Consider the following 129,119-nt stretch of genomic DNA (forward strand, 5'->3'; position numbering starts at 1 on the left):
GCCATTTCCACATTCTAATTAACCAAGATCAATCAGCCCTCCTGATCATCACAGTTGCAGCTTCTTCCAAAAGTGTCAGTCCACAGCATTCAAGTAGAAAGCTTCATGGCACAGCTGAGGATAAAACAAAGAGACACCCCAAAAGATGCGAGAGAACACATTCAACTGGTATGATGGATCTCGAATATTCTTAATATATAAGAAACATAATAAAATCCAAATCCCTCCAGAAAGTCAAATCAAAATGAACAAACAAAAGATGGAGAGATGACTCAGTGAAAGAGTTTTTTCCAGGGAAGGGTGAAGACCAGTTTGGAATCCTGGCACCTATAACAGTGAACGGGCATGATAGATGGGCATGAGAAACAGGCTATCGCCAGAGCAACCTGGTCAGCTGCAGTCTATACTGTTCAACTGAACGAGCTATCGGCTTACAGATCTGGCCTCAGTATACAAGGTGGAGAGAGAGAGAGAGAGAGATGAAGACACTTTATTTCGAACTCTAGCCCCCACATGTCCACACATGTGTAGGAGCAACAACACTACATGTGTCCTGACCCATGTGTGAACACATGGGCATATACACATACACATGTAAATGAAAATTGGCCAAATAATCTCAGCACACTCAGGAAAACGGCAAATAGGCAGGTGAAAACAGGTCACTGAGGAAGTACAAAGAAAAACCTACATTCAGATACTTGCTCACCCACTGTCAGAATGGTACTTATCAATAAACACTATCAACAACATCACGAGGACTGGTAGCGATGTGGCTTCAACACAGTTTGTGAGGATGTAAGCTAAGTGAGCACATTCCCACTGCAGAGTTTAGGATGGAGATTCTTCCCAGACATGAACTGTGGAGTGTGGGGGGGGGTCCTATAGGACTTTTCCATCCCACCTTTTAGTATCTGAAGCAATGAAATCGGTGTCAGATTTGTGGGCTCTGCCTAGAAGATTGTGAGCTGATGAATAAAAAGAACGTTACATCCAAACACCAAAAAGCGTAAAAGCTCAACTTCAGCAAAGTGCAGGCTGTTGCAATACCTGAACTAAGTCAGACAAATGTACATTTCCCCTAGAATGGACACCCTAAAAGGGGACCGGGATGGAGAAGACTGACCTCTGAAGTTTGGAAGTACGTACAGGAGAAGAGTAGGCGGGGAAGTTGGATTTAGTGGATAAAAGTTGCATGTGGGAATACATGCTGATCCGTATTCACATACACATTAGTGCATAGGATTTATAAGTCATGTGTGGGAATACATGCTGAGCCCCATTCAAAACAACAAAATATTATAAAATTAGGTTTTAAGAACATATTTCTATATAAACTACTTATGAATTTGTCCTTCATTCTAAAGATTCTATAAATATTACTTAATAGCGAACAAAGACCGCTTTAACATTTTTCTTATTTGACTCTTACATTGCCAAAGCTAAGAATAAGTGACTTCATTCTCATTATTATTATCATCATTATTATTAAACAATAATAATACAACATGAGGATGTTAATTGAGTAATAAATTTGCCAACTTTATTCTATTTCCAACCTACCCACTACTTGATTTTCACTAAGAGGCTCTCTATAGTAAGCAATCTGTAGTGATAAAAGCTCCTAATTAAACTCAGACAACAGGTATGGATGCTTAAACATCAGTTCATCAGCATAAATACATCCAGTATCTACTATTTCGCTGACATTTGACACAAAATCTCTCTGAGGTGGGCTACATTTGAAACTTCAATGACAAGGAAAAAGAGATTGGTTTCAGCAAGTCAATCTGACATGATTATTTTTCTCTCAAATACAAATCACATTCTTAGTGGAAGAAGCACTGAGTTTTAAGTCTCATTCTTAGAGCATCCATTGTCTGGTGACTGTCTTCAATTAAATCCCCTTGGATAAAAATCATACGAATTTCTGTGTGTCTTGAAAATAATTGCCCAACTATTTTCCTAAGGGCCCACTAAGCAGAGCAGTTGTAATCAGCCTTCAAATAATCCGCTCCTGCACTGTGGGTAATTGTTACCAAATTTAAGTACAAACTATTTGAGAGTTACGGATTCATATATTATATTTTAAAACCTCAAATGACCATCTCATTGTTCAGTTACTAGTGCAGAATGATCTACCTGAAACCTCTCTCAATGTCTCTCCGGGAGTCATGGAGTCCAGCTGTTTTAATCGAATACTCCTCCCACCTTTGATTGTGAGCTGTGTACTTAGATTAAAGAAGAAAACAAACGACAACAGTATTAGTCAGTATTTGCTTCCCACATGATGAAGCTCAGATGACTTGGAGAGAGCGAGATGAGCTGCATTTGTTTTATCTCCTAAGTGCGCTCCTCACTGGGACTTCCTGTCTCTTCTTTTTCTAAAGGAAGAGAATATAGGTTGTCTCCCCCCCCCCAAGCTACCGGTCAAATGACCTAGTTTCTGTTCCTTTCTCTGTGTTAGGCCAACGCTGATGTTTCCCAGCTGACCGTCTTTTCTTTTATTCACGTACAGAAATTTCTGGAACTTCAACAGTGAAGTGTGGAGTTTCTCCAACTTCTGTGTCAGAACACAGACTCTCTGAAGGAGCCTCCTGCGCAGTCTGCTGCAGTTCTTAGTAGTGTGACCAACAATCTTTCTAAACAGAACTTTTGGAAGATGATTCAAATCTTAAAAATTTTATTCCATCATTCGCTTTCCAAGCACAATATTTATGCTCAATTGTCATACTCGGAAAATAATTTTTCTGTCTTTAGATGCCTGGGCCTGTTGCTTATAATATTAAAAAAAATAATTATTACTGTGATTTAGTGTCATTTTTGTTTCTTTAGAAAGATTTGTCTATTTTATGTATATATGTGTGTTTTCTGTGTATATCAGAGAAGGGAAACATACAGCACGGAACGACAGCTAGAGACAGCTGTGAGCTGCACGTGGGTGCTGGGAACTGGACTCAGGATCTCTGGAAGAACAGCCAGTGTTCTTGACTTCTTACCATTCTTCCAGGTCCCTGATGTTTTTCTTTTCAAACCCAACTTCCCTGTGTTATTTACAGTGGATAAAAGCTGTAAGGAATATATACATCATGTTAAGTTTGGGTAGATTCGAAAGTACTCTGCAGATGTGAATTGCATTGCTTCAGTAAAAGGGAGAACTGAGAAAGGATAAAGGAGCTATGCTTTTGTTGTTGTTGTTTTTGTTGTTGAGACAGGGTTTCATTACGTAGCCCTGGCCATCCTGAGCTCACTACAGCTTCTGCCCTTCCCAAGTGCTGGGACTAAAGGTATGTGCCACCATATACCTTTGAGCCCTGTGAGCTTTCTAAAAATAAAGTGAACAAAAATACCAATATAATAACTACTATATATGTGCATAGAAAATATCTATCAACAAATTCCATCAGGCTCCATTTCATTTAATAAAACTATATATTTTATTTAAAAGTGTTGCATAACATTGATCTCATTTACTGTGTATGTTCATTTTATTATTTTTTTGTATAATATAGTTTGATCATATGCTTTCTCCTCTCCATTTTTTTTAAAAATAATAGCCTGACAGAGAATTAAAATAAACAAAGGAAAGTAATGTTAATAAAAAGTGGGAGTAAATGTGAGAGGAAAAACTGGGTGGATGATATAAACGTGTCCCCTACTCCAGTGAGAGTAGGAAGGACTTTGTCACGAGTCTTTTGGTATGAAAGATGAAAGAATAAAGATACCATAACTTACAAATTATTTCTTATATCGCATCATGGCAAAGTAATATCAGAAGCATTATTTTAAGATTCAAGGCAGGAAATCAATGCCCAGTCTGATCAGTTCTTTCCAACATAATTCATCCAATAATACAAGTAAATACAGAGAAGCCACTAAATAATCAAAGCCACTTCCAATCTAAAGATGGAGGTACTATACTATCTGACATTAAATATAGTATGAATGTATAGTAAGCAATAAGTCAGCATGGAGTTAACATGCATGCAGACATGTACACAGAGGAAGAATGGACAACTTAGAAAAGAATCTTCATATTTATAGTCCATTGACTTTTGATAAAATAGTAAGAACACACAAATAGCAAAGATGGTCTCTTCAATAAATCACATATGCAAGATAGATGTGCACACATAGAAGAATAATTATAGATTTGATTTTAAGAGATATGCTAAAAAGGAAAATACTTAAAATGGATTAAAGACTTGAGACTCATGTAATAAATTACTAAGAAAACAAGATAATTGATCCACAACACTCTCTAGGTAAAGATATTTTTTTAATATGACCATAAAAAAACAAAAAATCAAAAAACTAGAAAAGTTGGAATACGTATTTTCCCTAAAGAAGATGAAATTACAAAGTGAAGAGACTTTCTGTAAGAGAGGAAAGACTATGAACTGCAATCCTAATAAAGGGTGAGTATCCAAGATATATAAAAAGCTCAATAGCAAGACCACAAAAAATTCGACTGAAAGTGGGTATGATTCCTAAAAAGACACTTCAAACGATAAGTTCTAAATAGGTGGAAAAAGAAAAGAAAACTTGAACCTGTAAGACCATCGGAAAATTGAAAACTACAACCACAATGTTCACAATGTCAACTCACACTGTTAACGGGGCTAATATTTTTTAAATAAAAAATTTAGTCAGAATATGGAGAATTACGAACATTTCTCTGATAGTGGAGGGAAAGCATGAGAGAAGAGTCATCATAGAGAAATACTTCATGGACCGTTCTCAAAACACATGGGTGTGGCCCAGCAATCCAACACCTGACTGCATTCAAATAAAATAATTCAGTCTTGGAGGAGCTCGGCATTTTGTTTATCATCCTGATTTTCACAGTAGGTAAGACATAGAAGCAAACTTCATCACCCTGGGTAACGGATGGATAGAGAAAATGTGGTATTTATGTACAGTAGAATGATACTCATAAGCAAAATGGCATATGTCTGGACATGTCTCATGACCAGGTGCTCTTGCTTAGCATAGTAAGAGTCTGCGTTCATTTCCCTCCATCAAAGGATGGGGTGGGAAAGAAATCCTTCCATTCCTGAGGATATGAATGAGCATGGTTGATATTCTATTATGTGAAATTAGTCAAGCGTAGAACAAGTATCACACATTTTACTCATGTATGGAGTCTGAACAAAGTCAAGCTCAAGAAAGGGTCATATAAGTAGAGTGGGTGTTACTAGGGTGTGGGGGGCGTTGCATGGATGTCTGTCAAAGTTGCACCCTTTTACTTGGGAATAATTTTAAGAGAGTCATTTAGCACATGACGACCTTAGTTAGTGTGGGATATACACGACAAGTCTGAAGTCTTTGATATGTTCGGGTCACACATATGTCAATTTCCCTGGGTAAGGCACACACACATATATTTCAAAATATCATGTGATATATAGATTCAAATTTATATATCAACTTAAAGTCAAATTTGTAACTATAAAGGACAAAAATGCTCACATTTTATCACCTAGGGTTAAAAATATTAAAACTCATCAGAATTCTTCACAAAAATATAAGATAGGCATAAACAGAAAGCTGAAAAGTCAAACAAGTTTTATCAATTTCTAGTCATGTATAATTTGCTAAAGAAAATGTCAAAAGCAGTTTTTAAATGATTTTATATCTTAGAGATATTTGGTGTTGTTTCTATTTGAGTCTCTCCCCATGTCCAGACTGTATAGAGATTTAATGATCACATTTCTAACCATTTTTGTGTCTGAATGTTTCTTCTCTGACTTCCTTGTGGATTTTACAGCCTTAGAACAATAATGCTACTCCACATAGTATTGAAACTTTCAACTTAACATTTCTGTCTGACTCTGTCTCCTTCATCTCTTCAGAGATTTCTAGTATGTTTTCTAAGAATTCATAAGTGTTAACTTCAAATGAAAATAATCTTTATGGTGAGTGTTTTCTACTGACTATAAATATGAAATTGTGTGTGTATGTATATACACAATCAGTATAAACACAAAAGTTATATATATATATATATGCAAATCCTAGAGATCCTGTTTAAAGGGGTAACAACTACCCCATTCTTTTAAGAACTCACATACAGAAACAAGAAGCACCGCCTCTACTGGACCAGACAGCTCAAGATCATGCCAGACAGCTCAAGATCATGGATGGAGTGAATATCTACTACATATATAACAATATGCAGACATACACATATGTTCATTATGATGGTTTCTAATGCCTATTGCCCGCTATTGTTCTGTTTTCCCTGTTTATTTTATAATTTCGTTTTTACAGTTATTACTCTTCCCTTTAAAATACAAAGATATATTCATATATCTGTTCTATTTTTTTTTTATATTTTACTGAGTGTAAGCCCACTCTCTCTTGGTGATTTATCAACAGTGAATACATTTTAAAACATTTCAATTTATACCTGAAAGTTAGGGGCACCTGACCAAATGTTCTGACACCATTTACCTAATTGATAAACTCCAAAGAGTCCTCAAAAGCCTCATCTTTATTGTTTGAATGTACAGCCTTTTCACGAATAAGCAAAGCAAGCCTTCTAGCATTTCCACATCATGAAGTGCTAGAAGAAGACTCACACATCTCAGCCCTGGAGCCAGAAGCACAACCACGCCCATATGGTCCCCTCTGCCTGCTGCAGCATCTCATCCACATCCCTGTGACAGTCGAGATTGTTTTTCTTTTTCACGAAGCAGAAAAGGGTATCTCGCACTGCCTTGTTTGTGAAATCCCCTCCTGACTTGGCAGGAGTAGACACAGGGAGAAGAAGCACTTGGGAGCCATGGCCAACTGTCCGGGGAACAGCTGGAAATTGTCCATGACAAGACCAGATGTAGCAATGCTGATGACACGGTGGGGTCTCCAAACACAGTTGGTCACAGCACTCCACCAACATGGGTGTGAAGCCATAAAGCTTCTAAGCAAATGCTAAAGGCAAATAAGCCAGATTTAGAAAAGGAAATTAAATCTCCTGTTCTCTCATATTCAGAATCAACATATGAAAATGGTAAGAAATGGCAAGTGAACTCTTCATGGCAGGTGAGGAGAGGAAAAGGAAAAGTTAGTGGGGGGGTGAATCCAATCAATGCTTATTATATCCATACTTGAAAAGGCCATAATAAACCTAGCATGTGCTCATAAAACCGGTGGAGATAATTCGAGTTTACCTAAAATTTGCTTTTTACCTGTTCTCTGCTGCCAAGAAACACACATTTCAGTTTCACGTACAAACCATCCTGTTAAACTATTTGAAAACATGGGCAAAACACTCATGTGTCCCACAGTTCCTGTTCAGTTGGTTGTGTGATGCCATCCAAGGGTGACAGGAGCAGCGCCGCTGTAAATGATAATACAAGAAGAAGCAACCCACCCACTGTCTTCGGGTTCACCTCGCTGATAGTCCTGACACTGATGTCTTCCTTATGCTCTTGGGGTCTAAGATGTCTCTGCATATTTAAAAAGAACTCCTCAACTTTGAGTTGTCACTTTGACAGAAGAGAAAACATCGTTGTCTGGGAGATCCGAGGAACCGACTTTAGCTCCGTCTAATTTAGGGACTTGGCTTCTCTCTTGACTCAGCAGGAGGTGAAAGTTTGATATTCACTGTATTCACTGGTGTTAGGATTCACATACATTTCGAATCTGAGCCTAGTGTCCCTGCTTGGGGGATGATTTTCCGCTGTTCACGGGTCTCTTTCCCTGGCTCACATAGTGCGACTTTAAAGGACCTTTTCCTCCTGCTGATTTTCTGTTTCGGATGTAACTTTCCTCTGTTCTTATACCAGTCTGTGGTGATTCAGTTTAACAAGCGCTTCCTTGAAAGTTTCCCATGTCACACTAGGAGTTTTAAAGTTAATGTTCTGTATCCATACATCTCGTGCTATTTTCCTATGCACTTTTAAACTTCAAAGCTATCAAAGGAGGTAGTTAGTGTTATAATACCTGTTGGAGACATAAATAAAAAAAACCCAAATAATAGACCCAAATGCTGAAATTCTGATTAGTGGTCATGTCTGTTACATTCCAAGAAAGGTTCACACCTGGAAATGCTAGATGACGTTCCTGAGAAGCTTCGAGATGAGTCTGCTCAGTGGTTCAGCACATGCTGTCCCATGGGACTCAAGTGCCTGGCATTCATTACAATGGGATTGAGATTTTAACTGATCACATGTAAAAATTCACTTAGGAAAAAAAGAGGGAGTGTTTGAGCATGACCTGAAAAGCAGTCCTATTAGGGAATCAATATTTTCCTAAGCTGGGTTCTGTCATTGTGGATGTGAGAAAATGCCAGCAATGACATCTTTATTTCCAGATTCATGTGTTTAGTAATACACAGATTAGATAAATGTGAACAAAAGATGGTGGAGCAGTAAGGAATGTTTATAGGCAGACATTTCTTATACAGGATTTTTGATTTTCTAAGTGCTTAAAGTTTTTCACAATATGAAGGGAAAAAGAAAAAAAAAGACAGTGGAGGAGTATTCCCCTTACTCCACATCTTCTTCAACATAGGCTGTCCTCCATGTTTTTGTTCTTAGCCATTCTGACAGGTGTAAGATGGTATCTCAGTGTCGTTTTGATTTGCATTTCCCTGATGACTAAGGCTGTTGAACAATTCCTTAAATGTCTTTCACCATTTGAGATTCTTCTGTTGAGAATTCTCTGTTTAGATCTGCACACCATTTTTAAATTGGATTATCTGATATTTTGATGTCTAGTGTCTTGAGTTCTAGCAATAGTGCAGAGGGTGCCTGACTTTCCCTTGTAATCAGATTGACGACTACCCTAACAGTCATCATAGAACCTTAATTCAGTAACTGATAGAAGTAGGTGAAGATATCCACATCCAAGCACTAGGCCAAGCTATGGAAGTCCAGTCCAAGAGAAAGAAGAGGACTGATATGAACAAGGGAGTCAAGATCAGGATGGGGAAATTTACAGAGACCTGAACTTGTGGGAGTTCTCAGACTCTAGACTGACAGTTGGGGAGCCCGCATGGAACCAAACTAGGCCCTCTGCATGTGGGTGACAGTTTTGTAGCCTTGTCTGTTTGTTGGACCCCTGGCAGAAGGATCTATCCCTGGTACATGAGCTGACTTTTTGAAGCCCAAACCACAATGTGGATGCCTTGATCAGCCTTGATGTAGAGGGAGGGGGGCTGTTCTTGCCTCAGCTGAATGGGCCATGCCTTATTGACTCCCCACGGGAGGCCTTACCCTTTCTGAGGAGTGAGTGGGGGTGGGTTGAAGGGAGGTGTGGGGGAGAGCAGAGAAAGGGAGGGGAACTGTGGTTGGTATGTAAAATGGATTTTAAAAAGGAATAAATTCTGTCTGAATTCTAAAAAATGATGAAAAGAAAAAAGGCTGGAAAGAGAGAAGGAAGAGATCACGAGGCAAGGAAAGCAGGGGACTATCTGCTGGGTCTCGATGACAGCAAATGACCCCAGTGCTTACCACCTTTAATTCACTCTTGCCATGAAGCAGCTTGAATTGAAACACAAAGCAAAGCAAACCAAAAACTTCTCCCAGTAAGGTGTGATTTCTTTCTCAACAGCTGCTGAGATTTACATTTTATTGTTACACATCTGGCTACAGCTAAAGAACCCCCCCCCCCCCCGTGTCCCTAAACATGTCATCTTCGCGGCTCCACTTTCATGACCCTTGCGTTAACATCTATTCACTGGACTAAAAGGTTACATAGACAGCTTTGTGGGGCCTCCACACTTCTTTCATCTTCCAATTGACAAGTCAGTCTTTGCCGTTAAAATGTTTGAGCATCGCCTTGCTAAAAATAGAACCTCTAAGGGTGCTCGTCAGAGTTACTGCTTGGTTTCTTTACCAACATTACTTGTTGCCTCCACTTCTTCCATCTCTTTATTGGGGACTCACATTCATGGAAAGCAGACACTTCTCCTTCCGATTCACAGCCTTATCTAAGCCAATCAGCAAATTATACATCGCTGTCTACTAAGCTAAATGCTAAACCAATCAGAGCAGAAAGATGCCAGGGGTTAATTGGTATGCCTGAGAGCTGCTGTTGACCTTTCTGTTGGTAAACATATCAAATACCACACCTAACTGCTGAAAGCCCTCCAGTCCCCAGACACAGCTACAGATAGCTGAACTGTGGATATTGAGGTTCCAAGGTGGGGAAAAAGGCCAGCTGTCAACTACCAAAGTAGCACCCGAGCATTGTCCCCTTCAAAAATTCACAATGTGGCTGTCCATTTTACCCTCACGGGCTAACTTTAAAGGTTCTTTATTCTGTTAAATGGAATCTGATTGCTATCGCGTAGTAACAGAAGTATCTGTCTTTGTGCCCCTTTTCTCTTGTGACGGGGAATGCAGGCCACTCAGCTTCCCATGTGCCGTGTTGAACCTGACTCTCAGAATGCCCCAGAGGCTCAGCTCTAACACAACTGCTCCCAGACAGTTTGCTTTCAAACTCTAAACCAAAAATTATAAAAAAGTTGGTTATAACATTTATTAGTTCATTTAGCTTTAAAAATTTATCGTATTTGTTTAATGTTTTTATCTTATTATTTATTAGGAAATAAATGCTCTTTTCATGGAGCACCACCAAGCAGCCTTCCTGCTATGTCCATTCCCACAGTGGTTTTGATTTTAACATTTCTGAAGCACTATCCACACAAGACAGGAGCTTCAGAACAAACCCCAAGGAGAGCTGTGACTCCGGACCCATCCAGATACATATGTTGTCATTACATCCCTTGGTTGCATCACAGGACACGGAAGACTTATTTTTGATATAAGATTCTAACTCTCCACCTACATGCATCTAGTCAGGTGTATACGCAAGCACATTTGAAGGGACAGTTGCCCCGTTTCCAGTCCTTCCTTCTTGGCTTTGCTCAGGTCTGAGGTAATCCCATGCCAAGCAGCAGAGCTGAGACTTGACTCAGAATTAATCAGAATTTGATGATACTGGGGGCAGGGAAAGGCAAAAAACCAATATAGATAAGTGGGAATTTATTTGAGTGTGGATATTTTGTGATTAACTTACATAAACAAAAAGGCATTCTTGTTCCATAAACAGAAAATAGTTCCCCTCAAATTACTCTCTCTCTCTCTCTCTCTCTCTCTCTCTCTCTCTCTCTCTCTTTCTCCCTGTTTATAATCCTTCTACACTCTTTCCCTCCCTGTAAAACTCCAAGCAGTCTGCAATCTTCCCCCCAACTCTAGGTGCCAATGATAAATGCGCTAACAACTTGAGTTCCTTCCAAGCTCTCTTGGCTGCAGATCACAGGAAGCTCCCCTAGATGGGGAGAAAATGGACTTTCAAAGATTAGAATTACCACTTAACAGACACACAGGAGCCAAACCCACAGGCCACTGAGATGAGATGAAAAACACTGAATCCGGTGAAATCTTCCTCCTTCCAGGACTTGCTTCCGCTCTGAAAGTTACTGGGGCAGCAGCCTTGGTTAAGGGGCAAGCTTTGGAGCCTTCTGTTTGAGGGGTGCTTTTACTTTAATCTGAGTTCAACATTGCTCTTGTTAATTAAAATACCATCAGTGAGCTCTCATATTTGAATTCTAAGTTGACAGGTCACTAGGGTGTACTGTGCAATTAAGTCAATAAAACAAAGCAAATATATATTTACATTAATAGTTTAAACCTATAGGGAGATGCTAAGAATCTACATGCCCTGACTGTATGATTAGGTTTTATGTGTGATTATCAGCTGCTATCTCAGACAGGGCTTAAAGAGAGGAAAAAGCCCTGCAGTGACATTCATAAGTCTCATGACAATGAAATCCAAAAACAACCATGTCAGTTGTTGATAGTATTTCTTTCTCTATTTGCTTAGCAGAATTTTTCCAAGGATACATTGTAAATAACTGTATATCATATTCCCACACATCATATTCCCATGTGCATATATAGCATATGTGTATACTGAATATATATAAGGTATGTGTATAGACAGTATACTTATATATGTGCACATATGTGTTTATGTCTCTGTGTATACTGTGTGTATATGTACATTCATGTTTATGTGTATGAATATTATGTACATATGTAAGGGTGTATAAACAGTGTACATATAGGCTTGCACACTTGTGTGTATGTGGATGGGTTAGTTAGAAATCTGAGCTTTGAGCTTCAGTCACACTGCTTTAATATCCACAAAGCATTGAACTTCTATGATGGACTTGAGTCTATTTACAAGAGGATAAAAAGTTTTACTTGTTAGCTTTCATCTTTGTGCTGTTACTTTTTCTGTAAATATTTAAAATAATTAATTCTGGGCCAGATTTTATGATAGCTCCTGGATTTCAACCAAATGTACTTTCCTATTATGGATGCAAGTACATCTTGAGTCGACTATTTAAAGTTGATAAGATAACTTTTAAATATGTTTTGTAAGCATGCATAATATTCTGAATCAGCAAATAAAAACTGCACAATGGGGAATACATTGCCGGATGGTAGACATAGAATTTGGTGGGGAGAGCCACCATAAACCCGGCCATCAAATAAAGTCTATGTAAAACTGAGAATAGGTTCGGAAGATGACTTTACCGTGAGTATTCCCTTGGTTGTCTCTGCACAGAGAAGGGCACTGAGTCCATTATACATTCTCCTTTATGGTGAAGCATGTTGTAAGGACTCTAGGTTCACAGGAAGGAGTGGGAATCTGAAGGGTAAAAGGAAAAACGTGAGTGGGCAGGAGATGTGCGTGAAGTGGAGGTATGCAATGGGGCTCAGAAGAAACATTTCTATGGCGTTGGGAGTGGATATTTACTTTCAGTGAGACACAACCTGGAGCCTCGTGAGGGTGATGGGTTATGATTGGGTATTAATAGTAAGAGGTGACGACATAAAATATTAGCAAGATGTGGCAGTGCTACAGGGAACGACGTCAGACCTCCTGCAGCTCCCACCAGACAAACACGTGCAAGACAGGTGCTGCCCACCAGCCTTGCCCACATGCAACCTCCATGTGCTTTGCCTGCTGAGGTCTCTGATTCGCACAGAGTTTTCAGGTGTCTGTTTCTAGACATTAACATCACAATGTTTGCTCAGCACTGTTTTCTCAGATTCAATACTTTATGGTGCTTGCTTGCAACTTCTCTCAACCATTTTGGCAGTGGCAGGCATCCCTAAGGCAAGAGCACAGAGGGTCATTTTATATAACAGGATAGTTCCTGAAGAACAAGAAGGTTTGATTCAATTACTCAAAAATATGTATAGCGTAGTGAGAGCTATTACCTATTATATTATATATAATATATTATAGTATAGTAAGAACTATACTACTATGAAGCCACACCCAATTTTCGTATGATATATCATTCTTCAAATAAAATCTTAAGAATAATAAATGATAATTACCATTGCTACAAAGCTATGGAAATTGTTGAGCTACTGCATTTTGGGGAACAATTTTAATGCAAGCTTTCAGCCTGCAAAGTAAAGAACACAGACATAAATGTGGATTTTTCTCTTTATGTTTGCTGCTCTGTGCCTTATGATTTATTTTCTCTTGACATACACAGTGTATAAAAGAATCAATAATAGAGTAAGAACCCCATAGATGGTTTACTGGCTCCCTAGCTTGTCCAGTTACATTCTCAACCCGCTATTTTGTATCCCTGCTTCAAAGAGGTTCAGTAGCATTCCAACTTTGTTTTCCAGACACAATCCCTACAGGTTTTCTCTAAGCCCCTTTCCCTTTATGTCTTCTTCACCTAAGTAAACTCTATCCCTATTTTTCGGACAGGTCAGAAACTTGTGTTCTCCCCTTTCCACTTGCCTCATAACATTTTATCTTACACTAAATGCATTTCAGAAGCATTCATTCTTTTCAAGCTCCTCTAGAATCAGAGTTGATTTCATAGTCACCCTAGACTGTGCCAAAGCCTCTGTCCACATATTCTCCTCTGTATACTTTCCTAGTTCCCACCCTGTATCCACAGGGCAGCAATTGTGATCCTAAATATAGTGACCTTTCCTGAGGAAAATGCTAATAGGACCTCCTTGCTATTGCATCAAAGCCATGGAAAAGAGGGTCTTACCTAATCTCTCCCTTAACAGTCTTTCTTTCTTTGTAAAGTAATATGCTCCCACAATGCATGCTTATTCTTTTTACTGTCACTTTACATCATTCAATAATTTCTTGCTATTCTTAATCCACTCTCTCTGTTACTGCCTTCCACACTCTTCTAGTTTAGCATAAATTACCGCTTCTGGATATACATACGTCCTCAACCTGTCAGTAGCTTTGACTGACATTTTGCTGGAAGAGTCCTTAGCCAGTATTCACAGGCCGAAGTTACTAAGTCTTGTGGAGGAGTAAATGACAAATCCTAGAAATTGCTTTCCTGCTCCCAGAAAGAGGATGGTGAGCAGCTGGCAGCCACAGCAGGGAGACAGCCTGCTGCTCCTGGATCCACCTGTCCTCAAGAGACTGGTGTCTGCTCCTCCTTCAGTATGACTTGTCTCCTACCTATTCACCTTCCCAATACATTTAGCAATCCTTCTCCCCTGCGTAGACTCAGCTTCAAAAATATATGAACATAGCATAATGCAAAAAGTATTCCCTGAGGAAGAATGAATATGTATTCTAACTGAGTAGTGTTAAGAAGAGGTAGTAATCTTACATTCATTAACTATGCAGTCAAAAAAAGATGTATTATCAGCTTACTGGTTGCAATTATTCATGTTCTACTGTTATGTGTATACACATAGGTTAAATGGGTGACTGTTTATATGCGTAGAAATGTATTCATTCTGTGAACTAACAGAGACCATTTTGTCTGTTTATAGCCAATATTCCTGCCCATACGGATGTGTATTTGCATGCCTCACCCACGTGACCATTTAATGTGTCAATTGTAGGTTTTTATCTTAAACTTTTTATTGAAACTTTTTATATAATTTCTTTGATGATGTTCTCCCTTCTCCAATTTCTCCCAAATTTTCCCCACTTCCCTGCCCACTCAACTTCATTTTTTTTTCTTTCTAGAAAAATAAAGACAAAAGCAACAACAACAAAATCAAGAAACACACACAAAGAAACAAACAACACACACACAAACTACAAACTATGTTCTTTAAAGAGTTTTATTTTGCTTTTTAATGGAGAGCACACTAAGCACACTTAACAGCACCTAACCTGGATAAAAAGTTCAGTTAGAATGTTGAAGTCTTGACGACCTAGTGCCCATGAAACTGTCTTCAGTGCTTTTACTGGTAAAATTTGCGTCTTTGAGGGACAGAGAGCAGTCGATTCAAGCACAACCAGACACGGCAACTGTGGCAAAGTAGTCAGTTGCATAAAAGTTGCCAAAATGCTGTCGGTCTGAAGGGATGTGGCTGGCACTGTCCAGGCTAAGCATCACAAAAGGCTGCTAGGTCAGACTTAACTCGTGGCAAAGAAACTCCGTGTCTTAAATGCTCATCTTCAGAAGGTGGTTGGCCATGGAGGCGTGGGTGCGCTGTTGTGCAAATGGTTCAGTGATCCAAACAGAACTGTCCAGTTACACAAGAGTACACACAACATTGAAACAGCAATCTGCAACAGCGTTCACGGGCACACCATCTACAAAGGCAATATCCACCCACATATTCCTAACTATGTGCTACTAAGAGCTCACTACTTTCAAAGGTTCATTTGTGTTATGTGTGCATACCACAAGTATGTAGATACCTGCAGAGACCAGAAGAGGACAACCAGTCCCCCTGGAGCTGGAGTCACAGGTGGCTGTAAGCTAGCCCTTAGACATGGGCACTAGAAACAGAACTCAGGTCCTCTGGAAGAGCCGCAAGTGTCCTCAACTGCTGAGCCATCTCTCCAGCCTCCACTGTGTCGACATTTAAATGTCACTGGAAAGATTTATACTACCTCTTTGAATTTTAACTACTTTCTTGGATCCTTTTCCCTCCTTCCAAAAGGCTCACCTTTCTCTTCCTTACATTTAAAAATGGCTACTGAAGCTGGATGTGGTGGCACACACCTTTATCTCAGCACTTGGGAGGCAGAAGCAGTTGGACCTATAGAGTGGGCAGCTTGACCTATAGAGTGGGTACCAGGACAGCCAAGGCTACACAGAGAAATCCAGCTGTCTCAGGAAAAAAAAAAAGCAAATTGAAACTTTTTATGTGATAAGACAATAAGAGAAAGAATTCTAGAGCAGGCGTTGTGTCCTCTGTTCCTCTGTAGTCTTATCTCCTGAATCTTGTGACGCGTCCTTGGTGACCTCTATTTTAGATGACACATCCAATTCTATGGCTTCACAATCTGATATCTACGGGTACGTGGTTCATGAAACTTGTCTTTTGCCCTGACCGTATAAGCACTGTGATGAATACTACAGTTCCTAAATTATAAGCAGGGATGTGCTCCTAATTTGATCCAAATCCCAGTTGATATACTGGTGTTTGTGGCAATACTGTCTTCATAGCAGACACAGACGATGTCCTGTGTCTGCAGTAGTACTTGTAAGGTGGAGGGTGGGATTTAACTCATACGGCTTCCCGCGAGCAGAGCTAAGCCATCTGCAAACTCCAGGCCATCCTAGACACTCATTGAACTGTGGCTTGCATTGCATGATCTGGTGTCTTCCTCAGACACCCTAGGGTTTAACTCAGGCCCCTGGTTTCTGTCCCTCTCATTTTTTTCAAACTCCGTATATTTTTCTTCTTGGAAGCCAGTATAACTGAAATAGGGTTTGTTTATAAAATGATTTCTTTTTAAACTCTTCACTTACATTCCTCAAGGTTATTTCTGACATAAATATAGTTGATTTGAAAAACTTTCTCTTTTTCTCTCAACGAAGGTAGGTTTTCCAAGGAAACATACCTATGAATCAAAAATCATGGGGGAAATAAAAATTTGAGCATGAACTCTGTTTGTTTTATTACAATAAAAACAAAAATACATTTAAAGACGAGACTGTCTGTGCCTGCAAAGAGAAAGGTTGCATTCAAGAAAGAAGTAAAAATAAAGAACATTACTGTATTTCAAAACTATCGTCTTTATTATCTTAACAACAAATCACACAGGTTCCCATTCCTCCAGAGCTGCCTGGATTTTCAGGACTTACTTGTCATTTTGACGTGAAATAATGCTGCTAGGAATGACTTGGTTCCAGCCCTCCTCTCCCTGACGATGCCCCGCTCTCTGAGGCCCCAAGTGAGATGGTGAGCTTCCTCCTAGACCACAGAGCATTTTGAAGACTTCATCTCAAAGATTTGGAACTGCTAGAGAAGCTTCTGAGGATAAATAACACTCACGATTTTCCACCAAGTTTAAAAAGTTGTGGTCTTTGCAAGAATACCGGTTTGGCCTAAAGGGTAAAAAATCTGAATACTCCTCCAAGGTTTTGGACTTTTACTCTAAATGACATAAAAGATTACTAAATGGGTGTGAGGTGACAATTTCATGGGACCACGCTGGCATGTATATAATCAGCAGAGTTTTAAGGAAGAAATCTAGAAAAGGAAGTGTGGTTCTAGGTTGGATGAACTAGTCCCAAACCCCACTGAAAGAAGATTCCAGAAGCAGATGGGGAGAAGTGATCAGGCTCCTCAAGGTAACAGTAAACAAACAAACAAACAAACAAACAAACAAAAAACACCCTCTTGGAGGGAAAATTCCAGATACAAATTCTGTATGAGAAATGTATTTTCTAGGAAGATTTAAATATTCATTAGTTAAGATTTAGTAGACATTTCAATTAGTAGTAGCTTTATTTTTCACTGAAATGAATACATATAATTTTTAACTATATGTTAGCATCATGTATTTAAAAAAACTATCTTAAAAACAGAAAAAAGAATATTTCTCAACTATGTACAAATTTAGTTTAATATTGATGTGATTTTTCTCTCTGCTACCCTCAAGAAAACCTGGAGAGAAATCCTTTCAAGGAATAAAAAAAAATCCCAAAGAATAGAATCTAGCCTATAGAAAAGTAACGCATAGAAAATAAATGAGATGCTGTCATGCCTCTCATACCCAAGATGGACAGGTAATAAGAACTCTAAGAACTGTGAAATGTTGACTTTCGGGCATGACGTGGCTGTTGATGTATCAGCCCAACAGTAGCTGAGCTTGACTGCACAAGTTCAAGCCATTCAAATTTCCAGCAGGAGGGAAGACACCCTGGCCTGCCCCTACTGCGGGTGTCACTATGATGAGCAAGTATGTGGTGGTGGGAAGACAGAGGTACAGAAGTGGAGCGATGCACACTGGAGGGAGGCAGAACTAGAGACAGGACAGAGGTGAAGACTAGGCTGATGGGAGTGGCCTACGCTAGCATCTGAGCCCCTGGTGATCCATGCTAGCACCGTGGGCCGTGCCTGGGACCGAGGTCCTGCTGCAGTCAGTATCTGCGCTGGTGTCCATGGCCCGAGTTACCAACACGGAGCAGGCAGATGTCTGGGGTGCGGGCTGCAGTGTGAAACTGTGTTGGTATCGGTAGGCAGTGCTGCCCCTGGGGGATCATATCGATGTAAGTAGCCTGTACTGCCACCTGGGACCAGATTGGTGCCCTGCTGCCCCAGTGGGCCTAGTCTGGGTCTGTGGTCCTACAGCAACTGGGGGCCGTGTTCGGCATCTGTGTTGTCACCAGAAAACACACAGCGGTCCACGATCCGTGCCCCATGGACTGTAAAGTGTAAGGAAGCTACTTGTGCACCGATATGGGTGATTGCAGACATACAGATGAGAAAAGGGGACATGGAAGACTTCCAAGAAACCTCTACCCCACCCTCCAATGTACCCACACACACAAAAGTAACAGCCTAAACAGGATATCTTCAAAGAGAATTCTTAAAAACTGTGATAAGAATTGCTAAGTTTAGCTCTCCACAATTGATGGTTTCTGGCGGGGTACCAGAGGGGAACAACTCAGTCTATTTAAGGGACAGGCCAATGAGAATTTGACAGTGATCCACTGTGTATATAGATAACACCAATTATATATTTGTAATTATCATTTTTATTTTATTCATTCTGTGGGGGGTCACAGGGCTGGATGGTAGACATGGGGGAACTGGGAGATGGGTGTGCCCAGAATGCATGATGTGAAATTCCCAAAGAATCAATAGAAATATATATATATTTTAATTCCAGTATAGCTGTGGAAAGGCCCTAGGACCCTAGCCCTGAAAGAAGAGTCGTCGGCATTTGATGGATGATGAGGGAGTGGGCAGTCTCCTTTGGGGACGTGGCTGCTGGTGGGTGACACTTGCTCCACGGCACGGTGAAGCACCGGTACACAAATAAGCAGCACTCAAAGGGTTATCAAGACAATTTTTAAAAAAGAGACTATGAATTTTGGAAGGACATTAGGGGAAGTTAGAGGGTGGGTAGGTGTGATCAATATGAAATCTATGACACTATCGGAAATAAAAATAGATTATTTCTAAATGTCAGCCAATCTTACTAAAACATTGATGGAAATACTGTCCACAAAAGCGGAACACACTGAGTCCTATAATATATTTAAAAGAATCAAAGCAAAATGGATGTGTTCTAAAGGAAAATAATGATTAACACAGAAACGCAAGAGTGTAGTTTCTAAACCAAGTGACATAGTCATAAGCAGGTGCCTCTTGGATCCCCAAATCACACAAATGACATTTTATATGAGAGTGGGAAAGACAGAGGGAGTTAAAGCACTAAGTATCTGGATGGTGTGGTAAGCTAGTAAATGTATGAATTCAAGTTGCGCCACTGTTTTTCTCTTCTTCTCCCCTTCATAGGACACGAAAGGGGCTTTAAGTAGACGGTGACATTTTAGTGTGTTCACAGAATGAAGCCATACATTAGCTGCTTTGGAAGAGTAACAGTTTCACCTTTGACACATCTATGCCTTTATCAATAATTGCATTTCCCTTTCTGGTAGACATTGGACTTGTTTTCCTAAACATTGAATTAAACTCTCTACAGCAAATGCATAGCACATGACAAGGGGAAATACAGAATGGCATTGCTAAGTGCCCTGAATAGATGGACAGCTTTAGTGAAGGGCAACAAAGGCGATAGCACCATAGACTAATGAATGACCTTAGTGCACTATTTCATGGGTACCCATAACTATATATTCTTTGTTATTTTTGATTGATGCTAAACCTCAGTTTAAATAGGATTTTAAGTCTTGCATGACTCAGAGTACTTATAGTATCTTACAACTTCAAGAGCAAATTACATTATAGCTAACTTCTGATATGCAATACTAGGAAGAATAAAAGGGGGCATTTTGCAACTTACGCTCAAACCATCTCAACAACAAAGCAAAAGACTGCAGCAAGAGTTGAGGCCATTAAAGTCTTAACAGTAATAGGCAAGAAAGTTTAGTTAAAATTCGAAATCTCTGCACAGAAGAATGTTAAATTTATGCCCTTGAAATATAAACATATGTGAATGGTTCTGTAATTGCATTTTAAGAAAGCTTTATCTTTAGAATGTTTTAAATACCCTGTATAAAAGATTGATGTGGGCAAATGCATCAGGCAGATGTGAATATGGAGCCTCTGTAAATGCCTGCTGGATTTGTAATTAGATTTTTGAGAAACTAAAGATCTAAATGTCTTCACTGATAGTCTCATATATTAATTCTGATAACTCCATTGATCAGGCATTAACTATACTTTAATTAATTAGATTACATATTTAATGTGTATAAATGAGATACACATCCCTTATTATAAAAATGTGATATATGTCCTTACATGATCTACACATGCATATTAAGTTGATTCAATATAAATTAATATTAAGTTTTCAGGACCTAGTTTATAGAAGGTTATATATCTGATTAGTGGAAAGAGTGAGGGAGAGAAAGGAGGAAGAAAGGGAGAGAAAGAGAGCAAGAAGGAAACACAGGAGAGAGAAAGAAAGAGAGAGGGGAAAAAAAGGGCAGGCAGAGGACTAGGGAAGAGGGGGAGTAAGAATAGGAAAGAGAAGAACAACAGGGAGGAGCGGGGAGATGCCGAGGAGGCAGCAGCTAGAAAGAGAAATAGCTCATGTATTAAAGAATACTAAAGTAGTTTAATCAGAAGTCTTACTGTATCTTTTGTCCCATAGCCAAACAAATTAATTTGCCATTCAATATAGAAATCTCTTGGTGTTAAATGAGAGAATTTGACAAGTAAGGGAAATCAATTTAAAATTAAACAGAGCAGAAATCTTTTAAAACTAGCATGCTGTGTTTTCATATTTTTAAAGAGGCCATGTGTCACTTGTCTGGCGTAAAGTAAAAGCTGAGCAAGGGGAATCTTTGGCAACTGCTCGCATATGTTTGTCCCAGGAAGGCACATTTTAGTGAGGATGCAGACGGGAGATTTTTCTCTTTAAGTAACTGGAGAGGAGTAGGTATCTCCCCATTGCCTGTCGTGTTAGCCTTCTCCACTGTGCAAGCAAAGGGAAAGGGCTTGCTCCACACTCCCTGCCATCCATCCCTCTGACAGATCCCCTCTGAAGCATGCCTCCCTACAGCTTCCCAAACATCCATAAGAAGGCATTTCTCTATCCTGACCAATGGAAAACATGAAGATGAGACCATGACTGTCATAGTCCTGAAAGTTTACTCCCCATGTTTTGAAATCTTCACATTTCTGAAAGACTGGTAATATTTTACACATATTGCTAGTGTGTGTACAAGAGGCTAACTCCAAAGCCATATATAAAATATTACCCTTTGCAAATCTCAGACAGTTAAACTAATTTATTGAAAAGAACATCTAATGGGAAAATCTCCCATTCTGGTTTTACAAATTCTTTACAGGAGTGCAGGCAGATTCCGTTCCTAAGGATTTGATACAGATCTCTACATCTGTTAGTAGTTCCTAGTTCCCAGCTAGGGTGGTTTGAATTAAAATGGCCCCCAGAGGCTCACAGGGACTGGTGCAATTAGGAGGTATTGTCTTATTGGAGTAGGTATGGCTTTTTTGGAGTAAGTGTGTCACTGTTGGGAGGGGGGATGCCTTGAAACTCAAGGCACCTCAATGGCTCAAGGTCTCTTCCTGCTGTCTGCAGATCCAGATGTAGAACACTCAGCTACCTCTCCAGCATCATGTCTGCCTGCATGCCGCCATGCTTCCTGCCATGATACTGGACTAAATCTCTGCACTGTAAGCCAGTCCCAATTAAATGTTTTTCTTTTTAAAAGTTTCTGTGGTCATGGTGTCTCTTCACAGCGATAGAATTCTGACGAAGACACTAATCTTCAGAAGGTCCATCTCCCCTCATGGTCCTGTAGTTTTTTTCATCCTCCAAACAGAGAGCAGTGATGTCTTATAGTTCTTCACTGTGTGCATGGCAATCACTTGGCAGACCATACTAAGATACTTGTCTAGTATGCAAATAAACAGATAAAGCAGACACAATTAGTAATAGTAAATAATAAAAAAAGATGCTATCAATTTTTACTATTCTGATACTTTTATAAATGTTCTATAGAAACTTCCAGAGGGTATATGATATCCATTACACCATTCTGAAGAATATCAAACTGTGTGTTATCGGGTCTTCAAAATTTATCTAAAAGAAGTTCTTTCAAGTTTTTATTAATTTTAAGGATGTAAGGAGGTCCTAAAACCAGGCCTTGGGAGATGGCCTTGTTGAGGAAGTGTTTTGTGCCTAAGCACTAAGACCCGAGTCTGAATCGCCAGCACTCACAGAAAAGCCATACACTATGGTACACATTTCTGGAACTCAATTGTTAGGGTAGCAACTGGCAGATTCTGAAGCTCATTGGTCACCAGCCTAGCTGAATCAATAAGGTTCAGGTTCAATGAGAGACCTTGTTTCAAAAAATAAGGTATTGTAGATGTAACAGCTGGGCTCCACAGTTCTGTGATTTGATCAGCTGTGGTTTTCTATAATGATCTCTGCCTGTTGCAAAGAATTTCTGTGTTGCTGGAGACTTTTCTCTGTCCCACCCACGACTGGTTTTAATCCCACCCACTGGTTCCCAGAGTTGCTTATAAAATAATCATTCAGAGCCTTACTATTAATTATAATTGCTTAGCCTGTGTCTCAGGCTTTTTACCGGTTTGCACTACTAATTATAATTGCTTAGACGGTGGTTCAGGCTTATTACTGACTAGTTCTTACATGTGATTTAATCCATTTCTAATAACCTGTGTATCACCACATAGCTTTGTGGTGTTACCTCTTCTCAAACACATCTTATTGCTCCAGCGACTCACTGGCATCTCTCTCAACCCTGCCCCTTTTCACCTGTATCTCTGCTTAGATTTCCTGTCTAAGCTATGTTCTATTCTGGCATAGACCAAAGCAACTTTATTCATCTATTCATCAACCAGTAAGAGCACTACATATTTGCAGCATACAGAAGGATATCCCACATCCTTTATGGATGAAGGATGAGGACTAAACTTATCTGTGGGTATAAGGGCAAACATTCAGAGTATAGTAAAGGATTATGCTTGGTTAGTAAAGTGGCAATTGTAGATTCTTCTCCAAGATCCATGATTTTACTAGGCTTTGGTAAATGTCTATGTTTCCAGCACCAGGAATGATTTCCCTCTCATTGAATGAGTCTTATGGTCAATTAGAGAGCTACTGGTTACCTCCAAGTTATATGTGCCACTACTGCACCCATGTGGTTGTTTTGCCATTTTGGTCATTGTTGTGGTTCACAGATGTTATAGCCGCATAGGACTGCTGATCACTCACTCCTTTCAAGTTTACACGGCACCTTCTAGTACCGTCAAAGCTTGTCTTCAAGGAAGGCGCTCTCAGGGGCCTCTAGGCCTTGTGTCTGTATTTATGAAGTCTTCAGCAACTTCTGCACACTTCTGGTGTGCAGGCAAGGCAGTAACAATAGCCTATGCTTGTGAGTCTCTTGGACAACTTTACCAACAACTTAAAAGAGGGCCTCACATGCCGGATGTTAAAATTTTTGTTAAATGTTTATGGGTCTTGAGGGGAGCATTATGAGCCCAAATGGGAAACTTTTATTTAAACTATATAGGCATATTTATACAATGAATTATGTGTATTATAGACATATTTAGGAATAGATGTATGTGTGAATATATATGTAACATCAATTAAAGAAAAAATAGGCTATGGATTTAAAAGGGAGGGAGGTGGGATACAAGGAGGGTTTAGAGGAAGGAAGAGGAAAGGGGAAAATTATGAAAATATAATCTTGACAATTTTTTGTCTTCCAAAAAACCAGGCTTTCTCTTTGTAACAGCTCAAGCTGTCCTGGAACTCTCTTTGTAGACCAGGTTGGCCTCTCGCTTACAGAGATCCACCTGCCTCTGCCTCCTGAGTGCTGGGATCAAAGGCATGCACCACCACACCTGGCTCCTAATCTCAACAAAATTTTAAAAAATTTTTACAAAGAAATATACCTTACTGGTATGTACATCCACAGACTGAGTTTGGAAAAACAAACATATACAGTGATGAAGACAAGGGACATCTGTCTCTGACCTCCACTCACATACACATCTGAATGCAGTACACATGCTTTTTATTCTATGTCTGTAAACAAAAAAAAAACTGCAGAGTCATCTATCTTTAGCAGATTATCCAGACATACCACAAATGTTGAGCAATTTTTTTTCTATGGCTTAAGCCTATCAACTACCTGGTCAACATGTTTCCCCTCACAGTTCTTCCTAAACAAAAGGCAGAAAGTGTAGCTTTTTCTTTAGCCAACAATATATGTGATATTTTAGTCTCTCCTCCACATTTGCACTTATGTACACAAAGACGTGTGTATGGTTTTATTGCGGAGATAATTACCTTCACTTTTCTTTCAATGCTGAGAGTCAAACCCAGGTCACTCTTCATACTAGACATCACTAGAGCTACATTAATTTTTATAGGTAGACAAAATCATATTGTAGAAACAGACCATTCTTAGAGTAAGGCTTTATATAAATTGAGGGATTTTTACAGATATTACTTTATCTCTATGATAGTTTAACATTTGTGTCTTATAAAAGGTGATGTAATAATATGAACACAGACCTTTTGTTTATCAGGAAATAAATTTGAAGACAAATCAAAAGAGCTGCTTTAAATGCGTTTTTTTTTTCAAAATGCACAATATATACCTTCTAAGGTATCTGGCTTTACCACAACCCTTGAAAATAAACCATCAGTCAACATTAACATGTATAGTGCTAATATGAGAAAGTCTAGCTCCAAGTTTTAGTTTGTATTTTTTTTAACTCTGTATTCTAGATACCTTCAAAATACACAAATAGGAAAAACATTTTCAGAGTTCTGTCAACAACTAAAATTCATCTGTCAAGTTGACTTCTGGTAAGTCTGTTCCATATGGCTTTTAGCACACTGAGAAACCTGCTGCTGGTTACCCAGACAGCTCCTTTCTTTTTGTCTGCAGGCAGGACTTGCTGACCTTCAGAGGCAACACTTCATTCGGGAACTTCTAAAAGCCTGCTTATCATTCACAGACACTTAACACTTTAGAAGGTACGTCCTGGTGCCAGATGATCTTTAAGGGGCTGCTAAAAATGGGCCACAAACAAAACTTTAAAAAAATATACATGCATATACAAAAAATTAGAAATCTTTAAAATGTTTTATACTTACTATGTTAAATGCAGGTTTTGAATGAGCTAAATGATCTATAAAATTTAATTGGAAGTTGCTTCAAAGTCTTTCACAAAGCTTTTTTATTTTATTTTATTTTTATTTTGTTGCTGACAATATGCAAACAGAAATAGCAGGAATGAGGACTGGAGAGATGGCTCAGTGGTTGTTTGTGACTGCTCTTCCAGGGGACCTGGGATCAGCACCCCATGACAGATCATACACAACTGCACCTACAGTCTCAGGGGATCCAGCCCTCTCTTCTGACCTCAACACTGTACACACACAATGTACAGACACACATGGGCTAAACAGCCATACAGATAAAGTAAGAATAAAGATTAAAAACCATTTAAATAAGTAGATAGATAGATAGGTAGATAGATAGATAGATAGATAGATAGATAGATAGATAGATAGATAGATAGATAGATAGATAGCTGACCTGAATTTAGAAGTAAATCACTGGAATCTATATAGTTCCAATCCTGGGTAATAACAGAATTATCCAATATTTCCACTCTGTTTCTTTTACCTCAGTGTATTCTTGCAATGTGAAATGGAATCAGTCTTTAGTTTTCCTCCACATGTGTGAGGATACAAGGCAGATTCCAACCCTACTCCTTACAAGTGAGCTTTCACACTGCTTCACTGGTGAGAGTGGGGGAGAAAGTTCATGTCTACATGATCACACCTCATTGATTCAGAGGTATACACCTTAACCAGGGCACTGTGTAAGTGGGAGTGGGTCAGACAGCTCTTTTAAGAATTCTAACTAATGAGACAGAGGGACCAGTGCTATGACTCGGTGTCGTCTGTCTCCGTTAGGACCTCATGTTGCAGTTGGTCATTGTCCTAGCAGAGTTGGATGATGGGAACTTAAGGAAGTCTTTACTGAGTAAATTTTTGAAAAACTGAATTAGTTGTCACTAATTAGAGTTAGCTCTTTCAAACTAAGGCTTCCCCTCAAATCTTGCCTTATGCATAACCACCCACCCTTCTCCTTTGACCATGGTATGACACAGGAAAGACAGTCACGCCATGCAGTTACTACTAAGTATAGAACTTCCAGACTCCAGAAGCATGAACTAAGGATACTTTTTTAGCTTGATAAAGGGACCCGAGTTTAGTTGCTCTAGAGCAATAGAAAATCAGCAGGTGAAAGTCAACTTAAGCGGGCCAAATATTGATTCAAGACAGCGTCAAAGTCAGATTTCCCTATGACATTGTTCAAACAAAAATGTCTCCTATACATGGAAAGCTGTCCAGTCGTGCTAACAGGTACGTGCTGGTTAGTTTTCTATCAGCTTGGACAAGCTATAATCATCTGAGGAGAGGGAAACACGACTGAGAAAATGCCTCCATAGGAACTGGCTGTAGACAAGTCCATAGGGCATTTTCTTAATTAGTTACTCATGATGGAAGGCCCAGCACAGTGCATGTGGGGACACGCCTGGGATGGTGGTCCTGGGTTCTATAAGAAAGCAGGCTAAGCAAGGCACAAGAAGCAAACCAGGAAGCAGCACTCCTCCATAGACTTGGCATCAGTTCCTGCTTCCAGGTTCCTGCCATGTTTGAGTTTCTGTCCTGAGCTGAAGGAACAATGTAGAAGTACAATGTAGAAGAAGAAGCCAAACAAACCTTTTTCTCCCTATGTTGCTTCAGTTGTGGGGTCATAACGTGTCACCAGAGCAATGATAACCCTACCTAAGACAAGGTAGAAATATACTTAGGAGAGGGGCAGAGGATTCTGAAGTTAGGAGGGGGACATTGGGACATCCTGGAGGAGTTGGGGGTGGATCTGATCAAAATACATTGTATCAGATATAAAATTATCAAAGAATAAATTAAACAAAAAGAAACAACAAACACACCACAATACCATTTACTATATATTAGCATAAAAGACACGAAAAATGTGAGGTAAACACATATTTACATATGATAATAAAATTGAGGGTAACTTAGTCATCCTAATCTGAAAATAGGTCATAGAAATGAAGACGTTCACAAACATCACTTCCCATTTGAAAAATGAGTATGAATACAGTATAACTCTTTAGAGAATGCATAACTCCATGAAGCCCTTTTTTTTTTAAATCCATGATTTCCCTTTTCTACCACCCCTCTACAGTCTGTTTCATATCTGGTACAAACTATCTTGCCATCATTTCCAAAAGACCTGAGAATTTGGTCTTATCCTGCCTGTGGTGACTGAGATTGGGTTAAATTTTACACCTTACCAACAGAGAGGATCTTAGAAACAGAAAGGCACCTTGAAAGTCCCCATGTTTTCATCTATACTACTTCCTACAACCTAACATGCTTAATCACTTCAGCTAGCACACACTCAGAGGCATACAGACACACCACACACACACACACACACACACACACACCCCTCTTTTACTTGTCTCCCAAATGTCCTAAAACTAAAAAATGGCAGTGGCAACAGTCTGGAGGCTTCTTGCAGAAGCGTTCTAATCTTTGGGTAGCAGACCATTCAAACATACATGGTGCTCTTTGATTTGAAGGCATTGTGACATAGGTTCATGTGTTTAAACAACTGGTCTCCTTCTGGTGGTGCTGCCTGTAATGATTGTAGCTGTTTGCAATGGTTGTAGAGGTGGATGCTTGTTGGGAGCCACCTGGAGGCACAGGTGGTCCTGCAGTTTGGAGGTAGCCATGTGGGGCTGAGCACCCCTGCCTGCACCCTTGCCTGCACATGCTCAGACCAGCAGAATGGCATTAACCAATCAGGACAGCGTTCAAGCCGCTCCACCGTTTAAAAGCAGATGCCTCGGGACCCTACTTCCTCTCTCTAAGCTTTCTCTCGTCCCTGCTCTATCGTCCCTTCCCCCAATTTTCCTCAAGGGAATGCTCCAAATAAAGATGTGACCAGAGAAGGAATTCTCGTTTTTGGTGGCGTTCATTCCTGCGGGACAGGATGGCGCCCCGTAACTGGTGCTCGAAACTCCGGGACGCTGAGGGACCCTGACAACTACGCCGGGGGACCCTGAGAAAGCCCGGGAGAAAAAGCCAAGATCAGACACCAGCACAGAGAGCCTTGAATTTCAGAACTCTGAGAACATGGAGCGGTGAGTGACGTCTGAAATCCCCAGAAAGGGGAGGAAAAGAAATGTAAAAAGGAATTTCAAAGGATAGGCCTAAATAGAAAAAAAAAATACAAAAAAAATCAAAGTTAAGGTATCTGAAAGAAGGTACAAAAAGCAACGGGGAAGAAAAATCCCTTAAGTTCAGTGCAGGAGGAATGTAAACAGCAGCAAAAAAGGCGAGGTAACTAAGGCGGGACTTTGAGGACGATGGGGTACGGGAGACCGCGGCTTCCGCTCCCTCTCTGTCCACCTGCGTACTCGCTGTTAGAGACTGGAGGCAACAGTCTCGTAGGGAGGCGAACTTGATCACTGCCTTCCCTATTCTTAAAGAGCCACAGAGCTTTTGGAGGTGATTTTCGCCTAATTTTGTTAAGAGAGCTCAGTCTCTGGCTCTCACGTACAAAAAACTTTAATTTTTGACTGAGAAAGACAAGCTGCTTGATCGTGCTGAGAGTGCTGGCGGCAGCCGGCCCGCCTTTGAGCGGTAATGCCTGATTAGAAACACGGAAGTGGGCCAGGCACGGTGGTGCACACCTGTGATCCCAGCTACTCAGGAGGGAGACGCAACCAGTTGCTGGCGGGGAGTTTGCTGGAGGCCTGCGAATAGCCAGGTCGCGGGCGGGCTAAAGTCCGTGTGACATCAGAGGCCTTCTGGCGGGGCTATGGTTTTTGGAGGACTTTTTCAGCACCTGAGCGGACTCGCCTGACTGAGGCGGAAGCTGCGTGGTGAGCAGCGGCGCCATAGAAGGCAAAGAGGAGCTGAATCGGCTCTGCGGAAAAACTGTGTTTCCATAGCAACATGGGCGAGCGGGGAGGTGAGTTCCCAGAGAACGGGGCTCTGCGCGCGGGCGGACCGGGCAGGAGAAGCCCCTCCACGGGTGGGCGGATGCCCCCCCTCGCCGGAGCTTGGAAAAGGCTCACAGCCGGCGGTGCGAGTTCATTGCCTGAGGTGAAACGGCAAGCCCGCGCAAGGCCCGGGGCGGAGCCATGCCTTTGGGCCATGCGGAGCGCGCCATTATGGGCTTCAGAGGCGGAGCTGTGGCAGCCGCCGCTGTCCGCTGCTGCCGCCGCCCTCAGCCAAGGTCGCCAAGAATTCAGTCAGATAAAAACATTTGTCGCCAAAAATTCAGTCAGATAAAAACATTTATCCCCCAAACATCGCCCCTTTGTCAGCAGGAAGTAGCCAGATCGATGCTACGCCCATTCTCCCTTAAAGAACTGGTCGTGATTATCATAATAAAGGCATGTTTACCTGGTTACCGTATCCTAGGTAACAAAGAAAGGCGGACCTTTTGCCTGAGGCACCTGGTGAGATAAACAATGTTACCTAGAGGTTTTTCCATCTGAATAGGGGAGCTGGAGAGATGGCTCAGCGGTTAAGGGCATTGCCTGCTCTTCCAAAGGTCCTGAGTTCAATTCCCAGTGACAACTGCTTTGGTTTTTAGACATAAGAGGGGGAATACACTACCAGTGACAGCTTCCCCCAGAGAAAGGATTTCTCTTGCATTCTTTACACTTAATTTTTAATTCAAAATTTTGCTGGTACAGGCAAACAAGATTTGCTTTTTGAAGCAGAGACCTGCAGATCTCTAAGTTCAAAACCAGCCTACTTCCAGTACTGATTGTGCTGAATTTTTACACTGAGAGTTTTTAATACTCTTAAATGTTAATTTGGGAGGAGAGTTTTGTTTATGTTTTTCTAGGAATGCTGACATACATCTGGATGCCAGCAGAGACCGACCAGAGAGATAAAGAAGACGACCCAGTGGATGCTGAGTGTCCTGCTGTGGAAGATTCATGCGGAGACAGCAGAGATGACCTTCTGGGCGGTGCCAAGAGCAGCTGTTTCACACCATCGACTTGAGCAACACCCTGTGCAACCTCTTATCTCTTAACAATTTTCTGACTGACTCTATTCTGCCTTTCTCCCTCCTTGGAGATGGGTGGGAGCAGAGATATCCTTGGCATGCTGCGTCTAGGTGGGGACCAGATTGGAAAATAGTTTTGCCTTATTGCTCTTAAAGACAATAATTAGGGGGAGATGTTGGGAGCCACCTGGAGGCACAGGTGGTCCTGCAGTTTGGAGGTAGCCATGTGGGGCTGAGCACCCCTGCCTGCACCCTTGCCTGCACATGCTCAGACCAGCAGAATGGCATTAACCAATCAGGACAGCGTTCAAGCCGCTCCACCGTTTAAAAGCAGATGCCTCGGGACCCTACTTCCTCTCTCTAAGCTTTCTCTCGTCCCTGCTCTATCGTCCCTTCCCCCAATTTTCCTCAAGGGAATGCTCCAAATAAAGATGTGACCAGAGAAGGAATTCTCGTTTTTGGTGGCGTTCATTCCTGCGGGACAGGATGGCGCCCCGCAGATGCTGAAGTCCCGCCAGACCTAGGCCTGAGCAGCCAGGAAGTGATTTCAAAGTCACAGTCGGTAGCTGAAGCAGGAATAGATTCAGATGCAGCACTGCTCCAACAATAAAACATTAGACTGGCGTAGAAACTACACAAAGCATACACATTGTACCAAAACAGTTACAGAATGTTCCATTGATATGCAAAGTCACAGCTAAAGAATCGAAACCCATGTTTAAAAAGATACTTGTTTTTTAGCCTTGATATTTCTGTATTTTAAATCTCCCTTGTTGTTTAGTCTACAGATACAAAGTTACACCTTGCCATCTGTCCAAGGTATGTAATCCCCATTGGTGGGACATATGGAAAATGGAGTCTGCTTATTCCTACTGAAAAAAATAAAATAAAATTATCTGATTCTTTTCTTACAATTTTCATGAAACAAATGAAGTGTTATTTAACCTTTTCAGGGGAAAGATAACAGAGACTCCTCAGAGATAGATGTATTAAGGATGAAGAAGGCTTACTCTCTGCCCCCTTTGAGCTAACAATGAGAAAATGAATCGCAAACAAAGGCAGATCTGACCTTTTTCCTTTTTTTTTTTCCGCTTTTAAGCAGAGTCTTGAAGGCGTAGTTTTTGCTGGTAAAGAAATGCGGGTGGAAGGTAAAATTTAAAGATGGGCACCTTGTGGATACAGCCGCTAGAGAAAGAAGGAAACCTATGTGGGAGACTGCTGGAAAGCAACAGAAAAAATAGGGAGGACCATTGGGAGGCAAGTGTTCTAAAGACCTGAAATGCCAAACGTAGGATGTGTTATATCAACCAGATGTACGGATTGTCTGCAGGAGAATAAACAAGTTTAATAAACAACTCATTGTACAAAAGAACAAGGAGGGAAAGCCAAGAAATACAGATTCTATTTAAGGGAGTAGGGTTATTCAAGCGGTTATTCTAAAATATATCTATCCTGTAAGTTATTTAAGGTTTGGAATAAGAACAAAGAAAAACCAGGGGAAAAGGTAGTAAAATGTAATTTATCTTTCTTTGAAAATGAAGGCAAAGCCGTGATAATATTTAACATGTAGACAACAGAAACACTGTTTCCAAATACAGAGACTAAGTCAGGCAGGAATGTATTCAGATAAGGGACAATGTTTGATGATATTTCAACCCACCAGGGTCTTTGGACTAAAGGGACTAATGAGGGGTAAAACCTGACTCCCTTTCAAAATCTGGTGAGATAGCTTAAGGTTAAGGGGAAATAGGAAGGTAATGTGTGTTTGATGACGAGAATCTGGTGAGCAGACTGTCTGAGAGTTAAGTACAAATTACAGACGGGGCTGTAGTAAATCCACTCTACATCTGGGACACTCTCCAGGGATGGGAGGGGAGAGCCTGGAGGGACTCAGTGAGAAGAGATGGCTGATGCTTGGTGTTGGAATTCATGGATTTTGAAAGAATTTTACATGAAAATTGTGAATAAGGCACAAGTTTTTGTTTTCTAAGTCATCTACTCACATTTCCATTATCACTCAAGCTCTTAATTTTTCCTGAACCATAAAGATGAGAATTTGTTTTAGTTAATTCATTTAATTAATCTTGTTTTGGGTAATTTGGAAATGACCAAGGCCACACTATTAAAATAGAACCTAAAATCCAAATAACAGCATTTAGAAAGGAAATGAAGTCAGACCTTTTATGACCGTGATGTCATAAACAGCATGGCTGGATAGGCTGAGGTATGTTGTGAGTGAGAGACAGTACGTGTCAAGATAAAGATTTTCTGCAGGATTTGGGAAGTATTGCCTAGAAGTTCAAAAGACAAGTCAGAGCTGCAGTACCAAATCTGAAGTCATTTTCAAAATAATTAACAGCCATGGCAGAGTTCACAACAAGAACCTGTGCACTGCAGAAATGGGCCAGAACCAAGAAAAGCCTCTGAACTCTTAAAAGCACTAGAAATTGGCAGTACATCCTTGAGCAAAGGCAAGGGCCAGTGAGAGGATTCAGCAAGTAAGGGCATTTGCCCACAAGCCTAGCAATATGAGTTCAATACCCACAATCCACGCAGTAGAAGGAGAGAATCAACGCCACAAAGTTGTCCTCTTACTTTCAATCCAAGCCTCTGCCAACTAAATAGATAACTGATTTTAAAATACAGACAAAATATAAAGAAATAAAAACCTGAAAGACATAGTACTCTCTTCTAAGTATCTTTTGAGAGAGAGAAGTTTGTTCTTTGTGAGTCCCTTATTCAGTGGGTAGCAGCCAAGTGGGAGTGAGAATTCTACTTCCAGACTATTGATTATATGAATATATCCCAGCCACAGTATTCAGAGGACACGGATATGTTGCATGTTTTCATTGGGATGCACATGAAGATGCTGTCAGACAGCTTTCTATCTGGTACCATACCCATAGTTCTCACTGTTGGGGGAGTAAAGCGGACGATGAGCGGAGGTGGGTGGCAGTATTTGAGACTTAACAGCTTTGCAGCTCTGACAGAAGCGATATTCACAGAGTTTGAATTGTGAGGAACATATATTGCCTTTGCTCCCTTCCTTGACAGACACAAGATGGCTTTTGATTAAAGCATAATTAAATTACGAAGCAGAAATCATATTCACAGCGAGCCCTCTCTGTGAGGTTTGCTGCAGTGTGTCTTGTGTCGAGTCTTCTAGAACCTTGCTCTCCCTAAGGAGACCTGGAAGTTGTTTAGCATCCAGTCACATTTAATGAGTCCAACGGCTTTTCATTGTACATAGTACATAGTCCTCATAGCACAGGACACAAGAACTCTGTTCATAAAGCATGCAAATTGATGTGAGTGATTATGTATTTGTTTGCAAGTACTACATTCATAGTTCTGTGATTTTATATTATCACTCTTCTCATTTCTTCATAAGAGAAACAAAGAATCATACTAACTGGGAAAAATAAAAGATAGTGCTTCTCTTTCTAATGTTCAGTGATCTTTGAACTGGGGTATCAGTCTTAAACTTCAGTTACTCCTCAGACTTTATTTCCGATAGAAAAAAAGTAACACAGTACAAAGGTCCATCATTGGATCCATGGGGCTTCTCTCTGGATACCTGTAGTAGTCTGCACTCAAGAAATTTCCCCATAATGAATGTTATCCTGGGAGGAAAGGTATTCTGCAAAATAGTTACTAACTCGGAACTATGAGTTAAGCATAGTTCTCATCTGTATTATGGAGTCGTGACTGACTTTACCAGTTTCACTCCCCAGATACTAATTTCTACTTGGCAGTACAAAGTCAAACAGATCAACCAGACTTCCATGTCTGAGATGGAGAGTGCTATTAGCAATATGCAAAATTCTACATCTGACATTATCATGCCAACTTTATACTTACTTTTTTCAACAACTTTATATATAACACTTCCATGAGAAAGAGACTAGAAGAATATGTTTAAAGGACCGATTCCAAATTCTGAATAATATTTTAGAAATGCTGACATTCAGCACTTAATTCTGGTTATATTTTCAAAGTACAGATATTAGTGAAAACAAATTTAAAAGTGAAGGTGTATCAAAAAGAAACATACTAAGTTATTTATAAAAGTCGGCACATCAAAAAAAAAAGCATGAGATTTTCATTGGAAACTCTAAAATCAGGAAAAGCACAGTAGGATGTATTTCAAGTTCTGAAAGATCACACCTGCCAACCCAGACTACTATACCTAGCAAATTATAAAGTCAAAACAAATCTTTCTGTGGCAGAAAGAAATTTATATTCAATTAACCCTGCAAAATGCAATTGGACATAAATATAAAACAGAAGAGAATGATAAACACATACAAAAATATATAGAGGAAAAAAGATGCTAAGATATGTGTTAAGCAGATGAATACTAAGAAAATACCAAACACTGTAAAAACAGAAAAATGACAGGAATTAATATGTAAGAACTATGATTATCACTGAACTCAACTCTTGAATCAAAAGATACATACTAGAAGACTAGATCAGAAAATCGGTGGCATCTTTTTGTTTCCCAAGAAATTGGAACCAGAAACAAGCAGGAAGTCACTATCCTGATAGCCGAAAAATCTTCAAACAAAGACTGGTCAGTGGTGCGGGAGAATTAGCTGTATTCTGTCAATCATGTATTTTAATAAAACGTTGATTGGCCAGGCAGGAAGTATAGGTGGGTCAACCAGACAGGAAGTAGAGGCGGGGCGATGAGAATAGGAGAAGGCTAGGGAGGAGGATTCCTCCTCTGCCACTCCTGCGCAGACCACCGAAGAGGCAGCATGTGAGCTGTCACACTGAGAAAGGTACTGAGCCCGTGTGGCTAACATAGATCAGAATAATGGGTTAAGATAAGTCATAAGAACTAATAAGTAGCCTGACCTAATGGACCAATCAGTTTATAACCTTATGGAGTCCTGTGTGTGATTTCTCTTTGGGATTTGCCAGCTGTGGGGTACCAGGCGGGACAGAAACCCCAACAAGCCGGCCCCCTCATGTTGCAGGTCAGAAGATATAAAGACCACTTCATACTGATTTAGGGAATAATCCTTCAAGAGTGCAAATATATACGTATCAAACATAAGTGGGCCCAATTTCAGAAAGAAAATACTACTAGATTCTATATCACCAATTAACCCCAATACAGTAATAATAGGTGGCTTCAGTTTCTCTTTCCCAACAAGAAACAGGTCATCCAGGCAAAAATTAAGAAAGACACAACAGGATCACATGACAACATAAAGTAAATGGACTTAACAGACATCTCCACCTAAACACTACAGAGTACATATTGTTTTCAGCATTCCCATGGGCATGCTCTAAGATGGATCACATATTAAAACAAAAAAGCAAATAAAAAAATTTCTTCTGTCTACCTATATGTATGTCTGTGTGAAGGTAACATATCTCCTGGAACTAAAGATGCAGACAGTTGTGAGCTGCCATGTGGGTGCTGGGGATTGAACTCAGGTCCTCTAGAAGAGCAGTTAGTGCTCTTAACCACTCATGAGCCATCTCCCCAATCCCACAATAATTTAGTCTATATTGCTAGAATAAGATTACTTTTTTCTGTAGAAGGGATTTCTTTAAATGGCCAGTTCCCAAATAATAACACAGAAACTTGATATTAATTACGAATGGTTGGCCTTAGCTTAGGCTTGTTCCCAGCTGGTTCTTATAACTCAAATTAACCCATTTATATTAATCGACACTCTGCCCTGTGGCTCATTACGTCTCCTCCACTCAGTATGCCCTACTCCCTCTGTATCTCGCTGGCTAAATCCCATGTGCCTCAGATTCTTTACGAGTGCCTCTCTCTCCCCAGAAGTCCCGCCTATTCTGTCCTGCCTAGGTATTGGCCACTCAGCTCCTTATTAAACCAGTCAGAAGACACCTGAGGCAGAGACACATCTTTACAATGTACACACAGATTATCTCTCGGCAGTCTTCCCATAGTAAAAAGTTGTCTTGAGGTGCTGTTAGCTAAGCAACGGGAGGAAAACAAGAAAACTTTTCATTGTCTGTTGGAGCCACTTATATTTAGCGCTGCTCATCAGATAAGTATAATAGGATTTTAAAAATACATCTTTGTTTCTTAAGAAAGACATTTAAACAATTTTAACTGAAGCTACCATCAAAACAAACCATAAACAACAAGAGAGAAACAATGACTATTTTATAAAAATAAAACGGAAATCCTAGCACTTAAAGAGGAGTATTTTCCTTCTCAAATTCTGCAGGCTTTGTGCTCAGCCCAGTGCTTCTCAAAACCATCTGCTTCCCTCACAGATGACTCTCATTGGTGAACTCAAGGCAATGTTTCCCGTGAGGAGCGGAGACTAAAACTATTCACTGAGGAGCGGCACCATATTTCAATCCACCAAAGTCCTTCCAAAAGGCTGATGGATGAGAGGCCAAAAATGCCAAGCGCTCCTAAAATTAAAGACTTCACTCATATATTCAACCCAAGCAAGAGCAACAAAACCAGTGCTTGCTTTAACTGTCACTGTAGAGAAAGGAAGTGTGCTACAGTACAATTTCCAGCACAGGCAGGAAAAGGACAGGAATGGTCATCTCAGTGGGTAAGCACCCTATGTCACACCCAAGAAGAGTCATTTCTAAATGTTATTCATGGCATGACTCATGGAGAGAGAGAGAGAGAGAGAGAGAGAGAGAGAGAGAGAGAGAGAGAGAAAAGAAAGAAAGAGAGAGAGAGAGAAAGAAAGAAAGAAAGAAAGAAAGAAAGAAAGAAAGAAAGAAAGAAACCTAAGCCGTGAGCTTTGCAGCCAACTTTGGTTGAACAAGACAGAAATTTCAAAATGTGGATTATCTTCACCTGCTGTCAATTTACCAAGACCAGAGGTAGGTAGTTAAACAAGTCTAAGATAAAAAGTTAGATGTCAGGTTAATCCCACACATACCACCTATTATGTGCACATGATAAAAAGCAACCTGGAAGTAATGTCCTAAAGGTGCTGGTATCACATGATTATATTTTCAATTCTCTTTTTGAATTAATGTAATTGAATAATAATAATTGATACCCATAAAACTGTATATCATGCATATAAATATTGCATATATTAATACATTTTTATAAACATATATATGTATGTGTATAGGTACACACATATAAGTACATTATTTGTATATATTCTTTTTTTACACACATACACACAGTTAATTGGTTTTATTTGCCCCACATATGAATTTTAGTATACCTCCCTTTAAAGATGCTAGATAATTTTGTTTGTAGTTTTTCCAAATTTTTGAGTTGCATCACTAAAGTCATTTACTTTTGCTCCTTCTGATTTCTTAATACAAGCACTTAGAACTAATATTTTCCTGGTATGGTTGTTTTCAATGTGTCCCAAAGTCTGTGTTGTGTTGTGTTTTTTTTTTTTTTACTTCGTTGCAGTTTTTTATTTCTTTCTTGATTTCTTCTTTGACCCATTCCTTATCAAGTAATGAGTTGTTCGATTTCTATGAATTTGTATACTTATGAGAGATTTTTAGTTTTATTACAATGTAGTCAGATAAGACACAAAGAGTTATTATGTAAAGATTTGTTTCATGTCTCAGAATGTGGTTTTGTTTCAGTAGAATGTGTATTTTTTGGTATTTGCACAGGATATTCTGGAGACATCTGTTAAGTCTATTTGATGTATTTCGTTATGTCATTTAATTCTAATGCTTTGTTGCTTATCTTTTTGTCCAGATGACCTGCTTATTGGAGAAAGTGTGTGTATTGACATCACCTACTATTAGTAAATTAATGTTAATCTGTCTTTAAATCCAGTAGTACATATTTTTATATACAGTTGGGCACCCCACAGTTTGGTGCGTCTGTGTATAGAACAGCAATGTCTTCATTGTTAACTGTCCCCTTTTGATTAGTTTTAATTTGAAGTTTATTTTGTCAGCTATTGGGATAGTGATGTCTGCTTGCATCCTAGTCTCATTTAATTGGAATATGCTTATCCACCCTTTAACTCAAGTTAAAGGTTTAAGTGCTTCTTGTGGGCAATAGACAAGTGGATTTTGTTTTGTAATCCATTCACTCAGCCTGTGTCTTCTGATTGGAGAATTGAGGCCACCAATAATTAATTAAAGTTTTATTGTTACAACATGTGTTTTGATTACAGTCATTGTGTTGCCTTTTTTATTTGATTGTTTTCACTGTGACACTTTGTGTTGTAGTAATTAATGACTTTTTCCCCACAGTCTCTTGGCTTGCTCATTCCTCTCTTCAAGCTGAAATATTGTTTCCTGCATTTCCTTTAGGTTTAGTTTGTTGGCTATAAACAATACTCTGTTTTTAATCACAGGAAGTTTGTCCTACTCCTTCAATTATGGTGGATTACCTTGCTGAGTATTTCACTCTAAGATGGCCCTCGTGGTCTGTTAAGACTTTGAACGAATTGCTCCAGGCTCTTCTTGCTTTTAAAGCTTCCGACAAGAAATGGGCTGTTATTCTGACAGATTTTCTTTTATATATGAGTTGGATTTTTCTCTCTCTCAGCCTTCAATATACTTTCAGTACAGCTAAGCACACCCCAAGATGTGTCTGCTATCTTTTCTTTGAAAGTGAACATAGGAAAATACTCCTTACCTGAGCACACTTAGGAATTGGCACATCCTGTATGGACATGCCTGAATACGACCCCATGTGTTTCCTTCGTTTAAGGAGAGTACAGCCTTGGAAATGACCCGTGTTCTCCTTGCTTGTTGAGGGTAATAACGCTTTCTCCACTCCTTTGTGTCTTCATTGTTCTTATTTGCATTGGGTTACAGTTGTGTTTGAACTTCATCATGGAGAAGGCTACTTATGCGCTGAGGATCCAGAGTGGTAACCCATCAGTAGCCATTATGCCTGGAAGCTGGCCCAAACCAAGTTAGGACTTAAAGAAGGATGGAGTGTAAGGAATGTTGTACCCAGGTCAATTTTGAGGAGGCCCAGTATAAGTCATGCATGTGGTCATTGGAGTCTGGGGCAACTGGAGAGTTGAAGTGCTTGATGTTTTCGATGGAGACCACAACCAATACCAGAGTAAGAATCCAGGTTCATGCCACGGGGAAACTAAACAGCCAGGGTCTGTGGAATATTCAAGCAACAGAGTAGTTGCAGGCTGAAGCCTTCCACGCTCGAACCTCTGACAGACATCATCTGCTGATTGAGAAGGATGAGATTTGTAGGCTCCCTGCTCGCAACCTTGCTGGCTGGGGTCCCTCCTAGTGTTCACACAGTGTTCTTGTTTAGAAGAGAACCAGGGAGTGAGATGAACAGATTCAAATGCTGGGGATTTTGAATAGATTTGATGGCGAGTAGATGAAAGAAATTTAATCTTAATTGGTTTTGTCTTTATGATAATAAATCCAACAAGATAAGAAAGTCTGAGAATTGAAAATAATATAAAGTAAGTTATATTTTTGTAAGAATATAATTCAGCTGGGTGTGGTAGGACAACTCCCAGGATTTGGGAGATAGTATTTTTAATATTGTTACTATATTACATTATTTTATTTTATAAAATTAATAAAAATGATCCTCAATGAAATTAAATATTAATATAACTTTACTTATCTGTTATAGGGAGTGGAGCCCCTTGTTCCAGCCACCTGGCTAGCTTACACACAAAATAATCACACAGAAACTGTATTAATTAAAACACTGTTTGGCCATTAGCTCTAGCCTCCTATTGGCTAACTCTCACGTCTTGATTTAGCCCATTTCTATTAATATGTGTTTACCATGTGGCTTACTGGGAAAGATTTAGCATGTCTGACCTGGCGTCTCCATGACGGCTCTCTGACTCTGATCTCTTTCTCCGAGAATTTAGTTCTGTTTTCTCCACCTACCTAAGTTCTGCCCTACCAGGCCAAGCAGTTTCTTTATCAATTAACCAATGAAAGCAACACATAAACAAAAGGACCTCCTACATTTATCCATTTGTGTTTTTTTTTGTTTGTTTGTTTGTTTTTTACTGAGGCAGGGTTCCATTCTGTAACTCTAATTGGTCTGGAGGAACTCATTATGTAGACCAGGATGTCCTTAAACTCACAGAGGTCAGACTGCTTCTGTCTCCAAGTGCTGGGATCAAAGGTTTACTCTATCATGTTTAACTTAAAGATAAGTTTTAAAAATTAATTAATTTATTATTGGGGTGTGTGTAGGTCAGAGGACAACTTATGGCAATCAGTTTTCTCCATCCACTCTAAGTCCTGGGGCTGGAACTCAGGTTGTCAGACATGTGCAGTAAACGCTTTTACCAGCTGAACCGCGTCCCTTGTCCTCAGACCTATTGTTTAAAATAGGATCTTACCATAAGACCTACTCGAGCCTCCCATTTATGGTCCTACTGCCTCAGTCTCCCAAGTCCTAGGCTTACAGATATCTTCAATTACACCCAGTGCCTAAACACAGCTTCTTAAGTATTATAGACTATAAGACATAACCTGATATTCTGATTTTAGAATCCCAGTCCATGGCAAAAAGAGAGAAAGGAAAAAAAAAACTTTACATATTTTTGTCTTAAGACAGTATATTTACAGTTAAGTCGCACTTATATATGTTTTTAAGCATTGCTTATTTATAAAACGAATAGATTTATTTATTTTTAATAAGTAGATTCATTGTTGGAGATGGTGATGCAAGCCTGCAATTCCAGAACTGAGGAAGCTGAATCAGGAGAATTACTTCAATTTTAAAGCAAACCTGGGCTACGCAGCAAGTTCAACCTAGCCAAGTCTTCATAGCCAGATTCTGTCCCAAAGGAAAAGCCAGTAAATGAATTAAGTGATTAATTTCTTTCAGTGTTATTAGATAGGAGAACTCATTCTAAGCAGTTACGAAAACTGATAGGCTTATTCCTGCCCAAGACAACTGTTGTAAGAATCTTTCTGGAATAGGCCCTCTGACACCAGCGAGAGTAAAAGAGAGGGGATGCCACTCACCCCATGAACCAAACCCAGGACAGCTCCTAAAACGCCTGAGTTCTGGATGCAGCATTCCCTTTCTAGTCTCTAAAACTACAAGGCAGCATGGGCAAGCAAGTGAGATTTTACAGACTCCTGTGTGGAAGTCATCAGGTTGTTAAGGCAACAGTACATTGTTTCTGCTATTTCTCCAGGTCATTCTGACCCGGGGAGCAAGTGAAGTCACTCTTGGCAAACAGGTAGTACAAGCAGTGTTTTAAACAAACCACTAAATAAATCAATAAATCAGTATTTAATAAATGGTATTTTCTACCTTATTCTACTTCAAAGTCAATTCTGTCTCTCTGTCTCTCTGTCTCCCTCTCCTTTCACCAATTGACTCTCTGACTTTGCCCTCCCTTCCTCCCTCTGTTTTGTCTATGTGGTCCAGGCTGGACATGAACTATTGATGCTTCTGCTTCAGCTTCCAAAATGTTAGGACGACAGACTTGGATGGCCATAGGTGTTTGGAAAGATCTTGTGCCTTAAAACTATAATAAAACTTCTTCTACCATGAATAGATTTTAAATTCAGAGATGGTAGAATTTACCTAACGATTACCCTTCAATAAAAAGCGATGAAAGAAGGAATCAACGATCCATCAAGGTGAATAGCATGAACCGAGTTTAATGTACAGAGCCAGGTTGTCTGGCTTCTCTGTTTTCTGTCTAATTGGGTCAGCACTTATAGGTGAACTGAAGCTGGGGGAAGTAAGTAAAAGTCTGTGATTTGGGTTGGGGATCTGTTACCCTCCAGATATTCTGTGACCAAGATCTCCAGAGACCCCAGATTCTCATACTGGGAACCAAATATCCCACAAGGCCTGTGACCTGCAAAAGTCCAGCAGAGGAAGAGAGTGGGGAGCTTAAGAAACCACAAGTCCCATTGGCAGTGTCTGAGGAAGATAGGAAAGCCTGTCTGCTTGCTTTCAGTGCTGTGTGGGCAGCAACTGCTGCTTCCCTTCCCATGAAAACGTGTCGTCTTTTGTCTGGAGGCTGTACTTTTCTGTATCTACGGCTGAAAGTTGGAATAAGGAGAGGCCCCAGAGCACAGGCTGATAAAAATCCAATGCAGAGGTGGGGGAGGCAGAATTTAACTTGAATTTCGATTAAGGACTAAAAGTAGTTTAGGTAGAATTTGCCTCTTCCTAAATACTTAAAGAGTTTTTATGACTATATTCTTGGAAGAGCTGGAATGCCATGTTAGTAGCTTGTTGCATAGCCTAGGAACTTTAACAGATTCATATGTATCCAGCTCCAGTACTGCTGGGAAGTGTATCCTGATGGCTAGCTTACACTTATTCACATATTGTGTGTGTGTGTGTGTGTGTGCACGCATGTGTGTGAGAGAGAGAGAGAATACATGTGACACAGAACACTTATGAAGGTGTCAGAGGACAATTCAGGAGAGTGAATTCTCTCTCCTCTTCTCTCCCTATCCCCCTCCCCCCTCTCCTCTCCCCTCTGCCTCTTGCTCTCCTTCTCCTCCCCTCCTGGGTATGTCTCAAGGACAGAATTCAGGTTCTTTCCTGAGTCTGAGTCTGAATCCCCAAACGCAACTTCTAATTTTGTTCTGTTTATTTTGTTTTGAAACAGTGTTGATACGTAGTCCTGAATGACCTGCAACTCCACATGTAGACCATACTAGTTCAAAATCACAGAGGCCTGTCTGCCTCTGTCTCTCAAAGTGCAAATATTAGGGTTAAAAATATGAGCTACCAAACCCAACTTTATTTTCTAGACAGAGTCTCACTGTTCATCCCTGGACGGCCTGAGATCACAGAGATCCACCTACCTCTTTCTCTTGACTGCTGGGTTTAAAAGCATGAGAGTTGAGAACCTCATTTGGGTGGGGGGGAAACGTCTTGACAGTGCTTTATACTTCTCTCTGTGGGTTTGGATATTGTTGGGGTGAGGAGGCTGCTGGGTGTTGTTTCATATGCCTTTAATCTCAACACTAAGGAGACAGAGGCAGGCAGAAACGCTGTGAGTTCCAGATCAGCCAAGGCTACAGAGTGAGACCTTGCCTCAAAGACAAACAAACAAACAAAAAAAATTTTGCTGTCTTCATTAATCACACAGTCCGGGACATTCCGTATGTCAGTCACTTCTGCAATAGTCATGAGATATTAGGTCTACCTATATGACAGACTTCCATTACATTCAGACAACAGAAAGCAGGAGCTTGCTTCAAGGCTCTCCCAAAACTCTGTCATCTTCAGGAGCTCTCTGTTTCCAGGAAAGAAAGTTTCAGTTGCTGGTTGCAGTTTAGGCACTATTTGGAGATGGGGACAAATGTCAAGCTTCTGAATGGGATGCTAGGCCCCATTTGTGTCAGAACAAGCTATGCCAATGAGAAAGATTTGCAACCAGAAGATTGTAGCTTTTCTTCCTTAGACTCAACTTATTTTATTATTATTATTTAAAAAATAAAACAACCTTTTTTCATTTTACATACCAATCCCAGTTCCCACTTTTTCCCCTCCTCCCATTCCCTCCACCTACCCCCACAACCCATGCCCCATTCACTCCATTGCTTTGAAAAAGGACCAAGGCCTTCCTTACTATATCTAGACAGAGCAAGGTATCGATCCAAAAAGAATGGGTTCCAAAAAGCCAGTACAAGCAGTAGGGATAAATTCTGGTGCCACTGCCAGCGGCCCTGCAATCTTCCCCAGCCATACAACTGTCACTAACATTCAGAGGGTGTAGTTTGGTCCTATGTTTCTTCCCTATTTGATAAGAGTTGGTGAGTTCCCATTAGCTCAGGTAATCTGTTTCAGTGGGTGTCCCCATCATGGTCTTGACCTCTTTATTCATATTATTGTTCCTCCCACTCTTTGACTAAACTTTGGGAGCTCAACCCAGTGCTCCACTGTGGGTCTCTACCTGTTTCCATCAGTTGCTGGATGAAGGTTCTATGGTGACATTTAAGATAGCCATCAACCTGACTACAGGGCAAAGTCAGTTCAGGCGCCCTTTCCACTATTCCCTAGGGTCTTAGCTGGAGTCATCCTTGTGGATTCCTGGGACTTTCTCAAGTGCCAGGTTTCTTGCTAGCCCCATAATGGCTCCCTCAATCAAGATATCTCTTTTCTTGATTTCTGTCTCTGTTTTTCTCCCATCTTGACTATCCAAATCCCTCAAGTTCTCCTCCTGTCCCCTTCTCTTTTCCTCCTCCCCTTTTGCCCTTTCTTCTCCCCCCAAATCCCATGTTCCCAATTTTGTCAGGAGATCTTGTCTATTTCCACTTCCCAGGGGCATCTATATATGTTTCTCTTATGGTTCACCTTGTCACTTAGCTTCTCTAGGGTCATGGACTATAGGCTCGTTATCCTTTGCTTTACCGCATCTCACAACCCAGCAATACCACTTTTGGGCATATACCCAAAGGATTCTCAATCATACTACAAGGACATTTGTTCAGCTATGTTCATAACAACAAATTTGTAATAGCCAGAACCTGGAAACAATCTAGATGCCCCTGAACCAAAGAATGGATAAAGAAACTGTGGTACATTTACACAGTGGAGTACTACTTAGTGGTAAAAAAAAACAACAACAACAACAACAAAACAATGACATCTTGAAATTTGCATGCAAATGGTTGGAACTAGGAAAAAAAAAACATCCTGAATGAGTTAACCCAGACTCAGAAAGATGAACATGGTATGTACTCACTCATAAGTGGTTACTAGCTGTAAACCTTAGACTCATCTTTTGTCTTTGTTGAACTCACTAGCTCCTCCAGCTCCTCCTTGAGTTATGAAGAGTGTGGGGGTACAGATTATTTTAACAAAGTCTTGGAAGAAGTAGTTGTCCTTTAAAGGACAGCTACAGGATCTCCACACTCAAGAAGGGAGCAAGTAAATGAGGGAAGGGGCTTGGGTGTTGACAGACGTTTCTGTCCTGCCCAGTCCCACAGCTGTTAGGTCCCAAAGAAACACAAAGAGGTCTACACTAATCGTAAACTGGTTGGCGTATTAACTCAGGCATCTTATTAACTCTTACATCCTGCATTAACACATAATTGTCTATGTTAGCCACATGGTTTGGAACCTTTTATCGGTGAGGCATTCTCATCTTGCTTCCTCTGTGATGACTGCAGACTGACTTTCCTCTTTCCAGGATTCTCTTGTTGTCATCGCCCCACCTCTACTTCCTGTCTGATCACTCCACCTATACTTACTGCCTAGCTACTGACCAATCAGCATTTTATTAAAACAATACAATAGAAGTGATAGGATACAAGACCATTGTCCCACAGCATTTGGGATATCTTTTTTTGGCATTCACCATGAAGCCATAGGAACAAAGATTATTTTTTAAGCACTGAGCAGCATGGTAGAAGGTTGGAATATTTTTTCCTCCCTCCATCTTAAACTTCTTGGGTAGAAGGAGGTCAGTATGCAGTGTTTGTAGTGATATTTCATTCATTTTTTAATAAATAAAACTTGCCTGAAGAACAGAACGCAAAATAGCTATACTAGTCAGCCATATGGCCAGGCAGTGGTGTCATACACCTTTAATCCCAGTACTAGGGAATCATATGCCTTTAATCCAAGCACTAAAGGGGAATGAATATAAGACAGCAGGAGACAGAGGCTTAGGGCTCAGTCTGCAGTCACCTTGGTAGAGCTAAGATTTCTCTAGTGGCTTGGCTGTTTTGCTTTTCTGATCTTCAGCTTGAACCCCAATATCTGCCTCTTTGTTTTTATTACTGGTGCTACAAGTGTCGAGCAGGCTACTTCACCTCAGTGGATCTTATTTTTGTCTTATTTAGACTACATGATTTCTAGAAGTCTTTCCAACTCAACATCCGAAGATGTGATGTGTGGCCTCCTGCTGCTTTTCTTGCTCAGCAGCATTTGCTCTCTGGCCTTGTTTTGCTCCTTGACACAGTCTTGGGGGAGCAGGTCAAGAGTTCTAAGTATGCACCAGCATGGTCTCTGTTTCTGTAATCCTCTGAGTATACTCTGGCATAGGCAGCTTCTCATCTGGCCACAGAGGAGCAAGCCAAGGAGACGCCGGAGTACAAAAGAGAATGGCTGAAAGCGAAGCCTAGGAAATACAGCACTTAGAGAGGTCAGGAAGTAGGGCGAAGCACAGAAAATGGAGGAGCTAGCCAGGCTACAGAAAAAGCTGGAAGCAAACTGGGAAGCCCATGTGCTGACTAAACCTGGGTGATCTCTGTTGTTTTAGATTTCAGGGCAATGAGAACAAACTTCTCTAGACATTAGCCCCTGGGCAGCACCCGCATTACATTTGCTGAAGGTGCTGAGCAAACAAGGCAGTCACTCTCCCACATAAATTCATGAAATTACCTCCACTTTGTTTATTTTTTAGCACTTGGTACCTGCCTCTAGGGTCCTGGGGACAGATGGAGGCACTTCACCCAGCACCCAGGCTTGAATATTAAAGTATCTGTCTCAAGATGAATGAGTCAGCTCATGCCAGCTCACGAGGATTGACTGTCACCAAGCCATGAGGGCACCATGTTGGGACCACCCACAGTGGGAGAATTTACATGAGGAAACTCTTCCAATACTACACATTAGAGCTTTGTTTTCTGGAAAGCCCGCTTATTAATGTAATATTGTTACATAAGAAATGTGTCTATACCACATATAACCTCTCTACCCAGCCATGTCTTGAGCATTCTTCTCCAGGGTCTAGCCCTTTGAGCCTGCCAAACCCTCCTGTCTCTGTATTTCCCACAGCCCTCAGATCCAGGTCCCAAATCCAGTTTTCCAGTTTAGTCTGGCTACCTCTGCCTGTGCTATAACCAATTTCTAGGTTTCCCCCAGGACCCATCCTGCCCATCATCGACCATAAACCCTTTCCAGACTACACCCAACCTCTCCATCCAGCCATATCCCACACATCCTGCTCCAGGGGCTATTTCAGTGAGTTGGCCTGATCCTTCCATCCACACACCCAACACAAATCTCCAGTCCAGAAATAGGTTACCTCTTTTTGAGATGTTGAAGAATGAGGTCTCATATACCGAAGCAATACAGGCTACCACCAGTACCCTTGGTTACCCTTCAGAACTCGACAGTAAGATTACATTGCTGGAAACAGAACATATTTGAGCCACAGAACAAGGAGAAATCAAGCTGGTGCTGACCTGGAGGTTTCGGCCCCACGGGCTAGCTTCCATGGTGCTGGAAAGGGCTACACATGCGATCGAAGGAGGAAAGCCATCCTCCTTCTCATCCAGCTGTGAACTCTGCACATTACAACAGCTGGCCCGACAAGATATGCCCGCTGGTGTAACAGTCACAAGAATGATTGATTGCAAGAGCCAGCAGCGATGAGTGACATCAAGGAAACAGTGTTTTTTGGACATCATGGGGCAGTTGCCGTTAAGAACTCACACTGATGGTGACAAAGTGCACAAGGCCCTTGAAAGTCCATGCTAGACCAAAGCCCAGCACAGAGCAGGAGACAGAGGCATGGAATCCCATCACTAACTGAGGAGATAGTGACTGACTTTTGATAGCCAATGGGAGAGTGGAAGTCACTTCTCTTGAACGGCGTGACTCCTGGTTGGGTCAACCGCACACCAGGGCAGACCCCACTCTCAAGACCAGTTGGAAATACTAATTAGAATTAATGGGGGAAAGTAAAGAAGCAAACTCAAAGTTGGGTTGGAAGTAAGGGGAGAAAGAGATGATGGATATGGGGAGAGCTTGCGGAAGAAGGGGAATATGTCCAAATACAGTACGTGAAACTCTTAAAGAATAAAAATATTGTTTAAAAAGGAAAGATTATATGTTCTATACACTCAGTAGTAACTATAGAAATTCAAAAGGCTTCAAAATATTCAGAATGTTCTGTAGCCTCTTGTACTCTTAATGTGAAGATAAAACCTAAATTATAATACTAAGCTAAGATGTATCCAATGTATATATGTACATGTAGCATGAATTCTAATTGGTCTTAATAAATAAAACCCGGAGTCAGATATTAGGGGATGAAAGCTGAAGAATCAGGGAAGCAGTGCAGCCAGCCACTAGAGGAACCTTTTACCTCTAAGAATCCTCAGACCCAAGGGACGAACCTGTCTTCAGACTGTCTCCTCAGACTTCATCCTCACACTGCAACTGTCTACACCAACCTCAGACGTCTCCTCCCATCTTATATGCCTTTCTCCATCCAGCCATATTCCTTCCTGTCTCCACCTCTCTAGTGCTGGGATTAATGGCGTGGGACTCCCAAGTTCTTGTATTACAGATGTGAGCCATCACTGCCTGGCCTCTAGGGGCTTAGCTCTGCACTCTGATCTTCAAGCAAGCTTTATTTGTTAAAAACACACACACAAAAATAAGTACATATGCAAGACGTAAAGAATATAAAATATGAAAGGGAATAGAGTGCACTTAGAGAGTGTTTTTATCAGGTAGATTCCTACGCTACCTTTATATTCAATGTGAAGTTGCTATCATTTCAAAATAGCTTCCCATACTAGGAAGATTGCAACATCACGTGATAGAAATAAGTATGCATACTGCCCCAGCATTGGAACTCACGGAGCTCATTAAGTCTTCCCAGAGGCTCAGAAGGATTTCTAATCCTTTTTGCCCCGCGGTTTATGGGTGGTCAACTTGTTCTGGAAAGAGAGTTCGCTCATTTTACATTACAAACCCCATTTAACAGAAAGCGAGGTGGGTGCCTGCATTTGTCGTTACTCCACCTATCTCCAGCCAGATAGTAATTTATGGCATTCTGGCAAGAGGGATTTTCTTTTGATTCCACCCGTGACATTTTAAATAAGGATAGGACTTTAAGGACGTGGGAAAAAAATTCTCTGTACAGGAAGAGGAAGTTGCTCTTCCAAGTTCATGGACACAGAGTTTGGCTTTGCTCTGACACTTGGCAATTTTCACTCCCCAAATGTTCCTATCAGCCCTCAGGATATTCTTTCTCGGAATCTTTTTATATGGTTTTTTTTTCCTCCTTTTTAATGTTCCACTTTCCCTACTACCTTTAGTAGAAACAGCTGGTTTCAATGAACGTTCTGAAAATCAGCAGATTATCCACAACAGAAACGTTCAGCCTTGGTCTTGGACCCTGCTGCCTGATGCTTTGTGTCTTCTTGCCTGCTCTTCTCCATAAAATATTTGCATTTGCTTTCCTCCAACACATCAATAACAACAAAAGTAACAACAACAGCAAACACAAAACGAAAGCCTTTTGCCAAAAGTACAGCCTCCTTCCTAGTTTGCTAGGCTCATGTCGCTAAAGGAACTTTCATCGTCCCTCCGTCTTGTTCCCATCCAATTGACAGTCAAGTCCTTCCAAATCCCTTACCCGAGCCCAGGCTCACATTACCTCATAGCTGTCCTCTTGAGATATCATCCTGTGCATGCCTCCATTCACTGTATTTTGAAACAGCCTGGGAACAGCTGCTACGACACCACCGATGTATCTTTTCACTGACACCTCTCTGTGAGACTCTGCGCTTCCCATTTCTGCCCTAATAAATCCAAGACACAGCATCCAAAGTCCGGTGTCCTAAAACCACTCTGCTGTATCACACACATATCTCAGCAAAATCAGCTCGCCATTGCCTTTATTAAGAGTTTGTTGTGCACTAAATTGCACACTTAGTTCTTAGTATAACTCTAAAAAGTAGATCGCCATCATTTTCAATGGCCAGATGAGGCAATCGAGAAGCAAAGCAAATCGAAGTAACTTGCCAATGGTTATGCAAAACCTAGAACCTTCAGTACAGCCTTCTGCCTATACACCTCAACTTCAAATCTGCTCCGCCTGTCTAGTTCCCTCCACTAGACACTCTTCTTTCCTCTCTGCTAGTCACATGACTTCTTTCAGCTGAGGTATAATCCAAACAGCCACCTATCATTCATTCCCTCTCAAGGCTCCCTTTTCTGGCCTGATGGCTTTATTCGCATTTTACTTCTGCTTCTAGATCAGCTGTTAAAGCACAGCTCTGAAAATTGTGTGTGTCCTGCCTGACTTGTACCCCTAGCAGAATGCTCGGTCTACTGGATATGATCAGTAAAATCTGTTGAACGAAGATAAAGTCCCTCATTTTCAGGAGACCGGGTATTGATGGTTTTCAATTCTCTGGCCGGTCGTCAACTTCTTCTCACGGAGTAAATATTCAGCAAACGTAAGTCAGTGTGCAGTTCACTATCTCCCTATCCTGTAGACATGGAGGTGCATGGAGATGGTGTTTTCCTCTGTGAAATTCCTTAAGGACAGCATTTGAATTCTTCTCCTGCATACTGAAGATTTTTCGCTTTAGTACATAACTATGTAAGCCTTCGGCGAAAATGGTTACAACATATAGAACTGAGAGCAGGGAACTGCTTTTCCTCAGACCCAATGATACCAGAGTTCTTAACAGCTTACAACATCTGGAAAGAAAGGGAATTGAAAAATACTCAAAAATGTTACTAGGTGAGCAATAAAAAGTCATTTGACATTTCTGAGTACACTCTTTAAAAGGCACCAAGATGATCACATTGTCCTACTGGGAATATATATGAAAACATATGTCTGAATACTAAGACATAAATAGGCTGGGGAGAGGGTAAGAAGAGGGAGAAAATAGCCTGCCCTAGATAGCACTATCCCTTTCTCATACCATCTAACAACAATCTGTGCTTCTTACCCTCAAAATAAAACCAGAGTTACTGTCTAAAGTTCACTTCTATCTAAGCATTATATGACTACAGACTCTTTCTGAAATGATGAGGACTATATGTAACAGAGCTGGGGTCAAGAGTCAGGTCATCAAGTTCCAATTCAGTGCTCTGACAGAGTAGAATGTTACTGCTCTGGCAGCCAGTCACCCCTTCGGAACTGCTTGCTCGGTGAACTGGAGGCGTATTTGTTAACTAGTGCTACCACCTGCTGGTAAGTTCTCCCATAGTTCACATTAAAACAGATCTTACAAAACCAAAATATTATTCGATAAAATGTATTATCGCAACCATATTCATCATCCTATCTCTCTAATTAATTCTTGTGTGTAATGTCTAGTTACACAGACTTTTGAAACTGCCAATTTGTATTCTGAAATTGCCCTATGAATCATGTAATACGGTAATAATAGATATTATTAGCCCTGTCATATAAAAGTGTCTAAACATTTATTTCTCCTCTTCATAACCTTGTTTACTTTCTAAACTGTCTATATTTGAGAAAACATTTTAATAATTTCTAAAAATACACAATATGATAGTAGATTTGAATCAAGTAATACTGCAAATCAATAATCTACAAGCTTGTGCACATATGAATCATATTGTAGACTTATTCTTAGTTCTGCTGCAGCCTAGCTGCCTGGTTCCCTGCTCCAAACCTAATCCTATCCTTCATGTACTCAGCCTCTTAGTGAAGCCCCAGAGACCCACCAGTTCTTCCCAGCACCACTTGCAGTATTTCTTTCTAGCTCATGTCCATTTCTCTGTGATTCCACTGACCCACAGAACATCTCTCAACTAAGGACCCACAGCTGTCTCACAGGTTGGAACTCACGTAGCAGACCTTCATTCTCTTTCCTGTCCCTTCGTTCTGCTTTCTCCAGATTTATCATTAGTCCGCTGTGGACTACCAGCAGGAGTTCCTTCTCATAGTTCACATCCATCCTCTAGTGACTCAGCCTCTCAGTCATATTCAAAGACTCCCTAGTTCTTCCAGCTCCATCTCTCTGCAAACCATTCTAGCACATCTTCTTTCCTTTGTGACTCCTTGCCCACCTGCAGAAGAGCTCTTACCAGGGAGCAAACCCCACAACACTTGGCTGGCGTTAAACATTGCTCTCTATCAGGGATCTCAAGTGTACCACACCTGGCTGGGAATCAGGGATGCCACAGTTACCACACTTGGCTGGGATCTACAGTGGAAAATGGTAACCAAAGAATAGAACACCCACCCAACAAAGACAGAACCAGATGTCTGTACCAAGAAACACTTCAAATGTCATAACCCCAGGGAAAGCACAAACATAAAAAAAGACAATGTGTCTCCTCCAGAAGTCAGAAACCCTATTGCAATGTGCTCTGAGAAAAGCAATTTAGTTAAATAAAGCACAAGACAAGGACATCAAAATAGCAATTATAAATATGTTCAAAGACCTTTAAAAGTGTACAAATAAAGACCTCTGAAGATCATGAAAACACAAACAGTTGAATGAAACGATGAAAACAATTCCAGTTATAAAACTTGAATTTTAAAAAAGGAACAAAACGACTAAAGAAAACCCAAACCGAAATAAAACTGGAAGTGAAAAACTCAGGAAGTCAAACAAAGACCACAAAGGTAACCCTCACCAACAAACGAAAAAAAAAAACATAGAGGAAATAAGTTTTGGTCATGAAGACAAAGTAGAAGAAATAGATAATAGCAGAAGAAATAAATAGATTTAAAATGTTAAATCTAAAAAAAAAAATTAAGCACAAAATGTCTAGTAAACCTGAAACTATGAAAACACCAAATCTATTAATAGCAGATAAAGAGAAAGGAGAAAAAACCTAAGTAAAAGGCACAGAAAATATTTTAATAAAATTATACAAGAAAATATTCACAATATGAAGGATGCTTATCAGGGTTAGTTTTTAGGCTTTTAGTCTGTGTGATATCCATTTTAGAATGTATATAATGTCAGAGATTAGGTGCCTAGTAAGGGACTAGGAGGGAGTGGACGATCTTCCAAAGAAGAGGAAATAAAATAAATAATTTTTGGGAGATAGGAGTTGGGTAGAAGGGAGTGAGAGGGGTAAATACAGAGGCGAATAGAAGAGAGAGGTAAAGAAGAGAGAAGGGAAAGGGACAGCTAATACTAAGGGCTATTTGAGGAGCCATATGCAAACGTACTCTAGAAGATTCCTAGAATATATACACATATGAAATAAATATGAATGGAGTCATCAAATAATGGAGGAGACAATGCTTCATCTAGGTATCTCTTGACACAAAGTAAAGCTTCCAATGTCATGAATGGGTCATATCTAGTTGAGTCATTGACCAAAGGGATCCAATGGAGAACTCCAAACATCTCCACAAACTTAGGGTAAGGACCTATTGTTGAACAACACTTACACATTTCATTGGACATGGAGAAGCTGAACTGGTGCCTAGCTAGAACTTTCACATCCTACTAACCAGTGTTCATGGTAATAGAAGGTACTCTGCACGCTACCAGAGGAAAAAGGTAACCATCAACTCATCTACAAATCCTGTGATCTGTAATGGTGACCTGCCAGAAGGATATGTTGGTGCCATAGTGGCATAAATGCTGCGGGAGTAACCAACCACTTTGATTGGATTTAAGGTCCACTATGAGATGGATCTCATGCCTGACACTGCTCGGGTGGCCAATAACCTGAGACTAGATAAGTCATGGGCCTAAGGGAAAGTAAATACTATTGTTCTGGTAAAGGCATGTAGCAGAAAAATAAAAAATAAAATAAAAATAAAAATAAATAAAAAGACTCCTAACAGCATTATGCTATACCTATCGATCAATGCCTTCCTCATCCTTCATCAGAGAAACTTCCTCTTGTGGTAGATGGGAACTAACACGGAGATCTGCAACTGGAAAATGTGTGGTGACCAAGAGATTTGAGAATATTCAGCCTAAAATGGAATGCTCTCAGGGCTCAGGGAGCTATACGGAAGAGGAGCGTGAGAAATTGTAAGAGGCAGAGGTGATGAATGACTCTAAGGAAACAGTGTCTTTCAGACCCAACAGAACTGATAAACACATTAAATTCCCAGAGATTATGGCATGACACACAGGTCCTGCACAGCTGTAATCCAGATAGAGTTCCAGTATGAGAGGAAGAAGCAGGCAAGATATCCCACCACTGATCAAGAAGTTATCTGTAATTGGAACCTGTCTGCAAAGGAAAAATTAATTTTCTCCAATGGTGTATCACTGGTATATTAACCACACTTAACAGTAAGCCCCATGCCTTGGTAAAAAGCCTATATAAAATTAACTCAAGGCTATTTTTGGACACTTTTTGTCTTATTGGTCTTTTGCATGTATATTATGGTTTATAATTGTGTGTTTTCATGGGTATGTGTGTATGTTGCTGTGGTTTTTTGTTTGCTTTTGTTGTTTGTTTGGGGGGTTTGTTGGTTGATTGAGGTGTAGTGTTTGCTTGTATGTTGGTTTTCTAGAGAGAGAGGTAAAGAAAAGGCATGAAGTCGGATGAGGGAGAGGTGGAGAGGATAGAGGAGAAACTGAAAGAGGGGCAAGTGTAATCAGAATATAATTTTCCTATTAAAAAAATAAGGAAATAATCCTGATCAAAATCCAAATTTTTATAAATAACAAATAGTGAATCTTTATTTCCTGTGTTGCCCTGGCTCTTTTTTATTAGAGGTTGTGAGAACTTACAGATTCTATTACCAAATGTTATCATCTTAAAACCTAAAGAGAATCAGGTTTAATCTATAAGGCTGTATCTCATTAAAACAAATGAGATTGTAACTTAGAAAACTTCATTCAGTAGTGAAATTTTGTGTAAATTCCTAACTAAGCATGTACAACAAGTCAATATGCGTCAGTATCTAATGTGTTCTTTAAGAAACTTAGAAACAGTATTATAATAATAGAAAACTGGGAATAAACACTTATAATGATCTAACATTAAACAGACTACAGATGGTAGAACTACTTTAGGCATGGGAGATGGAGTGTTTTCATTATTTTCAAATGGTTCCCAAGCCATGCAATCCATTTTTATAAGATGAGAGCCGAGATCGTGCCTAAATGTAAGTACCCTATGGGAAGAGACTTCTCTGAAAATAAAAATTTATATGGAAGATAATAAGACATAAATTCAGTATGAAATTATCTTACTGCATTCCATAATTATCTTTAAATTTTCTACGGGGTTGTTTATGAACAACCACAAGGGGCTATGTCTGATGGCAGTGTGAGAGTCTTATTCCCACAGCATGCTCAGTGGGGGTGCCATAGATCTCCCTGCGCTGACAGTGGTCTGGGAATAGGCTGTAAGTACATCTGGATAGACGCGATTATACTGAGATGTTAGTTTTTCTGGGTACCAGACATTGGAACTCTCCTGGACCTGCTTGGGTTTATTCCAAAGAGTTTTCCAGAACTGTTAGCCTTTACTTTTTTTTTTTTTTAATCACTGCTGTGGCAAAAAGCTTAGAAACTACATCTAGCATCTGATAGGTAAACACACGGCTAAGGCCAGAGCTAGGAGTGATTTCTTGGCTTCCATGACAAAAGAACCTTTACATGAATCTACTATGTACATTAGAACATATGAGCAGGCTTTCTGGGATGGATCACAAAGCTGAGAAACAGAAGTGTGTAACTTTGGGGGAGAGAAACAAACCAACCTTAACTTTCATAAGGGTAAGGATCACTGGGTTTATACAGAGGAGAGATTCTCTCGTTCTTGTTATATGCCAGGCTAATTTCACAGAGAAGGGCCTCCCTCCCCCTCTCTTTTTCCCCTCTCCCTTTCTCTTCCCCCTCTCTCTCCCCCTCTACCTCTACCTCTACCTCTCCCTCCCCCTCTCCCTCCCCCTTTCCCTTCTCCTCACCCTCCCCTTCTCCCTTTCTCTCTCCCTCTCTCTTTCTCCTTTTTCTTCATATATATGTGACTGAAAAATCATACACTATTTTTTTAAAAAAATAAATCTTTGCAATTTGGCTAGATTTGAATTGAACACTTGGCAAGATGAGTGTTGCTGTCAATCATCAAAAATGACTGTGCCTAAACCAAACAATCAGCCTTCCCAGCAGACACTAGACACCTCTCTGGCACAGTAGGTGGTCCCTTCACGATGAATTTAAGTCGTGCCCCTCATAAAACAGAATTTATACACTGCAAGTCCAAGCACATACATAAAGCCAGGTACTTAACTCTGAGTTTGAGGATAACATACTATCTGACAGGTTATGCAAACTAAAATAGATAAAGGAGAAAGCACACTTGTCGAAGTTTCCAGTCTGCAGTCAGGTGCCTGATTTATGCCCCATGTAAACATTTTATACCCATGTCTTTCACCTGCAGAGAAGCCAGGCTTTCCCAGTGCACATGTAGCTCTTTCTGTCACCATGTTGTAAACTCCTTCAAAGCTATAAATGTGGGCCCATTAAAATGGCAGCTCCATGGGTAAAGACATTTGTCACCAAGCCTGATGACCTGAGTTTGATCCTCGGAACCTATGTGGTGGGAAAAGAGAGCCAACTTGGGCAAGTTGCCTTTTAGCCTCCTCATGCACTCAATTGTATGTGCTCCCACACACATGCACACATATGTGTACACGCACATAGACATAGAGCAAATAAATAAATGTGATAAACAACTTTGAACTTTGAGTGAACTTTCTATCCTATCAAAGAAAATAAGAAATATTTGATCTATTAAGCTAGTAAATTCAATACAAATACAATAAAGATGAGCTGAGCTGAAAAGCCTTCTACAGTTGTGATGTCATGTAACTTCTGAAGCTCAGTGTTGAAGTCTTGTTCATGTTGAACTTCACCTGTGTCCTGGTTAGAAGTCAGAGGTCATTCAGGGCACGATATCAAAGGGATTCGGATCTTCAGTCTCTTCTACATCATGGCTCTGAGGTGAGTACTTCCTTCACCCCACACTCCAGTCATGATGCACAGCCTCACCATGAGACCAACCTCAATGCAGCCAATTAACCACAGACTGAAACCTTGAAAACCATGAGCCGAAACCAAACAAAACCAAAACTTGTTTTGAGGTGACAATACCAGGTATTTTGTTACAGTGACTGAATGCTGACCAACACAAAGCTGTAAAAGGAGCGGCGGGCTGCGTCCCGCCACCCAGCTAGCTTTACCCGAAATAATTACACGGAAACTGTATTCTTTTAAACACTGCTTGGCCCATTAGTTTCAGCCTCTTATTGGCTAACTCTCACATCTTGATTAACCCATTTCTAATAATCTGTGTAGCACCACAAGGTGGTAGCTTACCGGGAGGACTCTAACCTGCGGCTGTCTCGGAGAGGAGAGTCATGGCGACTGCCTGCCTCTGCTTTCTTTCTCCCACAATTCTGTTCTGTCTACTCCACCCACCTAAGGGCTGGCCTATCAAAAAGGCCAAGGCAGTCTCTTTATTAGCCAATGAAAGTAACAATAGACAGATAACCCTCCTCCATCACAAAGCCTCGAGATTACTGAGCGCTCATCCCCTAGCATTCCCTGAGCATGGAACTTCATCCTGGCACAGACAACTCTTGCTTGCTCTCTGCCTCTAGACTAGATTGCTTCAGAAACAGTGGTTCTTTTTTAAGTGTCCCCAGCAGAAGGGCTTTCATTATAGAGACAATCAGTAAAGCAGTACTGAAAAGGTGAACAAGCAAATCCACATACAGCATACAACCCTAAGTGGATGATGTTTTGTCTGGATTCTATACCTTATGTCCTAAAATTCTTTATCATTATTATGTGTCTCGGGGAGAGGGGAGCAGGCAGTGTTCACGAGTGGTGCAGTCCCTGCATAAACCTGGAGCAAATTTGGGTCTTCTAGAAAAGAGGTGCAACTTCTTAACTGCTGAGCTGTCTCCCCAACCTCCAAACTCCTCTACAATCTACCCTACTATGCCCTGTCCATGACAAATCATCTTGTGTCACAGGATAATGGAAACATAAATATTTCTAAAATGAATTAATTATTTCCACATTCCAGTTAGTCATAATAAAATATATTAGAACCAAAATGTTATCAAATAATGGTAGAAGGTTTATTGGGTCTCTCTGTCTGTCTCTGTCTCTGTTTCTCTCTGTCTCTCTCTCTCAGAACTATAGTTTACATTTTACCTACATAATACTTTTCCCATTCATGCCTTCCTTACTTTATATCTTTATTAAGTTTTTCAATATTGCTGACATTTTCAGGGTTAAATAGGAAACAATAAAACAATTTTGAGAGTTATCAGCCAATCAAGCTGACCTAAACATAGTATAATTTAGAAAATTTATATTTTCTCAGAAATTATAATTCTTTTTAAAAAAATTTACTATAGACTATACTTTAAGAAGTTGTTGTAAATGGTGTGGTGGTGTGTTCTTCAGTTCATGAAAAGGAAATGATCTCAATATATTCATCCCATCTAAAATGGCCCTAAACTAGAAAAAAATATAACTTTTAAACTAACTATTCCTTTTTGCCAGGCACCACCCTGTCTGCTTCAGCATATCACCCCTGTCTTTCGGAAGTCACTCCTCTGTAATTCTTGGGCTACTGTTTCTTTTAATAGGACTTCAATAGCCAAGTCAATAGCCAGGACTTCAAGGCTCTGAACATATTCTACCCAGGCTGTTTCTCAGGGCTGATAGGGGAGCTTTGACTGTTGAGGTAACAACAACTTTGAGGAATGAGAAGGCTTACTTATTGTCTGGTAGAAAAACTCAGTGTCAACCTTGTCCCCAAGGGGCACCCATATGACACACAACTCCACCCCAGTGGATGTGGGAACAAAGGAAGTCAGCAGAGAGCTGCCCATTGTACTTGCACAGACATGAGCAACAAGGTTCTTTGTTTCTGATCCAGAAGTGCCATGTCTACTGTCACCTCCACAGAACAGTGGCAGGTAAAGTGATCACTTCAAAAGAGGAGAAATTAAATCACAGACAGTCTCATTTCATCCAGAAAATTCACAAAGTTTCATTATAGCGACTGATTTTATTTTAATTATTTGAAACTAATCACACTGCTCGGTATGAAAAGAGAGCAAAGAAAGGGCATAGTACACACTCCACTACTGTTAAGTAATAAATCCATTCTAATTTTGGTCATAATTATGTATGCCACTAAATAAGCTCGCTGACCTTAAACTAATGTATAATATATTCAGATACTCAGAAGAACTAAAGGCTTTTGGTTTTAGATAAGCATGGAGCTATTAAAAGATAAAATATGTATAAAGCAATTTGTCCAAGTCAGTGACTACTCAACACAGATAAAATGAGTTTTCATCACTGGAAGAACTGAAATCAGAGGTTGGATGAGCTGAAGGCACTGTTTCTTGCTAAGAAAATTGCATGTTTGAATGCAATTCAAAAAAATAGTGACAAACTTAGAATTTTGCATATTTCTTTAGCATTTTGCAAATTTCTCAACGAATTTGCTGAAGAAAAGAAAGTAAAAAAAAAAATAAAATAAAATAGAAGTCTGAAGAAAACAACCAAACTACAATTTATCTGAAATTACAGACAGGTTTGTCCAGTACAACAAGAAAAATATTGGAAGTAATGAGCTTCCATGTTGCCGTCCCTGCTTCTCCCCAAAGGGCATCTATTTGACACACAACTTCACCCCCGCGGATTGAGGAACAAATCAAGAATCTCTCAGAGGTCCCCTAACACCTGACAAGCTGTGTGGCTCCCAGGCAGGCAGGAGGAAAATAGCATCCTGTAACAGTAACTACAGAGCCACTGCCTAAATTCCAACTGAAAAATCTGGGGCTAATTTTTAACCTTTCCACTTCCAGCTGGCCGGCATTGGGCAGGTTATCCTCTCTTTGTTCCTCTTTATTACCACTGGGGTGCAGATCACCACGTTCATTTTCGCTAAGTGCCAGGTACCCAAGGAAATTTCCTAATATGAGAGCCATTTTTTAGATGTCTGTCAAAACAAATTTTACTGTTTACAATTGATGGACGGGCACAGAACCACAATAGAATTTAGACGGTACAGAGTTTAATCTGGTTTTTCAACTTGAGAATGAGAAATCTCTAAGTGTAACACTCAGTCCTAATTGGGATGTTTTTATAAAATTCCTCCCCTTGGAGGTCAGGGAACCCTACAGAAGAGGAGATGGATGAGCCGGTGGTGGCTGAGCCAGAGAAACAAGGTCTTTCAAATACAGCAGAACTGAACTGACACGCATGGAAATCACTGTGACTATGGCAGCAAGTACAAGTCTGCATAAATTCAAGCCAGACGAAATCCCAGTGCTGGAGGAGAAGAGGACACGAACCCCATCCCTAACCCAGAGCGATCTCCAGTGGATAAGCGCTCACCAAGAAAAAATTAGTTTTCTCCAATGAAGTCTCACTGGTTATACAAACCACACTTAAGAATAGACTCCAGTCGGGCGGTGGTGTTGCATACCCTTTAATCCCAACACTCAGGGAGCAGAGGCAGGTAGATCTCTGTGAGTTCGAGGTGAGCCTGGTATAAAAGAGTGAGTTCCAGGACAGCCAGGACAGGCTCCAAAGCTACAGAGAAACCCTGTCTCGAAAACAAAACAAAACAAAACAAAACAAACAAAAACAAAAACAAAACAAAACAAAAAAGACCTCATGCCCAGCAGTAGACAGTCAATACAAAAATTAACTCAATGGCATTGCATTGTCTGGAAATTGTTCTTATTTATTTATTTTGTTTATTCCCTTACATGTGCTTTGTGCTTATAGCTAGTTTCCAGTGTTTTTATGTTTCTTATTTGTGTGAATGTGTGTCTCTGTGGTCTCTGTGTCTATGTGGTATATATGTGTGTGTGGGGGGTAACTTTTTCTTTGAGTGAATGTGTGTGTCTCTGTGTCTATGTGGTATGTATGTGTGTGGGGGGGTACTTTTTCTTTGTGTGAATGTGTGTGTCTCTGTGGTATGTATGTGTGTGGGGGGTACTTTTTCTTTGACTGTTGATATTTTAGTAGTTTGCTTGCTTTATCATATCCTTGTTTGTTTTTATTTTATCTTATTTTCATTTTTTAGATACCTGTTTGCATTCTAATGAGAGAGAATGAAAGGGTATGGAGTTGAGTCAAGACAGATATGAGAGAAGCTGGCGGAGGGGAATGGTACTCAGCATGTATTGAATGAAAAAAATTACTTTCAATAGAAAAAGAAATTTCCAAGGGTGAAAAGCTATTAAAAATGGCAAGCAAGTTTAATGCTTTCACTTTAAATCCTTCAAAGGGCCTCTGGCATCTCCTCCAGCACAAGAAGGGAAATCTCTCTCTCTCTCTCTCTCTCTCTCTCTCTCTCTCTCTCTCTGTGTGTGTGTGTGTGTGTGTGTGTGTGTGTCTTCTCTGTCATTTCCTCCTGTGATTCTATTTTTGACTTTGGAGACAAACGGTATAACATGGGGGGGGGGCCTGTTTGTTATTTGGGTTTTCTGTCTTACCCTGTTCCCCCAGCTGTTTAACCCCAAATAAAATCACACAAGAGATCTCTATAAGTTATAATGTTGATTGGCCCATTAGGTCAGGCTTTTTAATGGCTAACTCTCACATCTTGATGAACCCATTTTTCTGATCTATGTTAGCCATGTGGCTCAGTACCTTTTTCAGTGGGGCAGCTCACATCCTGCTGCTTCGATGTTCTGGGCAGGAGTTGGAAGAATCAACCTCCCTCTCCCCAGAATTCTCCTGCTCTCCTTGAATCATTTCCACTTCCTGTCTGGTTTTCCCACCTACACCTCCCGCCTGGCCAATCAGCGTTTATTCAAAACATGATTGACAGAATACAGACAATTCTCCCGCACCACTTCCCCCTCTTTTTTTAAAAAACAAAGGAAAATATCCATAGTCCATTTTTGGGAATGTGGACGTAGTATTCCAGGCTACTTCCAGCTGATTGGGGGCGCTGATGATTTTATGGGGACCTAAAGAAAATTTAGAGTTATTATCAAGTCCTGACTGAAGTATCCTGTGAGTCTTGATCATCTCAGGCAGCAGTCTTGAATCTGTTCTGGATGAAGAACTCTGTCATCTGGGCCATTTGTTCCTACTGGAGATTTCTCAGGTGGCCTCCCTTGGTCAAAGATGATTTTTCTTAACTCTGAATAAATCCAGAGCCTCTCATTTTCTGTGGAAACAAAAGCAAAATCTCTTCTCCAAAGTAACATACGTTTTTGACTTCAATTTTGAGGCCAAGGTATTTTCAAAATACCTTTCATGGATTGATTCTGCAGCATTTATAAGCAAATATCTTTTAGCAGCTGTTGCTCCTTCCTCGGCATTTAAACAATTTAAAGAGAGCAAAATAGCATACAGTATCAAGATTCTCTGTGTATTTTCCATCTTTACGTGGCTTTATTTTAACCTCTATTTCTTTTATTTTTACTTTTAACTTTTGGCTTTTTGAGACAGGTTCTCTGCATATCTTTGTCCTGGAATTCCCTCTGTAGACCAGGCTGTCTTTGAACTCCCAGAGATCCGTCTGTCTCTGCCTCCCAGGCTACTTGTTCTTTCTTTCTTTCTTTCTTTTTTTTACTCCGAGAACTTTAACCTTTAGCCTGTATATATTTTTAACACAATGTAAACCATTTAGAGGTTTTCTTACTCTTTGAATCTCTCTTTACTGTCTATCTCTCTTTTTCTGACCACATGGGTCTTTAATTTGCTAAGGAATATGGAGAAAACAACAGTCAAAAGCTCTTAAGGCATTTCAAGGTCCTTGCCAGGAAGCAAGTTGCAACAGTGTTTCCATAGTCAGGACTGCCTGCTTGAAAGAGTCGGAGTTTTCCCTGGCAGGACCGCCCAGAAAGCCAGCATTTTAAAACAGCGCAGCTTTTTTCCTGCTAAGGCTGACTGAAATGCTTTACTCTAGTCTTTCCCAAGCTTTCTCAGGCTTTCTGTGGATGCAGTTATCCACGTTGGGCGCCATTTTGTATCATGAAGAGGTCGGGCCTGCTTGTTTGAATGGATAAGCAGAACTGTCAAATCTTACCAAGACAGGGTAAGATGGTTTTGAAAAATCTTTTGCCTGTTAAAATCCGGAAATGGATAAAATCTGGAAACGGATAAAAAGAACTGTTAAATCTTGCCAAGACAGGGTGAGATGGTTTTGAAAAATCTCTTGCCTGTTAAAAATAATCTGTCAGTTATTCTAGGCCTTAGTCAAAGTTGGTTGCTTCAACGCTGCAAACAGGTCTTTGGTGATTGCCCAGGTAGCCAGTTGTCTCTGTGATTTGTTGCATGTTTTGGAAGTTCTTTCATTGCACTTCCTAATTACTCAGGTAACATTATTTCCCTTCTTGGATCTTCTATGGGGTTGAAGACTAGATAAATGTAGCTACTTTCCTCTCATGACTTGGCCAAGTTATATATTATACAAGACTTTAGCTAATTAGAATAGGATATTTGTACATCCTATTCTATATATATATCCTATATATATACAAAATTATTGTATATAATTTTGTAGGTTTGTACTTACTGTATATAATTTCATAGTAGGCTTAGAACTCTCTTACTTAAACAAAAGGGGGAGGTGTTGTGGGAGTACCTTCCACTGCTTCAGCCAATAGTCGCAGAAGCACGAGCCCACAGTGCTGCAGGAGCGCCTTCCGCTCCGTCAGCCAATAGCCGCTAAAATACCAGCCCACTGGGGCGTGGTATATTTCTCTTTAAAAGAAGAGTGGCAAGCCTCGGCTCAGCCTCTTGATTCAGGCGCTTGGTTCCGGCTCCTGCTCCAGCGACTAGGCTCCTTTCCTGACGGTTTATGTGCATGTAAGTTTACCCCCCAAAATAAATACCCTTTTAAAACATAACTGGTGTGGGATTGATTCGCCATTAAAACAGTGTCACTTGCCTTTGAAACACACTCCTGTTTGTTACTCAGTCTTCTATTTAAGATGTCCCTGGCTAGCTGGAGGAATAAATTGCTGACCTCACAGGGCAAAGAGTACTTGCATGTTTTACCAAATTATCCAAAAGGATGAAGACATACAATACATACATATATGTACACACACAATGCAACAGTTACTAAAATTAAAATAATAGCAAATATGTTTGCTTTCTTCATTAATCTATCTCATGTAGCTAGGGTTTTCATTTTTAGGGAAAAGTGTCCAGATTTCCAATATTTTAATTTATGAGCAAGCCATATTTTTAGCTGGGGCTGCCGAACAGGCTATTTCAAAAGCAAAATTTGCATTTTACAGAGACTCAGTTCAAAGCTGCACACATTCAATATTTATTAGCAATGGATGCCTGTGTATTAACGATAGGCTCTGAGACACAGCACCTCATTTCTTGCACTTGCTATCTGAGGTGGGAGGAACTGCTGAGCAAGGAAACAGCTGCAAGAACAAAGAACAGATCCGAAGCCAGGAAAATATACAGTGCAACTAACAATTACATCAAGATACAAAGCTTCATCTAGGACAGGTGGGCTCCACGCTGACTGTTTTATGTGATGAAAAATACAGAAAGCTAGCCTGCCAGGCAAAAGTGCTGTATTATTAACAGAATAGGGTGCGGGGTGCCTGGAAACAAACTGGTAGTTAACTGCGAGGAGACCATCTGACTTTCTTCCGCTGACACCATGCGTTTTGTTTCCGTCCTACTTTTCTTCACTATGATGATGATGAGGAGGAAAACATCAAACTCCCACTGTTACCATACTGTCTACCAGGCTTTTCTTTATGCTAACAATCACACGACTAGCAGGGCAGATGGTCTCGGAAGAACACAGACATCGCTGTCTCAGGATAAACCGAGAACACACATATTTATCGAACGTACAATCTGGCTGGTGTAAACACAGAATGACACTAAGGGGAATGTGCACATCAATGTGCTGCTGGCAAAGAGTGCAGATATCTATTATGAGATACAAGATGTTTGAAGAAGAACTGAAACCACAACGCTTTCCTTTCAGGGGCCGGAGAGAGAGTGCCCGGCCGGAGAGATAGATAGAGATATATGGTTAAGAGCATATAATGTTCTTACAGAAAACCTGAACTTGGTTCCCTTATGGGGCAGCTTATCCCCACCTGGAGCTCCAACTCCAGGGATCCCACAACCTCTTTTGGACTCCCCTGGCACTAGCACACCAGCATACACATATTTATGTACCCACTGCTGCTCAAATTCCTTCCCAGAGGGAAGCTAAGCAATGTCTACTCCTTTACCGAAGTCCCAATGGCAAACTGAGGCACAATTCCATCTAAAGTTCACTATAAGGAAAAATAAACTAACAAACAACTAACCAATGGGTTTGATGAGCCTCATTACAGAGCATAGGTGGAGGGTTTACTTACAGGTGTATGGACGCTCATTTCCCCCAACAAGCTACACCTGGAAATTCTTTTTCTAAGCGTTTGTTAAGGGTCTCTCTGCAACCATGTAGAAAAAGGCCACCTTGTTTAGTCTTTCCTACCCTCTAGCCTCTTCCCATTGCTGGTTTTATGCCATTTGTCTTTTTAATTGAACAAGGCTTCAGAGAGGGGCTAGTGTATGAAGGTTGACTCAGAGATCATCCCAAATCTTCCCATGAGCCCAAAATAAATCTGACTGAAAAAGGCTGGATTATCTGCTCAGGTCTCAGAAAGGGAAATCGAGGTACCAAGCAATTGCCTCCTTTCTAGTCTCGAGGATGAACTTCCTCCTGAGTTCCTTCAAGTAAAAAAAGATTCTGTGGGGTTCAACAGAGGTCTCAGCTCCTTTGCAGCTTGTTTCCTTGTAGGCTGTTATCCCATCAAGACAACCAGCCATAATCTCTCTACCTCTCACTCTGGAACTCACTATGTAGATCAGGTTGATCTTAAGCTTGGAGATCTATCTGTCTCTGTTGGGTTAAAGACACAGGCCACCAAACCCAAGGGACACAATTTTGCTCTTCCTCTTCCATCTTCAAAATCACAACACTCTCCTTCGGAGGGGAAGCCGTTTCATGCTGTAACTCCATCTGTCAGGAAAAGCAGAGCTGCTCCCTTTTAAAATTATTTAATTTTTGAAATTATATCATAATTACATCATTTTGTCCTTATGCTTCCTCCCTCCAAACCCTTCCATACATGCCCTATTGCTCTTTAAAATTAATGGCCTCTTTTTTTTTATTAATTGCTTTTACACACACAGCATATATATTCCTAATTAAGTACAACCTGCTAAGTCAGTATAAAGTCACGTACTTGTTTTCAAAAGCTGACAATTTGTTGTTGGATAGTTAATTGGTGTGTTCTTCTCTGAGGAAGCCTTTATTTGTACCACTTTTAGCATTCTTTTGTTGCCTAAAATTCTTTGTACAAGGCAGGGGGATTGTGGGATCCCCCCATCCATGGAATAATCCATATTGTTGTCCTTATTATGCTCAAGTTTAGGCAGTCATGTTGGGAGAGCTTCTAGGGAGAGCTTCTAGGGAGAGCTTCTAGGGAGAGCTTCTAGGGAGAGCTTCTAGGGAGAGCTTCTAGGGAGAGCTTCTAGGGAGAGCTTCTAGGGAGAGCTTCTGATATTCCTAGGAGTCAATACGCCAGCAAACTCCCTGATCCTCTGACTGCTACAATCGTACCACAGCCCCCTTTCCCCAACGATCCTTGGAACTTAGGTTTAGGAATTGTATTGTAGATACACCCATTGAGGCTGGGTGCCTCAGCACTGCATTTCAATTGGTTGTGGTTTTCTGCAACAATCTCCACCTGTTGCAAAGAGAAGTTTCCTTGCTGAAGGGCAAGAACTACACCTACATGTGGGTCTAAGGACAAATATTCAGAATGCACTACGGATCATGTTGCTCGGTAAAGTGGTGGTTTTCTCTAAGGTCCCTGACTTCACTAGCCTTGATTAGTAGGCTAGGTTGCCAGAATCCCAGGCATGGATTCCCTCTGTTGAGTGGGTCACAGATCCAATTGATGGATAGAGCCGTGGAGTGATACTGTAGTCACATTCTGACAAAGTTTGCTTGGAGTCAGAGGGTGGAGTCAGCCATTAGCCAGCCAAAATGAATCACAGATGTTTTGGAAGACTGAGGACACATAAGAGATGAAGTAGTAAGGCCGGGTGGAAAGCAATTGTGTGCACTGTTTGGAGAAAGGAAGAGCAGGTCGGGAAGAGTGATGGTTCTCTGCTTCTCTTTCAGGCTCTTACCCCAATAATTGATTACACTTTTACTGATAAAAAATAATTAGAGTAATGTTTCATAGAGCCAAAGTATAGGTACCACTACTTCACACTTAGGGCTATTGTGCTATGCTGGTCATTGCTGTGGCTCATAGACTTCACAGCTGGGTAAGACAGCTGGTACCTACGCTTCTTTGAAAGCTTGAATGGCACCTTCTGGGACCATGAAAGCTAGTCATTGGGGAGGAGGCTTTCAGGTCAGTTCTGCCTAAGGAACCCCTGGGCCCTGTGTCTGAAGTACATACTGTGATCAACAGTAGGGACTCATCTTCCACTCCTGGGGCACCTCATGGGCAAGAGCAATAGAAATACCCTGTAGTGTTTTGGCAGTCTCTCGGACAGTCCTGACAAGTAAGTGAAGAAAAGCTTCTTAAGTCTTGTGCTAGGGTTTCTGTTAGGTCATCTTTGGCTCTTGGAGGAAACACTGTCAGCCCAAATGGCAAAACAGAGGGTAAAGCATATATGTATACATATACATCAACTTGTGTGTATTTTAGGCGTGTCTAAGTAGTTAACAATATGATCCTTATGACATTTACAGACATTCTGTGATTTTACCCTCCTCCCCCATCTTCTATATTTATCTCCCTTTCCTATCTTTAATGAGATTTTCCCCTACCAATTTCTCTATTTCACCCAGTAGATCATGTGTACCCTGTCATTCCCTTCTCAGTTGCTCCCTTACTCCCCCAACTTTTTTTTTTTTACTTTCATGGTTTCAGCAGTTACCTTACAAGGTGTATCACATCTAAAAATTTGGAGCCAGGTGTCTCAGATGACAGAGAACAATGAGACGAATGCATTTCTGGGTCTGGGTTACCTTGTTTAATATGTTTTTAAGTTCCATCCATTTACCTGCAATTTCACTTTTTTTTTTTTAACGGTTGAAGGAACAGTATATATCTCTTTCAGCTGGCTTTCCTCTGTTAAGCCATTGGTCAAAAGCAGCTTCTTCATTAACCAATGGCAATAAAGCATATTAACAGTATGTATTACCTCCCACATCACCCTGCTGAAGTTTGAGGCCCCATTTTTTTTTTTTAAAATAGGCCACTTCAGTAGTCTTGTTGTTGTTTTGTTTTCTAATTCTTTATATATTCTGGGTGTTAATCCTTTGCCAGGTAGGCAGCAAAGATTCTCTCCCATTCTGTGGGCTTCGTTTTCATTTCATTGTTTCATCACCTGGGAGCTTTTTAATTTTATAAAGTCCTAGTTGTCAATCATTGGTCTTAATTCTTTGGCAAATTAAATCCTTTCCAGGAAGTCCTTTCCTACAGGTTTATGTGTAGGACAGTGCCTAGGTTTTCATCTAGCAATTTCAGTGTTTAGGGTTTCACATTTACCTCTTTGACCAATTTACATTTAGATTTTATGCAATATGATACATATGTCTAGTTTGATTCTTCTGCATATGAACATCCAGTTATCCCAGTATCATTTATTAAAGATGTTTTCTTTCCCCAGAGTATGAATTTGGCATCTTTATCAAATATTAAATGACTGAAGTTAGGTGTTTAAGTCTTCAGTTTTGTTTCATTGATGTACATGTTTGTTTTTGTGTGGGTGCTATACTGTTTTGCTTACTATGATTCCGTAATGCATCTAAGATCTGGAATAGCATTATTCTTTTTGCTCAGGATAGTTTTAGCTATCCTGGGTCTTTTCTGGTTCTACATAAGTTTTAGGATATTTTTTTTTTCAATTTTGTAAAAAGTAAGATGGAGATTATGATTGGGATTGTTTTGAATCTATATACATCATTTGATAAAATGATCATTTTCACAATATTGATTCTACTAACCCACAAGCATGAAATTTTCTCATGCCTTTCTTTAGAGTTTATAAATTTTCACTGTAGAGGCTTTTCACTTCCTTGGTTAGGTTTATTACTAGATATTTTATTTTCTTTGAGGCTATTGTGAATGAGAATATGTCCATAATCTCTTTCTCTATATGGTTTTTGGTAGTGTATATAAAAGATTGATTTGAACAAGCTGATTCTGTATCTTGCTACACTGAAGAATTTATCATTTTATAGAAGTTTTCTGGTAAAATTGTGGAGATAACTAATGTATAATGTCCTCTGTAAATAGGGATAGTTTTATAAAATTTCATATCCATTTCGTTCTTTTCATTTTACCTTATTGCTCTAGTTTTTGCTTCTAGAACAATACTGACAAGAACTCAATTGATGTGGGATGCCCTTCTGTATGCTGTAAATATGTTTTATTACCATTGGTTAATAAAGAAGCTGATTTGGCCAACAGAAAGGCAGAATATAGCTAGGTGGGAAATCCAAATAAAGATAAAGGATAAGGAAGACAGAGTCTGCAAGATGCCAGCATCAGAATTTTGACAGTAGAAGTAAAATGTGAGGTAACAAGCCACATGTCTCACGATAAAGCATAAAATAATAGAATTGGGTTAAATTTTTTGTTTTGTTTTTGTTTTTTGAGAAAGGGTTTCTCTGTGTAACAATCCTAAGTGTCCTGGAGCTAGGCTCTTGTTGATCAGGCTGGCCTCAAACTCACAGAGATCTGCCTACCTCTGCCTCCTAAGTGCTGGGGAAAGTGGGTTAATTTAAAAGTAGGAGCTAGTTAGTAATAAGCTTGAGCCATCAGCCAAACTTTTACAATTAATATAAGTCTCTGAGTGTTTATTCGGGAACTGGCCAGCAGGAGAAAAACTTCCAGTTACAGTTAAAAGAGTGGATAATGTCTAGTCCTAATTTCAATGGGACTGCTTCGAGTTTTACTCCTTAGGATGATGCTGGTTTTGGGTTTCTCATAGCTAGATCTTTATGAAAGTATACTCTCTCTAGTGCTACATTTTCTAGAACTATTAAAATGTATGTTGGATTTTGTCAAAGGCCTCTTATGTATCTATTGAGATGATCAAATGATTTTTGTGTTTGAGTCCATTTATGTTTTTAAGTTCAAAATGCTTATTATATATACTAACTTGATTGATAGTATATTGAACTATTCCTGCATTCCAGGGATAAGGCCAAATTGGTCTCGTTGTATAATCTTGTTGATATATGTTTGTATTTTTTACAAGTATTTTATTGAGTAATTGTGAATTTGTGTTCATCAGGAATACTAACCTGTAATTTTCTTTTATGTGTGTCACTACCAGATTTTGGTATTAGAGTAATAATGGCTTCATAGAAGAAGTTGTTTTTCTCTTTTTGCTTTTGAATAGTTTAAGTATATGGGTAGCATGAAAAGGACTTGGTTCTTCTTCCTCCTCCTCCTCCTTTTTTTTGAGGGGGGGTGGAGGCCACAAGGGGTGGGGAGTGGACCTGAGAGGATTGGGAAGAGACTGTGATCAGACTGCTTCATGTGACATTTCCAGATAATCAATAAAAATATTAGTTTTAAAAAAGAGAAAGAAATGTGTTTGTGTGGTACGTGTGTGTTAATTATCGTCATTGTGTTGTTGATATTTGGTGTTGTGTTCTCAGGGGTCCTTTGTGTTTTAGTAATTATGGTTCCATATTTTCTTCCAATTTTTTGGCTGTGTTCATTACTCTCTTCAGCCCTTAATAGTTGCTTCCTGTGCTTACTTTAGGTTTGGTTTGTTGGACATAAAATTTTTAGGCTTTTTATAACATGGAAAAAATTTCTTTCTCCTTCAACTATGGTGAATTGTTCTGCTACACACATCAACACGGGTTGGTACTCATGGTCTTTTAGGAGTTTGAATGCATTGTTCCAGCCTCTCCAAGTTTCCTTTGAGAAGTAAACTGCTATTCTGATGGGTCTTCCTTTATATGTGACTTATGTTTGTTCCTCTTTCAGCTTTCAATATACTTTTTTTTTTTAAACGTATACTTAAGTGTTTTCACTATTGTATGCCTTTGGGATTTTGTTTTCTGGTCTTGTCTGTTTGGTGTTCTGTGTATTTTTTTTTTACGTCTTTGTTTCTTTTTTGCTAATTTTTACCCCTATGATCTTGTTGAAGATCTTGTCTAAGCCACTGACTTGGGATTTTTCTCCCTTCTTATGCTATCCTTCCATTCTTGTATGTTCCTTTTCTGTGTTTTCAAAACAATTTTAACACTCCTTGATTACTTTGTCTAGATCCTTTACTTTATGGATATTCTATCTTTGGCTTAATTTCTTCTACTTATATGGCTTTGTTTTGAGTTTTCTTGTTGGGTTACTGGGTTTTCAATTCCATCTTCATTTCAGTTTGAGCTCTTCCATGTCTCTCTTTCAAGAATTGTGTCTTCAAGTTCTGTATTATCTTCATCATTTTATCAGGATTATATTTGTGTCTTCTTGGCATCATCACTCAGACAAATATACTCCGTAAAGTCTTTCTCATTAATTTCACCAAGCTGTTTGTTTGTGTTAAACTCCTTCAATTCTTTGATAAAGTTTATGGTTTTTCTTTTAAATTCTATGTCCTGGAGTTCATTTAGGCAATTGGCAAACCTTTCTACAGGTCTAGCAGGTGTAGGAAGGGAAGTAACAGGCTCGATCTTTCATACTGTTTGTATTTTGGTAATGAGATATGGGCATGCCAATGTCTTAGTTGTATGTACGATATGGACAGAGAATGGGGCAGGAAAGAGAACGTGTGGTATGGTCCAGCCATGACAAGCTCAATAGAGGCTTGAGTCTCAGTAGTTTACCCTAAGGGAATACCTGGTTTCAAGAAAGACCACAAACTGGAACCACCCAGGCACTACCTAGGAACGAACCTCTAAGGGGAAAGTACCTAACATTCCAATTAATGTATATAGGATCACCTGATTTCACCAGGGCATCCCTAGACAAATGTCAGTCAATCAGGGGTCCTGGATCTTAGAATTCCTTTACCCCAACCTCTGCTATTATAAAACCCCCACCCCAACTGAACTCAATGCTCTCTGTTCGTTCTAATGTGTTGGACCCACTGAGAGTCCAAATTCAAACTTGAACAAGAATACTTAAAGGACTAAGTCTCCTTGTTGGTTTTTGGGGAACTCCACAAACTGGGCATAACAATGGGTGGGTTAGTTCTAGAGTCTGAAAATGACTTAGATCGAATGAAGTCAGACGCACAGAGAAGACTGGGTCGCTGTGCAGGATATTTACCCTGCTCCAAGATGGAGCATAGAGATAGATCTTTGGTATGAGAACGGCGTGTGGGTCAGGGTAGTCAGGATGGGTCTTAGCTGATTCCTAGGGATTAGCTGAGGGATATGCAAGGGTGGCCAGATTAGGGAGGGACAACAGACATGGACAAGATTTGGGGGGTTGTGGAGAATGCATGAAAGGGACTTGAGGCGAGCTCACTGGGCTAATCCCTCGAGATGGAAGTACACAATCTGCCAGCTCCCTTTTAAGAAACCAGGTCTCAGTGGCTCAGAAGAGCACCACCAAGGCAAAGTCCGTCCATTAAACTGTTCTGAGAACTTAATAAGCTCAGCTGTATTTAGTAACCTATATTGGCAGTTAGAGAAAGTACTTATACACCAGGAGTGGAAAATTAAGGGCTATTTCAGGATTCTGTTCCCCACAGCAAATAAACTGGGATTATCTTTTTCCTAAGGATCAACATATCAGTTAGACACTTCAGGTCAAAAGAAGCTTTCGGCATATAAATGCCGAAAGCATGCTGAGTTTTCCCAATTGTGAAATACAGTTAGCAAACAAAAGCAAGGCTTATTTAATGTTTCCTCATCAATGTATACACTGTCAATAAAACCACAAAGCTATTAATATATTGGTCATCAGGTCTGGGAAGACGGTTCAGTTGATAAAGTGCTTGCCCCCTGAGCCAAGCAAACTCTAGGTGAACATAGTGCCTTGCCTGTAATTCCAGCTCTTGAAAGGCAGAGTGGGATTCCAAGAGTAAGCTGGCTAGCTAGACCAGTTGTTCAATCAGTGAGGACTGGGTTCAGCTAAGGGGATCTGCCTTAAAGAATAAAGTAGAGAATGGCCGAGGAAGAGGAGAACGGCAGGTATCAATGTCAGGCTTCCACATACACCTGCACACATAATAACATACACCCTTCCACACATTTGTGGCCACATATTGGGACATATTTACATAGTCATGCATACCACAGACACTGTAATGGGGATGAGGTTCCTCCATCTTGTCCCTGCTGCAGCCATCTAAGGTCTGACTCAGAACTGAACCTCTTGCCCCTACTCTCTCCTATGGGAAAGTCCCTTAAAAAATCATCCAACCCTATCCCAGAGACATGAGGTCAAGATGCCCAGCTAACTGCTGCTTTCTGCTTCTGTTAAACTGCTTGCTTGCTCTCCTTGCCTGCAACTGGTCGCCAGGATATGGGCTTTTGCCTTTAAAAGCTCCCTGCAGAAAGCAGTCGTGAACTCCTCTGTGAGAGTAGTTCGCTCTCCAGGCAGTCTCCAGATGGCTTAATAAAAACTCTCAAATTCCGACTCTGATTTTGCGAATGGTCCTGGGGTCTCTGCCCCATGGCCAACACAATATACATGCAAGAAAAATAGACAGAACGCCCAGTATTTCTCACATTTGGACACGTGGTGAGTTCACTTAAGAGCTATTCTCGGCAAACTGCCAGCATTTGTGTCCTAAGACTAAACGGCCTTGGTAAGATGTTTTCTTGTTTGTCATACACAGTAAATGAAACTAATGTAAAAGATGACACAAAGGTAAGAATTTTAGGAGTCAATTCCAAGTATGAAAAAATTCATCTTAATTCGATCTATATATAATATACATACATATATATATATACACACAATACATAACTGCTATATATTGTGATAATTCGTGGGTTGATGTTTTTCAAATCAAGAGTTTAACAGCTCCAGCAGTGTTCAGCGAGAGCTAAACCAGTCATTCCAGTTTCTACATGGGGAAATCTATTTAGGATTATTTGATAATTAAAACAATTACTATTTCCATACTGTTTGCTATTTTTTTCCTCAAGTTAGTTGGGAAGATAAGCTTTAGAGAAAGCTGTCATGAACAGAGACTGTTGAGTGCACAAACAGCATTCGAGGGAGAGCACCCTCCACCTGCCCAAAGCTGTCCGAGGACAAGCACAGCCCAGAAGCTTCGCTCATCAAAACAGAAGAAGGGTACCCCGATGAGCATGGGCCTTTCCCGGGCTCATCTATTGCTCCTCCACCCTGCTGGCCCCAGCACTGTGGAGTAATACCTCCTGGTATCTCCGATGAAGTGAAAAGCACAGGCTGGAGACACGTAACTGGTTCTCCTCGTACTGTAAACATTTGGAAAAGCCATCGCTGTGGTCCAAACACTGTGTCTCCAAAGTCTGCAGTTACAGAACCAAAATGAACCTTTGAGTGGGGTCTTCATCCTTCTCCTCAGCTATAAAGTCATACTAGCCCAAATAACAATTTTGAAAGGGAAAGTCACCCACTTTAATAGAGAAATGTGCCATTTCAGTGAACATAACAGAGTATTCGGTTTCCTGGCTGGAGTAAGTTACCAGCTCAATTTTAGATTAAGTTTGCACAGACATTGAGTATTTCCATAAGGAACCTCATGCTGTTCCCAGGCCCCTTGAGATTCAATACACCAGACCCTTCTTGCTTACATCCTTAAGTTCTTTATTTAGGTCAATAAAAAGGATTTCACCATCCTACAGAGTTATGGACACTTCTGTTCCAAAGCTTAATGTATTACAATCAGTTTAGTTTTCCTATAATCACAAAGTAAAAGCCTTGCCACCTTCTTGGCATGGTTCACAAAACAGGAGAAGGCAGAGTTCACAAAAGTTCTGAGCCTCCGCATATTTACATTCCTGGACCTGATACAATTGAATTAATTCAATTCATATTTACTAGTTGATAAATGTGTAACGACAATGGCCTTTGAAGGTACCCATGATTTTATCCCTGGAGCCTGGAACCGTGCTACATGGTCAAAGGGTGTTAAGGCTGCAGGTGGATAACAGTTGGTAATCAGGGACCTTGAATCACAGGAGATCTTAGGCCAGACAGGAGGAGGAAGAAAAGTCAGAAGGGACCTGGGACTAGACCCATACTCCTTGCCTGAGAAGACGGCAGTAATGGGAAAAACAAACAAATAAAACAAAACCAAAATCAAAACCAAAAACCCGAGTGGATTCTAGAAGCATGGAGCTGCTGAATCTTGATCATCCCCTCTACAGCCTCCAGAAAGATCACGGCTTTGCCATATCAGCTTTGATCTCAGCACAGTGAGCCCCACACCTCTCTAGAATTGAGAAGAAAACAGTCTGTTGTTCTCAGACATGGCTTCCAAAGGACAGTAATCCAGGGTCACATAGCTGGCTTCAGCTGTGACGAGGCTTTGCTGCCATGGTGTCTCGCTGAGATGGGAGAGGCGTGGGAACAAAGGAAGGAAGCCATTCTAAATTAAAACCTTGCTTCGCCAGTGGCAACGCCATTTTTGTTTTTTAATTTAAATGAAGAAAAAAAAGATAAAATCAGTATTTTAACAAGCTCTCCAGATAATAAAAGTATGAAAAACACTGGATCACATTTATTAGAAATTATTTTAAAAGGTAGATAACTATATGATGCTTCTTTCTCATTTTCTAGAGCAGCGGTTCTCACTCTTCCTAATGCTGTGATGGACCCTTTAGTACAGTTCCTCGTGCTGTGAAAACTCCAACCATAAAATTATTTCATTATTACTTCATAACTGTAATTTTGCTAATCATGAATTGTAATGTAAATACCCGATACGCAGATTATCTGATAAGCGAACCCTATACAAGGATTATTAGATCCCCAAAGGCATGGTGACCCAGAGATTGAGAGCCATTACTCTAAAGCAAACATCTGAGCACACCAAGAACACTAGGCTGTGGTGTCTTAAAAGGCTCAAAGAACAAAACACATCCCTACAGCTCCAACAGGAAGGCCCTGGAACAACTCCATCAGTCTAGGACTGCAAAGGATTCTCCTCCTTTGAAAGGTCCCATGAGTTGTATGATTATAAATATTAAATCTGCTACCTCTGAAAAGTCCCTAGAAGTCCTTGACTAACACTCATGGAGTCACGGGAAACAAAACCATTTCACCCATGTAATACATTTTCTCTCCTTTAATACAAAGAGAGTAATGATCCACATATCACAACACACTTTAAAAAGTTTTTTAAGCACTAGTAAGTCTTAAGTGAAAATAAACTTACTGATGGGCTAACAATGACCAGAGTATTATCCCTACCAAGTCACTGTTGATGACGTCAGCAGAAACAATGTATGCACGGCAGGGAGAGAAAATACAAAGGGAAACATGGACATTTTAAAACTACATTTTACGTAGTGTTTACTTCCCCACTAACTCCCGTGTGCACCAAAAGATGCACTCAGAAAGACTGTCAAGGCATTACTGTTAGGGTAACCCTGTCAGTTATCCAGCGCTGCAAATCACGCCCACCTGTTCACAAGATTAAAATAACCAACGAGCATGTAAAACGTCCAGTGGAAGAAGAACAAGAACATTACCATAGATCACTAGCCAGAGGAAGGAAATCCACAAAGATGGTTAACAGGAATGAGAAAACCGGCCCAGTCGAGACGGACACACAACGGTGAAGATAATTTGCTCTGGTTTAATCAGTGCACCTCACTCAGTCAGCAGCTCTGCACTGTGAGGGACGTAGGTGACAATCCATTGTCCTGTTTGTCAGTTCTCACCCAGGAATCGGCCGCGTCTACACTGACATTACAAGAGATGCTTCACAACTATAGAAAAGTCAGATCATTACGACAGAGGAGTTTTATTTCTGTCAAGTACACAATTTAAGAAAACTTCACCAGAGGGAGCACTTTGGAAAGATATGGTCAGAGTATATGGTGTAGACAAAACAGGCACCTCCATTGTAATTTGAATAATAAATAAAAGCCCATTAAGAAACAAAGAAGATAAGCAGCACCGGAAGCCTGGACGTCTGGAACTAAATGCTGTACCCAATGGTCTAGCCAGTTAAGTGTTACTAAGAGCTGCAAAGGAGGAGCTGCTGTTGACTTAATAACATTTTAGTTTTAGCAGATACAAGCGCTTTTCTGGCTTGCCGTCCTGTCGGGGATCCCGATCTTCAAGCATCCTATACTTTGGAGAGCAGACCAGACTCGGGGGCACTCGCCTTAATTAGGTTCTGAATTTCCTTGAATTTCGGGTGGTCTTTGTCAGCCACCAGCTGTAGCAGAACGGCCTCACTGGTGGTCACGATGATCCCAGTTCGTGCAAGACGCTAGAAAATAGAAAGAAGAAGTGAGCTAGAAAATGGAGGTGATTTAAAAACAGCGGAAGTTGGGCCCGGACAATAACTTGGGTCTTCATCTCTAACAATGGTTCTCTGCCATAGCAATAAATTCAGTGATAGAGAAAGATTTCAAAACCAGATGGATCACGAACCCATCATGGGTACTTCTTCGAATTAGTAATGGGTTAGACATCAGTAAAGGGAGCCAGGGAGCCAGCATCAAGATCTGTAGGTACTAGATTACCAGGCTAATGATGTAACATGAGCAGAGAGAGGACACTGGTAGAAGTCATATCCCCACCTGCGCCAGCAATCTCTGTCAACTTGATACTCAAGCTGGGGTCTTCTGGGAAGAGGAAAACTTAACTAAGGAAGTGTCTCCATCACACTGGCCCCGAGGCAAGTCTCCGGGCCATTTTCTTGATTAATGGTTGATGTTGGAAGGCCACTGCACCACGGGTGGTGCCACCCTGGATCAGGTGGCCCTAGGTTATTTTAAAGACAAGCTATGTAAGGCAGTAAACAATGTTCCTCAGTGGCCTCTGCTCCAGGTCCTGCCTCTGGGCTCCTGACTTGAGTTCTTGCTAGTGATATCCATGTCATGGGAGTTAAGATGAAATCAACCCTTTCCTCCCCATTTTGCTCTGGTCATGATGTTTATCACAGCAACAGAAACTGGGTTAGGATCCAGCACTCCGCATGTGCACACTTCTCAGGGCTGGAACATTTCACCTCTGTTGACTCCCTCAAATGCGGACATCTTTTGGCTTCCAGCTTTGATAATCTCTTGTGGTTTTGTTTTGTTTTCTTATTTCTAACACCAAGAACAAAAGAGGGGCTTCATCTGTATTTACCCTGTGCAGTGTAATCCAAACAGGAACCATTTATTGGTACCTATTTATTTAGAAAATAATCTCTACTATGGATATAATTATAGCTATCCAGACTATTTTATTACTAGTTGGCTATCCAACTACATACAATAGAAGTTTAATTGCATTAATAAAATAAGGGTTCTTAAATTCTTCTTTTCAGACTGCAGAAAATAGCACCTGAGGACTTTGCATAATTAAGAATTCTCTGGTTTAGGAATGATTGTCAAAAGTGAAGGGCCATAAGAGAGGTTTGAGAATCTGCCCCAGGGAATAATGGAATCACCACCTCTTCTGTGATACGAACTTTTTGGAATGATTAAACAAGGCTATAAAACCAGTAACTATGTACAGTTGCCCACCAGAACTGTTCTTGGCAGAAGGACTTTGCCAGGCTTCTCCAGCAGAACCATAGGAATTCAAGGAGGCAAAGGAGGGGGTAGGAAGGGGTGGGGATAATTCCACGGCAGAGGTCCACTCTGATCAGTAGTCAGACACTCGGGGGGAAAGGGCAAATGGCTATCACAAGAAGCATCTGTTATGGGAAACTTAGAAAAGGGCATGGCCTTTTCTAGTGTGGTACGAACCATAGTCTTGTCCGTCTACCCTAGCGATCTTTGGTGGTGCAGGAAGCTGGTCACACTGAGGTGTACAGTGCTCCTTACAGACTGAGGGTTTAAAAATAACTAAGCAAAGAATCCACATGAGAAGGAAGGTGTGGTACAGAAAATGCAAAGTTTTTAGAACAGGATCCTGGGTATGTGCACAGAGCTTGCCCTCCCCAACCTGGGAGGAGCCTAAGCAGACAGTAGCAACAGCTTCTGGTGTTCCTGCTCACTCTTTGTCTCCAGAGCTAAAACTGGCCATTGGCTATGGAGGATCCCTCCTTATGCTTGCACCGGCAGTCCAACTGGGCCAATGATAAAGGAAGGCTCCTTCGTGTGCACACGTAAAACTGTCTATGTCAGGAATGGAGCATCCAACCCACTTCATATTCAAGCAACACCCAAAACTACAGGGGCATCTAGTTCAAGAGAGGATTTACTTCATTCGTTCTGCAATTCTTCTGTGATCTGACAAAATCAGGTAAGTGTATGGTGGCACAGAAATCTATCATGCGATTATGAACATTATTTATTCCAAGGTGACACTCCCCAACAGATGACGAGTACATACAAGGAAATTCCCAGTAAATAAAGTCCAGGCCACAGGCCTTAGGCTTATTAATTATTCATCTTGCAAGTGAAATGAATACAACAGGCAATATGGATAAGGATTGTCTGAAGTAGTTCTGCTCTGAGGGAACAAAGAAGAAGAGGCGCTGGCCATGTTGCTGTTAACTTTCAGTGCACAGAATAAAAAAGCATTTCCCCCAAAACTTTAGAGACAAATGGCATGTCCTCTCCAGCAAGATACAATGACGGGGAGCATCTGACAAACTGTCAGGCACTGCACACATCACCTCACCTGACCTCACCTGCAGGCACTGCACACATCACCTCACCTGACCTCACCTGCAGGCACTGCACACATCACCTGACCTTACCTGCAAGCACTGCATACCATCACCTGACCTCACCAGCAGGCACTGCACACATCACCTGACCTCACCTGCAGGCACTGCACACATCACCTGACCTCACCTGCAGGCACTGCACACATCACCTGACCTCACCTGCAGGCACTGCACACATCACCTGACCTCACCTGCAGGCACTGCACACATCACCTGACCTCACCTGCAGGCACTGCACACATCACCTGACCTCACCTGCAAGCACTGCACACCATCACCTGACCTCACCGGCAGGCACTGCACACATCACCTGACCTCACCTGCAGGCACTGCACACCTCACCTGACCTCACCAGCAGGCTCTTTCTGTCCCTTTGTAGAATGTCCCAGGGTCACAGAATCAATAGAGCAGAGCTCACAGAGACTGAAGCGGCAACCAGAGCCTGCCTGGGACAGCACTAGGCCCTCTGCCTACATAATGTGGTCATTTAGCTCGGGGCTTTTGTTGGACTCCTAAGAGTGGGAGTGGGAATGTCTCTGATTCTTTCGCCTTCTGTGGGACCCTTTTCCTCCTGCTGGGTTGTCTCATCCAGCCTGGATATGAGGCCGTGCGCCTAGTCTTGCCCATTATGCTGCATTCAGCTGACATCCCTGGGAAGCCAGCACTTTTCAGAAAGGAAATGGGAAGCACAGTAGGTCTGGGGGAGTGGGAGCAGGGCCTGGGAGGGATGGAGGGAGAGGAACACTGGTCGGAATGTAAGGTATGAGAGAAGAATAAAGACATAAATAAAGCTCATACGAATGTAGGAGGAAAATCCTGGAAATATCTTCACAGCAAACATGGCTTTGTTTAGTTTGCATGGCTTTGAAATACTTCAAAGTCTGAGCATTACCATGACAATACAGTTTCCCCTGTGCAGGTAGCTGAAGACAGCTGCGGGCTGACAGATGGTCGGCTTGACAGCAGCTGTAAAACCTCAGCTTAATAAGAAAACCTGAAAAGTGGGTCCTAATGAACTCCTGCCTGAAGGAGAGCTTACAGATCTCTGCTTCCAGGAGAAGCAGCACCACTTACTAAAAGCCAGGAAAACTAACATTCCCAACGTGCATGGGGACGGTTTAACAAACTAAACTTCTACCTATCGGACAATGGTTTCAGGCTCCACACCACAAGGCTCTGGGGTCTCTGAGGAGGAAGGACGGAAAGGCTGGAAGAGTGGGAAGTGGTAGACAGCATCAAAGACGCAGTATTTTCTAGGAACACAGGGCAAATGCACAAGTGAACTCACAAGCGAGACCCGTATAAGCCCCAGACAGATAAAATCCCAGCACAGAGAGGGGAAGGTGGACACACAATTCCACAACTACACCAGGAGAACGGTGAGTCCGAGTCCATTTCTTTTAAGTCCACAAGGCCTGATAGGCTAACCAATCACACTGCAGGGCTGAACTCAACCCAAGACCAGCTGACCCACACAAACTGAACTTGACAGGGAAAGGACCTAGAAAAAAGAGTAATCTCAAACTTGGATGGGAAGAGATTCGAGGATGGAGACACTGGAGAGAATCGAATATGCTCAAAAAACAATGCATGAAATGCTCAAATAAGTATAAATACTACAACAAATAAACAAACAGCAAATTTCTATCTGTAATAACAACAGGGATTCAACTCTCTAGGGGAAAACCAAGAAGGGAGGCCAACCAGTTGTTGCTACCTACGGCCTGTTCCCCGTGGCCTTTCCTCTTCTGTCCATTCCTTTTGCATGCTTGATGGCACTCTGGGCTACAGAGCTGACGCAGTTCTAACAGAGAACAATGCATACATCAGTTTGCACCCAGAGTACTGCATGATCTCGCGACAAAACAAACCCTTTGGCATTTATTTAAAATTGCTTTGAGTCTGTATTTTACTTATTAGTGTGTGTGTGCATGAACATGTCCACACATTGTTCTCCGTGCATGTCGAGGTGAGAGGATAACATTCAAGATTCACGCCTCCCCTTTCACTGTGGGATTCGGGAATTGAACTCAGGTCATCAGGTTACCTCACCAAGCTCTTTTACCTTCTGAGTCATCTTGCTAGTTCTGCATTGTTCATTCTTAATAAAAAATAAGTCGTTTGAAATTAGATCCATATATACATTCAAAGTTATTGGTGAATTAGAATTAAGTATGAGAGAGAGAGACACACACACACTCATTCTGGAGTAAAAACATCCCCAGGATTAAGGACTACTAGCCTCAACAGTCTTGGAACAGAAGGACTTAGTTCAGATGGTTATTGGGCAACACTGATAAAGAACGGCTGATCCAGTGTCAGCCAGGAAGCAGTCATTTACAAAAGGTTACTCAGGCTTAGATCCGTTCTGCCAGAGTCTGGGCCTAGATGTTGCTTGAGTTAACCTGCCTGAATTGTTTCTACTTTGCGATTCTATAAAATTCAGTCCCGGCTACCTGAACACTACGGTAAAGTGATCAAGGAATTTTTGGCATCTCTAGAAATTTAATCCCAAGGAAAAACTGTAGAACAGCAAGGTAGGTACCTGAAAGGCCAGCTAGTGCACAGTTGTTCTCTGAAAAGTAATGGTCTTGATATACCAAGACCAAGCCATTTGTCTAAAAGGCAAATTATTAGAGACTGCTAAATATCCAAGTCTTGCTATTCAGAAAACTCAATGAAGAACTTAATTTTAAGTAGAGCAAGTACCTCAAGAGCAAACATCCTGTCCATCATGCTTCTTGAGGAGGTGGCATCAGCGACGATGTGAACCTCAATGCCTCGGCCGACCAGCTCCAGGGCAGTTTGCTGGATACACACGTGCGTCTAGCAGGAAAGCAAAGGATCACATGTAAGGACGCATGAAACTATTGGTGCTTTATCTGAGTTCAAAAAGGATGCAAGAGGTCACTGTAATATTTAACGGCCCTGTTTAGGTTCTCTTGAGCTAGGTGATTTCTAACACACATCAGCATTCTCCAGCTGGCTTTATCAAGGTTTCTCAAGGTCACATTGAACATACTCTGGAATTCCCTGCAGTTTCTGCTGACTTTCACCTAAGCCCTAGGAGTGGCCTTGAGAAAGCTCACTATTAACACTCACTATTATCTACATTCATATCAAGTACATAATGAGGATGAGCTGCAGGACTCAGAAATTACTGGGAAACTGAGTCATGCAGAAGTAAAGACAGGCGAAAGCAAATAATTTACAATGCGGGCCAAAACCCATAAAAACATTTTGTAAATCTACATTAGGGCAGAACAGAAAGGACTGAAAATCGAATGGCCCTTTCCTCATTTAGCTTAGGCTCCAGCTAGCCAGGTAGTTTTGAGCATAAATCAGCATTACCTAGCTTCGGTTATTCATGTGAAAATAAGGATTTACTCAGTATCTATTACCATTACTGCACAGACCCTGTCTTTGCAGACATTGACTTGCCTCAGCAGAGGACACAAAGCAAAAGCTCCCTCTAACGGTAACTACGGTAACTAGGTCACATAACCAGCGAGTTATGTTTTCGGTAGCGCCACCATGCCCAATGCCGACTGTCCTCACGTGACTAGAAAGCTCTGGTGAATGACCAGCTACTACCTCATGCAGATAGTCCTAAAGCACTCCTCTGCTCTGAAAGTATTTCACCTGAGCATGAGAGCTAAGTATGATGAACAAAAAAACATGCAAAAGCCGCCGCGTTTGTACTATATACTTGCACACACACGCTTCCTCTCTAATTTCACGGTTGAACTGAAAATATAAAAAAAATACTTAATGGGCATCAAACAAGATTACATTTTTTTCTGCTTTGAAAAATCTATTATGATAAAACCTTATTATCAAAATATAACCATGCTAAGTTTGTGTTATTTTATCGCAGTGAGTTAATAATTTTGTTCATAATTTTAAATTTTAAAATTATGTTAATAATTTTGTTCATAATTCATAATTTTTAAAATTTCAGTTGTTTAAAAGTTAGAAATAAGCTGAGTATAGAGGCACAGTCCTGCAATTTCTGCATGCAGGAGGCAGACGCAGGAGGATTGCTATCAGTTCAATGCCAGCCTAGGTTACATTGTGAGTTCCATGCTACTTAGCAAGGTCCTATCTCAAAAAATAAATAAAATAAAACATAATAAATCAACCAAAATTGGCACCAGGAATCCATGAGTATGTTGTTTTTTTTTTCTTCATAAGAGCAGGAATACAAACCTACTTGCAGGATGGTGAACTATATAACCTTGGGAATGGGGTGAGGTGGGGTAAAGCACAAAAGGTGCCCCCTGTGAAGCCCACTAACACACAAATAAAAATAATTAATGCCTTTAGAGAAAACGCAGGCGGTTCTCAGGACAGCTGAGGATCACTGGCCTAAATTCAAATGCTGCCTCCTCATTGGGTGGCTGACCATGGGCAAGGCACTGACATGGCTATACTTTAGTTTCTTATCTGTGATCCTGGGAGACAAAGGGTTCACAGTTCACAGGGCTGTGAAAGTTCAAGGTGGTAACAGCCACAAGGCATTTAAATCAGTACCATGCTGTGGAGGACATGTAACCAGTGGTGGCCACTTCCCCTCAGGGCCACTCACCTACTGGCATCCTGTAAACAAGACCTCACACCCCCCAAACCCAAGGGGGTGCTTACTTCTACTCCAAACAGTACAACACTGCGGACGCCAGGAATCTCGGCTAAGGCCGCTTCCACTTCCGGTAACACCATAGAAAACTTGGTCTTCGGAAGAACCAGTTTGACACCTGTTAAGTCGATTTCTTGCACCGTGCTGCCAAGGCCTTTGGGGTACTGTTCTGTTATGATAACGGGAATTCCTAATATCCGAGCTCCTTGTAACTGAAAGAAAAATATCAAACAAAATTGTAAAAAGAAAAATGTGTTGAGTAGCGATATGAATGCATATTGTGCCTCAGCAGATTGGAACAGACAGACAGACAGACATACCAGTCTCTGTCCCACACTAATAATGTCTCCAAAGTACTTGATGGCTGGTCGGAATCTTTCCTGCATGTCACAGCAGAAAAACACAGTGCTGGGAGGCGTGAGGTTTCCCAGGGTCGTAAGCTGAGGAAAGAAGACAAGGATGACCTGGGGTTTGTATTTCAATGACATTTAAGGCCAGGGGAGGTCAGTGTGAGAAGACAATGTTCTTATGGTCTCTCTCAGAAAGCCAACTTAACCAATACCACAAGAAAGTATCCAAGCCGGGTGGTGGCGGCACAGGCCTTTAATCCCAGGGCTTGAGAGGCAGAGACAAGCAGATCTCTGTGAGTTCAAGCTCAGCCTGGTCTACAGAGTGAGTTCCAGGACAGGCTCCAAAGCTACACAGAGAAACCTTATCTCAAAAAACAAACAAACAAAACCCCAAAGACATTCTCCAAACTGCACTTGGTATGGAGGGAGAAATAAAGCAAAGACTAACAATATCTAAATGTTTAAAGAATGTTAATATATTCAGAGAAAAAACATTTTAGTCAATTAAAAATGTGTGCATGTTTCAAAGAATTCCTTTCATCTAAGAAGAAGTTAACATCTAATGTTAATTTTTACAACAGCACACTTGAATAGCAGTCAATGACATAAAAATACAAAAGAAAAAGAAAATATCCAAAAATTAACAGGTAGTTATATATAATTTGAATATTTTTCTTATACTGTTTATTTTTGAGTGAATATCAGTGAAAATCTGAAAGTATTTGTTGAATCTTATTGTGACTATATCTTCAAATCAGAAAAAAATATTTACAATAGTAAAATTCAAATCTGGTAGTGGTATTACAGACACGGAAATTATATTTTAAACTATTGCACGCAAAGAAAATAGCAATTTGAAAAATAATCTGTAGCAGAGACCATGAGGCATAAAACTAAAAACAAAGAGAAAACAAACTAATTCAGAGCAAATACAAAACCACTGGTCTCTAGATAAAAATAAGACGAAGCCACTTGCAAGGATGACTCCTGAAGGACAGTAATGACACAGGGGAACTGCCCTGGGCTGGGAAAGGAATACACCAAAGGGTGAATTCTTACACATTGTCACGAGTGGGAACAGTAATGAATTAAGAAAGAAACCAGGAATCCAATTTCCAAGATTCAGATCTGCTGCAAGGAACCCACTCCAACAGTCCCGTGAGGAGCCGGTAACTGTAAAACTCACACTGAACACAGGAATTCACCTTTGCTAGAGACTTGGAAGCCCAAGGTGCTTTACTTTCCACTTTGCAAGACAAAGAAAGTGTTTGTCCAGAAGAAACAGATGCCATTACTCTTCTTAGTCACCCACTAAACCCCCTCTAATTATCCTAAATTACCCATAGATACCAATTATTAATAATTCCCTGGAGAGGCCTATGTACCAATTGCATGGCTGTAGCCTCGGCAGCAGCTCAGCTCTGGACCTGGCCTTACCATCCCTGCATACAGCAGACTCAAGAGGAGACAAGTCCTCCGTGGATTATCAGGGATTCGGAATAAACGTCTTATGGCCAGTGCTGAGGCCATGCTAACTGCTCTGATGGCTTCTGCCTGTGCTCTGGCTGTAGACTTTCATCTCCCACTGCAGCAGAGGCTACAGCGTGCACACTCAACCACAACCACCATGGGCGATCGAGAACCACCTGTCAGTCAACACTATGGAGAGACTCCAACTTTACCAATAAAGCATTATTAGTAAAATAAGTGCTCAAGTGCTTTGGCTGTTTCCTCACTCTTTTCAAATTATACCTTTTACATGTTTGTTTGTTTGTTTATGTATATTTATCTAGTGTATGTGTGTCTGTGTACATGCAAGCTCTAGGATTTACACTGGGAAGTGGGGCAGCAACTCCAGACCCTTCTCTCCTCCTGCATCATGGCCTCTGGGGTTAGACCTCAGGTCATCAAGCTTGGTGACAGCGCCTTAATCAGCTGAGCCCGAGTGCCTGCCTAATGCCTGTAGTTTAGTCATTTCCAAAGTAGGGAACATGACCTACACACAGAAGCTAGGAAGACCAATTTTAGAGCATTCGGGATATTATTTTTAAAAGCAATCACTACAAATGACTTACACATTTTTAAATCCCAGTAAACATTGAATCTCAGTTCACTGTGCTCAGCATCTATCTCCTTCATAAATGTGAACAGGAAGTATCACAGCGCCACGGTGATTAATGTATATGCTAGAAAACAATTTACTTATAAAAGTGGCCTCTTTGAAATTATGGTAATACAACTTAACCAAACTCGCCGTTCCACGAGCCAGCAAGTTTGCCCAGGAAACCTCTGGCAAGTACATAAGCTTGCTAAGAGTCAAGCCCTGACATGCTCACAGTTCACACACGCTCAACTATTCACACACACAGGTCACACAGGCTCCCCACCCCAGCTCTCCCATACCAACTCCATCTACATAGTCTAACACGTAGGCCCCGTAGGAGGCTGGCAGCCTACATTCTAAATTCACAGAAAGCGAGAGAGTTACCAACAATTAGCAATATAGTGCCGGAGGCAGACAAATTAACAGTGGCAGAAACTGACAGGGGATATGGGGAAAAAAAGATGCAAAATACAAGAAAAAAAAAAAGCAAGCCAAACTTAGTTCCACTGGTGTCTGGCAAGGTAGTAACATATTGTTCTAAATTAGGAAAATGTCATTCTGATATTCATTTAGAGTGTCAAAAAGGGGGGGGTACGTCAAATAATACACTATTTAGAGAGACCACAAGAGAAAAAAGGTCAAAATATTAAGTTAGTTTGTTAAATTACTTGTCAAGATACTAAGTTATATAAACAAGTCCTTACATGGTCAGATATCTGAATGTATGGTCTGAGGTCAGAAGGAAAAGCAGCCCTAAAGCTGTCCTCACTCCATAGACCCCTGTTCTGTAAGCAAAGGAAGATGCTACAGTGATCAGTGACACGTTTGATTGTAAAGATGGGTTTTCTGATCGTGCAAGCCACAGATATTTCCCTGGACCCTTGAATGTGGCTGCCCTTGGCAAAAGCCTGCCTGAGGTAGAGTGTGAAGGCAGGCGAGCTTCTCCTGACACAGGAGAAATCAGACAGACCAGTGAGCTAGGCAAGCCTCACGCACTCCACAATGTCATGCCAACGCACTGTTGTACTTGACGGGAGAATGGACTTCATGGGTCTTCAGGGTCCCACAATCACAGTTTACCCCTAAAACACTATACACATGAAGACTGAGGACACCCCACCCAAACACCTGGCTAGTGCTTTTCAACACTGTCAAGGCCATTCATAACAATCATAATCAAAGAAAGTGTCACAGCCCGGAAGACACAATGTCAGTAAGGCATGTAGATCTAACGGTATCCTGACCTGGACTGTGAATAAGATCATCCTGAAATACAAACAGAGAAAAGACAAGAAGAAAAATCTAGTAAAATCCAGTATGCGGGGGCTGTAGAGCTGGCTCACTGGTTGGTCAAAAGCATTCACTGTTCTTCTAGAGGCCCCAGGCTTAGTTCCTAGCATTCTCTGGGCAGCTCACAATTGCCTGTAACTCAAGATCCAAGTTGCTGCCCTCTTCTGAACTCCACAAGCGCCTGCACTCACGTGCACACACCCACTGTGACAGTTATTCTTGGTTGTCAACGTGACCATGTCTGGACAAACAACAATCCAGAAATGAAGTGCATACCTGTGATCTGGATCTTGAGGCTGGAAGACACAGCCTCTGACCCAGAACTTGAGGTGGGATGACGTACACTTTTAATCCAGACTTTGAGGTAGGAAGATACACCTCTAATGTAGGCCACACGTTCTGCTGGATGTCGAAAAGGGCAATGGAAGAAGAAAGGGTTTCTTTTTGACCTGCTTGCCCTCGCCTTGCCAGCGCATCCATTCCTTCACTGGCAAGGGAGTCTACTTCTTCGGGATTCCGGTACATACTGTGACAAGCTGAGACACCCAGCCGCGTGGGGCTGAGAAGCTACTAGATTTTTGGACTCTCTGTTTACAGCTAGCCATTGTAATGTAATGTAATGATGTAAGTCATTCCAATAAATTCACATATATAGACTCATTCCATAAGTTCTGCAACTCTAGAGAACCCTGACTAATACACACACACAAATACACATATGTACTTAAAAATTAAAAATGATAAAAAAAACAACTTAAAAAGAATCCATTGGGCAGCTGAGTTCATAGTAAGCCATCAAGCTAGTTCATTGGTTGTGACAAACGAGCCACAAAAAAGTACAATATTAACAACAGAGAAATTGGTGGGACAGAGGGATACAGAAAGTATGTACTATCTAAGCAAGTGCAGCATAACTCTAAAACAAAACACTTCCAAAATACAAGTCTTCTTTAAAATACAAATATTGGCTTCCCTGGGCCATGGTAGCTGGAGATAAGTCATGACTGTGGAAATAATCTCAGATCCACCAAGTCACAAAAGGAACGAAAACAAAACAAAACAAAACAAAAAAAACCAAAAAATGCTAACAGTATTACCCACCTAATCTAATCCTGTCTCCTCCTTATCCCTAAATACACATAGATTCCAACAACTTCCTATTACAATTCAATTATAATTCAGGAATTTCTTAGCCCAACTCAAAAAATTTAAATCTAAATAGTCGATACCTAAAAGTATTGCCAACTGCCCCAAATATACGTTCTACAGCTGGAAGATGACCCGTTCTGCCATGATGGAAGTCGATCTGACCAAATCTCTTCACAAGCAGAAATAATGGAGCACCTGCAAATCAGTGCAGATTCAAAAAGCAAATCACCTACAAATACATGCATAGACATATTTAAATATGAAAGTTTGATTATTTTAATCAGTAGCTTCCTGAAACAAGAGTTTGAGAGAGAGAATGTAAGTGGAAAACTCTTTGTCCACTTCCTTTAGACCCGCCATAGTGTGGCACTGACCTCAGATTTCATACTGAGTAGAACAGAACACCTACGGACTTGTCACAGAAAAGTCTGATATTACCTTGGTCACGCCATGTGCTCTGACCATTTTAAAAAATAGTCACGGGCCACTCAGCAACACACACACACACACACACACACACACACACACTGATATATACCAGTTCCTGAAATGGAAGTAAGATGTGGTATTGAATGGTGTTTCCCCACCCCCTGCAAGGTCATTCTTGAAATTCCTAACCCCAGCACCAGAGAGAACGACCTTCAACCTCCCCAGGAGCTGGAGTCACTGCGATAACAAACTTGATTTGAGAGAAAGTCACCTGTTGAAGTAAGGTGTGTAACTGCCAATGACTGGTGTCTGTATGCAAAGCAAATGCTTCTACAGAGAGATGGACAGACAGACACTAGCAAGATTGCCTTGGCCTCGAAAGCAGGGACTGGAGCAATGCTAACTACAAGCCGTAATCTTCCACTAGGAGGTAGAGAAGGTGGTGAAAAGATTCTTCCTCTCAGCCCCTCAGAAGGAACCCTTCCTGCCCACACCCTAGGGCTGCAGCCCCTAGAAATCCGAGAATGTCTGTGTGGTTTCAGTCCCTCAGGCCAGCAGTGCTTCGGACAGTCCCTGGGCCACAGTGTTTAGAGGTGGGAAATGTGGTAAGACAGGTGATTTGCCTTTCAACAACGGTAACTATTACAGTCACAAGATAAACACGATCTACTTGAGTCTGAAGGGGTCGAGGGATCAGCACTGAAGTCCTGTTTCCAATCCAACCGCATAGCTTGGGTAAGGCTCTGACCCAGTATCTACTCATTTAAGACAGAGGCTTCCCCGCCCCACAAAGGCAGCCCAGGCCTGTGGGCATTAGACTCTGAGTTCAAATCTCGGTTTCACTGTGTTCAGTTATATAATTATAGGTAAATCATTAACATCTTCCAATATAATGTCCTTATCTTTAACACGGTTAAGAAAAACAGTATTTTTCTTCGGCTGTGGTGATATTCTGTAGAGCAAACATTTGAGTCAGCACAGGCTGGGATGGGAAGCTCTCTAATGAGATTAAAGATGATTTATCATCAAGATCGTTCTAGAAAAAAAAATCACTGTACTAATTTAGTATGCAGAATTAGGAAACTCATTCATAAAGTATATTTCCAGACACCACCAAAAGGCTCCTCATCGGATGATTTATTTCTGGCAAAACAGAGTCTGAGTCTTTTCGTTTAGATGGCAAGGGAATATTTCACTGTAGCCTTTAGAACATACGTACCTACTCTGGGCATTGACGTCCCTGGTATAATATTACACCTGCAACTTATAATGAAGTCTGAGCTCTCTAACTCCCCAAGGCAGGCACACTAGTAGTCCCTGCCTCGAGTCAAAGGGAACGGAGCCTACCACCCCTATCACTCCCACCTCCCCAGAAGCCACCTTGAGTCTGCTTAAGAGGCAGCATTCATTGCAAGAGGAGCAGCAAGTCTGACTGGCTTTCCAGATTGCTCCACATTCTCACCCAACAGGAAAAGAGCCATGCTGTGGCAGATATCCAGACACACGATGAACACTTCCCTCATGCTTTGCTAGCCCGGCCATTATAACCATGTCATCCAGGGCAATTTGCTAACCTTCCCACCTCCCAAGGCTCTGCTCGTCAGAGAAATAAACGTCATTACTACTCAAGAACTGAATCCAGGCTTCCATCCGCCATGCTGTGCACTCCAAGACGCCCCTTCCGTGTGGAATGGACGCTTCTGCACGTAAAACACCCATGTCAGTAAGGTAATACAGGTATATTCCAGAAAACAGGGTAGCAATGAAAATACATCCATGTACATAAATACACGTGTGTGTATAACATGTCATAGCCTACGTAAAATATTCTTTCATATTATCCACAACTGTGCTGGGAAAAGCACATGACTGGAGGAAGGTATGACAATTACTACAGCGAGAATATCCAAGTATTTGTAAGTACTTCAAAACATAGACATATACATATGAAAAGGGAAAGAATTCTTGGGTTATTTAGTGAGGAAAAAGATACTATTTGCTAGTAGATAGAAAAGAACACTGCTACTGCTATAATGATTGTTTCAAACATCATTATGAAAAATCAATTATATATAATATATATATTATTATATATATATTATATATAAAATATTTCAAAACCGAGAGTGACCTGAATATACATTGTTTTTCAGCATGAATGTCTCTGTTTCTGTTCTGTCTCTGTCTGTCTCTCTCCCTCTCTCTCTCACACACACACACACACAATTTTAGACGCTTTAATCATGTCTTGAAAATTTTCAAAATATAAAAATTCCTACTGTAGCACACAGAAAACAAAAACAAACTTAAACACTGGAAGCCTGACTCGAAAAAACAAAACAAAACAACAACAAAAAGCCTAGTTTTCTAGTACAGCAGTAAGGAGCCCCTCACTCTTCCAGGAAAAATCAGGAAATGGTTAACAAAGAAGTCTGGATCTTCAATAGAGGTCCAGACCCACTGGGTATTTTATTCTGGCCTTACAATGGATTTATCAAAGATGCATCCAACATATTGAATGTTTGGCATGGGTAATCTAAACGGACGTTTGGAAGGCTGCAGAGAGCTGTCATCTAGAACTCTTAAAGAGATAAAAAATGGAGAATCTTAACCACTGAAGAATGCAGCTCTCCATCTGGGCAGCAGGACAGGCCACGCCACCCATTCCAGCGCCCTGGCAGTTAGCCCATGAACTCTGTCCCCCGAGCCTATGAACTTCAATCAAGCTGAAGCACTCCCTTTGGATCCACTGATGTGGGGGAAGGGGCAGCACCATCCAGCCCGTCTCTGACTACAGATAATAAACGAAAATTAGGAATAAGCTTCTCAAAATGGCACGTGAATATGAAAATTCATTCTAACCTCAAAGGTCGGTCACACATTTCAGTTCGCCTTCCAGAGAAAGGACTTAATAATTCTACACGTAGAGAAAAACAAAACAAAACAAAAAACTATGTTTGATGTAGGTCCTAAGTCGCACCTACCTCCCTTCCTCTCAAAAGCATACATTCGCCAGAGAATTCCTTGGATCTTAGGACAAGAGACTGCTATGTATTACACGGCTCTTAGCAGCCTAAAAATTAATAAACTCTAACCCTTCGGTATAACTTCCTCAGCCTAGGGCTCACAGGCTAGCGTTAGGAGGGCTATTTAAGAGGCGACTGCGGTTTCCTTCCTAAGGAGGCACCCCGACTGTCACCAAAATGAAAGGAGAGGAGGAGCGCCGGCAAAGTTTGCATGTCTGCAACTGGTTACCACAACTCCCGGAACCAGCCCTGAAGCTAACACGCCCCGCGACCTGCATCACCCGTGAACACGAGAGCAGCGGCGGCCGCGCGGCTACGCCGGAGGCTGCGGCACCAAACCGTGGGGCGCTGGGGACCACACATGTGGGGGCGTGAGCGGCCGGCGGGGACCCGGGAGGGCGGGCGGGCGGGCGAGCGGGGGCTGGACCCACCTGGATCTGCAGCGGCACCAGGCGCAGCTTGCAGCGCTCGCTCACCGCGAAGCCCTTGGGCAGGTCCACGTACTGACCCCACTCCTCGGCGAAGAGCTGCACCACGAATTTGCGGTGCATGTCGAGCTGGTCGCCATAGAGGCTCAGGAACTTCTGGATGAGCACGTCGTAGCCGGCGCCGTGGGGCACCGACGCGGGCCGCGCGAACACCGAGAAGCAGAAGAGCACCGGCACGCCGCCGCCCCCCGACGGCGCCCCCGCGCCCACACCGCCGCCGGCCAGCGCGGCCACCGAGGGCTCCGCCGCCGCCATGTTCCCCCCGCGCGTGCGCGCCGCCTCCGCGCGCCAGGCCGAGGGGCGGGTCCTGGACGCCGGAGACCCGCCCGCGCCGCCCCGGGGCTGCTCCTGCACCCGCTGCCGCCGTCACCTGTGGCGCTCAGGGCGCGGGGACAGCAGCCGGGATGGCCCGGTGCAGCCGGGAGAGCAGTGGCAGGCCTCCGCGGAGGACCAGACCAGGCTGCAAATTACCGTCTTCCGACCTGCAGTCGAGATCGGGTTATCTCGCAGTAGTGTTCGGAGAAGGCTCGGAAAGGGAACCGAAGGGCAGAATCGGAACTTACTGAAAGGGAAGGTTTTCCTGTTTAAGGAGGTGCAAATCATCACCTTCACAATAGAGCAATCCCATGGACACTACAAGATGCCGCAATTCACAAGCTTTGGAGCTCCTTGACCTCAGATCCTAGGCATGAAGTGCTGGTGGATCTAAGCCTTTAATTAGATTTGAGATAGTAATCCTTATAAGATAATGAGTTTGTTTTGTTTTGACAAGATTTCTCGGCCACAACTGTTGATTTGGAACTGATGTTTGCTCAGGAAGCAAGTGCATTCATAAAAATGCATAAAGTGCATTTATAAAATGTAAAAGGTATCTTTTGTTTTTTTCATTTCTTCTTTTTTTTTTTATCCCCCTAAGGAAATCAATTTTCATATCCATTGTTCCGAGTCTAGCTTTTGGCAGCTTGATGTACTGATCCATAAATAACATAAATAACACGATATTTGCTGGGCACAGTCACATTCAGGGAGGTGCAGCAATGGGAAGCAAGCAGTACCTCACCTCGCTGTAGTAGAAAAAGAACATGAATGCCCGTTTCACTGATAAATTATTCTCAATAATCTTATCTTTAGAGTAGTAATTAAATCTACTTAAATAAATGGTATTGGAGGGAGCCAGTGAATAGGAAGCCCTAAATGGACATTCAAGTGGCGCATAGCATACAATTAATTAGTCTAACTGACAAAACCATTATTATGGAAATGTTCACATTGATCTCAGACTCTCGGGAACACAGCTGATTAAAAATTAAACACTTTATCAGAATTCAAATTCTGAGCCACTCAAGAAATTAGATTATGCAGCATTGATTAATATGTTAATATACTTCCAAAACAACTCCCTCAGTGAATTAATACATGAACTGTTTGATTCTTGCTTTTTCTATTGGTATTTCTATTGCTATTTCTATCAGCAACACTTGAGACCCTGATTACTCTTTTCTTTGCAGTCATAATCTTCATCTCTTACATACCATACTTTTCATATTTCTCCCTTCGACTATGTTCCTCTTATTGCTTAAAATGTTAACCCAGCGGTTCTCAACCTTCTGAATGCTGCGGCCCTTTAATACAGTTCCTCATGCTATAGTGACCCCCCAATCACAAAATTATTTTCATTGTTACTTCTTAACTAATTCTGCTACCGTTATGAATAATAATGTAAATATCTGTTGTGTGACCCCAAGGGAGTCAAGACCCACAGGTTGAGAACCACTGCTCTAACTATTTATGCTAAAGGTCACACGTCTTCTTAAGACCCCAGCTTTTCGACACCATCCATATCCCTTTGACTTTAAGATGGTATCATGCAGGCCCCTATCTTGCATTGGGTTGGGATCAGAATAGATAATCTCACACATTATCATTGTCCCATTTCTCTCCCCTCTCTAACCTCAGCAGTGAGACCTGATGCTTCAAATCCCAAGACTCGACATCCATACCAGTACTACTGGCCCAGACCAAACCACCATCATCATCTCTTTCCTGACCATAACTCATCACGAGCGGTGACATTCATTGACATGCGGGGCCCTATGTCTGTCAGTTACCACATTTCATTTGCTTGCATGATCACAACTCTCTCGTACACAGATGTGGACCTGCAGAAAGGCAGATGATGAAATTAAGACAGCAGAGCTTCAAGAAGTTATAAGCAAATTTAGGAAATTGGAGGAGAGGCTGATCATGAGGAAAGTGATAGCAACAAGAGAGGAGGAGCAAGAGTGATTTTTTAAAAAGATAACAAACCCCCTGTCTGGATGAAATGCCCCTGGGTAGTCTGGACTTAAGGTGTAGGCTGCAGAAAGAGGATCACCGACGTAGCAAAAGATTAGCAGAAATTATCCAAAGTGACAAGCAGAGGGGAAAGTGTAGAAAGGCAGTTTAGGTCACTTACGAGGCAACGTGAAATCATTTACCATCTGTCATTGGTGCTCCCAAGACTGCAGCAGACAGAATGACAAACCGTGCTTTCTAGTAAGTGTTCTGCATGCCACTTTTCCTGCAGTGGGGTCTCAGTAAGATGATGACCGCCGCCAATGTCTGTGACACAGCCAGCAACCCCTAGCACTGTTCACACTTTTATCAGCAGTGACCTGGGATTACATTAGCAGGAATGAATGCCGTGGTAGCTGTACCGAGCACTGAAAAAATACAGGACAAGTAATCATAAGAATAAAGGAATTGAGAGACAGTATCAAAGCTTGACTGGTGCATTAGGGAAAAAAAAGAAAATTGGTAATTAGAAGTGGAGTCTAAGGGTCAGAGGCCTTTTTTGGGCAGCATTGGGAGTCTTAAGTCCCTGCTGTGGGAAGACAAGAAACTGAGAATGAAGGCCAGAACCCAGCAATTCAGTTAGTAGTGGAGCTTCAGAGAGTAAATATTTCTAACTGTAAGAATGGATTTATTTTTGCCTGTACTAGGGACCTAACCTAAGATTTTACACTTTAGATAAGAATTGTACTACTGAGCTACATCCCAGATCCACCTCCTCCCTGCTTTGCTTTTTGTTTATCATTCTATGTGACTAGCATACAAGCTGCCAGATTTCACTGGGACATTGTATCTCTGTGTATCGTTACACATAGTTTTTTTCACCCCTACACACACACACACACACACACACAGACACATTGTGTCTTCTTTCTCCATCCTTGCTCGTCTCCCTTCTTTCACATTCCATCTATTTCATTCCTCTTTCTTCGTCTCCCCATCCTCTAGATTCTCAAGTCAGACCCTCCCCCATAGTCCCCTTTCTTTTCGTTGTCACATATGTATGTATATATCCACACAGATGTTTATATAAATTAATTCTAGATTTCACATATAAGAGAAAACACTTAATAATTGTCTTTCTGAGCCTGTTTATTTCTCTGAACACAGTGATCTGAAGTTTCATATGTTTTCCTACAGGTGTCAGAACTTCATTTTTTTTATAATTGAATAAATTCTCAGTGTATGTGATGTGGAGTGTGGGTATGTGTGTGTGCACTTGTATGTGTGGGTGCACATACATTCCCCACAATTTATGTATGCCCATAAGATATTAGCTCATCTCTTGAGTTAAAAAGTCTCGATTGCTTATAATAGCTTGGTTATTATGAATATTGTAGCAATAGATAAGGATGTACAAATATCTCTGTGATATATTGATTTTAATCGCTTCAATATTTCACCAAGAGTGGTATTACTAGATCATTGAACCTATGACAAGTCTATGAAGTCCTATGAAGTCATATGAAGACCTATGACACAATCCAGTACCACTAGTTTTGAAACCAGACCATGACATCAATCCTCAGAGGGTATTTATATGGAGTGGATAGGCCATCAAATGACAAACAAACAGTACCATCTATCATGAGATGATTTCATCAGATGCACCAAGAAGATATGAAGTAAACTAGGCCATGAAAAAGAAGAAGTTGTATACTTGACATTCGCAAGAAAAAAATAAACTACATATGCATCATATGAAGAGGAAACCCAGACATTCATGTCATCCACTACTGTCCCATCCGAAGGTCCCAAAGGGATGCATGGGAAACGTATCACATGATTTACAAACATATTGGCTCAGTATGTTTACGTAAGTCTTGAAGATAGGAATAAGAGGCATCCCTCTCAGTAGGCAAAGCTTTGGGTCGTGACCTGGTCATATAGTTCATGGGGAAAGAAGTTTCCTGAACTGAGAACATGAGGTGCATGAATGGCTTGGCCAACTAGTCAGACCCAAGACCAGATAAGGAATCAAGATTCCTTGCAAGATAATGCAATAGAGACATGGGAATGCACACATGGGAATGCACACATGGGAATGAGCACAATGCACAGCAATTATTTTTATATTTCCTAGTGATGCTCCTCAAAGAGAAACTACTAAAAAAAAAAAAAAAGCAAACCATACCCAGAGAAAATCAGAGTATATGAGTAACTCCTGTAACTCAATAGTAGAGGCAAACAAGACCACTGAAACCTAGATAAAAGACTCAGACACTTGACTAAAGAAAGAGAAAAGTCCAAAAAGCACACACAAAAAAAGTGCTTAACACCACTAGATGACTGAAAGGTACAAATTAAAGGCACAAAGGGTTTTCCTTCTCAGTCATTAGAAACAGCAGACAAAACAGGAAATGCTGAGTCATGCTCCCTTTGGATCCTGGCACCCTGGCTAGAGGCAGAGAAGGAATGAAGAAGGGACAGACACATCGATACATGGACAGTGAAACTAGGATAAGATGGAGTTCTCTAACCCACGACTGCAACCCAGAACCTCAGTGCGCTCATGCTAATGGGTACGACACAGGAGAAGGGGTCACCACTGCAGACTTGCAGGAGGTCTGCGAGGGAGTATTCTCAGGACTTTTTTGTCCCAGCAACAGAAAAGTAACTAATAGGGTGTGCATAAAGATACAAGCAGGTTACTGATCTTAAAATCAGAAAACACAGGAGTTGGTTGACTTAATAATATTATTCAGTGACACATAACTGTATACTAATTTGAAATGTTCACTGTCTTCCTGTCTCAGTGTGGCATAGTCATCCATCACTGTGTTCAGGCAGCTATAGTTCTGACCTGTTCTGCTATTCCTAGCTGTCATATTTTCTTTTCAAAGAATTTGCTTTCAGAGACACATTTCTATTTTAGTACATTCACTTCTCCCTGCCCATCCTTTGAGAGGAGAAAAAGATGTTTGTAATTTATTGTGTTTTGAATCTCAGCATTTCCATGTATTGTGTCAGGATGTTTCTGTTCAGCGCTGCCGGGTTTATTTTTCAATAAATGGACTCCTGGAATGGGGAGGAAAAAAAGGAGAATTTATAAACGCTTTTCTAAACTGGAACATGTCATTGTCTATGAGATTTATCTTAAGATCTTGAAATCACCCATCTCCAGGCAGTTTAACGACTCCTCCATTCAATCATTAGGTCTGACTTTCCTTTGCTACTTCAGCTGTTACTTGTGTGAGATTCTGAGTCACTGTGTTCTTGCTCAGATGTAGGTGGGCATACCACCTTTGATAAAATACATTTTGTGATTGTCATTTAAGATTGGCAGAGCCCTTGAAGTCAGCACAGCCCTGATGTGGACACTGTGTTCATATTTTTTCTGCCTGGGAGATTGAAGAAAACAACCTTGATGCTATCAGAGGGTTCATTTGGACTGTGGATCCTTCCACCACCACCACCACCACCACCACCATCACCATCAGCACCACCACCACACCACTATCACCACCACCCGTTGGAGGAGGGCCGCTAGGTAGTTCCTGGCCACTTAGCCCGGAAATAATCACACAGAAACTGTATTAATGGAATCACTGCTTGGGCCATTAGCTCTAGCTTCTTTTTGGCTAACTCTTATATATGAATTTAACCCATTTCTATTAATCTGTGTATCACCACGGGCTGTGGCTTACCAGCTAAAGTTCCCAGCATCTGTCTCAGGTGGCTTCATAGCTTCTCTCCAACTCTGCCTTTCTTTCTCCCAGCATTCAGTTTAGTTTTCTCCACCTACCTAAGTTCTGCCCTGCTATAGGTCCAAAGCAGTTTCCTTATTCATTAATGGTAATCACAGCATGCAGAGGGAAATTCCACATCAATCACCATCACCACCATCACCACCACCACCTCCACCACCACTACCTCCATCACCACCATCACCATCACCACCACCACTACCATCATCACCACCACCAGGACCATCACCTCCCCCCCAACTACCACCACCATCAGCACCATCACCTCCACTACCACCATAACTACCACCACCATCATCACCACCACCACTGTGACCATCACCCCACCACCACCATCATTACCACCACCACTATTACACCATCAGGACTACCAGCACCACCACCATCACTGCCCCCCACTACCACAGTCACCCCCACCACTACAACCATCACACCACCTCCCTACAGCCTTTGTGCTACACTCACCCCACTGTGAACCTTTGCACCCAACGTCTCATTCGCCACTGGGTTTTTCTCACCAAGCACCTCTTTTTAAGGGGATCATGCATCTTGCTCTCTTGGCCCACAATCTCAGCATATTTCTATGCTCCTTAAAGAAAAACTTTCAGAAAGTGACTCAGCTTCTTTTTCTACTTGCTGCTGCTTACTTCACTCCAGCCCAGTTCCTGCCTTCCTCGGTTCACTTACGTCACTCGTGGCAGTAATTGGTGTTCAAGTGAGTTGCAAAGCTCAGGGTCATGACCTTGGCTGATTGCCATCGGTCTACCCGGCTTCCTAAGGTTTCCCATGTATCCAGGACATCTCTGGTCACTCACGCTTTGTGAATGGACTACACCGCAGCTGCCGTGGCATGGTAGCCTCCTGAGTTTCCATTGCATTATCTTCACTTGGTTTTTTTCTTCTTCTTGTTTACCTCACTGGTCTTGCATTATCTGCCTTAAATGTCAACACTGACAGCACCAGTGAATCTTGTCCCCTTCCTTCACCCGCTAAACTTATGTGACGTGATTGAGCCCCATAACTCACCAGCCGCAGCAACCACATATCCTGACATGTCCAACTTCACCCTTCACCTTCTCTCAGATGGATCCAGAACTTCTCAGATATACTGTGTCCAAAGTAGAGCTGTGGACGCTTATCCTCAAAGGCTTCCCCCGCATTAGAAGGTAGTCAGCCTTCTAAGTGGAAGCTGCTGAGTCAGCCTTGATTTATGCCTTTCGCATCTGTCAACTCCCTTGTTTCCTACCAGGTTTCCTCAGGTATTGCTTTTTCTTGACCCATTGCGGCCGCCGTCCTCAAGAGTTATCTACCCTCTCTGGATTACTGATAAGTGGTTTTCTCTCTGAGCTCCTGTCTCTTAATCCACACTCAGCACAACAGAGCGAGCTGTTGAAAGCAGAAATGAGAGGGTCTTCTTCTCTCCTTTAAGTCCCTCCTTTGCTTCTGAGTATCTTTAAAATGGAAAGCAATCTGCTGCCTTGTCTTGGTCCTGCAGTGTGATTGAGGTACAGATGCCCGTTCCCTCTTCTCCCTCTTCCACTCCCCTCTCACATTGCTGAGCCACAGTGGATTCCTGAAGAGCTGCTGCATTCCAAAGCCCTGTGCTTACTCTTCTAGTACGGCATTCGCCAAGATTTTCTTATGCTGGGCGCCTTCTCAGTTTTCAGGTCTGTCTGGAGTGGATTTCTTTCATTGAAAAGTATTATGTTTATTTTCTTTTAGCACTCGTTATCCACCATTCAACTTTTTCTCAGGAGTTTATTTATGTGTACAGAGGATAGGATGGAAAACTTGTCCAACTCTTGCAACCAAGTATTCCCAGCAGCCCATGCCTGCTAAACAATGAGAACCTAACAAATACTCCCTGAACAAATGAATTCATATGTAAAGTCAATTCATTTTTCTTTTGATTTCAAGCATTTTAAATTTCTGGTTTGAGTCATATAATAATTTGCTTCTATAAAACAGTGTGATATAGTTATATCTTACTGTCATCCATGTAAACGTACTTTGTTGATGAGTTTATTTGTCTATATTGAGTCAATTACATATACATTTGTTTGCCAGAAACAGAATTTCAGGCGATTGAAATTTTGTTCATTTGCTTCTGGTTAGGAGTCCAGAAGAGCGAGGTGTCCTGGGGGGAGGAGAAGCAGCTCAGCAATGTCTTACCTCCAGATCACCAGCTCTCCAATACTTGTGACTCTTTCTCTGAGACTCACAGTACCCACTAAAGCTCCAAGCAGCACACATTGTGCTCTATGACTGGAGGCAGGGAAGCACTTAGGAAGAACCCTTTCTTCAAGGTCACTAAATTGAGAACATATCTTCCATAAACCTCTCTGCAAACTTTCCCCGACGTGTCTTTAGCCAGAAGCAGGTCACATGTTCTTCCTAGTTCTTAGAAGCAGTGAAGGACGACTTCTAGTCCCACATGGCTCTGTGGGCGCCCTTTAGAGTTAATTCTGTCACATGCACTAAATGTTAAAATTGTGTATGAAGAGTTTAAGTGATTTTTGATAATTCCCTTTCTATATTTAAACTTGGCAAAATAACGTTTCTTTGTTAGTATGTTTTTGATGCTGACATTTACTTTCATAAGCAAGATTTTTTAATCCAGATTGAACGAAGCTAATTAAAAATTGGTGGGAACATCCTAATTCTTTATCATTTTTCTTTTCAGAAAATCACCCCAACCCTGTCACGCCAATCACGCCATGTCCTAAACCTCCCTTTAATGAGCAAAGAGTCTTAGGAGCTGGGGCAAACAGCAAACCCAAGAGAACATATTGTGCACAAAATCTTTGCATTCCTTGGCCTCCAAACCAATTGCCTACTAAATATTCTAGGCTTCTAACTAACACAGCCCTTTAGCTGTATCTTTATGAGATGTTCTCTATTGACGACTAGGTCTAAGTACCTTCATGGATGATTCAATTTGATTTACATGGTAATCTGAAGCAGTGATGGCATCTTAAATGCATCTGTGTACACACACACACACACACACACACACACACACACACACACACACTCAGAGGCAGGGGTGGGGGAGGAAGGAGATTGATTGAAGCTAAGAATGGCCCACTTGGAGTTATATAAATAGAAGCGCTTTTGAGACACTCCACAGGGAGTCACTGAACTTGATCCCAAAGGCTATTGGTCAATGTTGTAGACTATCATCTCTTCTAAGCACGTTGTAGTCCTTCGGAAGTCAATGTTAGCTCTAGACACTGTTTAGGGCTGCTCTTTTCAAGGTTTCCATAAATGTCTTACATAACCTTGCCAGGAAGTATATTGTTTGGCATATAAATCATACTCCTTAATTAAACAGGAGGAGAAGGACTTGGCGTCTGTGTCCCTCTAACAATGCAGTGGTCCTTCGACGTCACTTGTTCTGATGGAAACCTCTACCAATGGAAGATGGAATATCACATTGGCATGTGTGTTCCCTTCACGTCCCTTATCACAATAAGCTTCTATCTGGGACACTTTCCCATGTTTCCATAGCTAAGTCCCCTGAAAATACAGTCCATAGTCCATGAGTTTGTCTAGTTCTCAGTGTTTAAGGCTGTCAAATTCTGACCACCTTATTGAAATAAAACAAACACTGAAGAGTTTGCTAGCATGACTCCACGAGAGAATATTAGTTTTCTATCGTTGTAATATATTACTGCCATCTGGGTCACTTAACACTAAGAAAATTGTTTCCTTCACCATTCTCTCCACCTGGAGCTTGACCTCTTCTGTAAGATGCAATTATTCCTATTTGCTGAAGAGGAAAGTGATACAGAGCATCATCATACAACTCACTCAGGACCATGACTGGTAAACAGCGGTGTCCGTATCTGAGCTCAGAAACTCTGACCTTCAAAGCCACCCGCCACTGATGGTACATGAAAAAAAAAAATCCACATTAGTTTCTTTAGAAGAACTTCCATACAGTTCACCAAAATAGAAGTCAACTGAAAAGAATTTCTTCTTTAAACCATCCTCTGAGGGCATGGAATTCTGCCACTTTCCCGTTGTTTGTAGGACTCCATGTCACACCCTCAATTTATATACAGAATCCCTTTAAGTGCAGGGCTTTTAGAGTAATCCAGGGAAGGCGTGTGTTGTATAAACTGTGTGCACTTGAGGTGTTTACTGAACTAATGGACTATTAACCCATCCATCAAAAGGATGCCATGTTTGAGTTGACAACAGGCAGAGAATGAGCCTTTGCAGCTATTTCCTATTAGCTTTTGCTTATAAACACAAGCCTTCTAGAAGACTTTGGTAGATTCTTGTATCCCGATAGTCGGCACACTTAATGATTCTTTCGCCAACCCTAGATCCTAAAAAGGGGTTTCTAAACTACGTGGCCTATGACCCCGAACTTCTAAAATTCATAGCAGCAAGTTCACATCTTTTAAGTTAAGGAGCCCTCAACCATCAGTTCCCTCCAGCCTTTGCCCACTGCCTCTTACTTCTTGCTAAAGCCAGACTACTTCATCAAACAGCCTGTGTCTGTCACCACAGCCTGGGGTGTTCTTGCTGACAGCTCTGAGCTGACAGCTTTCCCCGGGTTGATGTTATTTGTGCTGAACCACATTCTCCTTCACTCCCCCACATTCATTCTCTACTTTGCTCAGAGTTGATGTTAAAAATGCTATACAAATATGTGCAGATAACAACACAATATCAAATACCAAACCAATTTAAGACATTATGTTAATGAATGAATGAGACACACTCTCATATAGTTCCGGTGAGAACGTAAAGATATATACATAGTCTTTATAAGAGATAACTTGGAATTATATGTCAGGAAACTTTAAAACATCTATAATATTTAATTATGAGCTCTATGGTGCAGGTCTGGCTAGGCTAAAGAGTTGTAGGTCACTGACCCAAATATCTAAACACAATAGACGTTTATTTCTCACTATGAAACAGAACAGATAAAGAGGATTTTCTAATGTGCTGATTTAAATACCAGGGTTTACTCTGCTAGAGCTGTGTCTATGTCTCACTATGTCCACTTCTTCATTTACATCTGATAAAGTGAAGGAGAAAAAGCACAGATGAAGCCATGCTCAACACTTTTGTCTACAAGTGAGCACTCAGAGTCCAGTGGTGAAAACACATCACATACCTAATTAGGAGAGCCTTAGAATCAGTCTAACTATACATCTAAAAATAAGAATGGGTCTTTGATGTGTTGCTGTCTGTGCAGCCAGATCTTCAAAACAAAGGAGTCTGAAAATTCTGTATGCTTATAATATATAGATTATGATACAGAAAAGTTATAGACCCAGTAGCAAGAGAACATAGGCTTCAGGGAGACGGGGTGCCTTGGGCTGGAATGCCCTCTGGCCTTAGTAGACTGGGACTCTTAAGATGTTAGGAGTCTTTTCATCTTTCAGTTCAAGTCTGTCAAGGAATCTGGTGGAGACTCACACATTCACTAGAACACACAATGGCCACTGAAGGACTGAATTTACACAATACTTTGGGAAACATTTCCCAAATACAAGTTTAAAACACAGGGAACATATAAAGAATACAAATTAACTTGTTCTATACAAAAATCTGAGCAACCATTTGTGGTCTTCATCCTTTTGTTTCTAGTTTTGAAACAAGTGATTATTTTACTGTTTCCCCCTTACCTTCATTCTGTTACTTAAAGTTTTCTTAAAATAATGGAATATTACCAACAAACTTGGAATCCTTTTTAAGATCCCATCCGATGTTCCAGAAAAAGCCATTCTTACATTTGTGTATATCCTCAGGCATTATGCTTTACCTGTGCAAATACATTTACATAAAATATGATTATTTAGAATATTTAAGGTAGTTTTATAGCAATCCTTTTTTACTGTCCCCATAAAATGTGATATGCCCAATACGTAAACATATTGATTCTGTAAGTTTATTTAGTCTATTTAACACTTCTTGAACATGTAATTGAATGAATATAATACAGTCCAGTCAACCATTCGGCATATAGACACTAATGGATCAGTAATTCTATCCGAGTCCAGAAAATGCTGCTGTAATCATTTCATGACTCCTTGATGTGGGAGGTGATGAATGTTGTGAATATGTTTTATTGCCATTGGTTAATAAAGAAGCTGCATCCAGTAAATGGCTAAACAGAATAAAGCCAGGCTGAAAGACATATATATATATATATGTATATATATATATGTATATATATACATATATATATATGGAGAGAGAGAGAGAGAAGGTGGAGTCAGGGTGAAGCCATGTAGCCACAGCCAGGGACAGTTGCTGGAGCCCATTGAAACTTTGCCGGTAGGTCACGATCTCGTGAGGATACACAGATTAATGGAGGTGGGTTAGCTTAGGATATAAGAGCTATCTTGAAATATGCTTAAGCTGTTGGCCAAACGGTGTTGCAAATAATACGGTTTCTGGGTGATTATTTCAGGTCTGGGCAGCTGAGAACGAATGAGCGGCCTCCCCCAACAGCATCCCTAGTTTTGGTATTAGAAGTAAAATGTCTGCATCATAGAATATCAAAGTTGATAAAATGTTGCCAAATAAGTCTCTTCTGGGATTATTTCATTTAAATATTAGAGATCAAAATGTACAAAACATTTTGCCACCTTTTAAAAACCTCTGTTTTAAAAAAGTTTTTAAAACAGTGGTGGTGGCACACATTTTAATCCCAGCACTTGGGAGGCAGAGGCAGCAAGAGCTCTGAGTTTGAGGCCAGCCTGGTCTACATAGTGAGTTCCAGGATATCCAAGGCTACCCAGAGAAACCCTGTCTCAAAAAACCATAAATAAATAAATTAATTTTAAAAACAAAGCCTTTGTTTTTTTGGTTTTTTTTTTTGTAAACTGTGCTGCATTAAATGATTTCTCCATGTGGTTTCAACATTCTTCTCACTAACAAATTATGAGGTTAAACATTGTTCATATTTATTAAATGTTCAGATTGCATTTTATGGTAACTGCAAATAACTTTATTTATTGCTAAAACAATATCATATACAGTATAATTAAATTCATTTTAAAATATTCATTTAAAATATAAGTATTTCAACTGCCATTATCTATTTTGATATATTTCATAACAATATGAAAAAAAATTTTCATAACAATATGAAAAAATACCCAAGTTAATATTTGGTAATTCTGATGGGAAATACTAATCTTTTCCAAGATAATTTTTTGTGAATAATACATGGGTCTCTCCAAAGGGATTTCCAAGAGAAAATGTGTATTCCACCGATCAAAGGATGACAAGCCACTAAGCCTCTGACAGTTCACCTTCCCTGCAGCTAAAGGAAACATGCTGCCAACTGTTCAGTTTTCATACTGCTCATCTAGGCTTAAATATCTGCTCATTCAGATAATTGCTTTAGTCCATCAGCTAATAGTATTTACAACAAAAACATATGGCCAGTACTTGGAAGTCATTAGCTAATATGAGTCATTCCCAAATGACACAGAGATGATTCATGCTGTCACTATGAACTCTCTTTGAGTGTCATGGCATCTATCAGAGTTGACCTTAAGAATAGATAGCAGTGGCTATTTATGTGTTGATTACTTGGGAGCTCTGAAGCCCATTCACCCTTCACAAGCACGAGGCATGGACACAGACTGAAACACACACCACAGCTTGAAGGAGGTAAGGCGGGTAACAAACAGGGAGTCATAAAAGACCGAACATGTAGAGACATATGAGGTTACATTGTAATAAAATAGAATCAATAATAATAATTCTAAGTATCCCAAAGAGTAACTCAACATTTTTGATATTTGGAAGTAAAGTAGTATTAAGAGCATGCTCATTACTTGGTTGAACAAAGTAAATTGTACATCCACCTATAGTTTTAAGAGGATTTAAAAATGCAAAACTTTAATGATACTAAGGAAAGAGATAAACTGAGCATATTTAGAAAGCAGTACAGTGGCACCAAACATCATTATTGTCACATTTCGGTTCAGTAGATCCACATGCTCACTGTCATACACGGAAGTATCTTTCCTCATCCCAAGGAGGATGACCCCAGAATCCCAGCCAAGGCAGAAAGCTTAATACATCGAACTACTGTGGAAAATTCATGACTTTCTCAGTTTTGTTAATGCTACTCCTGACATGGAGATCTAGCAGCAACAATAACAAGAAAAGTACCTTCCAAAACACACACACACACACACACACACACACACACACACTCACTCACTAAATAAACATGACACATCTAACAGCAATAAGAGGTTATCTCAATAATTTAAGGACACCCAAAAACTGGTTTAAGCTTTGTTGCTGCTGTCTGCTTCCTGTTGCTTCACAAATCAGTAGGATCTGGAAGCTGCCTAGCATTCCACTCCATCCTAAATTACATTTTGGTTCTACCTAGAAAAGGCAAACACAACAGCACTCTCTTCAAGTGCCAAACTATCCTGATGAAGTTAATAGTCCATGTAACATCTATTTGAGCAGAATAGGACAGCATTAATGTTTATCTTACCCTTGTTGGTGAGAAAGCTTGCAAAATCGAACCCCATCACAGATTTAACTTTTTAAACACTAGGATTTCTTCACCTAACGCATCTCTCTCCTCATCCCACCACAGTTTCTTCCTGACTGTCTGGGCTGCAATTTGTTACCTGTGATTCTGACATCTGTTTTACATTAGCTGGAAATTCTCTCTACAGAAATAGTTCTACAAAGAGAAAAGGGAGTTTTCACAAAGATAGAAAACTTTGGTTGAAGGAAAATGCCACAACCTTTTCCAGTAACTAATAACACAACTGCTGAAAAATTATTCTAAATGAGAGCACATGGGTGGAGATCTTTTAATATGTAGATTATACTTTAGAAGAAATAATTGTTGCCAGACCTTTCTGTCACTAGACAGCTCCCAAATAACCACACAGAGATGTATTACTAATAACAAATGCTCGGCCAATAGCCTAGGCGCCTTACTAACTAGCTCTCATAACTCAAATTAGCCCATATTTGTTAATTTATGTGCTGCCACGCAGCTCATGGCTTGTTAATCTATTTTCTACACATCGTGCTTTTTCTGCTTCTGGCTGGTGACTCTCCCTTATATTCCCCCTCCCCTTTTCCTGTCTGCAAGTCCCACCTGACCTCTTCCTGCCTTGCTATTGACCATTAGCTCTTTATTAAACCAGTAAGAGCAACACAACTTCACAGTGTACAAAAAGATTATTTGATAACAAATAATATTGGAAAATAATGAAGTAAGCTATGACATATGATTTTCTTACACCAAAGAGAATAAGCAGTTGAAAAGAGAAATGCTAAAGGAACTTTTAAACAGAAATGCAACAAGAGTCTCCAAATGTGACCCGTGTGCCATTTGGAAAGTGCTGAGAACCTAGGTCCGGAAATTTACTAAGTCTCCATTCAAACAACTCCATAGCAAGAAAACAGCTGAAGAATCAATACAGACAGTTCTCAAAAGAAGATGTACACAGAACTGAAATACATAGTATAATGTATGATGTCCTTAATCACTACAAGAATTCAAACTAAAACAATGAGAAGCTATCTCCTTGCTGTTAGAGTAGTTGTAATAGAACAAGACAGATAACAAGCATTCAATGGGATGCGCAGAAAAGAAAACCCTTCTACACTGTTGGACGGCACGTACGTTAGCATAGTGAACATGGAGAGAACTGGGGGGGGGATGATGCTGTGTGGAATAAACTAGATATGTGAGGACAAATGCTGCATGACCTCACATGGAATGAAAACAGCACCACAGAATTTGAAAGTGAAAATTAGGTTATAAAAGGGTGAAGGGAATGAGGAGAAATTGGGACAGGAAAGATAGATAGATAGATAGATAGATAGATAGATAGATAGATAGATAGATAGATAGATAGATAGATAGATAGATAGATGATAGGTAGGTAAGTAGACAGACAGACAGACAGACAGACAGATAGATAGATACTATGCTGCCAGGAGAAGGTGTTGAACCCCTTGACCCTGGAATCACAGGTGTTTGTGAGCTGCATGCCATCGAGCCTAAGGTTTAAATCCTGGTTCATGATTTCCAAACCCTGGTTCTCATGATTAACCAGCAGGTTCTCTCAACTGCTCAGCCATCTCTTCAGCCCTAACATAAACTTTTTAAACATCAAATTACACATTTAAAAGTATAAATGTGTTTGATCGCTCGTTATACTTCAACAAGCAGTTGAAAACAAAAGTGAACCAAACAAAAGAGAAGTAGAAGAGGGGAGAACAAATTCCAGAAGTGGAAAAGTGACAGAAAGGGCACAGAACATGTTAAGAACAAGGGACAAGATTATAGATTCTGAATCACATGATAGCAATACTATTTATAAACAAATACCGGCCATGTTGTTTATAAACGCGCTTTGTATTAGAGGTGGAGTTTTCAAATCTCAGGCTTACAGTCTCTTCAAGACTGATACACTTTCAGTTCACTCTTGGTCCTATAATTTTTTCAGACCTAAAGCATTGTGAGTTCTCAAGGATCTTCATAATGGGTCGATTCTGGAGCTCAGCATCTGCACCATAAATAAGAATTCTTTCGTCAATGCTACTCAGCTTTCCTACTACCATGCTTGGGTTATCAAAGATCCCAGGTTGGAAGAACCTCCACTGCTTGAGTCAATTATTATTTATTAACATTATTATCTTTGGCTTTTTGAGAGAGGGTTTTTTTCTCTGTGAAGCTTTGGCTGTCCTGGAACTCACTCTGTAGACCAGGCTGGCCATGAACTCACAGAGATCTGCCTTCCTTTGCTTCCAGAGTACTAGAATTGAAGGCATAGACCACCACCACCTGATTGACTCTTTTTTTAATTTCTTTCACTTTATCCAATAGATGTTTATCACCTTAAGAATCTGACCTCTTTAAATATACATAATACATTCTAGTTTGTATACAATAATAAAGTAATGCTTTACATGACATCCTCATACACATGTGTAAACAACTTCCATCATGTTTACACCCATTTCCCACTCTTGGTCTCATCTCCTCTCTGACTGGTACCTTTTCCCTTTTCAAATAGCCCTGCTCCTAATTCCAAGTATTTCCATAGGATTTTATATGGGAAAAATAAACAATACTTATGTTTGTGAGACTGTTTTGTTTCACTTAATGTGGTAATCTAGTGCCATAATTGTTTTCAAATGACATGTCTTTATCTCTTCTTCTGTTGGTGGGCAGGAAGAGGGATTCCATACCTTGGCGTCTATGACTACTACCACAACGAAAATAAGTGTGAGACACCTTGTTTGCTGATTTAGATTCTTTCAGGTATATACCCAGGAATACTGAAATTTGCAAAACATTTTATGCGGGATCTCTAATCTTCTTGCTGGGAAGACTGGTTCAAATATTTAGTTTACTGCCACAGTGGAGGCAATTTCTTCTTAAAACATGCATGAAAACAATAGTTTCGCCTTTCTCTAATATAGCTAAAGCTGTTTCTCTTATTATTAAAGTTTAAACAATTCTTTTAATAAACAGAAAAATTACATTAAAAGCCACTGAGCTTCTTAATACAATCAGTTGTACCACACAGCTCTTATAGATTCAATAAATTAATTCTATGTATTGCAACAAAACCCAAACCCACCAGCACAAGCATACGTAGTCTACAAGTGTCTTGAATACCAACTACCTTAATCAAGTTAAGCCTACAGAAAGTGCAGTAATAATAGAGTTAGCATGAGCATCCCAGACAGACTCTGAAGGTAGAAGCCAAAAGGAAGGTGCAAGAGCATCATGGAACTGAAAGGAAAGTAGGGAGATTATGGTGGCTATGCAAAAAACAAATCCCTCTCCCTCCCAAGCTTTTTGTTAGGAATCACTTGTTTACTTGGATCTATTACAGAATAACAGGCAGCTGTCCCAGTATGCAGATAATGTAGAAGCTAGAGGATAATGTGACCATCCCTCCCACCTTGGTTGTGCTTGGTTATTCTTGATCGTGAAAACAGAGCCAGATGGCCGTGCACACTGAGACTGTGAGCAGAAATAAAATGGGTTTAGTCTTAAGTGACTCAAAGGATTTCAGTTGCTTCGCCTTGAATGAAAAATGTGTAGTCAAAAGCAAGAGATGGATGCAGTTACTTTAACACTTCAAGCCTTTTGTGATGCAGTTCCTTGCAGAGTCTACTCAGAGAGGAAGGGTCTCCTGATAAAGACGAAAGGTCTCAGGGACTGCTGAATGTAAGGAATGAAATTTCAGTAAATCTTTCTTCTTCCTTCCTTCATTCTTTCCTTCCTTCCTTCTTCTTTCCCTTCTTTCTCTTTCCTTCCTTCGTTCTTTCCTTCCTTCTTTCTTCTTCCTTCCTTCATTCTTTCCTTCCTTCTTTCTTCTTTCCTTTCTTCCGCCTTCCTTTTTCCCTTTCTTCCTTCCTTTCTTCCTTCCTTCTTCTTTAGAGAAGTTGATCAAAGACTGAGATACGCCAAAGTTAGTATGAGGACAGCTACAGACAAAAGTTCAAAATTAATTCAGAAATACAAATGTGAGAGAGGATCTTTGCAGAATGTGTCTGACCATAAAACTAGGGGACATTTTAACCAGAGAGAGCAGCAAAGTTTCTTCTGAAGGATGACACATGAGTGTGTTTACAGACAGTTGGCTGTGTAGACGTGGGCACACAGGGGATTATGTTTGTGGAGAGCTGACTGTGTAGACGAGGCCCTATCAAACTCTTAATCCTACAAGGTATCTTGATTCAGCTGCCCTCTGAAAACTCAAAGTTGATTTTTAATTCAAACTCAATTAATAAATTTCCATAGCCACCCACAATGAAGATGAAATTAATATGGATTTTTTGAACAATTGTAGCAAAATGAGAAAGAAAGAATGGTACATTCGAGATTGCTTAAATGACGACAGTGGGTAGAAAGCAGTTGTTAATGCTCCACCAAGCTGGGCTTGTCTGTGGAGTCACGCAGACTTCAGGGACGGTTGGGGTTTTGACTAAAGTGAAGATAGGAACTGGGATAGGCTTAATACCTTAGATATTAGAGGTCAAAGAGGGGGACATTCCTAAATGTGTGATACAAAATGGCAGGTGTGACACGGCCTTTGAGATATTCTCTAGGATCATGGCGAATGTGCGTCCCAACTGCATTATTCTTTGTGGTTTAGACGGAGATTGTGTATCCTTCTCTTTCTGTTCACAACAGTCTCAAATGGTCTCAATATCATTCAACACTTATGTCTAGCTGTCTTAGATTTAGGAATACTCTGTTGGATAAAAACCGAGAAAGGTCATGCTGGAATTGAGTGAGTGGGTTGAGTGATATTAGCTAAGAAACTTTTAGGTTTGTATTCTGTATTCATTCATATTTGTGCTCAGTTACTCCCAAACGACGCATCCTGCTTGACTGCCATTTAATCTTGATGCTCTTGCTCAGTATTATGAAAACAGCTTTTGAGACTACAGCAAATTAACTGAAGCAGAACTGAAAATGATGGTTTAAAAAAAAATCTAATCTCTGGGTCAATGTCTAAGAGATTCATAAACTCCCATGTTTTCCAAACCCTCCCAGTGGTCCCTAGGCTAAAAGCCTGTCCACGGGAAAGACATTTGTATTTACAGACACAAATGAGCAGGAAAGGGTTATACCAGTAATGTGTTAAGGGAAAAAGAGACAACTTCTCTCCTCTAATTCTTTATCACTCCTGAAAAGGAAACTTTCAATTAGAGCATTGTTTCCTGAAAGAAAATCAACACAAAGTCCTTCGGGTAGATCGTGTGATCAATAGTGGAGAATCACTAAAAAGAATTGTTGAAACACACTCCTGAGGCAGTCCTGGAGTTTCCCATTCTGAGTGCAGAAAAGTCTGGAAAGTGAGAACGACTTCCCAGTGATGTTGATTTTAGTCATTCAAAGGGACGCCAGAGAACCATTTCCTGACTGTAGGCAGCAGCCCAATGTGCCCCATGTGCACTAAACACAGATTCTTTGTCCCTTATCACCCTGTTTCCTAGGAGCGGTACAAATGGAGACGGCAGGGAAAGGTCAGGCACTCTTAGCTAGGTATCCATGAGACTCTGAAGACTACAAGGGAGAAGATTGCGAACATTAAGTCATAATGCATATTAAGGACCTGATTACACATCTAATAGCTTAATAGCTGTCAACTCAATGCCCATATGAACCAAACAAAAGGGATGAATGAAGCCTTTCCCCATATTTACAAATGGATAGGTTGAGGGTCTGAGTAGTCCAGAAACTCATTCACTATGTGGAACTCAAGGGTTCTTTGTTCTCCATAACTGCATATGCCTGTGCATTCCTAGTTATTTATATTTGCTGTTTAAATACAAATTTTCAACTGTAAAATGACTATATTCTTCTATTTTATAGATAGCTTAGTAAAAATATTAAACTACAATCCTAACTTTGTGGTTCTTAACTCTTAGCGAGGGGATGAACTTATTTTGATAAATTAGAGAAAACCATGAACCCTGTTCAAGGAAGTTAATACTTGAGGTATATGTTTTTCAAATTCAGAACCTCTTATTTTGACTCTGGATATATCACCCTGACTGAACACCTTCATCTTTAACAGGCTCATCCACAGCCCTGTGATAGCACTGGCTAAAAAAAAAAAAAATCAACATTGCACCTTCCCAAAACTCTGCTTTCACCATTGACAAGAGATACGGAGACATGCATTTCTAGATTCTATAATATTAATTCTGTAGATTCCTAGATTCTATAATATAATTAGAGAGGGAGACAGCACTCATTGATTGCTCAAGTATTGCTTTGAAATCATCTGTGAGCAAGTACTACGCTAGAAAACATCACTGTGCACCTCTCCAAATTGTTGCTGTGCTCTTACATTGTGTTTGCTGTTGCACTCAGTTTTGAAATGAAAACATGCTTTATTTGCAAGTGCGTACACTGTCTACACATAAAAGTACACAAAACCCAAAGAGAGAATAGCCAAGTGTTAAAATCTGTACAGACTTTTAAAGTAAATTTATTGGAAAGAGCCTCAAGCCTTCGATTAGTTTGAGGGGAGCCCATTTCATTTTACAACTTACCATACCAAAAAAAATTGCCAAAGCTCTTTTAAAAAAATTCCCTGGTTTCCAGAGGACAGATTAAGTCTTTTATCTGGAGCAAAACAACCTTGAAAAGTTCATATTGTGATATAAGAAAAACATTAACCCTTATCCTCAATACAATCATTGCAAAACAATATTCTGCATTATTGTATCTGATTATACATATGTAGCTAATACTCTAAATCGGTTTAACATTTTTAGAATTTAGTTTAATCCCCTGCTTATGTGTGTGTGTGTGTGTGTGTGTGTATTAAACCTTTTAAATCATAAAGAGACAAATTGCATTCATGTTAAACCTTTTTCATGAAGAAATAACTAATTCTCTCTTCTAACCATAAACATGAAAGGAGTTGAAATGTAAGTAAAGGTGGTGACTGTGTCGAGGAACACTTAGGTACATAGCAGCTGAACTCAGCCCCTGGCCCCCGCAATGTCTTGATTTAGTCATCTGTTGGGTTATAGACCATGCTCCATCAGAGCTGCAAGCATGATCCTCTGTTCCTTGCAGCTGATGCTAAAAATTTTTGTTTGTGTTCTTTCAGTCCTGCAATGTTCCTCTGGAGGGCTTTGGAAACATTAGCCCTGCTCCCCATTCCTGCTGGCACAAGCATTTCTTCTCCTAGCTCAGACTCATTTTGTCCAAACCCCCAAAGGCAGCTCCTCTCATGCCCATATTGTGCCGTTTACAATGCAGGGGCTCTTGGGATTTTCTTGCTTCCCTGGGTTGTTCCTGCCCTCACCTCTCTGCTGTAATTAAGTAGTCTATTAATTGTCTCTTCCCAGGCATTAAGCGGGAGACATCAACTAGAGCACAAAGCACCTCTGGGAATGCAACACCATCTAGATCTCCTGTGTGTCTGCTTCCAGTTTGGCAAAATCAAACTCATTCTCCAGAGACACAGGGCAGTGACTTCAACTGAGTTTACTGAATAAGACCTTGAGGCTCACAGACCAAGTGTATAATTCTATTTATAGGTTAGGCTGTGCTTTCTTGGAGTGTAATTTTCCTCCTTGGTTGGTGGAATGAGGAGGAGATGGGGAGAAGAGAAAAGAGCGCACTCTTGCTTTAACTTTTACAAGAATCCAAGTGAGAATGATACATTACTGAAATTATTTCTATAAGGAACACATTTGTGTTCATCGTTCCCATTGCCATAAATCCATTAGTGGGTGGCTATTAATCCTTTTTTTTTCATAATGAGCAGGTATTTTTTCAAGAAACGACACTGTGTTGCATTTTTCTGGATTCTGGGAAATGGGTACTATGTGAATCAGAGGTTTGTCTTTCTGACCAAGTGTCTGAAAGAGTCAACTTGAAAGGGGGAACAGTTATTTGGGTTCATGGTTTTAGGAGCACAATCCATGGTTGGCTGGCTATATTTTTTCTAGACCTATGGTGAGAGACGCAGCATCGTGGTAGAAGGACAGGCTGAAGCAAACCTTCTAGGTTTGTGTCAGACAGCATACAGAAGAAGGTACGAGGAAGGGGTCTAACCAGACACACTTTTCAGAATGCACTCACAACTGGGATGGCTCTCTTCTTCCGATCAGATCCCACCTTCCTCAGTTCTACTACCTCTCAATAGATCACTCAATTTTTTAATCAATCAGTGGATTAGCCACTGGTTTGGTCAGAGCCTTCAGGTTCCAAACATGTCTAGAAATGCCCGCACAGACATACCCAGGTGTGCTTTAATGGATATGCTAAATTCCTCAAACTTAACCAAATTGACAATCAAAATTAATTGTCACAAGTATCTCTGGTTTTTAGAAAATAGGAGTTATATACATTTTTATGTCATTTATAGGCAGATGCAATAACTCTTTTGAGTATATTCAAAACTTTCATAGCTGTCAGTTGTTTCAGCCTTTAAAACATGTTTTCATAGTAAATTTATAATAAATCTCTATTTTACAAATGAATATATAGGCTTTAGACTCAAGTTTCTGGAACAGTTCAACTGATTAAATAGCAAAATTGTAATAAAACACAGAAATTTTAATGCCAGTTGCTCTTCGCTTATGAAATTTAAGTTGAAATAAAAGTGGAGATAGTAAGTCATAACATTAGATGCCTGATAAAACCAAATCAAAATTCCAGAAGCTAGTCATTAAAACAAAACTCTTTGTCATATTTTAGGTATATGCAGTGAGGAATAGGTAGTGTGTTTATTAGTGGACCCATGGTACTGTTTGAGCAGAAGAATTTTCAAGAAGTTAAAAATGACTGCACTGGTGGAGAGACATCTAGGTGGCAAATAACACTTGTTGCTTTTGCAGAATCCTAATTATTTCCCAGCACCTACATGGCAGCTCACAATTATCCATTATTCCAGTTCCAGGGGATCTGTCGCCTCTTCTGATCTCTTCGGGAACCAGGCATGCACATGGTACTCACGCATGTCAGAAAAACATTCATATACATAACGTAAGTAGATCTTTTAAAAACCTCTCCAGATTGATAGGCAAAACTAATCTCCATTGTCTGTTCTGTAGAATGTGTAAAATCATAAAATAATGTCTCTACTATAAAATAAAAATTCTGGAATTATTTAACAAAGAAATGGCATACAATTAAATTTCCAATTATAGATACAAGCTAATTTCATAATGTGTGTTTTTAAAAGTCATTCATAACCATAACAGTTTTAATTGCTGTTTAATTAAGCTTCCCACCCACCATTTGTTGCTGATAACTTTAAATCAAAACCATGTCCTTTGAATAAATCTTCAAATATCAATATTCTAAATGTCTTTATGGAACCATTAAATGTTTATTAAGCTTTGAAATAGTCATTATGAAGAAAATAGAACTAAGGGATCTTTTACTTGGCTATAGAGTGGATACACTTAGGCAAAGAATATCTACTATGTTCTGCATGGTCATGTTTTAGAGGTAGAGATTTAAAGCATCATACTATAGTTAGTACTATTTTTCATATAGATATAGATGGATATATATATGTAAACATTTATAAATATGCGTTTATGCTCAGGCTAATCTAAACATGTATTTCTTTGCTCTGTCAGCTATCAAGACCGAGAAACCAAGCATGCCACTGACCACCCAGACTTCTGATTCTGCCCTTGCCCTGCAGGAGGAAACAGGAAGAGATGATCAGGTGACGATTACACAAAATGGGTAAAGTGCAAAGCATGGTGAATCTTAAAGATCTTGTGGAGTCATAAAAAAATGACTGAAACTCCAAAGAACGGCTGAATTACGTAAACATTTATCAAATGTACACTATCAAAATTATGTTCATATTGCCATAGATTAAAAAGAAAACAGCTTCTGGGACTTTTCCTGTTTTGCTTATGTATTTTGTGTGTTCGGTGGGAGGTGTGGCATTGCCATGGTGGGCATGTGGAGAATGGAAGATAATTTGCAGGAGTTTGCTCCTTCCTTTTACCAGGTGGGTTCCAGGGATTGAGCTCAGGTCAGTAGACTTGGTAACAAAGTGGTAAAAGCTGCTACCCACTAAGCTGCATCACTGGACTCTGCAATTTTTTCAAAATTCATTCTTACGCTAGAATGCTTTTAGATTTATTGAAAAATTGGTTCAGTCAGACAGCTTCCCTTTACACATATCCAGTTTCCACTATTGTAACATTTTGAATTAGTGTGCTGTATTTGTTATAATTAAGGAATCGATGCTAATGATATTACGCTTACAGCTCCTTCCTTAGCAGATTTCCTTCATTTCCCTTTCTGTTGCAGACTCCTACCCAGGACACCACAGTACTTTAATATGTTTTGTTTATTCACCTTGATCGTCTTGTCTTCTACAGAACTTTCCAGTCATTTTGTAGAATGTCCTCAGGATTTGTCTGACATTTTTCTCATAAGCCCAGGGTTAGCCCTGGGTTACCATAGTCCAGTGTCAGCAGAACAGGCCACTTTGAACCCTGATCGCTCTTGTTGTTCTGCTCCTCTCAAGGAAATTATTAAAATGTTCACTCATTTTGCTGACAACTCCGTTTGCTCAAAATGTCTTCACATTTTCCATCTCGTACAGCCTATGTCATAATAATAAGATCACATTAAAAAATAATTGTTATAAGAGTTTCAAGTATTTTTCTCTTTGGATTTTAATAGACTGTGTAAAAGAAGGAAAATAACAAACTCTGTGCACTGATGGGGATTAAAGACAACTCACCATGATAGGCTTTTCTTTTGAGCTTAATGGTTTGACTTCCCGTTAATCACCAGAATACTTGATATTCATCTCAGAGATTTAGTTAATATCATTATCTATGCTGTGAACTAATGAGTGTGTTTTTCTCTTGCAGGAATTTCTCTGTTAATATGGAAAAGCCCTGCTATTGTTTTGGCTAACTTTGATCCAAGAGGAATTTGTTCATTACATCATTACTTTGTTGGCAGAGATTTTATGTGCCATTTTAAATATGTTAACCTCTTTGCATGAGAATATAATACTGGTCCAAATGCTACAGCTTTTAATATTTGGAACAGTTGCTTTAATTTTCCACTGTATCTTTGACAATTTAAAGAGCTCATGTCTGTATAAACTGATAGTTCAGACATCTACTTATAACTACATTTAAGAAAACAAAGGAGTCTGGTGAAAAATGACAGCTTCCACTGCAAATTTAGTGCCACAAATATATATGCAACTTCGTTTCTGACCCTCCATTGGTCTGGGCTTCCCGTTCTCTCCTCAAGGACACTGAGTCCATCACAGCCTCATGGCTGATTTGCTGATTCAAGTCACGATCCACAGATGCATTGAAAAAGGAATATCCATCTTTTGGTTTGAGAGCTCTGTTTGTGCACCATATGAGATCCCCAGAAGTACATCCAAGAGAGCCCCCGTAAGCATCCATCCACTGCAACCATTTTAGCAGAGAATTTAAGTTTAAGTTTGGATCACGTTCACTTTCTGCTTCAAAAGTTCAGAGCAGGGCTTGTTTTCAGACAGTTGGGGTCTTTTCTTTCCTGAATATCGGGTCTCAGAGCTTGAGAATATGCTAAACACATTTGGAGAGATGGAAGGAGTCAGATTCCATGCTGTGCAACTTTCTCCAAAATGGTCATTGCTGTGTTTGGTCCTCAAGGGTTGAAATTTCAGTTACAGAAATGTCCCTCATTTCAGTCACTGAGCCTCTAAAGCCCAATAGCTGTCTCACTAATACCTGAGCCCCCACTGGTATCATGGAGCTGCTCTGCTTCTGAAATGACCTCATCAGCTTTCATGTGACGGTCCCCTCCCGCTGAAAGAACTAACATAGATGGAAACTCCATTCTTCTTAATGCTTTCCAGTCTACAATGTCTTAAGCATTGAAGGTGTGTTTTACTTTTTGTTTGTTTGCTTTTTGTTGTTATTTTAATTAAGAGGGGGAAGGCTTTTCTGCATGTTCTATCTTGGTAAAGTGATCTTGAAAGAAATTGTGTATGTGTGTGTGTGTGTGTGTGTGTGTGTGTGTGCATGTGCACATGTTTGGGTAGACTGGCTGTTTGTTGAACCTCATGGATCGGCCTGTTCTGCCTTCTCAGCAATGGAAGTGTCACCACTCCAGGCTTTTGAAATCAAACACAGGTTCCCATGCTTGGATGACGAATACTTTACCACTTTACATCATCCAGAATCTTGTTATTTTTTTTCTTACATTCTCTTCTCTACCCCCTACAACCTCCCCCTCTATTCACACTGCACAAAAAAGAAATTATGGAGGCCAGTCAGCATTTCATTCTCTTGTTCTTCCATTCTCCTGAAGAAGATTCATGATAGCCCCTTTTCTCTGAAAAGGTGGGTGACGCCCAATCAGGAAGTACATTACAATACTTAGACAACTTTACATAGTAAAATTTCTTGTTCTCATAGGGGACCTACAGCCATTTACTCAAATAGTTTCACATTAAGAAAAAAGAAATACCCAAATATTCTTATAGATATATGCCAGAAAATCATTTTAATATGTTAAGAATTTATAATACAATAGGTGTCCCATTCACTAGAATAAAAATCAGAAATAAAGCAAGTCCATGCTATAGTAGTACATCTGGGCTTCTAGACTAACCCTGTTCTCATCTCCCCAGTTCTAGGCTCCACAAAAGGGATGTCCATATAGGGGAAGCGGAACACATACTAGTTTTTGTTGTTTTTTTCTAACCTATATAGTAACATCAACAGCAGTGAAATGATCAAAAATAGTAGCCTTAGAATTCTGCTACCTCATGCTTAGGTAGACATTAAGGTTAAACATAATGCCTTATCCCAGATGACAAGGCACAAATTTATGCCACCTGTGAAGTCTTAAATATATGTTGAAGAGGTAATGGTCTCCATTGTTGGGAGCAGTGAACCCCCAGATCCTGAATTTCTTGTCAACAACTTGTTTTCCTCTGCTCTGAGACAGCCTGCAGCTGCTCTGAGCACGAGACCCTTGGGAGTTCCTGATGACAGGGAAGTGGTTTCTGGTGGGTTTGGCTGGGGCATGGCTATCCCTATATGAGCTGCCCCTGAACACAATAAAGGGGGGCATTCTTGGGGCATTTGTCTTTCAAGGATGATCTGTGTCTCTGTCTGTGTGTCTTTGTGGGTTTAAATCTCCAGCCCCTTGCCCAAGGCTCGCAAATGGTCCTGTAGTGCAGACGCTACAATACAGGAGTAGTACCGTACTGTTGTGTAGTACAGGTGGGCGGTACACTCCACCATATCCCTGGTTCTATTTGATACATGAAAAGATCAACGGGACCAAGGCGGTTTTTTGTGAGCGGGAAGTCAAGGTAATAAGAAGGTGGCAAGTGTGTTGGAAGTCTTGCTCCCACGTTACATGCGCTTTAGAAGACAGAGGAAAATACTCAATTAGACTGCCTGCAACTGTGCAATGATTTCCCCCAAGATTAAAATATTCTCTCCTACAGGGAAGTTCCTTAAGCAGGAAGGCAAACAACTCAAAATAGAGAAATTCCCTAAAACTGACTAGATTCACTAGGCCCCTCCCCATCAGAGTAAGTGATAAAAGCAGAGAGGCCCTCTCAGAGGAGTAAAGCAAAGCTATAAAAAAAAAAAAAAGATCCTCAGACAAGCCAAGCAGCAAAGACATCTCCAAGACCAGCCGAGCTCCCTGGAAGAGGCTTAGACCAGTTAAGGAACCTAGAACAGATGCTCTCCAGCCAATTGATCTGCATGCAGGCTGTGCAGTGTGTTCCAGGTTTCCTAGCTTTTTTTTTTTTTTTTATTTATTTATTATGTATACAATATTCTGTGTGAATGCCTGCAGGCCAGAAGAGGGCACCAGACCTCATTACAGATGGTTGTGAGCCACCATGTGGTTGCCGGGAATTGAACTCAGGACCTTTGGAAGAGCAGGCAGTGCTCTTAACCACTGAGCCATCTCTCCAGCCCGTTTCCTAGCTTTTCTGAGCTGTCTCCCATGCCAGGGTGAGCGTTGGTGTTGGAGTTGTCTTTGAGTCATTACGTAGGTTTTTTTTTTTTTTCTTCAGGCACAAGGCATCTTGGCAGTTGGGAGCCAGGGAATACCAAAAAGTCACACCATGCAACAAACCTCACACAGATATTTATTGGAGAGAAGAACCAAATGGCAGCTGCCTCTGGATAGGGAGAGAGACAGTAGAAGGCTGGACGGAAGGGCAGGCTTTATAGGGGTTTTGGAGCATGCTCAGTGAGCTAGTGGGAAAGCACAGTTTGGCTGGAGGTATTGCTTAACCGTTAACGCTCAGTCGTGGGGATGGGGTTTTGCAAGACTGAGGCCAGGGGCAGGGTGTTTTGTCTTTGGTCTGTCACCCTACACATTTCTCCTATGGTAAGTAACTACCCCTCACCCATACTACTGTAAATAACCCGAATAAAATCCACTGGTTCACCAAGTTGGATTTGTGTGGTATCTGTACTTTGGTCTGTCATGGGCTCCCTACCTGTGTTGAAAAGACCTGTGTGTTGCTTCTCTCCAGGAAAAGTTTTGTCACACAATATAATAGGCACCCTATGATGACAAAAACCAAAGATGAGTTGGAGAGCAGTGAGTGCGCAGCCCTTGCTGTGGGTATCAAGGCACGCGACTGTGGCAGAAAAACCTACGCTTTGACAGGCTTTCGGGAACCTATTTCTCATACTGGGTTGCCTTACCACATCTTAAGAGGAGGGGATGAAACTACTCCTACCTCAACTTCTTGGCACCCATGGGAGGCTTGCCCCTTTCTGAATAGAAACAGAGGAGGAATGGATTGAGGGGGTAAAGGGAAAGTGGGGGAAGGGGATGGGAGGAGAGTAGGGAGGGGAAGCTGTGGTCGGGATGTAAAATAAATGAATAAGTTTAATACAAAATTGGTTGAATGAGCAAGGAGCTGGAGATTAGCATGGAAGGGACTTTACTGGCTTTGCTGAGCCCTTTGGTGGGTCAAGGCCCCTATAAAGTAGAGACGACTTTGAAACATAAAGAGATTTATCTGGGTTACTTGCAGAAAAATATGGTAAGCATTGTGTTGAGCTGAGTTCCTAAGGAAAGAACTGAAGCTCAAAGAGGATCCAAAGCCAAACTGGGCACTAAGGAGCTCCTGGAAGTCACAAAGCCCGAGGAGCAGCTTGTGAAAGACGTCTGTGACAAAATACCACAGGTAAAGACAATCATGCCTGTCCCCGTTGTGGTAATTATCTCCCCCGACTAAGGAGATTTTCCTCAAGCAGAAGGTCACACTAGGGGTGGAAATGTGGCTGCAGCTACAGTGCCAACACAGCCACTCTGCTTCAGGGAGCCAGCAGCGACAGCAAGGAAGAGCAGGGCTATGCTAACCTTTGGCCCTGAAGAGCTCTGAGCAGATGAAGTCAGGCCCACTAAGTTCATCAGGGTTGGAGAAACATAGGGAGGCTTCATAAAACATCTCCAAAACACAAAACGGATATGGTTCTGAGAAATCAGCTGAGGGTTACAGGGAGTTAATTGAGTTATCACCTCCTATTCACGCTTTGTAGCCAACTTTGACCTGTGGGAAAAGCAATTAATACAAATTAATGGAACTTTCCCATGCTGTGTTAGACTTTGCTTGTGTCCAACTTCAATATCTTTTAGCTGTGAATCGTTGGCGTCACCTGATGTTTGCTGAGAGCAAATGACAACAGATTTTCAGAGAACTTCACCAAGGTTATCTTTGCAACCCCACTGCTCATTATGGGTTCATGATTTGGGATGTTGCTTTGTCCTGCCCATCCTCTACAAAAGGTTTTTTATATCGATAAGATGATGCTAACCTCAGAATTTTTACAAATTTAGAAGCCAATGGGGAGAAAGCCAGGTGCAATGGTGCTTCCCTTTCCTTATAAGCCTCCTAGGGCTAGGTTAATTAAAAAAAAAAATTCCAAAGGTACCCAAATGGGTAAAAAAATTTGACACTCCTAAGGCTATTAAATGAGAACTCAGTGCTAGTGGTGGGCTACCTTCCTGTGAGTTGTTAGTCAGGAGAGTCCAAGAGGTCCCTCAAATGGTAAAGGCTACCGATACTGCTGTTGGTTGTATACAGACTAAAATGTAAGACTCTGTCGCTTAAGACAATGCATGCACATGTTGTAGCCCCATGAGATGGAGAAATTAAGTTGCAACTGAAGTGGGAACTCCCACAGTGCTGACTGACTTTCAGAGTGCCAGAGGTGCTAGGTAGACTACTGGTGGACAACCGCCACCAACATTCCTGCTTGGCTATAGACCCAATACGTTAAAAATACCAACATGCCACGCAGGATGTGTCTGCTTGCACAATAGCAACTTAGTTATTGTGGGTAAGACCAACAGCCTTCTATATAGATTTGAGGCCCACTCTGTAAGAGGGAGTTCACATTGGGTAATATGAGCCAGGACAAAAATCTGTGGCTAATAGGCCCCAGCGGAAAAAAACCTTCTAGCGTTTTACTAGATGGATGTGATGTGTCTGTCAAAATGCTTTCTAAATGCATGTGTTTACCATCCTAGGTCACCCCCTTTTCTTGTGACCCTCACCTCATAACCATTGATAATTCTTTAGAAAACAAGGGACTGATCGTGACCATACAGTAATGCTATACTCACCCCCTTCCAAGACTCAGAGATCATTAAAAAGAGGGAGTGAATATATGTGCTGGAAAAGCAGGGGGAATGTTTCAGTGTTCCCCCAACACTGAAACATATCCAGTAGGGAAGTTCCTCAAACATGACGGTAAACAACTCAAAATAGCTTCAGAAAGTACCTAAAACAGATTAGATTCACTAGACCTCTCCCTACCAGACTAAGAATGATAAACTGAAAAACAAAAGACTCTACACAAGCCAAGCTTTGAGACCAGATCCAGCTGCCTAGAAGAAGCAGAAACCAGCTGCCAGGAAGGGGTTTACATAAAAGTCACTCAGAAAGGACACTGTCCAAGCTGCTTAGCAGCCTTCAGGCTGTGCCCTGTGCTTCACAGTTTAGCTTTGTGAGCTGTCACCCATGCTGGGGTAAGCTTTGGTGCTGTAGATGTCTGTGAGTCATTTCTCCTCATTTACAAGTAACCCTTCACCCATACTCCTGTAAGTAACCACAGTAAAATTCATTGATTTACCAAATTGGGCTTTGGTGTTATCGATACTTTGTCCTGTTGTCGGTTCCTTTTTGGGATGAGCAGATGTCTGTGGTGTGTGTGTGTGTGTGTGTGTGTGTGTGTGTGTGTGTGTGTTGGGTCTTCTCGGGAAATGCGTCATGCAACACTGCTGGATCTGGGAAACTCTCAGATGTTTAACTTGTAGCCTAGGCAAGTTCTTGAACCTAAAATAAGTTTATTATTGAAGATGTACAGTTAAATAGTGGATTTTTATGCATCTGCCACTTGTGTGTCTCACTGGGGAGTTTAACACATTTATATTTTAATTATTGATAAGAATATATATTTTATTGCTCTTTTACTTTTATTAGTATTAGTATAAGAGTTCAGCTTTCTCCCCTGTTACTGGCTTTGTACTTCATTTTGCACTTTGTCTTTTTTGTTGTTGTTGTTTTGTTGCTGTAGGAGGGTTATCTGTCTGTGTGTTACTTTCATTGGTTAATAAAGAAAATGCCTTGGCTTTTGATAGGACAGCAGCTTAAATAGGCGGAGTAGACAGAACAGAATGCTGGAAGAAAGAAAGCAGAGTCAGGCAGATGCCATGGCTCTCTTCTCTGAAATGGACATGGGTTAGAATCTTCCTGGTAAGCCACCACCTCGTGGTGCTACATGTATTATTAGAAATGTGCTAATCAAGATGTGAGAGTTAGCCAGTAAGAGGCTAGAGCTAATGGGCCAGGCAGTGTTTAAAAGAATACAGTTTCCGTGTAATTATTTCGGGTAAAGCTAGCCAGGAGCCGGGTGGCGGGACACAGCTTGCCGCTCCTTTTGCAACATTTTGTTTTGTTTTTTGTGCTGATGGGCTTTGAGTCCTTTCTATTTTTCGTTTGTGTAACATCTATAGGTCTTATCTCTGTCAGTAACATTTCTTATACACACACACACACACACATGCACACATATGCATGCACACATACTGAATGAGTAGCACCCTGCTTTAACTGCTTGTATTCAGACATCTTATACTTTACTTCTCTCCCACATGATTTGCTATCAATGCTACAAGTATACCTACTTAAATTGTGTCTCCACTAACACAGCTCAAGAACAATCTTGTATAGTCTATATTAGGAGTGAAAGTGGCTTACCTATCATCGTTTTACAATGTCGTCTTATAGGGTGATGTTTCCTACTGAATTTTGTGCCTTCGTGTGTTCTCGAGACACTGTTCAGCATCCCTTCACTGGAAGAAGTTGCCTTAGAAGGCAGGTCTAATAGTGATAAAGCTTTCTAGATACTGTCTAAGAAAGTGCCCACTTTCATCTCAAAGGGGCACATTTGCCCGGCAGGGTGTTTTGCACAGAAGTTTTCTTTCATTCTTTTCAATACATCATCTCCTTTTCTTTTGATCTGCAGTTTCTACTAAAATGTGTCTGCTCACAGTCTGTGATTGTAGCACCCTGATTTAACTTTATAAGTCACAAGTATTAAAAATAGCTGGTAAGTTATATTAATGGAGACACAGTTCAAGTAGGTATACATTGTAACATTGAAAGAATACAATGTGCTGAGAAGTGGAAGCACAGGGTGTCTGAACTCAAGCAGTTAAAGGAGAGTGGTATAGTCTTAGATAGTTCACTAGTAAGTCATTTTACCCCTGATGCTTCCAAAATTCTTTGTCTGACCTTTGACAATTTAATGAGCACACGATCCAGTGCATCTCTTTTATGTCCTTGGGGCTTCCTGGCTCTGGATGCCAGTTTCTTTCTCTGAGTTTGGCTGGTTTTCAGACATTATTTACTTAAGTGAGCATTCTCTATCCTTTTCCTTCTTATAGAACTTCCATTGCACAGATGGTTGACTTTTCAGGCAGCTTTACCCATTGGCCCCTTAGATGACTGTTTAATCACCTACCTGTCTTTGAGTTCCCAAAACTGTTCTTCTAATTGATTTAGTCTGCTGCTGAAACTGTGCTGAGTATTCAACACATTTAACCTTTGTTTTGTTCTCTGGCAATCCAATTGGACGCCCTTCCAAAACTGTAGACCCTATCTGCAGTCAGAAGCAGGTAAATTACAAGCAAATCCTCCAGACTTCAGCTAGCAAACATGGAAGGCTAAATGGGTGGTCCATGTCCACTCAAGAAAAGGTGTAGGCCTGCTTTCTTCTTGAGACAAGCCAGAAAGTTTGAGAGGCAGGTAAAAATGTGGCTGAGAATAAAGAAAAAAGGATACAATACTAAGCAAAATTTGGAGTTTAGAGGTATTACCACAAATTAATATTTCCAAGACACTGAGTTCTGGATTCAATAAATCTGATAAAACCTAGAAACATACACTTTGAGAGTGGCAAATTCTTTTTCCACCCTCTAGTTTTGGGAAACATCTGATATTTACTGAAGGCAGGGCCTGAAGAGTGTAAAGATTTTAGATATTGTTGAAATTACAATTATTCCACAAAGAAGAAAGTACCATTGCTGTTCACCAGGTCGGATGTGATACCTAAGTTATTCGAGCCTTCAGCCATTCCACCACATGGCTACAGTGTGGCACGGTGCAATCAGCAGCTGCACAGCTAAGTCTGTCCTATAAAAGGGTGAGAGTCCCACAGTTTACAGAGAGAGGTGGCAGTTCCTCTAAACCAAGAAGCCAGTGTTCTGAGTAAGGAAAGCCTTGCAAGTTTACAACATAAACTCCACCGACAGTTTTAATACTGTGTTTTAATGCTGCTCTTTAATCTGCCAGGGATGATGTTTGCCAGGGCCGCTGAGCATGGAAGCTGGAGTCACGACACTAAAACTCCTCACTAGTGAAATAGGCACACATGTGACAAGCTTTCAAAGAAGCAGTGTGTGTGTGTGCACATGTGTGCCTGTGTCTGTGAGTGAGTGTGTGTGTATGTGTGTGTATGTATATGTGTGCATGTGTGCGTGTGTCTGTGAGTGAGTGAGTGTGTGTATGTATGTGTATATATATGTGTGCATGTATGCGTGTGTGCCTGTGAGTGAGTGGGTGTGTATGTGTGTGTGACTGCTGCCCACATAGCCTAGAAGAGGGCATCAGATTCCTTAGCACTGGAGTTATAGAGTTGTGAGCTGCCATGTGGGTGGAACTGAATCCCAGGTCTTCTGGAAAATAGCCAGTGCTCTCATCCACATGGCCCTCTCTCCAGCACGGTGATTTGTGTCTTTGTTGTGTTGATTTTAAGTATAATCCCCAATAAAAGGAACCTGAGATGCATACATGTACTCATATCCCCTTTCTCTTAAGCACACACTAAAGAGACAAACAAATGTGAAAATGTAAAAGGACAGAGCAGGGAAACAGATGAGTCCATGTCCTTAGAATAGTTGGGCGACTGCAGAAATGGAAGAAGATCAGCGATAACTTTTCGAAGAGTCATAGGAACCGCTAGATTAACATATAGAACAGCTGGAATAGAACAGAGCTCTGGAATTGCTGCCAAGATCAAAGACAGAAAGAACCGTCAGTCTGAACAGGAACGTGAGACGTTCCCGGAAACACAGGACATCATGGACAGCGTGGGGAGCAGTGTGCTGGCCTTGAGCTGGGGCACTTGGACCCAGTGTTGCTCTTTAATCTAGAACCACAAAACATTCCTCTGTACACTTCCGTAGGAAAGTGGCAAGGACTGGATGTGGTCCGAGAGTGTAATCTCCAAGCTGCCTGTGCTGGACGCTTGGTTTTTGTGTTACTGGTTGTTTTTCACTGGCTACTCTTTTACTCTATTCTTTGCTCTTAGGGGGCCCGCCACCCACCTCCCAAATAAATCACACACAGAGTCTTATTCTTACTTATGAATGCCTGGCCTTAGCTTGGCTTATTTCTAGCCGACTTTTCTTAAATTATCCCATCAATCTTTTGCCTCTGGACTTCATCTTTCATTATTTCTGTACTTTTTAAAAAAATTTATTTCTCTGTGATTTGCTGTATAGCTGGGTGGCGGGCCCCTGAAGTCTTTTCTTCTTCCTTGATTTTTTTTCCT

The 129,119-nt window shown here is 40.9% G+C and overlaps 1 protein-coding gene and 1 pseudogene across 3 annotated transcripts; one reads left to right on the top strand and one right to left on the bottom strand.

Annotated features, from left to right (window-relative positions):
• Nucleotides 1-21,694: 21,694 nt before the first annotated feature.
• On the bottom strand, nt 21,695-93,735 carry Isoc1 (isochorismatase domain containing 1). Of its 3 annotated transcripts, XM_087896045.1 has the most exons (6): nt 93,406-93,733; nt 84,947-85,066; nt 84,635-84,838; nt 82,700-82,816; nt 77,483-77,590; nt 21,695-22,336 (listed from the first exon to the last, which is right to left on the bottom strand). In XM_087896045.1, the coding sequence occupies exons 1-6, from the start codon at nt 93,715-93,717 to the stop codon at nt 22,307-22,309; spliced, it is 891 nt and encodes a 296-aa protein (XP_087752171.1). In that variant the 5' UTR covers nt 93,718-93,733; the 3' UTR covers nt 21,695-22,306. The 3 variants fall into 3 exon arrangements, with proteins under 3 accessions (XP_087752171.1, XP_087752170.1, XP_087752172.1); XM_087896044.1 differs by lacking the exon at nt 21,695-22,336 and having other exon boundaries at nt 77,101-77,590; nt 93,406-93,732; XM_087896046.1 differs by lacking the exons at nt 21,695-22,336; nt 84,947-85,066 and having other exon boundaries at nt 77,101-77,590; nt 93,406-93,735.
• Nucleotides 29,467-29,656, top strand: LOC148119986 (Nuclear RNase P; annotated as a pseudogene).
• Nucleotides 93,736-129,119: the final 35,384 nt, after the last annotated feature.

Source organism: Myodes glareolus, chromosome 13, assembly GCF_982192425.1.
Source record: "Myodes glareolus chromosome 13, mMyoGla1.1, whole genome shotgun sequence".
NCBI lineage: Eukaryota > Metazoa > Chordata > Mammalia > Rodentia > Cricetidae > Myodes > Myodes glareolus.

Excerpts from the sequence above, each read along its gene's own strand:
- Isoc1 (XM_087896044.1), bottom strand. The coding sequence starts at position 93,717 with ATGGCGGCGGCGGAGCCCTCGGTGGCCGCGCTGGCCGGCGGCGGTGTG. Across the intron at positions 85,067-93,405 it reads TGGTGCCGCTGCAGATCCAG|CTTACGACCCTGGGAAACCT; the intron begins GTGGGTCCAGCC and ends TTCTTTCCTCAG. Across the intron at positions 82,817-84,634 it reads TTGTACTGTTTGGAGTAGAA|ACGCACGTGTGTATCCAGCA; the intron begins GTAAGCACCCCC and ends CTTTCCTGCTAG.